The 138,733-nt window shown below is 43.1% G+C and overlaps 4 protein-coding genes and 1 long non-coding RNA gene across 13 annotated transcripts; 3 read left to right on the top strand and 2 right to left on the bottom strand.

Moving 5' to 3' along the window:
• Window positions 1-9,771: 9,771 nt before the first annotated feature.
• On the bottom strand, window positions 9,772-12,550 carry LOC121676837. Its single transcript, XM_042053819.1, has 2 exons — window positions 12,366-12,550; window positions 9,772-11,900 (listed from the first exon to the last, which is right to left on the bottom strand). The coding sequence occupies exons 1-2, from the start codon at window positions 12,532-12,534 to the stop codon at window positions 11,023-11,025; spliced, it is 1,047 nt and encodes a 348-aa protein (XP_041909753.1). The 5' UTR covers window positions 12,535-12,550; the 3' UTR covers window positions 9,772-11,022.
• An 839-nt stretch (window positions 12,551-13,389) lies between these two features.
• Window positions 13,390-15,408, top strand: LOC121676836. Its single transcript, XM_042053818.1, has 2 exons — window positions 13,390-13,774; window positions 14,216-15,408. Exons 1-2 carry the CDS (start codon window positions 13,591-13,593, stop codon window positions 15,130-15,132), a joined length of 1,101 nt encoding a protein of 366 aa, XP_041909752.1. The 5' UTR covers window positions 13,390-13,590; the 3' UTR covers window positions 15,133-15,408.
• Window positions 15,409-27,217: 11,809 nt separating this feature from the next.
• On the top strand, window positions 27,218-33,033 carry CHRNA9 (cholinergic receptor nicotinic alpha 9 subunit). The gene is made up of 4 exons (XM_042053760.1): window positions 27,218-27,428; window positions 28,238-28,392; window positions 29,051-29,583; window positions 30,897-33,033. Exons 1-4 carry the CDS (start codon window positions 27,315-27,317, stop codon window positions 31,451-31,453), a joined length of 1,359 nt encoding a protein of 452 aa, XP_041909694.1. The 5' UTR covers window positions 27,218-27,314; the 3' UTR covers window positions 31,454-33,033.
• Window positions 33,034-54,501: 21,468 nt separating this feature from the next.
• Window positions 54,502-131,035, bottom strand: RBM47 (RNA binding motif protein 47). Of its 8 annotated transcripts, XM_042053260.1 has the most exons (7): window positions 130,932-131,035; window positions 130,638-130,778; window positions 114,146-114,270; window positions 62,318-63,477; window positions 60,623-60,829; window positions 57,714-57,916; window positions 54,502-57,343 (listed from the first exon to the last, which is right to left on the bottom strand). In XM_042053260.1, exons 3-7 carry the CDS (start codon window positions 114,169-114,171, stop codon window positions 57,089-57,091), a joined length of 1,851 nt encoding a protein of 616 aa, XP_041909194.1. In that variant the 5' UTR covers window positions 114,172-114,270; window positions 130,638-130,778; window positions 130,932-131,035; the 3' UTR covers window positions 54,502-57,088. The 8 variants fall into 8 exon arrangements, with proteins under 8 accessions (XP_041909194.1, XP_041909198.1, XP_041909195.1 ...); XM_042053264.1 differs by lacking the exon at window positions 114,146-114,270; XM_042053261.1 differs by lacking the exons at window positions 130,638-130,778; window positions 130,932-131,035 and adding an exon at window positions 129,632-130,199.
• LOC121676559 lies at window positions 96,461-106,992 on the top strand. Of its 2 annotated transcripts, XR_006020505.1 has the most exons (4): window positions 96,461-96,624; window positions 99,919-100,526; window positions 104,912-105,103; window positions 106,909-106,992. It is a non-coding gene; the product is annotated as an uncharacterized LOC121676559 (long non-coding RNA). The 2 variants fall into 2 exon arrangements; XR_006020504.1 differs by lacking the exons at window positions 104,912-105,103; window positions 106,909-106,992 and having other exon boundaries at window positions 99,919-101,664.
• Window positions 131,036-138,733: the final 7,698 nt, after the last annotated feature.

Genomic DNA, 138,733 nt, shown 5'->3' with positions numbered 1-138,733 from the left:
AAACTGAAAGCTGAGACAGGATGGCATGAAAAACCCCTGCCTTTGACTTCACAAAAGCAGTCTGCTGAGCTGCATGTACCATGACAAACATGAGAAGCTATTGGAATGCCAGGCACGATGAGTGAAATATAGGAGCAGCAGTGAACCATGTCATGTCATTGGAGTCTGCAAGCACTGAGAGAAGACCCCTGGCATGGGAAGAGGAGAAAGCAAAAGCCTGGGAGCTCAGAGATGCTTTTCACAAGAGCAGTGAACAAAGCTGCAGCAGGAGATGGGCTGAGTCAGCATGAATGTGAATGGAAATTACATTCATTTCTGTACAGTGCAGAGGTACGTAAGCAACTGTAGTGCTAAAGTAACCCCTGAAAAAATCCCTGGCCTGTGGAAAAAAGTGTTATGCCAGGGCCTCTGAGGACTTGCAGGTGCATAAGAATATAGGAAAATAAAAGTCTTTGACTGGATATGGGGGTCCCAGAGCTGCTAGTGCTCTGTGAAAGTGATGCTGTGATTTTCTGGTGGGAAATATGGACAGCGAGACTCTGAAGCACGACCCTGTTCTGGTCTTGCCCTTGCAGACACAGGTTACGGAGAAATGAGCCACACTTTCTCTGAAGCCCAAAGAGAAGGAGGTGATAAATCAGCCATTTTGCTGGAAAGGTCTCCCAGAAGCAGCAGCCTGAGAAAGCCAAGCTACAACCAAAACAAAGTAGAGGAACTGTGTCAATATCCAAGGCGGCAGCAATGGGTCCACAAGGCCTTGTGGACATCCCAGGGGCTGTAGCAAGACCATGTCTGATGGCAAGGCTAACACTTACTGTTCCCTGTCTTGGCTGGGATGGTGGGGTGGGCTGAGAATGAGGGGTGTAGAATACAGGCCTTTGAGGGACATCTGTGGCCCATGTGGACAGAGGTGCCTGAGCTAAAGCCACTAGTCCCTGAAGCAGGAAGCTTGTGCCTCTATTGATATGGTACTAAGAGATGGGTTCACCTCAGTAGCAGGTCTCACTTTGACCTGGTTTTAACAGGGTACGATGGGCTTTGGGACTGGGCTGCACTCAGTGGAGTGTGGCTGGAGCACCAAAATTTTCAAGAGAAGCTTGCCAGGATAATACAGCAATCACAACAAGAGGTAAAAAAAAAAAAATTGAAGTAAAATAATGACAAGTTCATTGTGTGCCTCCATTGTGTGCACACCTTTACATGACAGCAAGCAGCTGTGAGGAACTTTGCATCCCTGCAAGCATCTTATGATTTGGTGCTCCCATTGGGATGTGAGTGAAGGAGCCACAGCTGGATCAGGCAGTGACTGTGGTGGACTGAAGTCTGTTCATCCTTGTCCTCACAGGTATTGTGCAGGACAGAGGGAAAACGAGAGACAGAATCAAAGACCAGCAGGGTCAGACTCAAGTCTGCACAAATAGGTTTTCTGTCACTACTTCTTATTTACTGGCTGTGTAACTGAAGGGAACTGGAAACAGCGTCAAAACATCAGCTAGGTAGATAGGATTGTCACTTACGGAGAGCAGTGCAGGAACTCCGTTTTTCTCTGTGGATTGAGGACCAGGGCACGGGGCTCGTGCCAGACCTATTTGTACTCAGCTAAGAAGCAGGAGATGTGGAAAGTTGTCATGTGCCTCATCACACCAGCTGGAGGTGTAAAACATCCATTGCATTGGACAACGCAGTCATATTGCTGCTTCTCTGTGAGGAATGAAGCTTGGCCTAGGGAGCCAGCCTGTAATACCATGCTTCCCACTGACCATGCCAAATGCTTGGAGAACAAAACTCCCTTATGAATTTCCTCTGCATTCAACTACTGAAGGTTGTTTGGGACAAGACCTACAGGACTGAGGTGTCTCCTGCTTATGTGGTGACAACATTCTTGGGTTTGAACCCATTAGCAACATAATGTCAAAAGAGCAATATGCCTTTCTTCTTGCTCCCTGTCTGGCCAGTTAAGCACAGCAGGTTCCCATCTGTTTCAGTCCAGAGGCCTCCGCTGTTGATCTTCCAACATGTGCAGTACAACCCTTGCAAAAACATTTTCCCTTCGCAGGCTGAATGCATGTGTGAAACAGATCACTAAGAAGCAGGCCTGCATCTTGTGCTTCCAGTGTGCTCCAGGTCAGTGAGAAAGCTCCCTCTTGATGTAGCAAATATTGATCAAATTGCAAAACCAATTTAATCTGTCAGAGGTGCTGCTTGGACATAGCAAGGCTACTCCCTTAAGACAAATATAAACTCAGACACTTCTACAGTGCAAAGAGGGTTAGGGTCACAGAATGAAAAATATCATCAAGCTGAAGGATAGAGATGATGCAGTCTGCTTAAGCTGACACAAGATGGATTTTGTGATCCCTTCTCCACGCCCTTTGTAGGAAACTGCAAATACCGCCGGCAGTGTAATGAGAATTCAGTCACCTACCTGTGCTTCTGGGAGCTCAAGTCTGAGTCAATGCCTGGATGATCCAACAATGCACAGATTTAGCATCAATGGCCACAAAATTAAGCCCAGAGTAAATGGCACAAACAGGAATAATAATTTTTTCTTTGATTGAAGTGTCCAGCAGTTTGTTTAGCAAACTGTTTTTACTGGACTGAGTACTTTTACCTGCACTGAGTTTCAAATTCATGGACAGCTTGCACTTATTGCAAGGAATAATTTAGAGTTTTGAGGTGTATATGGTGTACTTAAGGGGAACTTAGTTCAAACATATGTAAAATAAGCTTACTGGGATTGTCTGCACACCTGCAGATGGGAACATCTGAAGAGCAATTAGGTTCATAGCTGTGCCAAGACCACTTTATCAAAAAGTAGTGAAGAACAATAACAGCAGCAGTGGTGAAGGCTCTAACAATGAGAGGAATGTAAGGATGTGGTTTGCTCTCAAGAAGGTCTTCAAAGAAGGTAGGAGGGGGAAGGAGAGGAGAAAGGTGGGCTGCTGTAAGCAGAACGGTAGGAGCTAAAGTGTAGCGAAAGGAAATAGCTGAGGCTGTAAGAAGTGAAAAAAGTTACTGAGAACTGAAGAAAGCAGAGAAGAAACCATGTGGCTGAAGGGATCTTTTCCTCAGCCCTGCAGTCCTGTTTCAAAAGGTGTTCATGGTGTGGCTTGCAGCGCAAGAAGGTATTTGAGCAATTTATTATGATGTTCCTGCTAGGAGAAGACCAATGTGATATCCCAACTAGGAAAACATTGAAAAAAAGGGGCAACATAAGGAACAACCTGCATTTGCTGGTCAATTTGAAGGACTCTTCAGTGAGGTCAGTCTGCCACGCAGGAGAGTGCAGAAGGACATCTAAGGCCACCCCCAACCCAGCACTCCCAGGCAGAGTTAAAGGCAAAGTTTAATATGCTCCCTTAAAAAAGCAAATTTGCTTTTTACCTGCACTGCAGCAGGCTGAGACACTCATGCATGGCCCTATGCTGACCTCCCTACCTGCTCCTCTCCCAAACCTTGTCTAGGGCTCAGGGCACGTGGCCTTGGCTCAGGGGACTGTGGTACAGGGGATGGGGAAGCTGCCCCTTGCCCTGTGCAGCTCTGCCCGGGGCCAGGAGCTTGGACCTGTGCCCACAAGAAGAAGACTGAGCTCAGGAGCGTGTGGGGTGGCTGTTTCGGTGGTGCTGGGTCAGGAGGGCTGTAGAGAGAGGACAGAAGAACATCTGTGAATGCCCTGGGATGTGGGGAGGCGCCAGAGCTATGACAGCCAGTGACACCAAGTGGCAGCAGCCACAGCACAGTTGTGTTTGTGGCCGTGAAATTGCTGATATTTTCCTTGGTGCTTTGGAGCCTGCGTATTTAATACAAACATTATGGAACTGATAGGGAAGCCCAAGGCTTAGTGGCCTTGGGTTGCTAAAGGAAAGGTCTCCAAGATACAACCTCACCCAAAGCAAGTTTTACTTGCTTACATCTTACTTAGAAGCTTTTCACTCTGCTGGGACTGGAGCTACAGGTTTGCTGCCTGGGTTTGCTGAGGAGCAGCCTGCCAAGCATGCAACCATCTCATTTGTTGAGCGATCAGACTAAAAATCACCTTGTGCCTAACATAAAGTGACACAGAAAGCAAGCCTTCAGAGCATGTGCTGTAGGACTGGCACTCTCCTATGAAGTCCTGCAGATGTTAAAGTGACCAAGTGGCTTGTGGTGGCACAGGGTCCCCTTGGAATATGAGCTCTACATACCAATGGGTTTTTGCAGGGTTTGCTTTTGGCACAACATTACTCTGAGCATAGCTTAGAGCAGAGCTGCTGGCCCAACAGGTGGTGTTTCAGCATGTTTCAGATCCATGTGCCCAACTGTGTAGCACTGCAGAAGTATTGTCAGGAAAGAAGCATTTGCAGAATTGAAGAAACGTAAGATTAGCAATCAGCAGCTGTAGGCAACGTGGTCATGGGCTGTGTTCTATCCTCGGCTTGCAGAAGTGGTCTCATGGGCTCTATCAACACCAGCCGTTTGCAGATGTGCAGCAGCGTGGGCAGGAGTCTGCTTCTGCCTCCCACCCACTCCTCCAAAAAGCAAACCCAGAGGAGTAGCAGAGATAAATAGGTACTTCTGACATACGATTCCTTTGGTCTGTTCCAGACATTGGTAAGGTGAACCATGCCCCAGAAAAGCATGCTGCTCAGCTGTAAAAAGAGTCTAAACAACTTGCTCAGCCATCGGTGTCCATACTGTGATATCTGAAGGTGGGGAGATTCATTCCACCCTTGTCTACAGACACTGTGCACAGACCACAGCACAGCTTCTGGGGCCCTCCCTGCCTTTTCTGACATGGGTCTGGTGAGTCCTGACACAGCTACTGCTGCTGTGGTGCCTCTGTGTTGCAGCAGAATGAGTGAAGCTGTGTTTCCCAGGGATAAGTGTCTCAGAGGTGGATGAGTCCAACTCAGATCATAGCTTTTCACATTTCCATTATATTTTAAAGATCTGAGTATCTCTGAGGTCTTTTTGTTGCTCCGTTGAATTTAATTGAAATTTGCCAACGCATGAACAGGTTATTGGAGAGAAAACAAGCAGAAAGCAATTACATCAGCCTTGTTTTCCTATGAATTGAGGTGAGTAGAGTGATCACCTTATTTTTGTGCTTAGTCTGATCCCTAGGGAAAAATCTTTTCAAACACATTATTCTGCAACATAATACATGATTGAGACACTGCTATTGAAACTGTGAGCAGACATATAACAGATTTCTGCTTGCATTTACACCTTATTTTATGTTACAATGCCATCAAGAGGAATGGAGGCACTCGTCAGTTACTGTTTGTCTTTCTGAAGTTAATTGCACTTTAAAGGGTTTTTTTTCCCCACCAGAGGCAGAACTATAACCTGCCAGGAATGACTTTGTGAAAGAAAGCAGCATAAAGGTATGATCATCTGTATTTGATGTAGGATCAAATAAAACTTGTCCTAGGTTACAAAGTAAGATGTAACCAATAGTATGTATTCTATGATCATCTTCACAAGCTGTTAAAGCAGGTGGGGCAGTGTTTGTTATCTCCCACCATGACTCATCCCTGATAACTCCCTCCAGGGGGGCTGTCTCTGTTTAATGGGCAATCAAGGCCCCACTGCAGGATTCATAGAATTGCATCATCCCACTGTGGGATGCTGTGCCCAGGGGGAGCAGCCAAGCATTCCCACCTGGATATAATCCGGGGTTTGGAACAGCCCAAGTAGCCCTTACCTGCTGCATTCCTAGAGGGCAAGAGCTACCACTGGACCTTCAAGTGAAGACCAGAGCCTTCTACAGGATCACTGCTTCAACAGGACCACTTCATCTGCACTGCTACCACCACCTTGACTAATGGGGTGTCAGCTTTTATCCTGACTCTGTCAGTGTTCTTGAACTATTGCATTTATTTTAATTTTCCTATTAAATTATAATTCTGATTTGCGATCTCCCATTGGTTTGTTTTCAACCTAGTACAAAACTCAGAGGAATTAGAGACAAAGATATGTATGTGGGCCTTTGGAGTATAAATCTTTGGAGTTCAACTTCTGCATCAAGATCACAACAGGGATATTCTGCCCTCTAGATTTGAGGCATTTAATCTCACAGCAGCCACTTCAGAGCTTTCCTGTCACACGGGGTATAAAGCTAGTTGTGATGACTTGATGTCAGATTTACGATTTAGTGAGACAGGGATGGGGTGTGAGAGATGTGCAGTGTGAAGGCACAGCCTGATGCTAATGCAATGAGTAGAGCCCTCCCTATTTAGCTATTCTCCCTCATAAAATGGTCCCTGTTAACTTTGCAGCTGGAATTACACCCAGAGAGAAACCCAGAGTTCATTTTAGCACTGAATTAACAGTGACATTTGTCTGCTCTTGGATTTTTAGCCATGATGTTTTTCTGCCAAAGCAGATGTCTTATAAGTCTAACCATTTAAATGAAGAATTGTTCATCAATTACTCATTAAGGTTAAGACTTTAAAATCTTTCACTACATGGTGCGGAGTGTTTGGGCAATCACCCTTGAGTATGTCCTTCTCTCTCAAAGGGAATGGAAATTATTAAACTCGGCACAGGTTTAGTGAGCTGCAGCATGGAAAGAGAGAGGCTCTGACACATCTACTCTGCAAACAACCGCATGAGACTGCAGTTTCACTTTTTGATGTGGTCTCATTACAGAAGAGTGTGCCAGCTGAAATATCAAAATGAAATACTATTCCTTTTACCTGGCTAAGCACTTGGTAATTTTACTTGAAGTTCTGAGGGAGGACAGCTGAAGCTGCTGCAGTGGGCATGATACCCACAGTTCAAGCAGTACTTTAGTCCATAGTACCTTCACGGAGGAGCTGAGGTCTTGCACCTGGTGTCCTTATCCCCTTCGTGGTGGAGAAAGAGAGGACAAGACCTAGATTTAGGAAGGACTAGGTCTTGTCCTCTGTGGTCCACACACATAAGAAACTGCAGTGAAATAGGGAGGCCTCTGCAGTCTGTGTGCCAGATAATGTTTGCTATATAAAATCTTCGGCGAGATTAGGGTGTGCTTCTATGCTTTTATCAGAAGGCTGTAATGAGAGAAGAAGGGGCAGCTCTCAGATGCAGAGTCCCTCTTTTGATAGCAGAGGAACTTCCCTTTCCCTTACTGTGTGCATCTGTAAACCATTATGCTGAGCTGCTGCTAGGATGTGAGAATGGTTTTTATTATAAGTATGCCTAGTATGCACTTATAAATTATATTAATTTTGGCATCTTTCTTATCTATACTAAAAGTTACTAACAGCAGTCACAGGACTCTGGCTGCTGAACAGCTTCCCTGTTCTGTGGTCTCCAGCATATCCTCTTACTGCAAATTGTATTCTCCACTTTAACATTCACTAGTCCTTACATTAACCTTCTCCTGGAGTATTTCCTGGATGATAATTTCAGAACAAAAAGTATTTCACTGAAAAATTTTTTGTTGCCATTCTCAGCATTTGTCACCCCTCCTTCACAGATAAATACCATTGGGAAGGTGGTGAGATGTCACTGGGTTCAAGGTGATGAAAAATCATCTGTTTGACGTAAATTAAAGTGACCTGGAAGTTTCTGACTTAGCCTGATCAATTGCAAGTGTACATCTCCAAGTCTGAAGATAAGACTCTTGGCTCAAGAGCCAAGACTGTGTAATCTTACTCCTCGTTTGAATTTTAAGTGCTGGTTCTTACCTAGGATGAGAAGAAACACCATCATATAAATGGATATCATATAAATGGATAGCTCTGTGAAAGTCTGAGTTCTGCACTAAAAAATAGTTGGCTACTGGGTCCTTTTATCTCCCACTTAACAGGAGATAATAGATCCTATTCAGTGGGAGCCTGACCATTTAAAAAGGAGTTAAGGTATTATTCTATACCACAGAACAGAGATAAGGTACCCCAAAATAGAGACAGGTAATTCGATTAAAGGATGTGTGAAAGTTTTATCTTTGCCAGGGAGCTAACTGCCTCAAAGGACTCAATCTCCACTGGATTAGACCACTAGTAAAACAAAGTTTACTTTGGAGTAAGCTGCTTGGTTACAAACCTCTGGGTAAATGCTCTTGCTCTTTGATGAAGTGTGAAATCATTTACACCTTTTTGCCATATATTTTGCTGAGTAGGAGTGTGTATGCATGGGTAGTTACCATGGAATAAATGACATGCTGTAAAGTCACACTGTCAATTAAATTTATTTACATGCCCATGCTTTTAGCCAGAGAAACACCCTGTTTCTGGATGGTGGGTGAGGAGAGGTGTGAGGAAGATGCCTTGTCAAAACAAAGCTGCTTCTGTGCACACGTACTAGGAAAATCAAGTGGTTTTGAAACATTATGGTCACAAATCGTGTGCCTGCAGGCTTCCCCATGGTCTTGGCTGTCTCAGTCTGCCTCAAAGGCAGCACGTGGGGTCAGCCAAGGAGAACGGGAAAGGGAAGAGACTGCTGGCAGAAATGGGAGATCAGGTGTTCAAGGTGATATCTTCAATTCAGGTGCCAACACCCCAATTAAAATTGATAGACACCCAGATCCCTTCTTCAGGGTTTGTAAACACAAAAAGAACAATAAAAAATATTATTGCTGGCTTCTGCAGGACAAGGTGGGGAAATCTTGTGAAAAAAAGAAAAAATCTGGGCTCACATCAGTGCTTACAGTATGGTTAAAGGTGTAGTGGTAGGCATGCTCCTGAATCTTTGGGCCAGGAAAGATTCTTTCTTTGTTTTCTGCACTCACACTGGGCTTGGCTGTGCTCTGCCTGTGGGAGTATTACCATGTGTTGCAACACTAGATTTTTCAGCTTAATTTTGCTGCTTAGTTTTCCTCCAGCAGTCTTCAGAAATCTTAATTTTTCCTGAGTCCCTGATTGAAACGAGACAGGTAGTGACACTTCTGCTCAGGTTAGTATGAGCAAGCCCAGCAATGGGGATGTGCTCAAGGGGCTGAGGAAGGCTGGGAAGCTTTTCCTGGTTAATGAGAGCTGCTGGCAGCACCCGATGCACCACCGCCCTAGCCCAGCTTTTGCAGCCACTGTCACAGAAAACTAAGTAAATGAATTGTGGGTTTGGGTTTTTTTAAGCTACCTTCTTTGGGTGACATTAAATACAGGGGTTAGTGGTGAGTGTTAAAATACTCTCCTGGTTCTGGAGCTTTTTCACAGGGGCTCAGATAAGGTGGGTGAGTTTCTTGTGTTCGGTGCCGATTGGTGAATAAACTCAAGTATACTATGTGGCTTAACCACAGGGACCTGTTTTCTTTCTCTGCCGGAAACACCTGCCAAAAAGGCTGTGTTCACTTGGGCTGTACAAAGAAAAGCCCCAAATGAAACTTCCAGCCTTATAGCAACAGGTCAGGAGGTGATACTCAGTACACTGGTTTAAGGTCAAAGCATCTCACTGTGCCAGCTGGATATGAAAAAATTATGGCTGTTAATTAAAACAGAATATCAATATAAAGGAGCTATTGATGCTTTCCTTTGCATAATTACCAAAGAAATACCCTTTACTCTTACTGAATTGGCTAAATTACAAAAGAATACCGTTGCACTCAGAAAGAGTGCATATTTATTATCTCTCATATTTAGAGAAACTAAATATATGTGGAGAGTCTCCCTTACATGAGGAGAGTGATTTATGCTAACAGAAACAGAACCTGAGGGTAACTGGGGACCTGGGTGGGGTTTTCTTAACCACAGGAAGTAAGAGCTCCCTGGTCCCTCACCCAAAAAGCCACCTATTGGCCTGTGGGGTTGAGTCCCCTGGAGACAGGCGATCCAATTGCCATAGTAACTTCTAAGGATCAGTTGACTGAAAGTGTACAAAAGGCTGCTGGTCCCCCAGTAGTGCATCAACACATTCTGGAACCTGATCAAGGCTCCCCGATGACCGTACTGGTGGATCCAGAATCACATTCATGAATATGAGCGAGATGACTGAGACTCAGCATCACAGTGTGCTAATTCTGCAACAGCTTGTAGTAAAGCTGTAGAAGGGGAGCTACCAAATGTATGCCAGGGAATTAACAGATTGTTGTCTACTGTCACAGCTCTGTTTCTGCAGAGTGAGCTTCCTCTAAGTAAAGATCCTCTTGGAAACTAGCTGGAGGACTGAGGAGTGCAGTATGATGCTGGCTGTTTTCTGAATACCTAGTTGTCACCTAGGTAGCTCCTGAACATGCTGATGTGAAGCACTACACAGGATGCCATTACTTCAAACACCCTTATGTATGAAAGGTGACACTCAACCTTGTTATGATTGTGCTTCTCAGATACTAGTCATTTAATCAGTGTTAAAAGTCTAGCAAATGCATCAATTACAGAGTGAGGGTTTTTTGTGTTATCTATCTCTTTATGTCCTCTGCCACTTTTGAACTGAGAAGGGCCAACTTTGATATGTTAGCCATGCTTCAATTAAAGGCTACTTTTGATCAGTATCCAGGTTTGATACATCCTTTCAAGAGGGATTAGTGAAGGATCCTAACAATTGTCAAGGGGAAGGCTTCTGTAGGTAAGGAAACTGAGACTGCAGCAGCAACAGGTGAGGTTGGATGCAGCTGCTATGGAGCTGCAATTTGGACAACAGTAACTTCACTGCTGGTGTCACATTATCACCAGCTGTCAGTTAGCTTTACTTCTCATCACACTAGACAGTAAAAAGAGTGCAGGCTTGTAGCAAGTTACATTGTCACCACTGCAATGAATGGCCTTTGACCAGGGGGTAAAAAAAAAAACCAACCTAGAGAAGTTCTTGAAAGAAAACACCATTTAATGTAAGATTACACAAGGTCAAAATTCAATCAGAACAAACATGCTGAATACCATATGCACTGCCCCATAAGTCCCAGTTTTAGAACCATGACACTTCATTCTCAATACCACCACAGGTGTGAAGTCACCCTCCACTTATTCCTCCCCTTCTCTCTAACTTTACAGAGCACTGAAAATTTAGTCTGTGAAAAGCATAAAATTTGTGAATTGCAGAAGATACCCCCTACTATGAAAGTGCAACAGATAGACAGAAGTATGTCTTTTTCAGAATCTTCACCACCACCTTGCCATTCTATTAATCACTTTGTGGGGATGCCCATGAGATACTGCTGTTATGGTTCCCCAGCCAGAAGGAATGCACGCCATACTGGTTTGGAGGAAGTCCAGCAACCCTAAGACCACGGCGGAAGACAGCGAGGAACTCCCTCTTTGTCACAGCCAGACTATTTGAGTGCACAAAGAGAGGGCCCTCTCCCTGTGGCCGTGCTGCCACATAGATACGGAGAGCTTCAACGGGACATAACCACATCTCTTTACATAATCTTAGTTGGACCAAATACCTCTGCTGGCCCATTTGAGATGTATGCAGAAAAAGGTTTGCACTCCCTTCCATCAGCTGGAGGTCACTCAAGTACAGGAGCTCTGGCTGTGCTATGTTTTGCTGATTTGCCACTATCTCTTCTATATGGAGTACACCAAAAAAAGCTACACTAAAAATGGCACGGAACAACATACACTCATAAGGAGAGCTACACACAGACTCCAGAGTTCCCAGCAGAAATCTTAATACTTCAACTGTTACAGGAGAGTATTCATCATTTGAACAGCGAGTCCTGCGTTTCAACCTTGACATCATGGAACAGATAACAGGATCTGGAAGAGGATCAGGATGATCTACCATTCTGGAGATGAAAGACAGTCCTTTCATGTACATTATTATTTTTGTGGGAGGCACATTCTGGGACTCCATGGCAACCAGAAACTCTCTCAGTTGTTCGACTGGAATTGGCCAGACTGCAGACAGAGCCATGCCTTCTCTAAAAGAAAGAAAGTTTTTCAGGCCTTCATGGTAGACTTGCCATAAGTGGTTGTCTCCCGAATCCTCCAGTAACAGCAGAGCCTTCAGGGGCCAAGGGCCAAAGGAATGCTTATCAGGAACCTGGCTGAGCTTATCTGCTGAAAGAAAACCATGTTAACAATGGCAAACAGAAGCAGATAGAAGTTCCCTCCCTTTCAACATGCTTCAGCCTTTACTTGAACTTTTCTGAAAAAAGCCTGCCCCATGCATTCTTATGACTCTCATGAGCAGTTTCCAGAGCCAGAGCACAGAAGGATTACATTCTCAAAACCCATAAACCCCCACCCATTTGTCTCTTTATAGGAACATCTCAAGCCTGGTGACAGATCTGACACCCTGTTGCAAGGTTTCTGTGACCTCAGACCTCCATCAGTGGGCGCAAGTGGCTGGGAGTGACAAAGCCACCGCAAGGTAACAATATATTCAGGAGTGCACAGAGGTCTCAGAAGTCTTCCAACAGTGTGGTCAGACCCCATGGAAGAACCTGGCAGGACTCTACCCACCTCCTCCACCACTCAGCCGCCCCCCGGCCCTCCCTGCCCTGCCAAGGGCACACTCACCAGCTCCTTCCCCACCGCCAGCCTCCAGTCTACTGGGACCCCGTGACGTGGTGCAGCCATCTGGACCACACGGCAGCCACCCCATACCGGGCTCCTGCCGCAGCAGTGCCAGCAGTGCCCAGAAGGGTGAAGGGGAAGCAAGCAGATCGATCCTTCTTCTCTGCATCATGAACAAAATAGCAGCCACGCAGTGAGAAGCACAAAACAGCAACTCCTCAGTGGTGCCACTGTGCTGCCCTTTTATACCTTGGCCCTTTTATCCAAATTGGAACGCCCCCTTTATGTGCCCTTCTGCGACTCACCCCGAGCCTGTGCCTGAGGGTCCATGCAGGGGTCCTCCTATCCTGCTTCCTCCACTCTCTGCCCACAGGTGTGCGGGGGAGTTACCTGGAAGATGGGGCGTCCAATAGCTGGACACTGCCTAAGTGGCCTGTTATCGCCTCCACTGTGCTGCAGCTGAGGGCTAAGGAAGGAGTAGAGGGTGTGTCTGCAGAGGGTCTGTTTGTCCTTGGCCCTGTTCTTCTCCCCTGCCAAAAACCTGTGCCATTTTGTTACTAAAATGAGAGAGCTGGCAGCAGGGGAAGGTACAAACACATTACAGGTCTCTATGATGGCCAGGAGTAATGGTCAAATCCTGAGGGAGCGGGAGCTCCCCGGAAAGGCGGTTGCTGGGGTCCCTGTACAGCTGTCTTCAGAGGGAGACCAAAAGCTCAAGCTGTCGGCTGAGGAGCCTGCTAGCTTTGCTTTTTCTTAGGATTTTTCAGGGATAGCTACTGTGGAAAGACAGCTGTCTCGTTAAACTGTGCAGAAGCATCTCAGTGCATTGCCTGTACTTCTCAGCGAAGGAGGGCTGATGAGTAAATCAGAACGGAGCCAGCTGCCCTGAGCTGTTCTCTACCAAAGCTTGAAACCAAGTCTTGCTGAGTCCAGGAGAACAACTGGGAGGTAACACAAGTACTTATCTCTCCTCTTTCCTTATCTCTAAATCCAGTCACATTCCAGACTCTGGCGGAAGACGTAATAAACGACTGGACGTTTCACACCTTCCAGTTCTCAGGCCACTCCCGGCTTCGCACCCTCTTCTCGCATCGCCCAGGGCAGCGCTCCGGACCTCCGGGGCTGTTCTCAGAGGAGGGCGCTGCGGGCGGCCCCGGGCCTTGAAAGGGCCCGTAGGGCTCAGCTCTGGCAGTCCTCGTTCGGGGCGGCCGCTGCTCGTCCTCCTGCCATGGCCTGCGCTGCCCGCGCTCCGGCCGCGCCTGCCGCCGCGCTCTTCTGGGAGATGCTGGCGCTGCTGGCCCGGGAGCCGGGTATGGAGTGGCTGGAGCTGAGCCTTGCTGGGCAGGTAGTCACCTCCCCGCCTCGCAGACGGGAAGCACCGCGGAGCGGCGGGGGCGGAGCGGCGGGGGCCGGTAGGTGCGGGCCGGGGCCGGGCCGCTGCCGAGGGGCACCGCATCGCCGGCGGCCGTGCCTGCTACCGGGCAGGGAAGGATGTCTCAGGGGAGTTTTCCCTCCTGGGCTGGGAAATAATGTTACCTACTGGCGGGAGTGTGCTGTGTGAGCTTTGTTGTTGTAATTTCTGTGAGCCGTCTCTTGGTTTAAAAACTGATTTTTATTTGTCTTCTCTATTACTACTCTGCAACCACGGAGTGCTACCACATCCAGTGCCTGATATCTTGCTTGCTTCTCATTTGAAAAATATCTCCGGTGCAGCTGTGTGTGAGTTGTCTATCAGATAAACTCACAGCATTGTCTGGAGGTGTAATGCGCTCAGGAGTACTGTCTTTATTGCTGCTTAAGTAGTGTGCTTGTGCCTCTTGTCACCATATGCTAATGTGGATCTTCTCTTGTAGGAAGCGAGATCAGTTGTCATCAAAAGCATTTATTGGGACCTTGTCCTCTGAAGACTTTGTCGTTGCTGGAGCACTCAGGGGATAATAGGCTTTGGCAGGACTACCTCGAAGGACTGAAGAAATTCCTCGTCTTTAGGGAAAGCATGGGAATGCCTGCAGCCTGGCCAATTCCAACGGAGCAAATTAGAGGATTTTTGGCTGTGGAATCTAATTATTCCTCTTCGAAGACACTCATATACATGGCAGCACTCTCTTATTTATCAAAATTGACCGGTAACTCTGATCCTCTGGAAGATCCTATAACCTGTTGCATGGTGACAGGGTTGAAACGTCGAGCGGGTATCCTGAGGGATAAATACTTGCCTGTAACAATTGAGATGTTGCGATCTCTCTTAGGAGCTCTGGAGTCTGTGTGCATAACTCATTATGAATGCTTACTGTTTCGTGCTTTATTTACTGTAGCTTTTTTTGGAGCACTTCGAATAGGAGAGATGGTGGCAAAGCACCGTAATGTACTGCAGCCTGAGCTGTTGTACCTGAGTGATCTCCAGCTGATGGAGAGGAAAGTGTTGCTTTTTCTGCCTTATTCTCCTGTGGATCAGGAGAGACATGTCATCAGCCTGGCGCTGTCTGGAGAGCCATGGGTGTGCCCTGTTTTGGCCCTCCGGAGCTATTTGACAGCTCGTTCACAGCTGGAAGGGCCACTCTTTGTGCACTCCAGCTTTAGGACTGTAACGAAGAGGGAGTTCCTGGCCGTTCTCCGATGTGCCCTGCGCCTGCTGGGGCTGTGTCCGGAGCAGTACGGCGTGCATTCCTTCTGGCTGGGGACTGCTGTCACTGCTGCGCGCTGCGGGTATCCCGGGGAAGATGTCACTCGCCTGGCAAGATGGCCCTGTATGACCCCAGGAAGATTCTAACCATGGAGACCAACAGGAAGATAGAAGCTTATCTTCTAAATCGTCTCCTTTATGTAGAGTCAGCTTTTAGTTGTATAGTTTCTAGCCTTTGACAGGACTTTAATATTAACACCTGAAATTAATTTTGTACCTCACAGTTGGGTGATCCTAAGTTCACTCAGAACTTGCTTGTTCTGTCTGTATTTTAAGGTGGGGGAGAGTGTCAAACCTTTGTGCATAGACTGCATTTTTGTCTTGTATGGTATGAGATAATAAAATACTGCCTTTTAAAAAACAGTTTCTGCCTACTAGTACTATTGTTGCTCTTTACTCAGAGGAAATCATAATCTTGGCTTTGAGAGCAAAGAATGTCAAGCAGACTGAAGTTTTGAAGAAAAACTTCTGAGCTTTTAAGGTAATAGTTGTAAAGAAGAAATAATTAAATGGTGTTATCTTTTGGCATAGCTGTACATTTTTAACACTAACATGACACTTAGGTCAAAGGAAAGCTACATTATTAGCCAAATAACAGACACCAAAAGATGATCTTTTTAAAATGTTGATCATCATAAGATGTTCAAAATGATACCTTTTACTGTTTAAATGGATGACAGCAACTTCTAATCAAACTCTGCCTCTGAAAAGATTTCATTTAATCCTCTAGACTCAATTCCCTCTGAGCATAATTAGCTTAATCAGTATTTTAAATAACAAAAATAGCACATGGTTCACCTAACAGTTAATGATTTCCTTAGGATGTGATACTTACTGTCTTTAATTTGACCTTCTTTTTTCCTGAATTTAAAGTTACTTTTTAAAATTGAATTTTCAGCCATAACCATAAAGTACAATGGCTTGAGTATTTCTAATTTTGGTGTTAATAGCATTTGTAACACTTTGATAGCCTGTGGCGGAATATATTTTTCACCGTATGGCTGGACTGGGACAGGAGTTGGTGAGTCAGTCAGTCCTCTCTCTGAAGACTGTGGTGAGCAAGCCTTTTTTGATCACCCTTATTAGTACCGCTGCTTCAAACCTGGACTATGATTATCACTCAACAGGCTGGTTTTGTGTCTTGCTCTGCCCCTATACCCTTTTCTAACAAAATTCTGGGCAACAGAAAGATGGGACCTAGATGAAATTTAATGCTAGCTTGACCTCCATGTGGATAATTAGCCATGATGTCTGAGACTTCTTGTTTTAGTTGAAATACACCCTGTCCATGCAGGGCAGCACCTATCTACTACTGACTACTGTGCATGGTGTTGAGTTCACTGTGGGAGTTAACTACAGTGCAGCAACACTTCTGTGGTTATGCTGATATCAGAGATATCAGCTAAAAGGTCAGCTAAAATCTATCTTTTTCATTACTTCGCTTTGTTCACTTGAATTGCTTGCTTGTACAGTAATTTCTATTTCTGTGCATGAAATCTAAGTGTAAATAGAGCTAAAGTAATGCAAATGTCGCATCTCCCCAGGAGTTATTCTGAGGTGCCCACCAGCTGCTGCTGCTTGTTAGACTGAGCCGATACTTAGAACATACCTACAGAAAGAAGTGTTTTGTGCTCTGTGGAACCTGGGTTTTTGCTGTCCCACGTGTTTGTGATGTGTCTGCTCACTGGCTTGAGCTGCATCTAGGCAGGCCAGTTTCTAGCACTGTCTGTTGCCTTCTGTGAAAGGTCTGTGTATTGGCTGTATGTGGCACGGGTTTAGTACTGGTGGGAGGGGGGACTACGAGGGTGGCCTCTGTAGAAAGAGGTAAAAGGGGCTGGCCCGTTCATATTTTTGTTTCCCAGTACCCAAATATTTTAACAGTGAATGTGCCTGACCATTTAACTACCTGCTAGGACTATTCAATTTAATTGATTTCAGCAATAAATTGTGCTTCCCAAATGGGGATACAGGAAAGTTTTTTTGCAAGTATTTTAGGAGTGCAAATAGTTGTCCTAGCAGACAGGAATGGCTGTATTAGTGCTTGCACCTTTAACATAGGTGCTGTTTTGAAAGCTTTTAGGTAAGTCTGTCTTCTGGGGAAGCTGGTATTTGGCAAATAAATGCCATGATGATCAGGAATACCGGGAAAACGAATGCCTGTCTTATCTGTAATTTCTATGTCTCTGATACATGAAGCAGAAAAGAGAATTACCTTTGTTCTTATTTCTGCCTACATTCTGTAGCTATAGCCAGAGCTTTTGATCTTGTACCCCTCCTAAGTGGAAGTAAAACCTCAGAAGTAGCACCTCCTGCCCCTCCTCCACTGTCCTGGGTGTCTGCAGAGTTGTTCCTTTCACGTATTCTCACCCTTCTTTTCTCTGGCCACAGTTACATCTGCACAATAACTTTCTTCCTTCTTAGATATGTTATCACAGAGTCGTTACCGTCATTTCTAATTGGCCCAGGCTTGGCCAGCAGCACGGCTGTCCTGGAGCCATTTGGCATTGGCTCTGCTGGACATGGGGGAAGCTTCTGGCAGCTTCTCACAGAAGCCACACCTTTAGCCCCCTGCTACCAAAACCTGTCCATGCAAACCCAATATACTAGTTGTTTTCATTTAGCTGTTCTAAAGAATAGAAACAGAATAGATAATAAGAAGGGTATTATACTTTAAGTTGTAAAATGGGGAACTATTCCAACTCACATTTTTTCCTAACATGTTAGTTAATGGTTTCATGCATTTTTATCATGTTAGCAGTGAAAAGCTAAGCATACTTACTCCAGAAAGAGCTGAAAAACTCCAGTAATACTGATGACTCTCTGCTGTGGGAATTCACTGTATTACATGCAGATACTGGTGAATCATTCATATGGAAGCTTGAACTCTTAAAATTTCTAGAATTTATAATTGTTGAATTTAAGTAGTTAGACTCTTCAAGAATAAAGGGGAAGCAATAGAATTATAGAATCACAGAACCGTTTGTGTTGAGACCTTAAAGACCCTCTTGTTCCAACCCGCCTGCCATGGGCAGGGACACCTTTCACTTGACCAGGTTACTCAGAGCTCCATCCAGCCTGGCCTTGAACACATCCAGGAATGGGGCATCCACAACTTCTCTGGTGAAACTCTGGGAGTACCTTACCACTCTCAAAGTAAACAATTTTTTCCTAATATCTAATCTAAACCTACTGTCTTTTAGTTTGGATCCATTCCCCATTGTCCTGTCACTACATGCTCCTGTAAAAAATCCCTCTCAATCTTTATTTTAGCCTCCATCTGGGTACTGGAAGGACACAATTAGGTCACCCCTAAGCCTTCTCTTTTCCAGGCTCAACAAACCCAGTTCTCTCAGCCTTTCCTCACAGGAGACATGCTCCATCCCTCTAATCAACTTGGTAGCCTCCTCTGGACTCGCTCCAACAGGTCCATGTCCTTCCTGTGCTGGGACCCCAGAGCTTGATGCAGGGTTCCAGGTGGGGTCTCACCAGAGCAGAGCAGAGGGGCAGAATCCCCTCCCTGGCCCTGCTGCCCACGGTGCTCTGGATGCAGCCCAGGACATGTTTGGCTTTCTGGGCTGTGAGTGCCCATGGCTGGGTCATGTCCAGCCTCTCACCCACCAGCACCCCCAATATATTGCCTTGAAATACTGGCAGAAGAGAAAGAATGATAGAACTATGTGTGTCACAAGTCCCATGCTTTTTTCCTTATGTATAGCTTCCCACCAAGAACAAATCAATTTTCCATCAGTCCAGCGTAGACTGTACCTCAGTCATTACAACCACTGGATAAGGAGCAGCTGTCTTGCATGGCAATGTAATATGCTCCTTTTGTTAGAGCCCAGGAGTAAAGCCAATATGGAATTTGTTGTTATAATTGTTCCATGTTCTAGCAATGCTCTTATACTAGCTCTTTTCTACTGGCTCGAGGAACTGGTTCTTGTACTTTTATATACATTTCCCAAAAGCTGCAATAACTGCAGGATGACTGTAGGATAGTCTGACTTCTCATAGTTCTGTTATAGCTATAAACTACACTAATCCCTCTTGCATTTTGTCCAACATCTTGGTTCTGTTTCAGAATAAAATGCACTTCCTTAAGCTAAAGGCAGCTGAGCAATTGGCAAAACTACTTCACAGCCCCCTGCCAATTGTTGGCAGGCAAGGAGCAAATGTTTTCCAAAGCACACAAACCAATCAGATAATATGTAGTTACAGTAGTAATTTAATGTTAAAGCACTTTTTTTTGGCCTTAACAGCTTTTATACCTCATATCACCTTCCACAGTACTTGAAAAATAGCAGCTACTTAAGCCTGTAAGATTCAGTTCAGTGTTGTAGGCTAACACTTGTAGATGGCAAATCTTATGTCTTTATTGGCAAAATAATTTTTTTCAGCCCACTCAACCAAAGAAAAGATGTTCCCTGATGGTGGCTCCCTGTATTACCACTTTAGCTTCTTTTTTTCCCTTGGAAGAACTTAATTTCAATACATTCGTTATGAGTTGAAAAGAAGAAAACAATATCATGTCTTTGGACTATTGCTTGGAATTTTGCAAGTTAAAACCAACAGTATGAATACAGCCTCTCTTCACTGAGCCACTGTGTTTACATAGACTTAAGAAAAGGGTTGCTGTCTTCAGCTGAAATGACGGTGCTTTGTTCCCAAGATATAAATGACACTCCTGTGCCAGAGTGAGTGTAGCTGCAGAGTTTGAACAAATCAGAGATTTACTACAATATTTTGCTCAAGAGGAAATATTTTTGCTTAAACCACAGCGTAATGTAGGTGTGTTCATGCTAGGACATTTTAAGGAATGTCAGTACCCATGTGCCATAAGATGTGTCAGTAGCTAAACCCATGATTCATCAAAAGTTCTTTTCCCTCAGAGATGAGTAGTTGCTGCTGGCTTTATCCCACAGGGAGGTTTATTTGGGCCTAAATGCATTGTGCTAATTTAGAGTTGTGACCCCCGCCACGTAGTTGTGCCATATTTTGTGTTGCAGGGTGGATGTGAGCTTACCAGGAAAGCGTATGTTTTCTGGAAGTGCTAAACCCTCTATGCAGATACTCCTGTGGATGTGATGAGTTTTAAAGAGATGTTCCCATCCACCTCTAAATTTTGGAGAGAGATGAAACTTTAGTTTTGAGTTAGTGTCTAAACTGTTGCCTTTCAATCTTTCCTCTTCAGATAGTGGTTTAATCTCTGGGGTTTTTTGTGATATGCATACAAGCTGGGGCACCTAGAGCTGTCTTCAGTCTGCAGTGGTAGCTGGGAGGCTTCCCTCTACTCCAAAAGCTGAGGTAGCGGTGCTGCCTTCCATGGCTCAAAAGTGATCATCAAGAGGAAGATGTTTGACTCTGTCAGCACACTTGTAACTGTGCGTAGGAAGTTTTCTCTAATTCAGTTTATTTTGGAGCATCAGGCTGCCTATCAGAGCAAAGTAGTGATTTGTGTCTAGGCCCAAAGGTAGTCTTTTTGTAGAGCACAGATTCTGCAATTGGCCATTCAAAGGCATGCTACGAATCCGGACATTATCCCAATGAGAAAGAGATGTGTATAAAATAGCTTTCTGATACCTAAAATTATAAACTAGCTTTGTCCTTAACCCTGCCAGGTACTGATGAACAAAATGCTAATGAGCTTGTAAGCATTGTGGTGAAAAAGGAGTAACCTGCTGCATTTTAGACCACATTAAATAATGCCAGACTTCTAGATTCAAAAAGTTTCTCTTCAGGGGCTGGGAGGTGGTCAGCCGAGCTGCCTGTGTAAGTGCACCCAAATAATTTATATTCAGAAAACCCCACAACTGTAACGTGCAAATGAGGATTTCCCACCTGTGGAAAATGTGGCTAACATTCCACATTATCTCATGACATAGAATTGTGAACACTTCCTGATGTATTTCCTATCTTCTGTGTGTACAGCAGGGTGGAAGAAAATATGAATGAGTATGTTGGTTTTGGGTGGTAGGGGATTTTTAGAGAGAAGGAAGGAAGAGGCAGTAGGTGGGTAAGAAAAAATGAGGTGGAGAGAAACATGTTGCATCTAAATGAAGTGCTGTGCTCTCTAGAGCAGGCACGGTGAGGCTGTTCTGCTGGCAACAAGAGCTGCTGTTACCCGTGCTGTTACGACCAGTTAGTCTAAGGAGAGAAGTTTGACTCTGAACAGTTAGTGTGCTGCTTGACCCTATCACGAGATAATATTCAGTAGCAAATGCTGTGAAGAAAGTGAATGTAACAGCTTCTGTGGGGAAAAATTGGCAGGAAGGCAACTAGAAGCAGACTGTGAGACACTTCTTACAAACTGTGCTTAGAAACCAATCTGTTCTTCTTTATTGTTCTCTGATGAAGGGATGGATTATAAATCTGTCTATAAAGTCTTGAGGCCTGTGATAGTACAGTATCTGCAGCTTTTCCAGTTGAAGGTTTAAAAACTCTTAATGTTTTTTATGCAAAAAAGGGTAAGAATCTATTAAAAAATTCTGAAAATGTACATATAAAAACCTTAGGCTCAGGCTCATAAAATTATTATTTTATGCAGAAGAAAGATTGAAACAACAATATTCTAAATATGTTTTTACACTTCTTACCTACAATGCTTATAGTTTGGCTAAGATAATTATCTAACTTTGGAAGTTTTAATACAAAAGAGATCTATGTCATCTGCACTTCAGTCTGTCCTTAGAGCACATGCAGAGTCAAACTTCCCTTACAGGGCAGTACACTGAATTTAGTTTTTTTTATGATGCCTTGGTAATAGTGTATGTGTGTGTCTAGAATCATAAAAGGTTACATGTGTTATGTGAGCGGTATACAAGCTCAGTGCTCCAATGAATGGTCCACTCTTGTCCCGCTGAATGTGCACATAAACACAGTGTTCTGCTGTGTTAACAGCCCATACTCATTCCCACGAAGTCAAATGTCTGAACAAAATACGTGGAAGCCGGGTTGGATATTGTGCCATGGGCCTTAATCACTCTCCGCATCAACAGAAGCCGTCTGTGCTCCAAACACGGTTTTGTATCGCCTCACAGTTGACGACAATGGCTTGAATTCGCTCCCTTGAAACCACCCCGTGACTGGTCTCAGGTCTGTAGGTCCTGTCCGAGAAGGAAGCCCGGAAAGACCCCGGATTCGGCCACGAAACGCTTTTGTTCCTTCTGCTTATCTTTCTCTTTAAAAGAACATCTTGTTTCACCATGTCTTACATCAAAGGTAAGGCGAATAATCTGCGAAACTGATCGAAGTAGACTATAATGCGATGCGATTTTTGTGTGATAAAGCGCCTCGTCTCTGCGGGTGGATCAGGAGGCTGGGTGACAGGGCCATCTGCTGGCAGCGGGACTCCGACAGCATCCCTGTGAATTCCGCTGGGAACGACTCTAGTTCTGGGAGTGGTTAACAGCTTCATTCTAACTTCCCAACACCCGTGACTCTTCTTAAATTATCTTTGTAAGCGGCTTAGTATCTTATATATTAATTTCTGACTTGGTAGCAGAACTTTTTACTGTAAAGAAAGAAAACTCTTTAACTGTAAATTTAGCCTGCATTCAAAAATTAAATGGGATGTTTGATCTGGGACCAGTATTACCATAGATTATGCCAAAATTTAAAACTATATTCTGAGGAAGTGCGGGTTTGTAGATTAATATCTCAGATCAATGAGAAATTAATGTTAATGCTCAGTCTTCACATAAAATGTCTACATTAGGGACATTTTGATTAAAAATACAAATCAGATATCTTGTGAAGAAATAGAAAGAAGCCAAATGGTCTGTCATACTAACATTGTTAAATTTCATGTGTCTTCCATATTGAAAAGACTTTTGGATGTATTTTCATTTTACTTTTGCAAGCACCGTGCAATCAATGCAGCATCTCAGACATAACAAGCATGTCTAATACATGTATGCTCATGTTTACCTGTCTGTATGTCTAGTGTGATGACTGAAAATATTATAGGTAATAAATCAGAGCTTATGATCTATCCCTTTGCAAGTTGATAATTAGTATCATGGAATTGTATATGCATATAAGAATAAATTGGGTAAGCAACATGTAAACATGCTTTATGGTTTTGTCTTTTGAGAACCTGCAGTTTCCCTTCAAGAAGACTTTGTGACAATAAATGTGCATAGTTCTTTAATATATGTGATCTTATGCAAATTAAAGTACATCAGTCCACACTACTTGACATGTGTGTATTGCTGATGTAACAGGTCACACCGTTGTCTCAAGCCTGTGGCAGAGCAAGGCTAGTCCTGGTTCCAGTAGTGTTTATAGCAGGTCTCTTAAAGCAGTACCCCTGATCACCCTTGTAATTGCAGTAAGAGATGTGATGCAGTAGCTCCTTGCTGACAGAATGGCAATTTATTGTAGACTAAAATTATCCCCTGAGAATGCGGTGATCTGACTGTATCCAAAAATCTTTCCTCTCCGATTTTTGTTGTCTCTAGCATCATATAACTTCATCCCACAGAGAAAGCAGGTTATTATATACTGTCTAGGGGCTGTTCTGACCTTTTTGACTTCTAAACTGTTTTCCACTTTTTTACAATTTGACAATTCAGCAAATGAAATGACAGAGATGGATTTCATTACAGGAGCTTTGACCAAAACTATTTATTGCTTACCTAGTAAACCTGACCATAAATGTAATTGATTTATACATCCCACAAAAAGCACAAACATTAGCCAGTGGCTGCTTGTAGTGCTGCCGTGTAGAAATTATGTGTATGGAGGGATAATTTTTCTTCTAGCCAAAAGACAGTGCAAGAGTAAAGCAACAGTGTTTTATGTTTTCTGTGGATCAGGACCGATTTTTTTCCCCTGGTAGTTCACTCTGCATTTTCACTTTCTGTTTTAGTGACTGTTTTCTGTTATCTGTTCCAAAAGGATGGCAAAAGGGACTGCAGTATATCAGAAAGGATGGATTGGACTGTGGGGAGGAGGAAGTAATCCCCTCTTGCCTGAGAAACTTGAAAGAGAATGTCTGTGGTACTAGGAAGCTAACTTGACAGCATGAGTAATATAGACAGAGCTATTCAAGTTCTGACCATCGGGCTGAGATGGAAGGCCAGGTGAGGTGTTGTTTCATGTTCATATCTTTTTCCTGAAACTCTTTTGGCTGAATGTAAGTGCTGTCCAGTAACTGTAATTTTTTTGTCAAGTTCACCTGTGAAAAATTGTACTGTATAAGGGGAATGGCATTTTACCTGCAAAGTGCAGTTTTGCTCCTGGTTTACTGTGCTGAGTACTGGTCTCCAAGTTGTCTACACCTGCTGAAGTTCTTGTTTGCACAGTGATATTGAGCAAATACTGGATTTGTTGTCTGACTGGTGCAACTGCATCTCTTCCATGTGGCAACACCTTGGTAATGAAAACCTTGTTTTGTCAGCATGGAAGTAAGTAGGCTGTGGTTATTGGATTTTTTCCGTGTGATATTGGCTGTGTGATGTACAGTGTAACTATTCCTATTAAAGTACTGAGTCAGATCACTTTTTTGTGAAGGTCCACAAATTCCATAGGACCGGTTCTGAGCAGGCCATTGCAGAATATAAGTGCAGTAAAGCATAGCCCTCCAAAAAACTGTAAAAGGATTTGTCATAAATTGGACGAAATCTTACATTTGTAGCAAAAAATGGAATGGAATACCATTTTCGCACTGATACCCAATCTGTTGGTTTTCTGTCTCAGCATCAGCTTGAGACCAGGCAGCGCTCAGGTTACCAAGACAGGGAGGGTTCAGCAGAGCCCCAGGCGGTGGCACGGACAAAGCCCATCGATCGCTGCAGGACTCTGACAGCTGCGGAGGGAGGACCGAGCTGCTTCTAGAAGCGCATCAGTGTGTCAGAACCTTGATGCTGCTGTGCACCTTGATTTACGTTTTTGGATAGTTTTGGATAGTGGTAAACAGTTCTGTGACCTTGGGTGAACAGTTTTATTTAAGGTCCAGAAATGAAGATAAGGAGCCTCTCTTCCTTTTACGTCTCTCTGTGGTTGCTGTTCACAGCAGTGAGACTCAAAGGTGAGAATCCTGCTTGCTAGCTAAATGTTGCATTGAGGTTTATTTTATTCAGATAGGATCTTGTGACCTGATGTACCCTACATGGCTGAGCCCCAGAAGTATTTAATCTGTTTAGTTTTACGTTGTCTCACTGATGCATTGACAAAATGATCAGGTACGACCAGAACTGCAGTGCTCTTCGGGAATACCTTTTTAGTCAGGAAGATTTGTTTTGAACTCTTAATTAGTCCAGGAAATCGGTGTGAATCACCAGAGAGAGATGTACTCCAAAGCACTTGTTCCCTACGTATTGCCGCCTGGCATTTGCGCAAGTGCTGCGAGTGTGTGAGGGGCTGAAATGCTGAAGTGATAATGACTCAAACAATTGGCCATTTGCAAAAGCAGCGGGTGCTCTGATGAGGCCGGATTTGTGCCCCACGACCGAAGGGGAGGGGGAGAGCTTTTGAAGCTGCGTAAGATCGCGCCAGGTGCAGAGGGGGTGAGCACCCATCACCAGAGATCACCACGACAAATCAACCTTTGTTTAGCAACAAGATGAGTTTTGAACCAGATAAGGGAGAAGACCGATAAGAAGCAGATCTTGTGAGATGGGATAATACTTTTTATCCTGTATGGTGATATCTGTCCTCTCCATTTTCTACTCTTATCCTTTATTCCTCTTTCTTTCTTTTTCTTCTGTATTTTCTTAAGTGTAATCTTGATGCTTTTATATTGTTTCATTCCTATAGATAATAACCGATACGGCTACATACCTCTTTCCCACTGTTGAAATTGATACAACTTTAAAAATTTTTTTTGTAGCTTTGGTCAGGGGTTTGTTCGCCTTTGCCCAGGGGGAGGGGAATTGAAGTTTCTCTTCAAAAGACCCTGTTCACCGGGTGAGGTCTGATGAGTTTAACATCTACAGATTGGGAGTAGCCAGAAGATGCACAGGAAATAAACGAACATTAAGGGGCATTACCCCCCTGGTGCTGTCGGAGACACCTGGTCTGGGAAAAGATTGATAAGAGAACCAAGGAATGAGGACCTGATTAGCATCGAAGGGGAAGGGATCAATAACCAATAGGAGATTGAACACTGAGAACTGTGTAATTTGAGTGAATGTGAATTTCTTTGGGTTTTTTTTCTGTGTAAATAGGTGAAAAGTCTGGTAAAGAACCGTATATGATGGAATGATTTTCACTGCACAACCCGGACATGTGTGGATGAAATAATTTCTATTGCACATCTGACTCAGAATAACACCCTGCCCAGAATAAAGTAATGCCTAATTCTCTAACACTGAAAAGATGTTGTTGGAGAGTTTCTGGTTTTCCCATAGTTTCAGTGGCACCACTGCAACCAAATTGTTCTAAAATAAACCTGCCACACATAAATATATGTATTTATACATAACCAGTCATTCGGTGTCATTTCACTCTAATCCGTCCCAAGGGATCTATTAACAAGAACCTCAGTTACCTCACCTTCAGGGGTGGGTTGTAACAGAGTGGTCCTGTTGTCCTTGCCCTTTGCTTTAAGAAATTTGTGAATCTATATAAAGATGATACAGAGGCTGCCTAGAGAAACTGTGACATACAAAACAGTATGAAACAGCAAAAGTACCATTTAAAACCTCAAGTTTCAGTGAATTATCCTTAGTATCTAAGTCTGGATAGCAAGAAGCATCTCCAAATGCATGGTTTGGAAAAGATGTTGGTGCTAAGATGTATTCACACATCATGCAATTGCCAGCTTGTGAAGAAAAGCAGCTCAGATTTTTACAGGTGGTAGTTTGAAAAGAAAAAGACTGAATTCTGGAAGTAGCAGGAATCTTACCAGTGCTGGATTTGAGGAGATACCAGAAGCCATTATCCTGTGAGTAGGTGTGATTTCAGACCTTGCTGACTGGAAGTCAGTAAACTCTGCCTGTGAAAGTCATTGGTAAAATAAAAGTAATTATATTTACTTTCAAAAAATGTAGGAATTGGTGTATACAGAGTGTTTTTCAGTGAAAAACTTGAGTTAGCTGTTCATTTACTCCAGGTGAATGCTGTCTTTATTTGAATAGCTTCATCAGGTGCACTTCTGTAGCTGAACTCATGGTATTCTACAATATATGAATGATAAATATATTTATAGCAAATACTGCTTGAAGCAGTAGAAAGAGGGTGTTTTCTGATGCTGCTCGGTGCTTAATCTATTGTACTGAACAAGTCCATGTTATCTAGCTGTAGAATCAGCCAAAGGAAAATATGCTCACATGCTGTTTAATGAACTGTTTGAAGACTACTCCAATGCTCTGAGACCAGTGGAAGACACAGATAAAGTACTGAATGTCACCCTTCAGATCACATTGTCCCAAATTAAAGACATGGTGAGTAAAAGCACAGTTCTGTTTTTCTAAAATTATGCAGAAATATACTAGGTGTAAGCCTTTTGTTTGGAATAGGAAGAGCAGCCTTCATTTTGTTGTCACAGCTTCAGAAATGCTTCCTCACGGGCGGGGGAGGGGGGTGTGTCCTGTTCCCCGTTTTTTTGTAGATTCCACTCTGGTTGCAACACTTAAGGCTTCCATTATAAGTCTGGAAACTTAGATCTGCTGAATTTTTAAGACTTCTTTTGTAGTTAGGTGCTGGTATCACACCCTCCAGGCAACCACTGCTGAGTTTTAAATACAGCAAATGCTTTTTCTAAGATGCAATTAATTTCTTCATAAAATCCCTAAAATTAGCCTTCAGTAATTTTTATAAATATGGTTCTCTAGATATACTTTTAAGGCAAAAGAAAATGTGTCTGCAGGGAGAAAGGAAGATTATTTTTGTGACTTCTGAATTATAATTTCAAGGCCTCGCCAAGCTTTCAAAGGATTTCTTAGCCTGAATCTGTTAGCTGTTTGCTATTCTGAAACTTGCAAAAGGAAATTAGGAAGATACTGGGAGCCTTAGACACTGATTAAAACTAGGGAGGGTGCTGAGAGAAGAAGGTTTGCACAAGCAAAAGTCCAAACCAGTGATTTCCCTGTACAGTGTATGGGCCTAGATGCCTGTCTGAGAATTATTTTGTGGCCTGTCAGTATTCTGGCCTGTTTTGAGCACTACATCAAAGCCATATCACAAATGCTGTCTGCGTCTAAGATGTCATTTTGTCACCTTCAGCTAGAAATATCTCTACATTTTTATGCAGGATGAAAGGAACCAGATTTTGTCAGCTTACTTATGGATTCGACAAAGCTGGTATGATGCATACCTCAGATGGGACAAAGATAAATATGATGGGTTGGATTCTATCAGGATTCCAAGCAATTTGGTTTGGAGACCAGATATTGTCCTATATAACAAGTGAGTGTGGCTGGAGAAAATCAGCTTGCATATTTGAGGGAGGGAGGGGGTTAAAGGAGCAACTGGCCCACAGGGTCTAAACTTTCATCACTACCTTACCTTAGCAAGGGGTATGTTTGTTGCCTTAACACTTGTTGTTGATAATCTAAATATTTTGCAATAAAGCTATAGACAAGATCTGAAAATTATGCTACACAACAAAGCTATTCTGAATTTCTCTGCACTGAGAATTGAATACCCTGGCTGTCTGTGGTGCTTTCTGCTGAGGCTCCTAGGAAGTTCTGGAAGATTGTCCACAAAAAACTGATACACAAAGGCTGCACTCCTTGTCTGCTCTCCCAGGCCAATAATGACCAGCAGATTGTTTTCATTTTTAATGGACTCTTATCCTACTGTATCCCGTTTGAGGTCAAGTTGGAAGAAGCTATGGCCAACGAATACAACATAATTTAGCAGCACTGACGTTTGGCATTCATGGGCACTCATATCTGTAAATAATCGTTAATAGTAGGTTCCTACTAAAATTCAGTGTAAATATGATTTCAGAAGCATGCTTTTAATGGTGCAAAAGGAGGGTCTTCCCCCTTGCTCACCTTCTCTGGCCCACACTCTTAAGTTGTTGTGTCTCAATCCTGATTGTCATTTTTCTGTCTTTTAGGGCTGATGATGACTTTTCAGAACCAGTAAATACTAATGTAGTGCTGAGATATGATGGAAAAATCACTTGGGATGCACCTGCTATCACAAAGAGTTCATGTGTAGTGGATGTGTCTTATTTTCCTTTTGACAGCCAGCAGTGCAACCTTACCTTTGGGTCCTGGACCTATAATGGTAATCAGGTAGACATCATCAATTCTCTTGATAGTGGTGACCTCTCTGACTTCATAGAAGATGTGGAATGGGAGATTCATGGTATGCCAGCAGTTAAGAATGTTATCACTTACGGCTGCTGCTCTGAGCCTTATCCAGATGTGACCTTCACACTGATTTTGAAAAGGAAGTCCTCTTTCTACATATTTAATCTGTTGCTTCCCTGTATTTTGATCTCTTTCCTGGCCCCACTGGGATTTTATCTCCCTGCAGACTCTGGTGAGAAAGTGTCTCTGGGTGTTACAGTTCTTCTTGCTCTGACTGTGTTCCAGCTGATGGTTGCAGAGATCATGCCCCCATCTGAAAATGTACCTTTGATAGGTGAGCTTTACAAGCTTTGTCTTTAAGCATGACTCACTAACAGCAGGGCTGCATGTCAGGGAATCTGTATGTAATTTGTGATTTCTGGGAAGATTTTTGAAACATAGTGAAGTACTTAAAATGTGTGTGGAATTTGTATACGTATGCTGCAGTTTTTAAAAGTTATTTTGTGTTTATTTTAAATTATACATTAACTAGCTATTTTATATTTATTAAATATAGCTAGATGTTTAGAATTATGGTATCACATCTTGAAATAAAGCTAGTAATGGAAGACAATTTTAGAACTAACACATTAAATGTAATCAAGACCTATAAGCATGAGGTCAGACTGTTTCAAGATATGTTTCTGTCAGATCCAGATGGTTGGATGGCCTAGCTGGCATATTCACAGTTGACTTAATATCTGACAATTGCTACATTGGATTATAGTTCCTGGTAATCCATTATGCTGAAATTTAATTTATGTCTAGGAGTTCAGAAAACTTCATGTGTAATGAAAGGCACCTAGCTTCAGTCTGTTTTCTCTATTCTCACACTCTCCCTTGCCATCCTTTCCAATCCCTTCGAAAATGGGCTCAGATCACACTTGTCTGTGTCATGTCCTGTGTCATTGCTGTCAGCCCTCGCTTTTCCTGTGGAGGCTGCAGAGCAGGGCTGGGAGCTGCCTCTCTGCGTAGGTTGGCTGGGTGGTCAGCTGTGTACTTCAGTTGCCAAAAGCAAGGGCAGAGGAGCACAGCTTGTATTCACTTCAGCTTGCCACCCTTCAGCTCTGACCTCTGAGCTGGCAGCACACTGGTTGTGGATACCAGCAAGGTCTGGATATTCACTGATGTGTGTGAGTGTGAAAGAATGGATCTGCTGGTGTGGGGTGCACCAATAGCTCAAACAAAGTGTTGTCATCACTGTTGTTAATACATGAGGAAGTGGGATTTCCAAGGTGCCATGTGAAGCCATTGGCATGGGGATTTTGCAGACACTAGGAAAAGAGCAAGGCTCTTGAGAAACATTTTTGAGCTGCTTTCTGAATGGATGTGTTTCAAGAAATCAGAGGGTTTAGTTGCAAATATTTATCATGCTCATGCAGTAGTCACTTACTCATCTGATAAAGACAAGCCAGTAATGAGAATGAGATTTTATTTTAATGGCTTTGATCTTTGCTTTTAAATGGTAAATTATGATCTAAGAGAATTGGGGTGATTAAAAATGTTTCACTTGCATTTATGCTTAACACTAAGTTGTCACACTGTTACTTCTCATTGAATTTTTTTATTAGGGTAGCATCTTTAATATGATTTTATTTTGTGTTCCAGGAAAGTACTACATAGCAACCATGACCATGATCACAGCTTCCACTGCATTGACAATCATTATAATGAATCTCCATCATTGTGGCTCAGAAGCAAAGCCTGTTCCACAATGGGCCAAGGTGGTTATTTTGGACTATATGTCAAAAATCTTTTTTGTTTATGATGTGGGTGAAAATTGCACAAGTCCAAAAAGAGAGGAGGAAGAAGAACGTAGGTTAGAGGGGGATGATGGGTGTCAGAGGAGGCACAAAGAGGTAAGGAGTCCTCTTTCCAATAGGAATGATGACTGTAATCTCAAGGAGAAGCTCAATGGAAATTGGAATAAAAGCTATGGAGTTCATGATGAAAATGTTAGGGAGACTGTTAATTGCTGTTCTTGTTACAAAATGCTGATTAAAAATATCGAGTATATTGCTAATTGTGTTAGAGACCATAAAGCAAACCGGGCCAAAGGAATTGAGTGGAAAAAAGTTGCAAAAGTGATGGATAGGTTTTTCATGTGGATTTTCTTTATCATGGTGTTCTTTATGAGTGTGCTGATCATTGGGAAGGCTGCTTAACTGAAAATGAATATGTTCCTTTTGTAAATCTGAATATTCTCTGTTTGTTTAGGTGGAGTTCTGTGACAGGGGTGCTTCTGAGATCTTTGTCTTGCATTCTGTAACAATAAAGAAATTGATTCTGTAGGCTGTGACAGTGAGTCCAGACACTGCATAACTGAGGACTTTGCTGGTGACTGTCCTTGCCTTTTAGCATGGGTGTGCTGATGAGGCTGCAGGATAAGCTGTCAGTGTTCCACCTTGGTGAGCGGTGGCCATGACTTCAGGCTGTCTAGGCCAGAGCATTGCAGCAGTGGAGCAGACAGCCTAGCAGGGAGCACTGTATTCACAGGGCTGCATCTCCGCACCTTGTAATTTGATCAGCCCTTTCTCTCTTCCAGGGGGGAAAAAAAAGTGTATTTGTGACATGGTGACATTTTCTGGAGATCATCCCTTCATGGCATTACCTTTTTTCCTTTTGTTTTTAGTTTGTCTTGAAAACTTACATTTTTTGTTACAGCTCACTGATCACTGTTCCTATCATTTCATAGGCTCTACGTCTATCTGCTGTGCCTTTAGCTTCCAATATGGTTGAGCTTAACTGAATATGACCTTCCTCTTTTTCGTTTCCTGCTGCTGAGTGTTACTGTATTGTCACCATGGCTTCAGTAAGCCAGAGAGCCAGGGTTTCTGCTCACTGAGTCAGAGGGCCTCTCTTCAATTCTTTCTCTTGAGCCTAATAATTGGAAGAACTTCTCCCATCCTTCCTACATGTCTCATTGCCCTGGGCACTTGTGTAAGATGTGCCTTTAAATGTTACTTGAGACTGCTAAAATAGGAGGCTGTGACTTCTGTCTTCGCTCATTTTATTTACTACCAGTGTTCACCCCTTGTGTCCCTTGTCCACTCTTACATGCTCCTTAATACTTAAATTTTAAACAGTTTACAGGAATGCCAAGGTTGCTCTGTGCATTACTTAGCGCAAAATCATGATCTTACAGACTAATTAAAGTAGTGCCATAATCAACACTCCTTGCTCAACCCCTTAGTACTTACATGTATGGGAAAACGTTTGTTGCTTACAACACCAAAAACCCCTCTTCTGTGTGTTAATTTCTGTTAACCCTCTCACACTGATAGAGCTCTGGAGGATGTCTCTTGTAGTAAAGTAAGAAACCAGTATCCCGGGCATGCCCATGGCAAATAAATTGCTTTTGCAAAGCACCCTGAACTTTGAAACCATGATATTCTAGATGCAGTGGGAGAGGCAGAATGGCATTGTAATGGATCCCAGTCAAAAGTTCATGTGATAAAACTCACTTTCATAATTGTTGGAGTTAACAGGAGCATACCTGTGAATCAGTAACTTAAGAGCAAGGAGCTGAACTGGTAAAGTGATGCAGTTGTTATGCCCAAATTTACTGGAAGAGAGGGAATTGTTCTTTTAATTTTGATGATGTAAATGATGCATTGAATTGCTAATGGCAGGTTTTCTTTTGTGTGGAATAATTAACACTGTAAACTTATCTGGATTCTCATACATAATGCAAGCCTTAAAGTCCAGGTTTTAGTGTAAAGCTAAACTGGTTGCCTAGCCAAGAATAAACTCAGTATGTGGAAAAAGTCTCAAGTGTGTTCCCCGTGTATTATCAGTTCCCACTCAACCAGGGTAACTTTGAGTAGCTCCTTTAGAAGACAAGCTGTTCATTTTCATTCACTGTGCAGAAAAAAGATTGCATCAATTTGCCACGTAGTTCAGGGTTTGGCACTTACACTGCCTGCTTGAGGAAACTGGTTTGCTCATTGTTGTGGAAAAATTATTGTCTGTAAAGCTGAGGGAGCAAGGTATTTAAAGATAAGGGTAAAATATTCAGAACAAGAGTCTTCAGCATGGAAAACTGACGACCAAGGGTTTTTTTAAGGCTTATGGGTGGCATAAAGAGTTACTGTTCACAGGAACTGGGTACATGAAGTGTACACAGTGTGTGGCAGTGGAGGAGTCTGTACAACATACGAGAAGGCTGAGGAGCTCTTTGCAACAGGATTGGTGAATGCCAAAAGATCATATGGATTTAAAGACTTAAGGGAAAAAGTAGAAAAATCTATTGGCATACTTCTAAATACAGTCACCAAGTGTTGAAAGGAAGAGCAATGTTTTAGGAATTCATGACTACAAGCTCTTCACTGCTCTTCATCCTGCTGGTGGCACCCACTGGAGGCAGCCTCGGGGTTTAGACAGCTCTTTAGTCTGACTCAGAGTATCTTTCTTAGAAATTCAGGTATTGTCCATGTCATTCTGTTCAAAACAAGCTGCCGCAGTTGTGGGCTTCCCATGTGTAATGGAAAGTTTGCAATCATAGGTGGATTGTGGGAGTCTATCATGCTGGTGCTTTTCAGTACTCTGCACACTTGGATGATGATGTTGAAATCATGATTTGCAATTCCCTAGTATTTTTATGTGAATATGTGATGGTATTGAAGAAATATCTTTCTTGCACAAATATGATTTGAAAAATAGTTCTAACTATTTGAACCAATTAACTATTAAACTTTCTTTTTAGTTGTTATCTTTTTCTTTGGATCACCAGACATTCTCAAGTGGGTTTTCTGCCCTTTATTTACATATGGTGATTTTTCTTGATCTTGTAAGAAAAACTTTTCCATTTTTAGTTCATAAGAGCCCTGGATTTGATAAAGATTGTGAGCAACAGATGATGAGTGCCAGTAGAAGCTGGTCCTTGAATTTTTGTGATGCTAGGACCTTCGAGTCACATCTTTGGACTTGATCATATTTCAGGGTAAAAAGCAAAATGTGACACTGCATGGCCATGATTCTGGTGACAGGGCTGACCCAAGGCCCATGCTACTGCCATACAAGGGCTACCTGTTTAAAGCTAGCTCAGGAGTTTCCAGCTAAACGGTAGGGACAGTAGCTTAGGTCTTAATGTTTGCAGAATCACAGAATCATTTAGGTTGGAAAAGACCTCTGAGATCATCGAGTCCAACCTTTGACTGATCACCAGCCTTGTCAACTACTCCATGGCACCAAGTGTAATGTACAGTGGTTGAACACCTCCAGAGAGGGTGACTGCGCCACCTCCCAGGGCAGTTCATGTCAGTGCTTGGCAACCCTTTCCATGAAGAAATTTTGTCAAGAAGAAACTTGCTCTAAATCAACCTTGTGTGTTAGTAGGCAGAACTGTACATGACAGCTCTAGTGCTAAGTGAGGCAGGAGTGTTTAATCTATTTGTCTTTGTCTCTTCCTCTTTCCTTTGTGTGCCTAGTGCTTAGATCGAGTAATTTTTGAGGAAGATTAAATCCAGAAATTATTAATAACTATGATTATAGTAATAGAAAATTAGCTATTTATGCAGAGTAACTCTGCTTACCATGAAGGCAGTGGGGTGACTTTATATTTACTGAGGAAGACAATGATGCTGCAAAAATACTGTTTTTGATCTGTGTGCTGCAGAGGCCTTTCAGGGATGAGCTGACAGATTCTTTTGTTGTACCACCTCTTGGCAGAGAGATCAACTCTCCTTTCTTGTACTGAGTCACTGCAGTGTTGAAATGAGGAAAAAATATAAGCTGTCTCTTGTGATGCCTTCACTGCTCTTTTCACAAGCAGAATTGCAGAGCTGAAGTGTAATGGGGTGTTGGGATGTTGAATTTTCAGTGGTGCAGAAAGGTAGAAGATGGCCTTTCCTAACCTAGGAAACACCATTGTGTTCATGGAAATTGAAGTGTGAGGATTCAGACTAAACCAAAAAGGATCATCCTGAACCATAAATGACATCCTGAGACACAGAAGAGGTTTTTCCAATGTTTCAAGAATTCAGATGTCACATTCTGAGCATCTACATGTTTTGTCCACTGGTTAGCAATGCTTGGTTCTCTGACACTGCCAGGATTATGGTAAGTGTTTCAAGAGTCATTTCCCAAGAAATGCAGGAGTGTGGCAAGAATTCCTGATTCTGCATCAGTCCCAATATGAGAAGCTGAAGACCTGAATGTGATTGTTTTGGAGACGGAAAAAGGAGACTATGGGGTGAAAGGCAACTCCTCTCATTCTGTTTATAGAACTGGGAAGAATCCATCTTTTCTTACAAAGTTCTGTTACTCATTGAGGAAAAGAATATATTGACTCTTGTTTTCTTTCTTAAAATCTTTTCATCAGTGACAGTATATAGGACCAAAGGTGACCTTTGGAGTTTGTGTGCAGCCACCTCCATTGTACTTGCAGGCAGAGTGAGTGAACTAGAGCTCAATTCAAGGAGGAGAGAAAGCTGAACATCTCTTTTCTCACTGTTCTCTGAAGTCTACTAAAAAGGAGAAATCTTTCTTCTGTGTTAGAGACAAGTCCAACTCTGTGGTAGGGACCAGAGGTAGTGGAGGTGTTTGTATTCAGTTTGTGCTGTGCAAATTAGGGCTTCATTGTCTCCAGACACCTTGTAAGAGCTCCATTCTTACCCTTGCAGTAAGGAATGACAGAGATAGCAAGTACCTAGCTCAGTTTTGTTCTTATGTCTGTCTTTCTAAATACTTCTGTGCATTTGATTCCTAGTCTGTAGGCCACAGACCTCTGAAGATCTGCAAGGCCACCAGGAATGCACTGCACCACAAAGGTGAGTGTCTCGGGTGGTGCCTTCTGGTTACCTGGGGTGCAGGGATGGACCTCGGTAGTGAACTAAGACATGCCTGAGTCACATGAGTTTCTTTGTCTGCCCATGACAGTGCTGTATGTTCTGTCAGGTGTAGTTCTGGCCATTGTGTTTGAGAAGGCAATCCTGAGGTACCTTTGCAGCAGGATGAAATACAAATCTAACTGTAGAGGGTGGGATGTAAGCTGATGGGGAGCATAGCAGGGTGGAGAACATGGTCTGTGCAAAAGCTGGCATCTGGAACTGCCTTGGTCTCTTCTTGGGTACTCCTGCTTCAGAGTATAAGTCCATCTAGTGAACTTCCAGAAAACGCAAATCGAGATTAAAAAAGGGGCATCTGCAATTTCAAATAGGGTTTTTATTCTACTTTCTGAAGACATTTATTTAAAATGTGATTCAGTACTACCTTGTAAGTAACCCATCTAGGATTATGGGTTTTTCTGGGGAGCAGGTATTGCTGTTTGTTTCCTCTACCATTATCATGTTCTGTGTCTTGACATTCACACAGCTACTCACAATAAATCTTTACCTTTATTTTAAAAGAACTTGAAACATATTTATATGTCATTATTTTTATTCCTATCACTCTTCATCGAACAAGATTTTATCTATGGTGTTGGGAATTGCTGGGGAGACTGCACACCACAGTCTTTCCTGGTTTTCACTTTGGTTTGAGGAATGCACTAGTTTTGATTAATTTAAATGCAGTGACAGAGATGGCAAAAGTTGAGCAAAAAATCACATGCTTTTAAAAAAGTTACTTAAACCTAACCCAGATTATTGTAGGCAGAGTGTTTCAGTGAATAAAATGATTAGACTGGGATTCACTGGGTGTTTGCTTGTTATGTGTCTGTCACCACTAACAGACAAGTTGATTAATAGTGGTCTTAAATACTGTATAATCACATCATGTTCTGGTTTTGTTTGCTTTTGAATTCTCCATTAGCATGCTTAACAACAAGTTAGCAGAAAATTTTTGAGACAATATAATGTGAACAAGTAAAGAATGATAGCATCATTAATGTGCACATCTGCATGGTTCTGTTGTTAGCGTGCCATAGATAACTAATAGATCTGGCTCTTTTATTCATTCTGTATTTTCAGTTCTAGCTGAGCCCTACCAAGCTGCTCACTACATTTCAGTGATAGGAGTGCCTTTTGTTAGTGTTTCACTGTAGCAGAAGTGGACTCTAACAATAAAGTTCAATAGATGGTAAAGTCATCTGAAGTAGCCTCCAGAAGTTAGAAAAGACCTTTACAGATAAAGCATTTGGCTAGAATGTAGAGTCCATGTTCAATGGGGATGAAAGGGATGGTTTGACTTCCATAGGGCCACAGCTGTTTAGAGGATGGCAGCAGACACAGCTGTGTTGCAAAATAATGCTACATAATGATAGCAAAATGAAGGTGACGAAAGACACGGGAAAAAATCACTAAACATGAGGTGGAAAATATAAAACCACTGAGACTATTGTTCAGCACCTGTGAGTTCACTAGAGCATGCTCAAGCTGTGGGATAGCTACTTTCATTTTACATCCCATTCACTGGCCAGCCTGTGTCCAGGGGTGGACTGTCAGCAACCCGTGGGTTGTACCGCAGCAGTGGGTCTGTTGTGGGGTAGGGGGTTACTGTCTCAGTCAAGGACAAGAGTGCCAGCTTATCCTGAATTGCAATGATGTGTCCAAGCCTTCACTAGCTTGATGAATAGGTGGGACCCTGAGGACCCACTGTCATCACCTACTGGTAAAGTGGTTCCACTTCATCTCCCTGCTCAGTTCCCAAAGGTAAGTGTCTGGTGGCCTTCAGTATGAAGATTATGACTTGCATGGTCCGGGATCTTGGCTTTCTCTGGGCTACTTCATAGCACTAAGTTCCTTCTGGCACCATGATTATTCAAATAATTTTCTGTCCAGCTCACCCACTTTCTCACAGAAAGTTGCTAGCTTCCTCCCCAGGAGGCCTGACATGGTTCACAGCTGCTTTAACTGTATTGTCCTGTCTTGCAGGTTGTGCCGACTTTTGATTAGCATTTTAATATTCTAGGTGAATGCCAGCAAGGTATCTGTGGTGAATTAAATTTCTGTTGCTTTTATCTACTGTTTTTAACATAGCTGAAAACAGAATGGTGGTCACTATATAATCTCTTTCCTCATAGATAAAGGATGAGAGTTTATGAAAAACTTTATGAAAAAGACGTAACACAAACATCCCAAACCCAAGGGTGAACTGGCTTCTCCCCCCCTTGCACTGAAACACTAGTGGAGTGCAAATGACCTCAGGGGTATGTTGCTCAGGTATGGGCAAAACTCAGCCACCTTTAGGGTACACTGCCTCAGTTCTGCTTTGGAATGCCATGTTCACTACCCTGCAGAGGTTGTTTGAACTGCAACAAATAGTATTCTCAGCACCATGGTTTGAAGTGGAGTGGGCTGGGTAAGTGTGTTACTTGGCGTCAGTACCCTTGAGCTCCATGAATTCTCAGCAGTGCTTCAAGCAAGCAAGTTTTGTGTCTCTAGGAGCATTATACTGGGACCCTAGATTCTTGAGGCACCAGCAGCAAACCAGTCTGGGGGTCCTGCCCTCAGGGGAATGGTGGAGCGGTGAAGCGTGTTGGAAAGAATGAGTCCAGGGCCCAAGTACCTCAGCTGTGAAAGCACCTTGCAAAAGTTCCTTCTGAGGACTTAGTTCCTTACCTAAATTCTGAGACCTCTAGGGGTCATACAAGTGCTGTTCTTGTTGCTGGGGTGCCGCTCTTAACCCTGAATGTGCTGTTTTCTCCGAGACGCAGCAAGTGAGGTAGCCTTGTTAGCACAGCTGACCCTGTTAATCCTTTATTGAGGACTAAGTAAATGGAGAATTCTAGCCTATGGGCAAGTGCAAAGACTGCTATTCTGGAAGGCTGCTTCATTACTTCCTCAGAAGCCATGCTTTAATTTATAGTGCGATTCAGGGGCTAATAGCCTTAGGAATAGATCTGATTTGAGGCAGGCTGTTAGTCCTCGAAGTACTGCAGGTTGAAGGTCTCATGAGCAGTGGAGGTTGGTCAGAATAGTCTGGTATATTGCTGGGACCAAGGGAGAATGGCTGCTGGAGGCATTGGGAGCTATGGCAGGAGGAACCTGAGCCCCTGGCAAGGTTGTGGAGTTAATTTTCCCCATATGAAATTAATTTTCCTCACAAAGCTGTGCTTTGCATTGGTAGCTAGAAAAGTGTGGATAACACCCCAGAGTTTTGGCTGCTGCTGAGCAGCACTTCACTGCATCAAGGCCGTCTCTCCAACATTCACCTTGCCCAGGAGGCTGGAGCTGGGCATGATTTTGGAAAGGACAAAGCCAGGGCCGCTGACCTACTGACCAAAGGATATTCCATAATGTAAGACATCTGCTCATCTATAAAAGCAATGAGAAAGGAGGAAGGCAGGGTGATGGTTGGGAGGGGGTGGGGGATTTTTCTTCCATAGCAACTGCTACACGCACTGAAGCCTTACTTCCCAGGAAAAAGCTGGACATCACCTCCTGATGGGACGTAGTGGATAAATCTTTTTTCTCCTTTGCTTCCATGCATAGCCTTATTAACCGGCTGTTATCCTGGTCTATGGGGGGTTTTGTTTCCATCTTATTTTCTCCCTCCCTGTTCTGCTGAGGAGGGGAATGATAAGAGTGACTTAGTGGGCACTTAGTGGGCAAGGGTCAATCCACCATACCAACTTAAACTTTCACTGTTGCATCAGACTACCATCCTCCGGAGGATTCCTGGAGTGTAGAGACTCTGCAACTGCTCTTGTGAGGTAATAAATGTAATAAGGCAGCGTTGGAGGTAATTTGGTCCAGTTCAAGAGACCCAGAGCACTTTAACTGGTGCCTGGTTTATTCTCTAACCTTCCCCCATGATGCTGTTTCCATTGTAGCTGCTTATGTGCTTTGTAGGTGGTCCTCCTGAGCCCAGCCAGGCAGGTGACTCCTTCCCCTTCCCTCTCCATCCCAGAGGGACTCATATCTGAAGCTCTCCCTGCACATGGCAGAGGGGAGGAGGCAGTGCTGCTGAGCAGACAGGATGGCTGCAGACACTACCAGACTCTGTCATCAGTCTAGCTGTATTTGCTTGAATGGTGATATGACCTGCTTGGGGGGAAGGACTTAATCTTGTGCAGCAGCAAAACATCACTTCCACTGTGCTGCAGCTGTGACTGTTACATTGCTCTTCTGTAACTTGTATTTTCTTTTAAAAACCCACAAACAGAAAAAATAGCTGGAACAAGAAAGTAAATGTTAATCAGATCTGTATCAATATTGTCTTAAATCCATTAATTACACAAAGCCCTGCCTATAGAGAAGGAGCATGGCACAATTATTGATTTCAGAAATTCCTGTCCTTACAGGACATCAGAAAAGTTACAAGCAATGAACTCAAATGAAGGAAACCTTGTGGGGTGCAGTGGGACCTAAAATTGCAGGTTTTGTACATAGGTGATGGGGCTTTATCACAGATTGGAGAGAACCAATGGGCAGATCTGCAGTGGTATGGCACCTAGTTCTAATGAGATGCTTATTTAAAGATGAGACATCAAAGTATGATTATAGCTCTGGGCCATGGTCCTGCTGCTGCTGGCCTTGCTGTGACTGAGGCCTGCTCTTGTGGCTTGTGTAGCAGCAAGCACCCAAAGTTTTTTCTTTAGCAGGATGTATGAATAAATTGCTCTAGATGGGGGTGAATACAGGACAGAACAGAATGATACTGGTTTTTTTTCATTTCCTGCTTCACTGTGTTTAGTGGAGGTGCTTAGCTAGGACACTGTGTATTGGCAGTGATTTCCCAACTCCTTTTACTTAACAACCACAGCTTTTTTTCTTTCAAGATTAAGCATCTCTTGACAAGTTTAGAGATCACATTTGTAGAAATAGAGCATCATGCTAGAATAGCTGCTTTGGTTAAGCTCTGGGTCCTGCTGAGGTGCTTCATGCCCTGGTAGCAGGACCATCACTTTGAAGGTATCCCACAAGTGTGTCAGGCTTACCTACAGCTCTGCAGTTCTCAGCGTTGACCCTTCAGGTGCACCCAGCATTATTGCTGAATAAACAAACACAGGCAATTTCTATTACAGAGATAAAGATTACTCTTAAAATGGATTAAATCTGTAGGGAAAGGGAATAGAGACTTCATTTAATCCAGGAAGAGCTGTGGTAGGGAGGGTGTGCTCAACAAAACACAGCTTTGTTAGAATTTTCTGGCTTTTTTACCTGGTACGTGAGCCTCCCTTCTTTTTATTGCTCCTATGGATCAAGGTGTCTCACTGTAAGTAAGATCTCTCCAAAGAGCAGCTTTATCTATACCAGGTAATTCACCTAATTGCATGCTATTGAAAGAATAGGGTTTTACTTCGGTAGGGAGCTAGAAGTTCCAAGGTTCATTGCAAAACTAAGAGAAAAAATATCTTATCAAGGATCTATACAATCACTTGTAATTTGCTTTTGTTCTCTTAAACACTGTCCAACAACTCTGGATCCCATGTGAAATAAGTGGGTTTACTTTTATGACCTCTGTATATAACAACTGATGTTTTGCATACCTCTCCTGAGAAGATCAATGCTAATTCCTTTTACTGCTGTTGGTGGCTGTAGCACAGCCTAGCTTCTGTCTTGGCTTTTTTGCTTCAACCTCACTGAGTTAAATGCCAGAGGTTTATTGCATGCTCTCTATCAGGGTTAATTTTTTTGGCCTCTGAATCTACTAATTGCCATTTGTAAATTTTCCTGGTGGTAAAGGTCACAAAGATAACTTGGTCCCCATAGCTTAACCTCTTGGCACATCTCAGGTTATGAAAGGTGGTGTTGAAGTCCGCTGATTAAATTAATTACTCTTCTTAGGTTTAATAATAAAAAAAGCCTCTTTTGCCTTTGTAGTTCACTTCCATCAAATTTTTGCATCATAGAGTTGAGTTAGGAACCTCTAATTTTACTGGAGCACAATCAGATGGTAGGAGGAGTTTATGTTTGTCAAACATAAACCTGATCCTGAACTGTGTTGCAGAGATGCTTTCCTCTGCTTCATGAGACTGGAAGGCATGCTGCTGGTTTTGTTTTCCCTCTAAACTTTCTGCCTTTGCTAGGAACATCCCCAGGCTGATGAAACTGGAACAAAGCCTGAGAATAAAACAACAGTGTTTTGGTGTCTAAAGGCACACAAACCAGCACTCAATGTTCACTCTAGCCCCTGCAGAAAACTCACTCATGGAAGTGTGTGCTTCTGAGGGTAAGATACACATTCCAAAGCTATGCCTGAGTGCAAATAGGGGATCCAGTGCCCTAAACTAACCTATTCTTGTTTGAGGGGACCAGGAGCAAGCTAGTACCAGGATGTCTTCATAGAAAGCTGGTCTCTCCCTGTTCCTTGCAGCCAGCACTCCTGCTTAGCCTTTGCTCTCTTGCACTGAAACGCACAGGGCCATCTGCACTGCTGTTCCTGACAGTCGCACTGCCAGAGTCCAGCAGGGCAGGTACAGCTGAGTTAATACCAAATCATGCAGAATGGCCCTTGATGTGAGCTGTTGGGGAGGATGTGTAGGAGTGAATGCCCCTGTCCCTTCTGCATGCTGTCCCCTCCCACTTTTCTTTGCTGAGGTGGTCCTTACTGTTTTTTATCACTGGGTACAGCACTGCAAAAGTGGCATCACAGCTTTTCTGGAGTTGTTGGAGTATAGCTGATTGTGGTGATGCGCTGACACTTACTGAAGCTTAGAAAGCTCCCCAGAGCCACTGCAGCAGAGGGCCACTACCTGCAGAGGTAATCAGCCCAGGGACATCTCAAATAACTCTTTGTTATGGTCTGGGGTCCCTATGGGCTAGCATTGGAGCCTTGCCTTTCCAGCCAAGTTCATCTCCAAGGCAGTTCCAGCAAAGCTACTGTGGTACCTGTAAAATGTACATGGTAAGTTTAAAAATAGGCAATAAAGTATAGTTGTGGTTATATGAATCACAAGGCAAGGTGTAATCATTGCATTTATAGAATTATAGAATGGTTTGGGTTGGAAAGGACATAAAGATCATCTAGTTCCAAGACCCTGTCATGGGTAGAGGTACCTTCCCCTAGACTAGGTTGCTCAAGTCCCTATCCGACCTGTCCTTGAACATTTCCTGGGATGGGTCATTCACAAGTTCTCTGGGGAACCTGTTTCAGTGCCTCACCACCCTCCCAGTGAAGAATTTCTTCCCAATACCTTATTTAAATCTGCCCTTTCTCAGTTCAAAGCCATTCCCTCTTTTCCTGTCACTACAAGCCCTTGTGAGAAGTCCCTCTCCAGCCCTCTTGCAGGCCCCCGGTAGGTACTGGAAGGTGCTATAAGGTCTCCTGGGAACCTTCTCTTCTCCAGGCTGAACAACCTCATCTCTCACAGACTGTCTTCACAGGAGAGGTGCTCTAGCCTTCTGTTCACCTCAGTGGCTCTCCTCTGGACTTGCTCCAGCAGGTCCACGGCCTTCTTATTTTGGGGGCTATAGAGGTGGATGCAGTACATTAAATAGGAGAATCCTGAAATGCTTATGGGAGTTCATAGAAAATAAGTAACATGAATTTTTTGACCTTCAAAGCACTTTGTAGGTACTTCTGTACCTGTGTTAGTGAATCAGCTAGAGACTCATCTGATTCCCAGTGCTGAACCCCAGCTCAGGCAGTGGGGCTGGGGTCAGGGTGCTGCAGCTGCCTGACCACCCCTGGCTGCTCTTCTCCATGCAAGTCCAAGCCTTTGGGGGTTTTGCAAAGTGTTTGGAGAAGAAACATAGAGTATAACATCTGTGTCCTGTTGTGCTGGGGAAAAACTGATTTCAGCTGTTTCCAGTGCCTTTGCTGGATTATGCTTTAACACAATATTTATGAATGCAATGATTAAATGTACTTTTGAAGCAGCTTTTCAGGCAGCATGTAGTGAAAGTAAGGGCAGCTTTAGGAAAAAAGGCTCTCCAAGCAAGATCTAAAGGCAACATTCAAAATAATTCTTAAGAGGCATTTGCCTTCTCTTTCCAGAACATCCAGTCCTCATGTCTCCTCCTTTTTTACTTAGTCACTGCACATCATTTTTCCAAAGCCAACCTTCACAGCTTCTGTGCTCCATCACTTCCCAACTTGGAAATAATTTGCAGCATGTCCTTGTATTTGGATATATGAGACTCCCAGCTGGAGCCAGTCTTTGTTGCCCCTTGTGCACAGGACATACTTGATACATGAGTACTATGCCCTGTATGTCCATTACATCTGCATTTCTGCCAGATGTCTGGCCATATTCCTAACCAGTACAGTGTTTGGGCATGATCTGAATAGCCTGAACACCTATGGCAACCCCTGGCACTGAAGCTGCCACCTACCTGCCAACACAAATTGCTTTCTGCAATATTGGGGATGTTGTATTTGTTCTTGTGGACAGAGTGTGTCTGCTATTTCTCAATATGCTTATCTTGAATTGCCTTGTGGAAAGTAGCTCTTTCATCCATAACTCCTTCATCCATAACTCCTTCCTTAAAATCAATTATAGCAAATACCAACATTTTCAGAAAAGCTCAAGATGAGATTTTCAAGGGCACATTGCTCTAAACTGAGTTTAGTGTCTCAAAAACCAAGACAGAATGAGGGCTAAATATTCAGAACTGCAGAGGAACTGCTGCTAGATGGGTAAGCATGTCAGAGTAACTACCATAGTCTCAAAAGGTGAATGTTCCTTCCCACCTTCTCCACAATGAGACATTATTCTCCTTCTATATCTCAGGCCCAGGAAAGTCGTGCATAGCTTAAATGGAAACAATGACAGGATGGTAGAGGGAGTGTACAAAGTACCTATGCAAAATAAAAAGAAACAATATCTGGTTGAGCTTCCATCCGTTTTACTTGAGAGGCAGAGTACTTGTGTGTCGACAGTTACTAAAAAAACAGAAAACATGTTCATCTGCAGAAATCTAAGCTGGAACTGCCTGGAGGCTGAAGGGATGCTGGGGAACAGTAGATAATCTTGTCCTGTTCTTTCTTTTCCCTGGTTATTGACTTCTGCCAGTGCTGGACACTAAATCTTGGGCTAAATGGATCCTGCATCAGACTCAGCACAGACACCTGTAAATTCTAACTGTGCAGGTGCTAAAGAGATGGAAAGATCTTCCCGGGGAATGAATGTATTTCCTCTTAGGTTGTAAATGGTGTGGAAGCAAATCCATCACTCTGCTTCTTCTCCACCATTCATCTTGGGCTGCTTTGAAATATCATCTTCTCTCTTAGCATTCCTTTTAGTATCAAGCACGCGGAGTAAATTCAATTTGGCTTTGCAATTTGGCCTGAGCAAGTGTAGAAATGAGAGTTTAAAGTAGTCACAGTTGTCTCTGTTCTGACAGAGAACTCCCATAGCACACTGGACCAGAACAGCCATTGCATGGGGCTCCTTATAGTGGGAATGTCCAACCAAAAATCAAAATTTCACATGTTTTGGCAACAGCCTGCTAGCAAGCTGTCATCTAGCAATCTGCCAGGGTAAGTCTTTACCAAGTGGGGAGGTGTTGGCAGCTGAAACCCATGGGAGCAGAAGTGATGGGTCAGGGCTGCAGTACGGGGGCTGACACTATGGCTGCCCAATGCAGCACTGCTCACTCATCCTGTGTGTATCTGTCCTGTTTGGGATGCAGCTCAAATGCTTCTGAACAGCTTTTTGGCAGAAATTTTACAATTATTTGCCCAGCTTTATCATTTGTATCATAGTTCCTGTATCAGCTCATCCTTGTTATTGAGCTTTTTATGTCAATTTAGAAGTATCTATTTCTAGCTTTCATCAGTTTGAGCCTCTTATGCCATCTGCTAGATGTCCAAAAGTTGCTTTCTTACTAGAAAATTGTGATCTGCTATATTTACCCTTCAATCAAAGATAAAAAACAGGTCCAAATGAGTTAATATTAACTCATTTGGACCTGTTTTTTATCTTTGATCAATAGACCCTATAACAGTCACCAAAAGCTTTTGTTCCGTCTGATCAAAGTGGAAAAGTAAAATGTAAAGAATCACCTCCATTTTCCTTAGCATTCCTCTGCTTTTTGAGAAGAGCCTTATTCCATGTCTATTTTCTCTCTTCTCCACCCTCTTAAGCCTCATCTACTATTAAATCTTATATTTTGGGTTGCTATTATCTTCTTGGAACAAGCAAAGCCCTAATTACCCTGAATTTCTATATTATAAACACTGGGTAGCTGTTCCCTAGCCGGCCCTGCCATTTCTGGAGTAAAATAGCTGCTTGCATAAAGCTGCTCTTTGTTTTCCTTGTTGACCTCTTGCAGGTTTTTCCACTCTGCCTTCACTTTTTTTCTTCCCCCTTCTGATTTCATTAAAAGAGTAGCTTTCATTTTTTGTTTTGGGAGGTGTGTGTTTCCATGCACACTCATGTGCTGGCCCTTTTGTGCTGCTTTCACATCAAACTCAACAAAAGTGGAAAACTTACAGGGAGCAAGACCTGAGACCTCCAAGCCCCATCCAACCCCATGACATTGTCCTGCTCATTGCGCTGAAGTTGTAATGTCAGACTGCAAGGAAAAGCATTCTGGAAGTGCACATAGATACAATTTTGTCAAATGATGACTATAATCCCATCCCTTCTACTCATTTTGGGGCTTATTGATTAGCCAATTAATAAATAGCCAGGTAACAACTAATTAAAAAAAAAAAGAAAAATGACTGCTCTGGTAAGACTGGAATCGACAATGGGAAAATATGGAGAGTCTCTAAGAAAGCTTGTCAAGCTTAATTTATAATAATGCTTTTAAGTTTATAATTGAAGTATCAGAAAGCTGTTCTGAAATATCTTTCTGGCAGGCATGTTCTCTTTTTTTCCCAGAATAATGTGGTGCTAGGATGTCTTAGTAATCTCTTCCTAAAGAATTGTCATGAAATAAACAAAGTCACTGAGTTATGAGTATATAAGACTGTTACATGTGATCCCTTATCTCATACAGTCTGTTTCAGGGTGTTCCTACGTTTTGTCAAAGTCAAATCCTGAAATGCTTCTTGGTAGGAATTTTCCATGGTTGTGGTAAGATGAGAAGAATACACCTCTGTGCAGGTGCAGTCTGATATACCAGTCAAATCAGACCCACAGAGGAGTGATGCCACAGGAAGCCTGTTCATCCTTTATTTTTCATTAACATTTTTGTCTGTTCCCTATTACAGGGAATGCAGCCTCTGTGGCTCACAACAGCCAGGTCAGCTCTCCCCACAGCTTTCCATGTTTGCAGACATGAAAATCCATTTCTCAAGCGAACCGGAGGTGAACCTCTAAAGGTGCGTGGTGATTGTGGTGTGTGTGGGAGCACTGCCATCGTTAGCTTGCTGAGACCATGGCAGGAGTAAGCTGGGGAGAGTAGCAGCCGGGGCAGCGCTCACGTGTGGAAAAGCTACTGGTGCCTGATCCTTCTCTCACTGATGGCTCTTGCTGCTGGCCCCTCCTAAGCCCTGAGGAGATGCGTAATGCCATTGTGCAAGCAGCGGGAGAGAGTCGGGAGAAGAGATGAGAGGAGGCTGGTGGAGTAAGCCCCCGGGAAAACACAGTTGTCAGGGAATGGGGGTGTGTTGGGCCCAAGAATTATCTTAGTAATAAACCTACTCACAAGAATAAATGGGAACAGGAGAGCTGCCAGTTAATAAAAAATGGCTCATAGCAGAAAATGAGGGCTGAGCATCAGAAGCAGCCTGACAGCCAGAGTCACAGTGCATTGTGCCACTGCCCAATTTCATGTACAAGATGTTTTCTGTGCCAAAGGTGGGGCTTTCACATTGCTCTGCTGTGCCGTGCTTACCTGCCAGGGCATTGCTAGGTGTGCTTCTGCTGCTGTGCCCTCACCATCGCCCTGTGGATGCAGGCAGGCTGAGACGGGAGCAGCTGCTGGGCTGATCCTGCACAACTGCCTTGGGCTGCACAGCTCACCCCCCTGCCTCCTGCCTGTGCCAGTGCAAAGGTTTCTGTGGGGACGTGGCAGACTGCACCAGGAAGCTGAGCCTGGTTAAACACAAGCCCTCGCTCCTCTCCTTTGTCTGTCCTAGCCGGTGGGGGCTGGTGGAGCCAGACTGGGGCTGGCAGCAGCGGTTCTCCAGGGATGGTTACAGGTACTTGGGGTGTGTGGCTCACCTGCCACTGCTCTGGGCTGGTCAAAGCTGAGCCAGCTCCAGTCTGGAAACCTGTCATTCCCTCACAGCACCTGAGATTAAAAGCTCTGCTTAGCTTCTCCAGCTGGCATGTTCCAGGAGACTGCAGCAGTGCCTTTACAAAGGTACTTTTCATCTTTAGCTGTTATCGTGCTTAGGCCAACATTTCCATGGATTGAGCAGACTGCAACAAAAAGCTGTTTAAATAATGGGACTAATGCCGCCCTAAAGAAGATATTGGTATGTGTTAGCATGTGGGAGTGAAGCCAAACAAACAAACAAACAAAAAACCAAAAGCAAAAAGCTGCAGTTCTCAGGAGTCAGCAGGCATGCCACCCTTGGTGCTGAAGAAGACAATCTCCAGTGCCTGGCACTCTGACAACTGCTATTGCACCCGTCAGTCATTTGCGGTCAGTTCTCTGTGCTAACAGGAAAATCAGTGTGTACCCTCTGGACTGCGCCAGGAGCAGGTCATGGGCACAGTCTGCAGTTTCTTGAACATCTTCTGTCCCCATTAAGATTTTCCCAGCCCGTGTCCTCATCTCAGCTGACAATGCTGACTAAGCACTGCCTTGCCAAGGATGGTACCCTACTCATGACCTCATCTGCTGTGTCTCAGGGGCCAAGACTGCCCTTGTCCCTTCAGGGCTGCATGCTGGTCCCTGGGGATGCTCCATCAGGAGGGACTTGCTGAGTGTACCCTGGCATCTCCACACATTCTTGGAGCATGCTCCTGATCCAGGGTGGTGGCAAACCTATGCCTCTGGTTGGTCTGAATCAGCTTTCTCTATCACAGTACAACAGAGTGTGCAGCTCACCAAAGACCCAGCTGTCATTTCAACAGTTGATGATATTCTGGAGACAAAGCACAAATTGTAGTAATTGCTGCTGCTTTATCTCAAAATGCAATTGGCTTTTCGGAAGTTGTTATTCATACTCTGGTTGCAAAAGCAAACGGTGGGCAATTCTCACCTGCAATGAGCTGACATGTCCCTAAATGCCACAACCAGGGAGAAATAGTGAAGCTCACTGAGAGTTTTCAAGCTAGGACAAACTTTGTGACCAAGTATTTGGTCACAAACAGCTGCCCGGTCCCAGCCTTACCCGTGTTAAACCACTCTATAATGTTTTTTTTTCTCTCTTGTGGGCAAATCATTTACGGTAATTTAATGATCACAACCACATGAAATTCACTTCCTTGTGTTGAAAAAAAAAAAGAGACTAGAAAAATAGGATTAAATGTCTCAGTTTATCTTTCCACATAGGTCACATGGCCAAAACTGATTGTAAAATGTTGAAATACTAGTTTGAGGTGTAGCCAGTGCCAAGTGCTGTACATTTCCGTGTTCTCCCTCCCCTCCTATTGCTCACAAAGATGTCACAGAAAGACAAGGAAGTTCATTTTCTCAGGAAGCAGATTTTTTTTTAAAACGTAAATTTAAAGTACCATTTATTATCCTTAAATCCAATCCTTTTAGACCATGGTTCTGTCCTAGTCCCAAATCCAAAAGGAACAGCCTCAAAAAAACTGGTACAAAAGCCAAAGCGTGTAACAAAGTCACTTAATGAGAGAGTGTCTCAAAACCCCATACAGGATGCAAGGAGTGGGTCCAGAAATGCGAGGTGAGACCCTCATGCACCATGCAGATTTTTGTGAAGAGAGCAGTGCAGGTCCCTGTGTTTTTTGGGTGTCTACACAGCCAGGCAGGGGGCTCAGGCAAAGGTGAGGTGGCTGAACCTGGTGAACACCTGCCTGGCAGGAACACTGAGGAAATTGGTGGTTTGAATCAGCATTTGGGAATTTGGCTCCTAAGGGTGATGGGTGTAAAGGAATTTGGGACTCAGAGACAGTACGGTGCCATACAAGGCTCAATTTTTCTTCTCAGCTACAAATTGTAGCAGACTTCCATGATTTCTTTTTCCATGAGCAGCAGCTTATGTTTGCTGTGGTGGAAGCAGCTTCAGTGCTCTGCCAAGCTCCCGGCAGCTGCCCCATTGCTGCTTGGATGCCAACATTGCAGCTGCAGATTAGGATTATGTCCCTTGTGTCCTGCACAAAGGCTGGTGAGCCAAGGGATCCATCTACTGGAGTGAAGCCAAGCTTTAAGAGAATACTTAGCTTATCCATGTGGCCAGAAAGCCTCCTGCAAGGGCCAGCATCTGAAAAGTCAAAGACTCCGGAAACTAAGGACGCCCTGTGTACAGCCAGTGCATGCATAACAAGTTTAGTAAGTAATCTCCTGTCATTGCATGCCCTTTTGAGTAAGACACCTTGGTCCATAACCTATGGATTTGTTACACAAGTGAGAATTGCTTATTGTAGTTATTGCTTCAAAGTTTTGGAACAAAGGACCTGATCTAAGGGTAGGCTGTTTTGCTCTGACTTACTTAAATGCATTTTTCTTTCTGCTGGTTAGCTTGAGGTCACTCCTGTGGCTTGTGTAGGCTGTTTGCAGGGGTTTATTTCATGCTTCATGAAGATCTTTGGGTTTACCTGTGGCTTCCTGCTTCCCACCAGTGCACAGATTGCAGGCAGTGGCTGAGCTAATGCTGAACTTCTGTGATGTTGCAAAAACATGCAAGGATGGTTTCAGAGTGCAACCTGGCTGGCAAAAATTACATGTGTGTGCTTGGAAAGAGGTAAAAAAAGTAAAGAACAGAAGCATATTTTTTGTCACACTAGAAGTACCATGGCATCAGCCAAAACAGGAGAAGTGACCCAGCTTCCTCCAGGGCAGCCACCATGCTACAAATCAGCTTGCATGCAGAAGCACAGGAACAGCCATGGTGGGCACCAGCCCACAGCCGAGGTTTGTGCTTGTATGTCTCCAAATTCCCTGGGGATAGGCGGCTGTGGGGAGCCCTAGGCAGATGGAGGTGAAGCCCCAGGGCCCACTGTGGGGCAGAGTTTTAGCTTTCACAGTATGTTAGATGGAGATGTCTGACAACAGACACAGCTTGTTTAGACAAAGACACAAAGACGTGACAATATGTTGGGAAGACACAGGCATGTGGTATATGTGGGACAAACCTGAGCACACCTGAGCATTTTTCCCTGTAAAGTTTTCTGGTGCAGACTAGTCACCTCCCACATTCAGGATTTGCAGTTTTGCCTGAGTGAGGACTGTGAGACAGAACTTCTGTCTTCTTTGATTAGGAAGTGAACTCCAGCTCTGGTCTTCTGGCTGGAGGAAAAAAAATCTGATCTATTCATCAGCTTGACAGAAAATATTTCATGTGGAAGTACTTATACAGTACCAAATTTCTAAAACTTTTCACAATCTCTTTCCTCTTTGGCAACTTGAACAATCATAATTGCATGGCATAGCCTTTGTGCCGAAAGGGAAGGACTCGGTGCCACGAAACTACCTTTTTTTTATTCCCTAGCTTGCAGCTTCTCCCTGCAACACTGTTCTGACCATTTTGTTGCCAGGCAGGACTTGGCTTTAAAACTCAGTCAAGTATGATTCAGCATTTAATTGACACACTGGAGCATAAAACCTGACTTTTGCTGGTTTTAGATGCACAGCAGAGGTAGTTTCTCTTGTTACAATGTAGGTCTTGAGTTTATTTATTTTACAGGTCAGCATGATGGGCCAGTTTTGTGGCTGACTGGCATGCGGGGAGCAGAGAGTTCTGTAAGTGCTCAGGTCTCATTCAGACCAGAAGTGTTAGGGGTGTAACACGAGCCACAGAGAAGGAGATGAAGTACTGTGTCTACCTTTTCATATGTATGAAAAATGCATTTTGCATATACTCTGAGCTCTAGTGTTTTTATAAATGAGATGTTGCCATATCAGAGTGGTGCACTTGAGTTTCTTCTAAATCTCTTCACATAATTCTTGTATCACAGTTGTGCTACTGGATGGTGTTTCCCAAAGAAAGCTAAAGCTGTTTTTTAGCATGCTTTTCAGGATGATACCAGCCAGGGAAGGGCCTGTCTGCTCTTCGAGATCATCAAGAAAGACATTCAGAAAGGGAATGGGATCACCTTGGCAGCATTTTGAGTTGTCACAGTGCCCAAGGGCTCAGCAGAGCTCCTGACATTCTCAAGGCAGCAAGGTCATCTTGAAAGTACAATTGCATTTCTCCGGCTTTGTTTATGTTAATATCCTGGGAATGACTTGCATATTTCAACCTTACGATGAGTTAATCATTAATTAAGATCTTACAAAACTGAAGTCAGAAATCAGCAATCTAGAAAAAGAAAGAAATTATCTTGTAAAGTGTATGTTTAGAAAAAGCTGTGTAGGTTAATTTTAATTTGGGATAGCTTAGATAAAGGGAAAAAGGGAAGAGCAGAAACACATTCCATTGTGGCACAGTTCATCTCATTGGACAACGCTGCTTTTTGTGAAGGTCATGCCTCACATTTAAACATCTGTAAAGGGCTGTGGTTTGCTGGTGGTTTCTTTCTCATCCAAGTGAATTATAGAATCATTAAGGTTGGAAAATACTTTTAAAAATCATTGAATCCCACTAACCTAGCACTGCAATATTCACTGGTAAACCATGCCCCCGGCTGCCACACTCATATGCTTTTTTAACACTTCCAGGGAATGGTGGTTCCACCACTTCCTTGGGCAGTCTTTCCTATGCTTCACCACCCTTCCAGCGAGGAAAGTTTTCCTGATATCCTATCTAAATCTCACCTGGCACATCTTCAGGCCATTTCCTCTTGTCCTGTCACTTGTTACTTGGGAGAAGAGACCAACCCTCACCTGGTTACACCCTCTCAGGCAGTTGTAGAGAGTGATCAGGTCTCCTGTGAGCCTTCTTTTCCTCAGGCTAAACAACTCCATCTTCCTCAGGTGCTCCTCATAAGCCTTGTGCTACAGACTCTTCACCAGCTCCGTTGCCCTTCTTTGGACATGCTTCAGCCCCTCAAGGTCCTTCCTGGAACTGAGTGGCCCAGAATCAGAAACAGAATTCAAGGTGTGGCCTCGCCAGTGCTGGGTACAGGGGGACAGTCACTGCCCTGGTCCTGCTGGCCACACTGTTGCTGACACAGGCCAGGTGCCATTGGCCTTCTTGGCCACCTGGGCACAGCTGGCTCATGTTCAGCAGCTGTTCACCAGCACCCCCAGGTCCTTTTCCTCTGGGCCACATTCCAGCCACTCTGCCCCAGTCTGTAGCACTGCCTGGGGTTGTTGTGACCCAAGTGCAGGACCTGGCAGTGGGCCTTGTTGAACCCCATAACTTTGGCTTTGGCCCATTGATCCATCCTGTCCAGATCCCTCTGCAGAGCCTTCTGCCCTCCAACAGATCAACCCTCCCACCTGACTTGGTGTCGTCTGTGAACTGACCAAGGGGGTACTCAATGCCCTCTTTCAGGTTGTCAGCAAAGACATTAAACAGGACTGGCCCCAGTACTGAGCCCTGGAGAACACTGCTCGTGACTGGCTGTCAGCTGGATGTAACTCCATGCACCACCACACTCTGGGCCATTCAGACAGATTTTACCCAGTGAACAGTATGTTTCTTCATGCCATGGGAAACCAGTTTCTCCACGAGAATGTTGTGGGAGACAGTGTCAAAGGCTTTACTAAAATAAAGTTAGACAACATCCACAGCCTTTCCCTCACCAGCTAAGTGGGTCACTCCTGATAGTTCCCTGGTTTCTCCTTCCCCTGCTTCTTGTAGATGGATGTCAGATTTGATACCTTCCAGCAACTGGGACCTCTCTGGTTAGCCAGGACTACTCCCTCAGATTGCTCTTCTCCACAAAGTTTGCATTTGCAGCAAATTTTCTCCAGGTGTACTTACACCATGGAAACAGCCAGGCAGTCTAGAGCACTGCAAATGAAGTGCACCGTAGCTTTCTGTGTGTTTGAAGCATGAAGCCTGCTGAAATGAAAAGGATGAACCAGTTCCCAGTGCTCCTGTCTGTCAGTGAAGACATACAACAGAGACACAGGAATTTGTGCACTGGGTGGATGGAAAGCACAGAGAGGTGTTAGCTCCAGCTCCATCTGCATCTAGGCACCGATTCTAAACTGCATGCAAAGAGAGATTTAGGCTGTTCAGAGGATGCTGGAAGAATGAAGAGATGCCCAATATGAGTGCTGGGAAGGTCCTTTGCAGGTGGTGGGACAGAGGAGTTAGTGGGACAGTTCATCTTCCCTCCCCACAGGAGTCTGCAGGGATGCTGGCTACACTGCCCTGCTCCCTTCCTGCTCCAAACACCCTCTTCCCAGCTTGGAGGGGAGCACAGCCTTGGCAGAGTGGGATGTCGCAATGAAGTAACAGTCTCTGTTTTTAAAGAATGCTTTATTCACTACATCCTAGAAATGTACCGTAAATGGAGCAGGAACTAAATAAACTCAGAGGCTTCTGACAATACAGAGAAGAGAGATACAATAAAATATCTAAAATATCAGCTCTTTTGAGAATAAGGCACACTAGCTTTGTTTTTTTTATATATACTTTTTTTTCTTAAAGTAGTTTGTTCTTAACCTAAAGATGTTCACATTTCAAGTTATTAGACTTACCTCAGTAGTAGTGTACATGAAATGGTTTAGAAGCAAGTGTCAAGACAGGTATGGGAGGGAGGCTCAGCATGACCTGGCTGCCTGCCTGCCTGGGTCCTGCCTGCATCCCTGGGTACTGCCTGCTACTGCCCTGGCACAGGCAGCACCACTGGTGGCCGGGGGCACCTCACAGTTTTCCCTCATTGACTCCTTTCTCTTCCTGCCACCTCTGTGAGTAACAGGTCCCTTGTCCTGTTGTCCGGGAGAGGATTAGTGGGAAGGGAGCCATCACCTCTCTCCTCTGTCGGTCAGCCATGGCGCGGGGCTGGAAGTGGGCCAGCAGAGGCCCAGACCACTAGACTGCCTTTTCCTGGCCACAGGGATGTTTGTGCACGGCCCAAGGACCCACGCTGGCATTTAGTGTTGAGCCACGTAAGGCCTTAGGCTGGAGGACTGGAGGAGGCAATGCTGACCTCTGTCTGGGGCTTCCCCCTCGGGATTTGCCCAGATCTCCTCCTCTCTCTCACCCTACACAACGGCAGGACCTTGAGGCTGAGGTCTGGGTGTGCTTTCAGATGTGCAGGTACAGACAATAAAGTTTCCTGGGAAGGGGCGTGGAGGGGCAGAGTCCGGCCTAATGGGTAACCTCATAGTGCTTTTGCTAATGGGTCAACAGGGTCAAGGGGAGCTCAGTTTGTCTGAGCAAGAGCACCTAAAATACAACCACTCAATTTTGAGGGAAGCAAAAAGTGTATTAAAAAAGTCACTTAACTGAGCTGCAGTCTGGAAGTGGTTCAGCTGTCAAAATATGGCCAACGTGAAACCCCTTTGGTATGTACTTATACCACAAAAAGTAAAGGAACATTGTTTACTGACTCCCTGCTTCTCACCTTTTGTCATCAGAGCTGTGTTTGCAGAGCTGATGCACTTCATACAAAGGGCAAGATATTTCTTTACCATTTTACTATCTTTTACATTCACTGCACTACTAAATAAAAGCCTTTAAACAGGCCACAAAACACTGCAATAATATATTTACTTCTTAATAAAACAAACTTTTTTATAACATTGCAATAAAAGGTTTTTGTTTTGTGGCAAACCACATACCATGTAAATTTGCAACATAAAATGACTTTAAAAATGTATATTAAAAGATATTTACAAGCTCTATGTCTTAAAATCATTGGGTCTAATCACTCCCACCCCTGATGTGCATGTACAACTCCAGTTGTGGAGAAGGGGAATTAAGAGTGGAAGGGAGGCTGGGAGGGAGGCTAGCCCTGTTTCACTAATTCCAGTATCACTACCACCCCTAGTACCTTTGAAATTTCTCATGGAACATGATGGAGCAATGGGGAAGTAATGCTGCACATCCTCTCAGCGAGAGTGTGGCTACTCTTGCTGACAGCAGCATACATTCTCAGTCACTACAACACATACTTCAAAGAATAAAACGAAGAGCATTGAAAAAAAGCCTTGGCTTTATACTGGATGAAGATCTAAGTCAAGACACCTCGCGTGAAATATCAGCTACTAGTTTCTGCACGTGCTCCAACTACAAGTAGCTTCAATAAATAGAAAATCCATTTGCTAAGAAAAACTTGGAGCCTTTCTTTTGCTAAAAACAAGCCTGCAAATCACACTGTGAAGAGGTATGTGTAAGGAGGCTTTTTTTTCTTTTATCTTTTTTCCAAACAGGCAATATTAGTTACTTGTGATTTCAAATGAGAACGAGCAGATTGTGTTAATGCCAGCACAAAAATGCAGAGGTCTTGCACATTTTTCAAATTGCACTTTCCAGTATATTTTTTAAATAAGATACTTGTTGTTTTCTTCTTAAAAAACAAAACAAAACAAAACAAAAAACTAAGGTATGTATTCTTTAAATATTGAATATACTCTTCAAAATATATTGTTAAAACTTTCCCTAGCTGCTCAGGTGTGCTTTTTAATATATAGCTGATATATTATTAAAGGCACTACAAAATAGACATCTCTGGAGTGCAGAAATTACTAAAAAATAACCTTCATAACTCAAATATATTGAAAATATAACTGCTAAAAAAAAAAGACCCTATGCAACCCCACTACAATGCATATAAATGCACATCAGTGGTGGGCTGGATGCACCGAGGTCCTTTGGAAATGTATGAATACAGGCATGTTAAATTTTTAAAAATAGCCTAAAAAAGTTAGTGAAAACTTCAAGCATAGAAAATATTTCAAACATGTTTTTCTATGACATTCTTCACTTTCTGCATTGTTTAACCAAGCCCAAACGTTTACTCTTTCGCAGACAGTTCTTTCTTCATAAATAGTAAAGTGTTCCTTCAGTGTGTGTTTCTGCACCACCCTCCTCTGCCGACAGTTTCAGTACGTCTGGTAGACGTCATGGATGGGCACCTGGATGGTGGCAGCTGGGAATGCTGGGGGGATGTAGCCAGCGTATCCTCCGTAGGCAGCAGCAGCAGCAGCAGCAGCGGCAGCATTCTTCTGTAGCGTGGCTATTGTTGCTGTGGCTGCAGCAGGCGCCGCAAAGGGCACATAACTTGTCCCATAAATCCCGGCGGCAGGGATCCGCTGCACATTGGGAGCCATGGTGTACACCGGCGTGATGGGGCGACCCTGGAAGGAAAGGGTTCAGACCTCAAAAAAAGTACTTACTTTGCCCTGAATGGCAAACCCCCTAGAAGGGAAGGAGGTAATGGGAGGGTAGGCAGTACATGCCCTGTTGATTGAGAGTTATGCTGTCATGGGAGGCTGTTCCTTCCCTCACAGTTTGGGTCCCCCATAGTGGGGAAAGCAGCGGCCCAATGTGCAGATGTCTAAGACAGGTCAGATGAACTTCAGGGCTCTTGGGCGCTGTGACATCCTCAAGAGCATCTTCCTGAATGGAAGCAGGACAAGAGTCTAGGGTTTCCCCCCACTGGGTATGCATAGCAGGATGTATGGGAAGCTGGAAGTATGGGAAGCAGAATTTCTGTGCTGAACTCACCTGGAAGGGAGGAGGTGTTGAGACAGCTGGTATTACAGCTGCGGCTGCAGCTGCTGCGGCAGCTGCTGCACTAGCTGGGTCCTGCTGCACAGCTATGGGGTTGATGATGTGCTCAACTGTGTGGATTTTGCCATCTTCCATCATCTTGGCTGGTGGTGCGGCCTGAAACATGGAGTACTGGGCACCAATGGCAGGGATGGCCACTAGGAGAGACCAGACACATCAGATACATCAGAAGAGCGTTTCCAGGACCTCATGTCAAAGAGTTCTCCATCCCAGCTGTGCCAACTGTCCAGCAGCAATCCTGTGCTGCTCTTACCAGGTGAGGTAGCCTTGTGTGCAGGCAGGGGACCTGGGGCACCTCTGCCCTTCCCATGTGTGGGAGCACCATGGCTGATGCACAGTGACAGGCCTGGTGCCGGCTGTTTGGTCCAGCATTTTCCCCCATGCTCCTGCCATGAGTGTCCTAGGGCCAGAGTCCTCCTGGCTACTGGGAGCTGCAACCCAGATTTACGCAACCCTTTCTGACCACTGCTGTCCTTCCCACCGCCTGAGAGTGTGGCCTGAGCACAAGGGGTAAGAGCGTGCAATGTCCCAGTGAGGTCCCCGCTCCAGCTGTTGACATCAAGGAATATGGTGCTGCCATAGGAAGAGCTGCTCCAGGACAGAAAGTTGTGGGTTGTACTGCAGAAGTTACAGGCAGCAGCTAGTCCACTTTACATGCCATCCTTTGGCCAACCCTATGAAATATCAGCTCATTTACCAGCATTTCCCAGGACTGGCTTGGCTAAATATGTTTTATCCCATCTGTCTGCTTCAGGACCAATCTACTTAATGACATTAAAAAAAAAGAAACTTCTCTTTAGGAAATTCTTGCTCATGCCAAAATTGGACAACATGATACAATTAGAGCCATGGTCTTTCAGACAAAGGGAGAACACTCTGGTCAGAATAATAGTGTTCAGGTAGTGAGTTTATACATGGTCCAGAATGGAGCTTCATGGCTTGCTCAGGGAAGAAACATTCTTTGCTGAACATTCCCAATAATCACAATAATTGCATGTGGCCCCCTCCAATGTGCACTTGTAGCCCAGAAAAACCAACTGTATTCTGGACTGTATCAAAAGCAGTGTGGCCAGCAACCTGAGGGAGGTGATTCTGCCCCTCTACTCTGCTCCAGTTCTACTTCTACACCAAGTCCACCAGGTCAGCTCAAACCAGTTTTATCTCTGGTTTAAATATCCTGGATAATTTCTCACCAAGGCAAAGAGCTTATATGCTCCATTATGCAATAACTTCTGGCAGAAAAACAGTAGCAAGTATCCTGGGTATTGGGGTGACCTCTCAGGAGTATTCCAACTATTTGCAAAGAAATGAGCTTTAACGTTGATCTAAAAAGGAGGCAGGATACTTTGCAGTCAGTACATTTCTACTCCTCTGTTCTGGTAATGTGCTTTCGAAGTCATACCCTCTTCATGACAGAGGTAAGTCTTGCGTGTGGTACCTTTTATTAGATCAGCTGATCTGACTGGGGAAAACAGACCAGGTACTTCTGTGCTCAGAGGCTGTGCTGGAACCATATGATAGGGAAAGGTCTGATAAAAAAAATCTGAATCTCAGCATGCTTCAAGTATAGAAACACTTAGACTTGAGCTTCAAGCTTTTGTTTAGCAGTCGAATGAAATACAGATACCACTAATAAGCATGCATTTCCAAGCTCACTTTTCAAGCATCCTTTAGTAATACCTGGAATTCCTGAAGTATCTTTGCAAATACGCATAGTGGTAATATTTTCTGGTGGCGAGTGGGTAGTTTTCTCAGGAAGTCTGATCTTCCTTTGGAAATAACTCTAATCTTAATAGACTTCCTTTGTCTCTAGACTTCTGACATTGTATTATGCAGCTGTTATGAAGAACTCTTCACAGCCTTCATTAGATGCAAGCTGTAATTTTCACTGACATGAATGGAACATGTTTTGGGAAGCCACTGTAGCTCTATTATTAAACAATGCTTAGATCCTGCTGTTACAGTTTACTTGGAAAGAGAAACGGAGAGAAGACATGAGGACTTCTGCAAGAGGGCTTGTCCCCATCACCTTCAAGGACCTTCTTCCTCAGGCTACTTTTTCAAATAAAAAATCTTGAGGAATGGCAGAGCTTCAGCTTTCATCTTGTTCACTTGGGAATGGCAAGGGCTGGGTAGTCAGCTGAGGAAGTGGCAGAAGGAGGCAATCCCTTCCCCAGCCCTTGGACTGGCTCATCAGAACCCGGCAGAGATGAGAGCACTCCTGTAGGCACTGCACTGCTGCAAGATGGACCCCGAGGGCCTCCTGCATTGCTCCTTCCCCATGCCACTGATGGAGATGGAGGAGCTTGCCTCAGCAAGGGACTTTCCTGCAATGGGAAAGCCCCAGATCATTTTCTCAGCCTTGTACCACTGGAGAAATACGAACGAAATGGGAGGGCTCCAGCCCGGCTGGAAATCTAAGATAGGAATCTCCCAGGGTGAAATTAGCATTGAAGACATTAAAAGAGAGAAAGATTGCTCTTAGTCACCATATTCTAGTGCACATGGCTGGAAGGAGAGCAAAGTCTGCTTCCTCCTCAGGAAATGCAGAAGGGGACAGGTGTGCGCATTGCTTTGGTCCTTTTTTCCTTTGGCCTGAAGAGTTCCCAGATATTCGTATCCCCCCACACACACACTGTGTGCCTCTTGTGTGAAGAGAGCCTGGCCAGGGTCAGGAGGCACCCCGCACAAGGGAGCACTGAGCCCCAACCTTGGGGCCGCCCCCATTGCTGCAGTCACAGTCACAGACTGGCCCTGGAGGGCTGCTCACATGCTTGAGACAGGGCTTGGAGTGGGGGCTTGCCCACCACCCCTGCTTTCCTCCCCTCCTTACACATACTAACCTGCACCAGGCTTAATGGCCACTGGATTGACTGCAGGTAACTCCAAGTTGGGAACCAGTTCATATCCTTTCTCTTGCTGTTTTCCTTTGCCTTCATGGTACCTGCTGTAGATCCCACGGCCAGCGGAGTATCCCCCCAGGTAGGAACCCCTGGGACCCGGGGCTCTGTTGCCAGCTGCACCTCGCCCTCTGCCTCGTATGCTGCCTGCTTATGATAACAACACAGAAGATGGTGAATAATGGAGAGTGACAGCCCCTTGGGGAGCACGAGTGACCCCAGGCTGAGATACAGAGGCTTGATCTTAGAAATGTGGCTGCTGAAGTCAGCAGGATTAAGTCTTAGTGACCCCACTTAGGAAAACAGAAGTGCCTAAGAAGCATCCCATAAGCCTATGCTTATTTAGCTTTTGATGTTTATGAGCATATATTAATTGCTCACTTATATTGAAGCAACTCTTGTGGCAAATGTTATGGGTTCAATGCAGTCAGTAGAGAGAGAGGGGATCCTCAGGGTGATTTCTGTGCATTCGGAACAGCTTCTGCTTTCAGCTGTCCTCCAGAGGAGACCCAACTTGTCAACTGGCTGCAATGGGACCCTGCCAAGATGGCACAGCATCATACCTGGCCTTTACCCAACTTTGTCCCACCACTGCATATATTTTTATTAATGTTGTTTAATTGTTTTCTCTGTTATTTTATTAGTAAGGTGCATATAACCCATTTCCAAAAATACTGCTTTTATTCATCTTAGTGACTCCACATGTGTTACGACAGTACTTTAAACACAGCAGTATTAATGTGCTCTATGATGGTCTAATTGACTATTTAGACTGTTACTCAACTCCATCATAGTTCATTGCAAGTACAAATCTGAAAATTGAGAAGAAGCTGAAATTCTTGAACAACTAGGGTTAAAAATACTTCTTGGTTTATGTGAATGCTTTAAGAATATATTCATGCTAAATTGCTTCTTCTATGGAAATACACATCAAATTTCAGGAAACTGTAATTCCTGTAAGTACAGGATAATTATAATACCAGTTATAGCTGTTAGGGTCTTTTGATGAATAAGTGATTTTTGGTTAATTTTTAATGACTGTAACTGATAACTAATTAAGGTATACATAATAAAAGAATTATTTTTCACTCACGTGATTCCTTCTGCTCGTAGTTCTCAAATGACTTTACGAAGGACAGCATTACTGTCATTTTAATGCGGAGGGTAAATGACACCTAGAGAGCTCCTAAGGCTTTCCCTAACATCCCTCCCTTTGTATAACTAGGTCACCATACTCACGCCTCTAGAGCACTCTGTCATAGGATCAAGCTCTTTGAAAGGAGACATCAGAAGATGGAATCCTTAGACTTGCTCAGACTTATTACAACACTCATAAAATCCAGATCCCTCTCTTCCCCATCCCATGCTTGGTCTGTTAGCTCATTCTTTACCATATATTTGATACCTTTCCCATGCTAGCCTGTACATTACTAATTATTTATGGATAAATACACTTTGTGTACTCATAAACTGTAGTCATAAACTAAAGTAAGACCAAACAGAAGTATGACAAAAAGACCTATAAAAGAGTATTACGAAAAAATTGCATGCTACTAGCTGTCCTTTGGCTGAGGCAGGCCTCTTGCATCAGCCTAAGATCAAACCTGCCCATCACATCCCCTAAATGTACTTACTAACCTTTCACAAAGTAATCTCTGTTGGGGCCGATCAAGGCATTGTATGGATATCCATAGTATGCTAGTGTGTATGGATCACAAGAGTAAACATAGTTGGGTTGCTGAGTTACTTCGGAGGTTGCTGCAGCCCCTCCTTTTGCTGCTTTCTGGTAGCGAGTGTACTGCTCCTTGTCTACCGGCTTGGCCAAAGTAACCTCCAGGCATGAGCCTTCTAGTTCAACACCATTAAGGTTGTTCATGGCATGAATGGCATCTTCCCTGGTTGTAAAGTGCACAAAGGCATAATCACGTATTTTTTTCACTCTCTCTACACAGCCAGGGTTAAACTGACCAAACACCTTTTTAATGGTGTCCTCTGTGGTCTCAATCATTAAATTCCTCACATATAGGATTTTAACAGTCTCCATGACATCTTCATCCACATCTATCTCTGGTTCTGCCCAGTCAACAGCAATTTGATGTCCCCACAGCTGGATCCTTCCTGGCATGAGTTTTCTCCTGGCCATGGCTGCTGCTCGATGGCTCTCATACTCCACAAAGGCAAAGCCTCTGTTCTTCATTTTGTCTGCAGCGCTAGCATACACGATGACATCCAGCACACCTTCTGTCACCTTGGCAATCTCTTCCAGGATCTCCTCTCTCTTCTTCATCTTGGGAATGCCTCCGATGAAGAGCCGGCAGTTATCCACACTGCAGCACACACCCAGCAGCCTGCCGGGGCGGATTTCATAGTTGTTCAGCTCCCTGACAGCACGCTTCGCCTCATGCTTCTGTGTGTACATCACGAAGGCGTAGCCCCGGTTCTTCCCATCAAAGTCCATCATCAGGCGCATTTCGTAGATGCGGCCGACAGACTCGAACACAGGAACGAGCTCATCTTCATAGACATCACGGGGGATTTTGCCCACAAAGACTTCGCAGCCACGAGGAGGGTGTAGGCCCTCCCAGCCGGGAGGAGGGCCTCCATACTTGCGTTGCCCGTTCTCCTGGATCATACTATATCCAGTGCGGGCCATGAGGGCCAGCAGAGCTGCCTCGTTGGGCGCACCAGCAACGCCTTCAGGGACTTTTGTGGTGGCCACATTAGTGGAATCATTGCTCATCCTTGCAGTGGAATCCTCAGCGGTCATGGCGTCAAACTCATTCACAGCGTGATAAAACCTGGGCAAATGAAGAGGGAGGACACTCGTTAAAAACTATTAGCTACCATCAGAATTTCACCTCTCTCTTTCATTTTCCTGGAGTTGTTCTGCAAGTTTGTTTTTCAAACTGGGACTAAGGCTGCAGAAGAACAGAGGAACAAGCCACACCAGCCTGAAGAGTGATACTGCAGGGACAGTGCATTCTGGACATAGGCATAGCTCCTCTTTGAGGGAATGGTTGAGGATCACCTGCCCACACATCCAAGGCATCAAGAGCTGCTGTCACAGGACACCAAAGTCACATGAATGGATGCCACCAAGTACCTCAAAATCTCAAGACCTTTGAGAGCCTTGTCTCCTCTTTGAAATGGTAGGAAGGAGATCACACAGAATTGGGAGAGAGAGGGAAGCCAGTGGTACCCACCTACAGAGCCTTCCCCTCCCTCTCAGCCACTCGTCTGTTAATCCATTTACTCCTGAACAGCACAAGCACCAGGTGCCATATTCAATGGTGAAAGGTGGCAAATGCATGAGAAGCACCAGACACTGTTTCCATTTGATAACAGCCTTTTGCTCCTCTAGACCTCCACAGTAACTGTCAAGTAGGAAATAATAAATACACTTTAGCATCGGGGGTGGGGGGCAATTCTTGTTCTCTTGTGCAAAGAGTGATCTGATAAGCTTCTGAGCTGCCTGCTGCTCGTGTTACAATGTCTAACATGCTTGTCTCTTCCATTATTACAGCAGGATTTGACAAAAGCTGAAGAGAATCACTCCTTTATGAGAGGCAACTCGCTTTAGACCAAGCGGACAGCACAGCACTGCAAAGCCAGCAAGAGGAAGACAAATCTCAGAAACCTCATTCTGCATTTGAACACAGGCAGAGAGCAGGAAATGCAGACATACAGGAAATGACAACGCTAATAACCAAAACTGCAAGACGGTGGGCTTTCTTTCTGAGCACAATTAAATAAGACACCTTGGGACTCTGAGACTAGTTAGCTCACTGAATTTTAAAGCTGCAAAGGTCCAGCAGACAATTTAATACAAGTGATTGTATATGACACAGACCATTATATTTTATTGTTACTTGCACACTAGGTCCTATAGCATTTATCTGAGTAAATTGTGTCTTGGCTTCAAGGAAATCAGAGAGCTGCAGACCCCACCACTTCCCTGTATAGCTTGTTTGCTAGCCACTCCATCATACAAGCAAGTGTGCAGTATTTTTTATGAGAATTTGTCTGGCTTTTGCTTCCAGATAGGATTACTTGTTAAGCCTTTCTCTGATAGACTGAAGAGTCTTTCAAGACCTCTGCTTATGCCTTGTAATGATATTTAAGTCATTTAATCAAGACACTACTCTGTCTTTTGAATAAAACTTGCAGGCTGAGCTCACAATTAGTCATTTTTTCACCTAAAATTCTTGTATGTTGGTCTTTGTCCAGTTCTCCAGATCTTCAGCCTTTTTCACCTTTGCTATATACAGGGATGAAGATCATCCCTCCTTCTTCTCCCCATGTCTCTGTATTGCCAAAGCCTCTTTCTTCACACCTTCTCACTAGCAAATCACATGGAGTTGGGTGTTTTTTTTTCCAATTCTAACCTCAAATCCTTTATAGAAGCACCACTTGCTGTGGTTATGTCCCGTGTAGCAGGCATGACTTACTATTTTACTCCTTAATGATACAACCTTGCATTCAGCCCTATTCCAACTGCCTTTGAGTAGATCCCACCTATTGAATGTTACACAATTGGCTCCTCCTTATTGTGTTTTACAACTCCATCAGTCTTTCCTTCACTGATTTATTTGTCATGATTTGCATTCATCACCAGTCTGTTGATGGAACTGTCAAAATACACTGACCCTTGTAGGACACTCTGCAAACCACCATAAGAAATGCTCCCAATATCTGAGTTTGACACGGTTATTTAAAACCAAAAAAAAAAAAAAAAAAAAAAAAAGAACGAAGCTTCAGACAGATTTATTTATTCTATGTAGTTGTCTTATTCAGTGAGACACAGGTTTCTCTCTGTCCCACGAGGACTCAGACATACACCATTCATTTGAATGATTTGGCCATTGCATTGGTTACCATGTAGGAAGATCTTTCACTAGTACAGCAAGCCCAAGCCCATAAAAATATAAGGACAAATTTTAAGCACCAAAGTCTGATTTGTATGGTTCACAAAATCCATTTAAATCCTAGTAACCTCAGCACCTCAGATTTTTTTCAGTTAAGGTCCTGAGCTGCCCAGAATTGTGCTGGTCTATACCCAGAGATGCCTCTGCACCAGCCAGGGCAAACACCACTGTGCTTGGTTCATCTGCTAAGTGCATTTCGGATTGGGAAACCAGACCTCTGAGCTTTGTGGTGGGACCTGATCCTGCATGTGTTTTTGGGCCATGAGTGTTGCATGCTGATGCTTCTGAGCCATTTTAATTTAAAAATATGGAGAGCAGAGGAGAAGATAAAGAAAGTGGAGGGCAGTAATAGTGATGCTGATGCTCAGGCAATACTTCAGTAAAATAATTCCTTTGAAGCCAGGTCTGTCATGGATAGCTTCTTGTTTTAAAATGCTGTTGATACACATTTCTCTCAGATTCAAATGCTACCCTTTAACAGTCAGACATTTTAATTTTATTCCTGGGAATTATTTGAAATAATTAAGAAAATTAAGGCAGAGTAAAACAGCTTCATTTTTTGCTTCCCAATTTGCTCCTAAAAGTGTAACTTCACTTTTCTTGGAATAAAAGCAAAGCTTGTTATACAAACACTTCGGTGGGAAATAATCATTACCTTTACATGGGCCACCTGTTGGCAAGTGAAGTACTTATCACCCCAAGTTAGGCTAAATTTAAAAATTAGCAATTCCATTCTAACCACCAGTTTTAGGTCAACTTACAAAACAAGTCTCTATATCTCTGTTATCTGCAGGGCTCTGTGTCTGGGGTTACAGTCTGGAAAGCTACAGATGATCACTGGGATTGTGGAGTAAGGGGAGACGAAACAGAATCTCCCCTGACCCCCAGAAACCAATTGGTAATTCAGTGACCATGCAAGAGATTGCAAATTCTCCAGCACTTTGCGTTGCATCAGCAGGATGATTTCTTGTATCGAAAGTTATCCATGAAGCTGCTTCTAAGCGCTGCTGGCCATCTTTGCTGCAGGCACTCCATACATCATTTGTGATAGTGCATAATTAAAAATTCCTTGTGAACCTAAAATGCATTTATCCCTATGTAATTTATTGGGAATCAAGATTCATGATCAAATGTGGTTTGGGTTTTTTTCCCTGTGCAACTACCCAGAGCTGGGTTTCATAGGTAGGTACTACCTAAGAAAGTTATAGAGCGCATGTAGTCCTAATTGTTGTAACTAAATACATGCTTAACAACTTAGTCATTGCCACGTTATACAATCAACATTTTACATAGTTCAGATATCATTTCCCTTGATGAGAAAATGCACAAGCTGTCTGGTCTGAGAACTCTTCTCTCCTGCTGTTACTGCCTTTCAAAATGGGCTACCAACAAAACCTAACCCTTTTCAGACTGAAATGCAATCCCTCTCAAGAAAACAGTTTTCGAAAATACCAGTTTCCAAAGTGTTCAAACCTACTTGTGCATTTTTTAAGTCAACAGTAAACTGTTCATGAAAACTTACTACCATGTGTTGAGGGTGAACACAAGGCATGGGCTAGTACTACGAGTCTAGTGGCCTTAATAAAGCCAAGCTGATTTCCAACCATCCAATACGTGAGATTAATGCTAGAAAAGGCAAAAATTTAATCTCCATTAAAATGCAGTGTCTTGTGAAATATAAGTGCTTGGTTTCTAGACTCTGAGGAGGAAGGTACACCTGATCTTGATAACATGGATTCATAAAAGAGAGAGAAAAAAATATTTCTAACAAGAAAGGTTGTGTTTTGGAGACAACTAAGTTTTAAACTACTCATTACCAGGACTGAAGCAAGTCCTTGGCTTCTTCTCAGAAAAAGGTAAATCCTGCTTGAGTGTTCAACACCATGTTAGATGAATGGTAACGTCTGCCAGCCTACAGGAGCAACGCTTATGAGCCCCCCAGTTCAGCATCTCTGCTCCAAGGACTCTTCCTTGCACAGGTGAACTCTCAGACACATACATTTTGCTGAAACCATTCAAATTTCATTTCATTTTGCTTACAAAACTCCTCTGCTGCCAATAGGAAGGGTGTAAATGGTTCTTGCCCTAAACATTAATTACCTGCTTTTTAAAGGTACTTTTTTTGCACATCCCAGAATATTAAATGGCAAACTTACTGTGCTGGCAGTGACTGACCTAAAGCATACTGTGAGCAGGCTGATTAACTGAGGCAGGTATTTTATTAAGTAGAAATACCACACCTTGATTAACAACAATACAGGGCCAAATGGTGATGTCCCTTGTCCCAGGGCAAAGGCAGCTTGGGGCCCCAGCAAGAAAGCAATGCCTAAAGTCCACATATCAACTTATCCCTGGGTTAGTCCAGCACTGGGCGGTGCCCTGTGAAGTAAGGCAGACACGTGCTCCTCTGTTGATCCTAGTGTGGTCAAATAGGCTTTTACAAACACAGGGACACAGCCAGTGTCCTTGTGGCAGTAACTGAGTGTCCACTTCACTCACATGCTCCCATAAAATGAGGTTGTTTATGTTTAGACTTAATACATCCCTCCAGTTTTGTGTTACATAGATTTAGTGGCATCACGTGTCCTTCTCTGGGTGACAAAACTGCCAGCAGTCACAAAGCCCAGGGACAGGTGCCAGCACCATCACAAGTAACAGGAGAGACCAGGGAGATCTGCTGTCTCTGTGATAACCGTCCAGGGGAGGGATGGGGACACCTGTGCCCCACCTGCAGACCCTGTACCATATACACTCCCACTGAGCTGACAGGGTGTGTCCTCATGGACACTGCACAGCTACCGCTTCCTTCAAGAAACTGTCACGGTTTTGCATTTTAAACCACAGAGAGAAAGACGGTTGCTGAAATTTCAAATACACCCTGTTGGCAGAAGGAAATAGCAGCTACTGGTTTAAATGTGACCTTCCTAGTATTTTAGTTGAAATAATAAGGGAAAATGTTGATGCTGCTGATGATGATAGGCAGCAGCTCTAAAAGCATGGCTGTCATTAAAGTTCTTTATTTTCAAATCCTGACTCTATTCTCATGATAATTTTATATTCATAAAATGCATACAAAACCAACAGCTTACTAAGAACTACTGTGTAATTTTATCACAAACATCAGACACCCCAGAAATGCTCCTGCCGAAAACCCAGTTTGCCTGTTTAGAGATCTATTGGCTGAACAGAAAAATTCAGTGGCCTCATCAATTCTAAATAAGGTAGTGACTTGTGCATTGCTTCAAGTGTCATGTGCAAGTTACCTTCCTGTTTAAAGATAATTACAGTATCATTATACATCTCTTTGCTCTTTCTTGCCAAGACTGTCACTCTTTTCCTCCTCAATATTTTCATAAATGAGCTGAACAAAGAAGGTGTCTCTGAGACTGTTGTCGAAGCTGAGCCATGGCATGCCCAACTGCAGGATTCAGGGCCAGTGTGGTTTTCAAAAGGAATTGGACCACACTTTGTTTCCTACATTCTGCCATTAATGAAATGCAGGTGTCCAACATGGAAACTTGTAGCGGGTCAGTGCGAGAGAGTGCAGCATTTCAGCACAGCTTTTTGGCCAAGGCTCTTTTCTGAAGGTTTTTCAGGCAGGAAAGGGAAGGTTACATGGGATGGATGATGCCTTAACCCTTTTACAAAAAAGCAATACCTGAGGCCAAGAGGCCATGACAGTGTCTGCAGTGTGTCAGACACATTTCTTTACCTGCAGCTAAACTGGGTGAAGAAGTTGCCCCAGGCTAGGTGAAACATTTTGAAAAGGTGAACTTTCTTAATCTGGATCATTTTGGCAAAACTGTGGAAAAAGTGGTGAACTGCATCAGCAGGCCTGAAGGGGCAGGAACACCGGCTGCCAAGAGACTTGATGAGTAGCTTGTGATGAGCAGCTTGGAAGAAACTAACCTCAGAGATCATTGACAATGACATGTCTGTCTGCTGTGCAATTTATCCTGCTGCCAGCACCGCTAACAGACTGCTTATTCTCATCATCATCTGCATGCCTGAATTGGGTCATCAAACTTGTCCCTCTCCAGCCAGGGTCAGGAAATTTTTGGCTCAGGTGCTGCATGGAACACAATGAGATGTGCATGGAGTGCACTTGCTGCACTGCGTATTTCCCATGTATGTTCAGACAAGAACATGTACAAGCAGAGGCTCTCTGCCCACTAGAAGTACTGTACTTAAATATAGAGAGCAACAGTGCCTGAAGAGGTAGGATAAAACCAGCCTACTAAATCCTGAGGCTAGCTGTTGAAATTAGGACAAAAGGAAACCGCCTCAAGTTGCACCAGGGAAGGAAAGATTTCTTCATTGAAAGGGCTGTCAAGCATTGGAACAGGCTGCTCAGGGATGTGGCTGAGTCACCATCTCTGGAGGTATTGAAAAGACACGTAGATGTGGCGCTTAGGGACATGGTTTAGTGGTGGACTTGGCAGTGTTCGGCTAATGGTTGGACTCAAGGATCTTAGAGGTCTTTTCCAACCTAAAGATTCTATGATTTTATGAAATTCATCCTTCTGCTATGGTGACACTTGACGTCCTAATCTACAGCCTACCATCAGAGTTATGACCATTGATTTCATTGCAAGAGTTTGTATTTCATGCTTAAACCTCAGTTTTATTCTGGTCAGTTAGTTATGTTCCCTTTTTATGGGGCAAGGTAATGTTCTGGGCCTGAAAAGCAGTTTTCAGCGTGGATTTACTGCAGAGAGAGTCTGTGCATGGTTTCCAGTTGCTTAAATTTGTCCTAAGTGGCTAAACATGTTAAAAATGTTTGGTTCCACTCAAAACTCACCAAAATCTGTTGACTCTGACTTTTGATTGTATTAGGTTCAAAGAAAGAAACAGAAAATAAAGTGTGATATTTCTAACGGTACTCACATCTAGCACTACTCCCCTGACATTGGTTACAAGACTCTAATGGCTGCAATAGGGATATATTTAAGACAGTGATGAGCACTACAGAAAATCCTGCTTCAGAGGTCTTGCAGGGACATGTAATGTTATCCACGCACCAACCAAAAGCAATGTATTTGGCTTAAAAAATTGTAATAAAATTACTAGAAATCTGTTCTTTTTCTTCTTACTCCTTTTTAGGAGGAAAACACCTGAAATTATTCTGTAAATTAACATCCTGGAATTTCCCAGGTTAAAACTCGAATGCTAATCAGATAATTCAACAAGGAATTTGTACAGTCAACAATTGGCTACAGCTTCAAACTAGGATTTGAAAGTTAAACTTATTTTCATCATTGTCATTAGAAAAATAATAATCATGGATCTAATTCTCTTAACCGTATTACGTCAGTTCCCTTAGCCAATTAATCTTACCTCACAGATATTTTATGTACGATTTAAAAAATTGAGCTAAAATTATGATTCCCATACAAAATAAAGTCACCTTGTATTGTGCAAATGTCCTGCCTATTCTGTTATATTCTGTTATCAACCCTCTCTGCATCTTTCTATGGTATATTTAATCTTGTGTGTGATCCACTTGCATTATCAGTAAGCACTATAAATGCCTAGCAGTGAACATTCCCAGGAGAAAGACCCCTCAATGACCTGACCTTCTGCTTAAAAACTGCAAAAATTATATTCAGTGAAATGTGGGTAATGATATTTCAAATAATAAAGTAAGAAAACTTTCCTGAGTGTAGCTTTGTTTCCTACCATGGCTTTTTGATGATCACAAGCCAAAATGTGTTCATGAATATACGGTTTTACTATGGCAAGAATGAACCCATGCTGATGAAAAAGTTATTGATGTATCACAGCACCACCAACACCTAGAGCATCCTATTAACATGACCCTGCTTCTGCAATGTGAATTCTGTTAATGCAATGTGTATTTCCTGAGTCTTTTTATGTTACTGCAGAGCCAAGCCAGTCACCTCAACTTAAACCACTTCTGAAGGAAGTTTGGGTAAGCAAAACCCAGTCTCCTCCCTTGTTTTCTCCAAGTCATTCAGAACTTTGTCCAACAAGTTGTGTAATCCCTGTGTTATCCTGTTTGCCCCAGCTCCATCTCTTTTACCCACTCCAAGCTAATTCAAAACTCTCAGCTATTTTGATAGGACTTGTTACTGGCAGATGCTGAAGTTATTACCCTGCAATATATTGAAGCCACATGTTGAAGAAAGCTGAGAAGCTGAGAGATGGTTTGTGTAATCACTCTTATCAGTTGTCTAAATCAGGAAACAGCACAACCATTCCCTTCTCCCCAAATTCCCATATTTCAATCTTTCAATAAAGTCTATCATTACCATGATCAGACAGGAAAACATGTGATATATGAATTTCAGTGTAGTCTTTCCTATTCTGGATTAGCTGTACTTGATGGGAAACTTTTTGCAGTGTTTCTTTACCACAAATTCAATTAAACACTGTTCTCAGAGATGCTGATACAGGTAAGTGTGTCCTCCTCATTAACTGTCTGCTTTAGAAAACATTCTGCTTGGAAAGGGAGAAGAGTTTATTCAGAATGGACTAGAAGCTCATAAGCTTTTGCCATAAGAAAGACAGGAAAAGCAATGTTCTGCAACTGAAAAACAAAACCACAACTAGACTCATCTGTTAATCATTACACAGGAAAGATAACACATTCAATTATTTCACTTCTTGTCCTTCTGAAGAAAAATCTTATATATGAACATGGTGACTTAATTCAATCATTGAAAACGTCTGTCAAAGGCTTTGCTGAACTCTGTGGAGCAGGGATATGCGTGCACACACTTCTTTGTTTTTGTAACACAGGACACTTTATCTATCTGTCTGTCTACATAAACATTATGGTAATATGTTTCATTCTGCAGTGCAACCAAGAATATCTTAAAAAGTTCATAACCTACAGTTGTCTTTTCAGCTTTTCTGATCAAAGTTTTTCCTCTCACTCTCCCGGAGTGAAACATAGCACATCCCGCCTGCTCATATAAAGTCTACTCGCTTAGTCTAATTTATTACAATAAAAATAGCTTCAGACTTTTCAGTTTACCCTAATCCCATGCACTGCTCTTATTGCAACATCCTTAGCTTTGTGTATACCACATGAACACTGCAACAACAGGGGGCCCAACCTGCAACCCTGCTTTCAGCAGGAGGCGGAGATTTCAGGGAAAGCTGAAAGTGGCTCAACATGTTCCCTCCCCCTCAGGTCACAGAAATGAAAATCAACATAAAGCAAACCACAGTTGGGATGTGAATGTTTGCTGCTGAAAGTACATTAAACTCAAAGCATTTGGCTTAGTCAGTGGCTGGGGTTTTGTCCTTTTTTTTTCCTGTGTGCACTGACATTTGACCCTTTTTATAATATGCACCTTGCACCACTGAAACCCAGTTAGTTATTAATTAAACTCAGGTACCAATGGCTGACTTGTACATATCACCATTTTAACTGCCTGGCGCTGCCTGTGCACGGAGGAATGGGGGCTGGAAGTCAATCGTTTCTGCTGTGAAATTCTGTCATATCGGCAGAAAGGAACTGCAAAGTGCAGCAATTTGTACCTGACCTCTGATCTAAGAAGTTTGTACAGACCTTTGAACGTTGGATTGGAGAATTGAGAAATAAGGTTTACAAGTACAAGGAAGAGATTTTTCAGCACTCGTTACCTGTGCCCAGTGTTAATATTATAAATTTAAAAAAATGTTTAACCAAGGCAGGAACTCTCTCAGGGGGCACCACTCCTGTGTTGGGTTAATTTAAGACAATTTAAGTCTACTGAAATTACAGCTCACTTGGAAATACCTATAGTTTTGAATTGAAATTTCTGTTCACTCCAGAAAAGGAGTGGGATTTGAGACAGATATAATTTGAAATTCACCTTTTGTTGACCTTAAGTGAGATTATTTATTTTTTTAATTAAAAGCTGAAGAAAGAAGACAAGGATCATTTGATTCAAAATAATTTTTCCAGCAAAGAATGGAGCTGAAATGCAGAACTGAATGGAAATTATTAAAAAGAGTAGCAAAATGGCGACTCCTTTGTTAACTTCATTTTTATGCAACATATTATCTAATCTTGGTTATACAGTGCAGAGCTATATGAGAAACCCATGGAAAAATAATCAACAATATTACAACAATGTGGCCTTGTCTTGACAAACATAAAGGACATGTTTTGAAGTTCTGTTGGATTAACCATGTCAATTTAATTTAAAAACTCTCTCAACTCTTATACACACTGGCAAGGTCTTGGGTGCAACACCATCAGCTAACATCAACATGTACCACCACAAACTGCAGTGGGTGTGAAGGCCTTCAGAGGTCAGCTGTGATAATATGATTGAAAAAGACGACCTCTCTGCAACCCAGTCTGCCAGGACATGGAGCACTGCAGGGGATGGCAGTAACGTTTGCCATGACATCCCTCACATGTTCTGAGCACAGAATGTCATCCATGGTAAGCTTGGATATGCAAAGGGAGAGGGAATGCTTTACAGATACATTTTGAATCATGGCTTCAATACCACCTAGCTCAGGACAGGACACCATTACATATAGCTGCTCAATCTGGTCCACACGTAAATTGACGTTTTTGTCATTGGTTTTAGTTGAGCCTTACTTTCAACAACTACATATTATTTTTTCTTGGTTTAAGTTCAAACTTCACTATTGTTATCAGCACTGACCCCAATAAAGCAATAAATTAATAATTAGATAAATAAGGGTGAACAGATTAACATCACGAGTCCAATGTCATATACAAGTCTTACATTTCACATGCTGCTTACGTAGAATATGAATAGAATATTATCAAAGCTGACTTTCTTAAAATGCTGTCAAATTTTCAGTATGCAGACTGAGTTATACAGATTCATTTATATTAATAATACTTGCATATATACCCCATTTACTTAAACCTTCCTAGCCACCTTCAATCTACAAACCCCAAATTCTGCACCAAAAGTTGATAACTCACTTTTAAAGTTTGATTTTTTTATGTCAGTCTCTTGAAAAAGCAGAAAATAATACCAGGCGGCACAGACAAAGGCAGAGATAGACTGATTGAAAACAATGTCAAGCAGTTGCAATTGGCTACCTTTTACTTCATTAATTTAAGATAGTAGAAAAAATATCTCTGAAACATGATTTTGTTTTCTTCTGTCTAAAATATCAGTGGTCTAGTGTTCATTGTTCTGACATTCGTTTTGGTATTTGCTATGCAAATTCTTTTAGATATTCACATGTTGATCTCACAGCTCAATCTTACAAGCAGTTGCTTCATTCTCAAACAACTCCTTAGGACCCTCTAAAGGAAGACAAAACCATGAACCCATACCTTGATGACGACATACTTTTGGTCTCAACTCCCTGATAAATGAAAATCAGATAAAAAGCCCTACAGAGAAAACAAGATTTCCCTTACCTCTCCGCTCCTGCGATCGAAGTGCAACAGGTTAAGGGGACTCGCGCCTTTGCCCGAGCAACCTTTCTTCCTAGTGGCAAGAGCTGTGCAACCTGGTTATACAGTTTATGCATCTCTTTATTGGCCAGCGAGCGTTAGCCATTTAAATTCCTTGGGAGTCATTTGTTAAGGGCTCTTAGGCTGAGGCTAAGTGGGTGGGACGGGAGGGAGAGGGGATGTTAGTGCTGCCAGACTCAGAGAGCTCTCCAAAGTGGTTTGAAGATTAATAGAAAACTATCTGCAATGAAGGGATCTTTGGAGGGAGGGCTGGGTCCAAACTTCAGGGAAGCATAAGAAAGAGGAACTGTAACATTTTTGCAGGTAAAAAGAATTTGAAGAGAAAGATTTCATTCAAAATTCAAAACTTGGAAAAAAAGGAGTGAAACCTGTACAAACAACTCCTTCCTAGCACAAGGCGTTGTGCAAATAGCTTGGGTTACTCACAACAGATAAGATAAGAAAAGGGCATATTTTGCTTGACTGCATGAGGCTTTTTCAGTGAAATTTTTTTTCTTTATGTGTGTCTGGCAAAATTATTTCAGGGTGTGCTGAATCAATTTACCTTTGGTTGTTGGAAAAACAAAGGGTCTGCATCTCCTGGAGTGAGAAGTAGATTTACTGATCATGTCGGCGGTGGGACGGTAGGAATAACTCAGCCTATGCTGTGTACCCGACATGCACTGGGTCAGCAGTAAACACGGAAACTCCAATGTGTTTGCTCAAAAGGAAAAAAAGCGCCTGGTGCAGAAGTAAAAGCACAGGGGTGGTAAAACATGATTCATGACAGCAGAAATGGTCTGTACATAACAACGGAGGATTAGGCCCTGGGAGCACTTAGGCAAAGCAAACACCACACCTTCTCAAGCAGCCAAGAGGAGGAACTGCTCTGAAACACTCTGGATGACAGATTTGCCCGGTTGGCAAGCAGTGTGCACAACCAGCCGGCAGGAGAAGAGGGATCAGGGCATACTTTGGGAGATGGCTAATTTCTGGGAAAGGAGACAGCCTGAAGAAGGTGAAAAGTAGACAGCATATTGCAGAAGCAAAACAACTACAGTTTTCAGTCCTTTCCCAGGTGTTTTTTACTGGCATAACCATTCCTTTCTTCTTTCTCTCCCTTTTTTACTGTTTTCTTCCCTCCAAAAAATAAAGCTTGGTCCAAACTTCCATCCAAACAGCACACAAGGAACAACGTCAGAGCATCCACATGTGCAAGGAGAAGTGTCTTAACCTCTCAGTCACAAACCATAACCACAATTATATTCTGCAGAGTAAGCACTGTTAGTTTGTTTGAGATGGTTCTGCATAATTGTTCTTCTCCTCTGAGTCCTTTAGTCTGGGCATGTAAAACTTAAGAGACAACATTACACTGCCAAGTCACAGGCTGGTCAATAGCGAAGAGGGGTAGGGGAGTCAGTGGGTGTAGGGACAGGAGCTCTAATAATAGAAGGCTCCAAATTAGAGAGAAAAATATGGAGGATGGCAAAGACTGGCAAAAGAAGCATCCTTGTGGTGGCTTCTGAAAGCAAACAGGAAGGAGAGCTATTCTACTTATATTGCAAACCAATGGGTGATTGCAATCACTCTGTTCTGGATTTTTACACGTTTATCCACTGTACTGGGGCTGTGGTGTCTTAGGCACTGTACAAACACACCTGGAGCCTGGATCCTGGTCCCAAAGTAACGGCAGCCCAAGTCTACTGTGCAAGTCTTTCATCTTCAGAATTCATCTCTGCAAATGTTAACCCATTAGCTACAAGAGCAGCAGAGAAGCAGGTATTGCCCTGCAGGCAGGGAAGCTGCAGCATGGAAATTTCAGTGGTTTACTCAAGACTATAGAAAGAATCAGTATCAAAACTGGGGATAAAATCTAGGAGATTCTGCCAAAATCAGATCCATGCCTCAATCCCACTGATCTCTATAGGAAAGTGAGTATAAAAAAATCAGCAGTTATGAATTTGCAAAACTCCATTAAATCAATTGATTTTTAAAATTCAGTATCTTTCTCTTACTTTGTCTTGTTCTGTTAGAAAAGAAACCAAACTTTTAGCTATAAGTGAATAAAAAATAATAAGTGAATCCTATCAGCTACAATTGTGTGTGTACTTGAATGCCTGGAGAAGACTATTCTGGTGTAAGTGAAAAAGCAGTGATGCTAGTGAGCTGATGGGCTCATTTTTAGAAGGCTCTTCAAATGCTGTATCAATTAGGATCATGTAGGAAGGCCTCTCGAACCCTTGGCTTTCGTTTCAAATGTTCACTTTTAGCTACATCCTGTTGTTAGTTTCCAAGTTACTTTCCCATTATTGTTTAAAGCAAAGATCATCAGCAGATCAAGCTGCTGGAGGGTATTCTGAGGTGTTACCATTCCCAGTGGCAGAATTTAAAAATATATTCATTTTTCCTGCAGACTTTGCTTTTATAAGGAACTTCAGAAGTTTGGGCAGAATTCTGCAAGTGTGTCTCCCAGCTTTCCCTGACATTAGATATCTAGTTTCCTTTGACTGCAAAACCACCATGTTCATAATGATTGCACAACTCTTTATATATTCTTTAAGACAGCATGTAAGGAAGGGTGGAAAAGTGTTAAGGGCAGAGCCATGTAAGCAGCAGGGAGGATGGATTCTATATACACCACATGTTCCTCTCTTCATACAGCATCCATTGCTCTGGGATAAAAATATAACCACAACTTCTCTCCTAATGTAGAGCTGATTACAATGAATAACACCCACCCTCTGTTACAATAATACCATATATGTTTAGTTGTTTTGTCTTTTTAATTATTGACAGTGAAGCAGGGGCCAAATCCTAAGAGATGTGAACAGGAACAGTCCAGACCAGTCCATGCCCATGTTTCCCTTAAACCTTCCATTGCCCTTTATTCTTTCCTGTAGTGGGATTGCAGGTGAAAAGTTTTCCCTAAATAATTAGTCTCCTAAATACAGTGATAGAAAAGGCTGGAAATTTGAAGAAAAAAAGTGATATTCATCGGAATATGCTAATGCCTGTCAATGGGGACCTTCTCCGTGATGCAGAAAAGACTTCCAACGAGTTGGTGTGCTTCCCCTCAGCTGTCTCTCTTCTACGAGCAGACACATGAACTGGCCTTTACAGATGGAATGCACTGGGCTCCTTGGTGTGATGACAAGCAGTAATGAAGCACTGGATCTGCCTTCTGAGATTTTTAGAAAGATCAAGCCCAAATGCTTTGGGAGATCCAGAGGCTGACCATAGGCTCATCATTTTATTGGAGTGATGTCATTGTCCAGATAAGAGTGAGTACTTTTGATGATTATGATAGTAAATAGGTTTTCAGGAGATATTTCATGATGGCAACTTAGCATTATGTGACAGTGCAGACATGCAAGCAAGTGAAATGAGAAGGGAGAGTAAGGAGTGAGCAATGGGTTAGCCTTTATGGTTTTATTTGGTCTTCCAAAACTTCTGAGACACTACAGTAGAATGAGAAGGGAGTGTACCAAATAAAATATTTCACTGAAAGGACACATGAATCTAAGAGTCACCTGCAAGGTCTCTAACCTCAATCTCAGAAAGTCTTGATCAGTATATTCACACATAAACCCAATATCAGTCACAATAGAGCCACAAAAATTGGGATCTCATTGTGTAACAAACAGCATTTTTTTCCCATTTCTATAATTTCCTTCTCTTTTTAACAAAACCACTTTGTATTTGATGGAACAGGTTCCCACATGTTTATAGAACAATTTTATTGCCTATTTGAATGTTTAAAGGGAAAACACCACTTTATTTAAATTAATAACATGTTATTTTACACCTGTTCTTATACAATGTGAGTTAATACAGCAGATTTTGTCATTTCCTGACTTTCCTAAGCTGTTTCAGACCAAGACCTGGGGAGATCCTTCAGAGAACATAAAATCTTTAACAGGTACAGCTTTCCAAGTTCTCTCACACCCAACTCCTTCTACGCATAACCTGTGTCAATGTTTTGATCTTTACCTTGCCGCATTACAGGGAATTGCCCTTTTAAAGAAGGACTCCCCATCTACTCTGCCAGCCAGCCACATGCCCTATCCCACCATGGAGATGACAAAGTCACAGACCTGAAGGTGAAGTACCAACAGGGGGAAATTTGGCCAAGGACACCTTGGGCTTTCCTGTTTTGTTTTTCAGTCTTAGGCTTCTCTGGTTCATGGGCAGTGGGATTTGCTCTGATAACCTTTACGGTCACTAGGCAAAGGTTTTGTTCTATTTTTAGCAAGAAACCATTTTATTGTCATTCTGCAATGAAAGCCAGCACAGAGGATCACTGTAACACTCAGGCTCAATTTCCCCATGTAGAATTTTGTGCTTTCATTTAAACTTGAAAGCAGGCTTCAGGTTCCAAAATGTAAGAAGACAGACACTGAATAAACCCATGGAGTGTAATAGATTTTAATTAGCACACGAAACAGAAGGAAACCAGCAAAACACAAAGTTTTTCTTTTATATAGCCATAGCCATTACATTTTTGCGGCATGTTTGCTTTTCACTAAAATAAATACAGGGTGGGTTCTGGATATCTACAAGGGAGGTTAATATGGTAATTGCCTTTCAGTCCTAGGGTAAATAAAACACTCTATAGGAAAAAGGTTTTGCCCTCAGTAGCCTGATGTGGCTGCTCCAAACCACTGTTTCACCCTACAGCTTCACCAACACATTAAACTGGTGCTGTCTACACAGGATGCCACTCCGTCCTTACTGCAGCCACCCTGTGCAGCCTCTGCATGTGCTGCCACAAGCGTTTGTGCAGCTGCACCATGCACCCACCCACACCATCTGAGCACCTGTGCTGGCAGAGGGGTAAAAGAGGGTGGGACCTGTCCCTCTGCCAGCATTGCTGGCTTAAAGCATTTGTCAGGTCACTGGCACTGAGCAAATTCATGGGAAAACAGGAGAAGGGTTTCTTTTAAAACTTGCTGAATCTGGTTTCACAGCACAGCTCCTCTGAAGAGGCTGATGAGATTCCACAGTGGAGTAAATGACAGCCTTTCTGTAACACCAAGGAGCTCACTGAGAGACCAGAGGGTAGAACAGCAAATTGCAACTCTTTATAAGTTTGTGTGCAGCTGGTGAATTTTAGTACTGTAGCTATCGAGAGGCTGAAGGTCCTGGAGGAATCAAGGAAGGAGGGGCAGCGCAGTAGCGTGAGCTCAATAGTCACTGAAAGGTACCTGGTGGCCACCTCTTGTGGCTAGCAGGGATATCCAACCAGCACAAGCCAACCATGTACCAACCAATTTTGATAATTAAAAGGTTCCTAGCAAACAACATTCTTGCTGATTCCTTCCAGGGCCTTTTTGCAAAGAAAACCACAGAGTTTTGTGATACATGTTCACAAGCAGAATAAATACCTCAAAACTTCTATTTACAGGTGGCTTTCAGAATCAGGGTATGAAAATTAGTGTGGTTAGCACACACAGTCCCTGTCTCCCCTCTTCCAGTAATTGCTCTGCTTTTTTACAGCTCACAGTAGAATATAAGTATATTAAGGGAAAATCTCTTCCTCCAGCCAACAGACATCATCTTTGGTCAGGGCATAAGCTTTTCTATTTTCATTCTTAAGGTCTTATTGAAAACAAAACAATAAGCATCACACAGAAATTGTGTGTAAAAAGAGGTTATCCAGTAAGGAAACTGACAGAGTTTCCTTTGAGAAGGCAAATTTATTTTTCTGCCTCCCAGTAACATGAAGGAATATTTTAGACTACAGGAGACTGAATGATCTGCTGGGGAATTTACAATATCCATTAACTCCAGCATCTCTTATATTATATTTTATTACATGTCCACAACTTCCATTTCTCAGAAAACTGATTTACTATCAAGATTAGAAAAAGCAGCTTTTGATGATGTTGGCAGAGTCTGAACTGGCATGCACAGTGAAGGCATCATTACCAGAGAAGACTGTGTTAAGCACACTAAGCTTTATCCCACCACCATGCTTGGCTTCACAAGGAAGATATTTGCTGTGACTGAGTCACCCATCAGTGGTGGGTGCTGCCATGAGTCAGGAGTGGGGTCACATCTCTTGGCCCATCTCACAGCAGACTTTGTCTATGTGGTCCAGCATGGATTCGCCCATGCTGTCACATGCCCTTGCCTTACCTAACCTCAGCACAGCACTCTGGCTCCTCCTCTGCCAGTGTCTGTATCCTGTCTGCTCCTCTCCACTGCTGACCTTCCCTATGGGCAGGCAGGACTGGGGCTGCAGACTTGCCTCCAGCTGAGCTTTCTTCTCAGCAACCAACATTGTACCAGAAACAAGCTGCAGCCATGCAGTCAAAACACTGAGCCAGTGGTTTGGGGGGACTTGAACCAGGCTGCCAGTCTAAGATGTGCTTCTGCAGTGTAGGAAACAGGATGGATTAGCCTGTTATTCCACCAAACATGTTATCTACAGTACAGGCAAGTCCTAGAGCTACATCTATACCAAGCCACTTGCACAGTACAGAAACATAAGCGACTCTTGAGAGAAACTTTGCAACCCTGTGGTAAAAACGCTCACCTTAACCAAACATGCTTAAATAGTAAAAGGGCACTTTCACCTCTGCAGCTGCACCTGGGCTGGGGCCCACTGCTGGTGTGGGGCTCCCAGACATCATCCCCCTGACTGCCAGAGCTGCCCAGGTCATCTAAGCTGGGGTAGTGCCAGTCTAATTAGACTTGAAAGTGCTTAAAGGCTGTGTTAATGGGCAGCTCTCAATAATCACAGTGAGGTGATATTTTTTACAGAACTACACTTCTGCTATAAAATACTTCTTTCTCAAAGGAAGATCTCAGAGTACTGTTGACATAACATACCTCAATAGATGTTTGACAAGATAAACCAGGCAGTGTCCCTGATTTCAAGGAGCATAATAAATGAAATATTTAGGAATGAAAAGAATGGTCTGAATGGCTATAATTATTAAATCCACTAGCCAAATTGCTCTTCCCCTTTCTTGGTAAAGAAAATGTCTCTACAATGACCCAGGATCTGCCACTCTTGAGTCATTGGCAGCACCTAAGCCAGGAGATGTGTCTCATTCAGGAAGAACCTAAGCCCCACACTTCCTATCTCTAAGAGAAGGTTTGTATTTTCAAGAGGACATTTCCAAGCTAGCAGTAACTAAATCTTTAAGTTCAGATTTGGAAGCTACATGAAATGGTCGTGAGACAGGGAGATACTTTGGCTAAAGGAGGGGCTGGACCCACAAAATGAGGTCTTCTGAGCAGTGTCTGCACTCTCAGCTCTGCCCTGTTTATCTTGCAGATCTCTTCTGCAGGGTGGATGCATGTGGACACTTGGACTGCCAAAGCTAGGCCCTGTGGTTGAGGCCACCTTGTTTTGGGGGGGGAAGGAGAAGGCTTCATCTAAAAGGTTGTCTGCTGTGCTGTCCTTGGGTTCAGGGAAAACAGCCTAGCATGTTTTATTTGTTAGCAGAAATATAACCCATGTGAACTAGTGTTCTCAGCTGGGGGGCAGAAACAATGTTCACCATGCACCTGAGATATGAGCTGTTTGCAAGGATGAATCTGCAATTAAACAGGAAATTGCAGCTTGTCAGTGTGACAAGCGACAAAATGAGTTAAATGAGTGACAAATGGCCCTAACCAGGCAGAGGTACTCCCTTTCTTTGGAAAAAAATTTAAAAATTAAAAATCTTCTCAGGAAATTTAAAAGACTTTGCCCTTCCTAAAAATAAGCAAGGTAAACTCACTCCTAGACGAAGTACATTTAATTGGTGGGAATACATATAGGGTATTTCATCCAAGTAAGCATTTTAATAAATATCCAGAGAAAGTCTCTATGAGAGCTAAAATGGTTGAAATCTGACCTTTGTAAGGCTGTGTGCTGACTTCAGAGAACCACTGGAGGTAAGCAGAGACCTATGCATGAGGACATTGCCCTTCCTGCCACCTCACTGGCAAGTATTCCAAAAGATTAGCACAGAATCTTTGAATATGAATATATTAATATATATTATATATATTATACATGTTAATTATATATATAATTATATATATGTTAATTTTGTATATATTATATATGTTAATATACTATATTAACAGTAATATATTGCTGTCTAGTACATAGATTAATGTGGCAACCACCAGATTGTCATCTGTCCAAATACTTAAGACTTCCACGTCACCTCTGAGGTCTGAATTTTCTATCTGTGGAAGAAAGTTTTGGCTCTGTTTATATTTAGGGGTGTATGTGAAGAGGTGGTTGGAATTTTGTTAGTGTATAAGTTTATTTGAATGAAGCCAATACACTCTTGGTGCCACATCATCATGCTTGACATGAACTATATTACATCAGGGTTTTAATTTGACTTCTCATATGTTTCATGGTATGAAACTGGTGGTATATACAAGAGACTACATTCCAGAAAATGCAAATAAAGCTATCAGATAGTGAGGTTTGCCTTGTTCTAATCTCTGGGCTTTGAAAAGTGAAGGAAAATTATTTTCTGAAGATGTACCACAAGACCGATGGAAAGTTGTAAGGTTATCCTGAGGCTTTAAACTGCTCTTCTTTGGAAACTCTCAATTCTTTTGGGAACAATTATTGCTAGAAATGAAATCTAAGTGGATTAAAATTGCCTCGATGCCAACAAAGAAAAAGTAATTTCTTTATGCAGTCACTGAGCTATGTCATTTCAGAGAGGAAAAAATGTAATATTTTGTCTTTGTGCATTTAATCCAGAAAACCATTTTATACACTTTGAAAGGTTACTTTTGGTCTGTTATTGATTGCCTTAGAAGATGAAACGTAACATTAAAAGAGCACTTGGGGAGCACACCATGAAGGTTGCTGTACATGCTGTGTACACTTCTGCAGCACAGGAGGACACTGGTGACCTGGAAGAACAGGAGCCTCCACAATGACTGCCTGTTTCTAACAGGGATTCTCTGTCGTGCTCAGAGCATAGTCAGCTTCACAAAAGGATCAACTTTCCTATTTAAAGCATAAGCCGGTCTCCGGCATCTAGTGACTAAGAAGACAGATTTCTGAAACAAGACTTTCCATAACCACCTCCTCAATGAATACTTACATTGTGCTTTAGGGCATCTACTACTTCCCAAGAGACAGAAACAGGTCTCTCACTGTCCAGACTCCTTTTGACACAGCCTGAAGCCCTCCTAAATACCATAGGAAATATAACCATGACCACAATATTGCCATCAGGTGTGGGTACTAACCTACAGGTCGTTCCTCAGCTGGCTGGCAGAAGGAGGCTTGTGCCCTGCTAAGCCGTCACACACCCGGTGCCTCTGTCAACACTGTGTCCCCAGCACCCAGCTGTCCACTGCTTCGAGACCTCAGCCAGGGATTTCAGAGGTCATGGAGAAGCAGCAGGACAGACCTCGTGCTTTCAGATGCTCTTTTACTGAAACTATCAACGAAACCTAAATCATTACAACCCCTAACGATGACTGGAGCTGATTAAAGGGCACTTTACAAAAGGTTCCACCCTGGGTACACTGTGACCATGTTTCACCAAGAGCAGCCAGCTCCTCTCCTACTTCAGCTGGCCAAAGGTTAGCGCGTCAAAGCGAACAAAGTCCAGCAGTAGCTCATGGTTAAATGGCTAAAGCCACTCAGGCTTATGGTAGGTGCTCTAGCAGTAAAGCTGCTGTGACACTGAAAGCACACGCAGAGAAACTACTGTAAAATTTGGAAGAGGAGAAAGTGCATTTTGGCACAGAAAACAAACAACGTTTGCTGCTCTAACTGAGCAAACAGACAATAACAGACTCATTGTCTTTGCCTGAGTTAATTTCCCGGTTTGCACGTCGTACCACTTGCATGCTCTTCCTGGTTTTGCTGAATGTGTGGTGTTCCCACCCTGGTTTCCTAAAAACCCTGCTCCTGCAGGGCCTACAAACTCATGGTGTGTCTGCCAGTCTTTCATCTCCACATTCCCACTTGTGGATCTGTGCACCAGGTGCAGTCAAACTGCTCACAGGTGGAGAGATGTCTCAGAGAGTTCATGCAGCCTTGGGAAAGCCAGGAGTAACTCCGAGATTACATTTATACGGAGCTGAGGGAGAAGCAGTCAGAGCTGAGCTTTTCCCCAGCGCTGAGAAGCAGTGGCCAGCAGGGCTGTACAACATGCCGGCGAGGGCACCCATGGCCCTCAGCAGCCACACAGCCTGCAGGACAGGGTGCAGAGAGGAGCACGGGAGAAGGGCAAAGGTGGGGAGGATGGGAATTGCTGGGAACATGGACTAAAGTTGGAATTGCTGTGCATTCCTACAGTGGTATTGTAGAAAAGCAGACTTAATAAGTTGTATTAGTCATAGATCAGCCTGCTATAATGATTTTTAATCCTCCAGTCTTTATCTGTCAAATTCATACTGAAGTAAGTAGGAACTGAGCATGCTCAAGAGCCTTTGAAGACCATATGGGAGCATAGATACTGGTCTTAGGAGGTCTGACTTTAATTATTCATGTCTTAAAACAACAACATATAAAAAAACGAGTTCTGTCTTTCAAACACAACTTTAATCACTATATTGCCCAGGTCACAATAACTTTGTCTAAAAAAGTACACAGTTACATTCTAACCCAGAGTAACAATCCATTTTCTGAGACTGTGCTGCATTTTATTTCACTAAACATATAACATTTTTTAATTAACCGACCTAAAGAAACATATTCAGGAAGACCTGACCTTATAGTGAAACAAGGAAGAAACATCTAGGACAGATAGAAATCTGAAGAGTAGATTATATCTTCTGTAAAGATGTATAAGGGAACAATCCCACTGCTTGTCTGCCTGTTGGTTTGGAAACCCCTGAGAGCTAATGTACTGCACACTACTGTGCCTTTATTTCAGCAAAGGGAAAACACAGTTTATTTATTATCCCATTATAGGGCTTTGTTTCTGACATCCTTACACTCAAAAGCAGCAAAAGCACCAAAACAACGTACTGTTTAATATCAAACAATACTCTTGTTTCTCATCAGAACAGGGAAGTCAGTGCTTCCTTGGCTGCACAGCCAGAATGAATATAATTATACATTTAGACTGGGATTATCAAAGAAAATAAGGAACAGCATGAAAGCAGGGCAAATTTATGATGGGAGCAAAGGGAATCTATCACTACCTGTTAGGAATTTCTCTAAGTGCCTGTCAAGATGAGAGCACAATGCTTTATAAAGCTCAGTGTCAGTTCTTAGCTCAGAAAAAGGAACCAACACCTGGAGATGTGGCATGGGGCAAAGGGATGTGTTGCATTTCAGTGCAGAGTTGCACACAAGAGCCCTGCCTTTTGTAAGTGGGGTAGAGGTTACTGCTGGGGTCTCACAACTCAGATAGATTCCCTGCCCTGCTTTGCAGCAGTTCTTTCTCTTGGATTGGACCATAAATTGCATTCTGGACATGAATGTTCAATTGAATCAAGGTTCTTAAAAGAACTTTTTTGTTTCTAATCATGTATGCTCTGCACCAAAGCTGTGTTTAAAAAATTCTCAAGACGCCATAACATAAGCACATAACCTTTACTTAGCTCTTGTCTCTTGAGGAGGAGCTGCAGAAACTCCCTTCTGAATGAGGATCACTTTTACTCCTAGGAGGAGATTCCTGATGGAGGAATGGAGGAAGGACTGGCCCACTGCCTGTGCTGCACCTCCATTTGACCTGTGAGACAGCAGGGGACGGTACACGTGTTCTGTCCATTCCCAGCCGGTGAAACCCTCTGCTCACTTTGATTCCTGGAGCAGCTCCGGGCAGTCCCATGCCTTCTGCACATCAGCACTGTGGGATAGCTCAGTTCTCCAGGTTGTTCTCTGTCCTGGTCTGCTGAGCATCCACACGGCATCAGTGCTCGCTTTTGGGTCCTCTTTTAGAGAGAATCAACCTGTTCTTCCTGACCAAAGTCCAAATGTGGCTCCAGGGACAGATAAAATGGATTAGCTAGTGCCAGGAATGGTTGCCTAGGCTGAAGCAGCAGAATCTTCCAAGAGGATTGTTGCACTCACAGGCAACAATGTGTGACCCTATGCTGTGGTCAAACTCACACCTTCAGTTTCATGACACCCCTCTGCTATACTTCAAGAGCTGACAGAAAACAAAAAGCATATGAGAAATTATAGTTATGCCTTAGAACTAGGAGGGTCATCACCGGTACTAGAGAAGACATGGGGCACCTGTTATGTGGATAAGCCAGCCTGCTCCAGAGAAGTTAGCAGACCACCTCTAGCTTCTGATATAACTAATAAACTGATACTAATTTAAATTAATAAACTGTCTGCTACCTACTTTTATTTTCCTTAAGCAACACAGCATAGTGAGTAAATATAAGTGAAAACTGCTGGTTACAAAAGTTACTCTAAACAAAAACAATGTCTAGTAGGCAAAATAAATCCAGAAATCTGAGGTGCAAGCTGCACATGCTTGGTGTCATACCCGCAAATGACTTTCTGTGATTCTACTGATATCTGCCAGGAAAAACCTACCCTGGGGTCAGGTGAGGCAGAATTTATTTTCCTTTTGGTTTCTCAGAAGTGGAATAGTTGTATGAAATGTGGGCCTATAATTAAAAGGTTATTTCATTTATAAATGTGCAGAAACTTGCATCTAGCATTGGACCACTTTGAGGATGCTGCAAACATCCCTGTGTCTGCCCCCCTCTCATAGGCATTTGCAGTGCAAGTGGTTAAAAAAATCCTTACGCAGATGGAAAAGGCATCTTCCCCTGGGAAGAGACAGGCAAGCAGAGCAGAGAGAGGCACATCATGGCACAGCCTGCTGCTGAGAGCCTTAAATCACCAAACAACAGGAATGAAATACTTTGCCATTACACCCAAGTTGCACAGAAAGCATCCCACTGCTAGCAGGTGAGAGGGAAAACCATATTTCACAACCACATTTCAGCAAGGGGGTCATGCATTGAAGATGAGAGGCTGTGCAAAAGAAACAGGCTGCTTTTAAAAGTCAAGCCCAATGCTTGTAGAAAACCTTTTAAAATGTAGCTGCCAGCACAGATATATTTATGGGTCTATTCACCTGTGAGTAGCTGGCTCATAGAACTTGAGTGCAAGTGATGATTTAGCATCATGACCCAAGCAAGAAACTGGAACACTCCAGAAACTACTTTGGCAAGGGTCCATTTAATGAGTCAGAGTGTCCTGTTATCTGGTGTCATGTTTTAACATGGGGGGAGCTATTTTAATTGCTGTATAATAATCTGAGAAGCTGCAAAGAGTTGAATGCTTCCCCATTCAGTACCTGCCCACTCAACATCCATCATGGTTGTGCACTGTGTCTTCCTCTGCAAGGCAAAACTGCTGTCTCTCCACCGTACCTATCTGGTCATGGACCAGGGTATGGAGTCACCATGAACATGCCCTCCAGACAGCTGGGACTGTGACCTAAACTGCAGCTCTCTTGTCCTTTCCTGTGAATTTTCCTTGCTTTTATGGCTGGGGAAGGGTCCCATCTTCCTGGTATTTGTGTCTGTTCTTTTTCACATGAGCAGCCAGAGGAATAAATGAGAAATAGAGGATGTTCAGGAATCAGAAATAAATCCTATTTGAAAGCTGAAGAGATGATCCAGATGGGTACATTTGTTCTGGTGATAGTTTTCATAAAAAAAACACCTCCCAGCCTCTTTACTCAATCCCACATTAATTTTTGAAAAAACCCCTAGCAAAACCCAAATATTTGACTCTATCGATCTCTTACTGATAGAGCTGACAGGAGACTTATAGACACTATAAATTAACTATATGACTAAAAACTGCCAGTCCCAGATATTTTTATAAGCAAACAGGAAAATCTATTGCATGTAAGAGAACCACCAATGTAATACGTGAACCTGAGGTCTCAAAAAGCTGCCCTCGCAGCTGAAAATATTTAACATTTGTAAAGTTGCTTAATTTTAAAAAATAGCATATTTTTTGATCAGATGAAAGTTAGATCTGGAATGGCCAAACGCCAGTTGCTGAGCTGTGTGCAAAGGCTTTTCTGTCAGGAATTGCCATCATCTCTAATACCAAAACTGCACCTGCAGATATAGGAGTATTGAGTATTAACTGCCTTCCAGAGTCAAGGTGATCAGAGGGATTAAAGAGGAGGAGCAGAGGGACTTGCTTGCACATCTGTTTGTCAGGTCCTTGTGTATGCCCCCCTTACACAAACTCGCAGATCTTGCATGCTAACAGTCTGAAGGACACAAACCAGAGATGTTTCCAGTGCCTGCTGTCTTGACACAGAAACTAATCTACAAGATAGAATAATCCTTTTTTAAAAATTGTTTGCAGTTCACTCACAGAAACATAACATTAACTAATTTACATAATTACAGCTCTGGAAAACCCGAGTTTAAACAAAACAGCAAACTCCCTGGAACTGGATTGGACAAGCAGAAAAAAAAAAGAGAAGACACAGATCCTATCTCCCATAGCTTGGCATGTTAGCACAACTCTATTCCAAAACCTGACTTTCTAAAAAACCTGTAAAGATTTGACTTCTTGAAAATAACCTCCCTCCCTCCCCCCCACCCCCCATCACCTTTTTTTTTAAAACATACCTTTATGGTATATTCAAGAACAAAACAATCAGGCCTCAAAGTTCAGCACCATTATAAAATTAAGTGCCAGTTAATAACTTGCCAAGGAGAGCAATTATGGACTCTGGACACAAAGTCTAATGAGGTCTCTGGAGTGTCGTACATACCCAGGGCTAATGGAGATCTGCACCATGAAGTTCTGCTATGGTGTGCTAGCACAGAGTCCCTTCACTTCATCAGGTAGGAGTTAAAGAAGGCTGCTCATCTCCATAAAGAAAGAGAGGGAAGAATTCATGAAAGCATGAGTTTACCAGTTTCACAGTTGTCCATCAGAAGTCCTAAAATTTGACTAAGAATGATTATTATGCATGTTTTTGAGATAATTCCTTCTTGACCTGTTTTTAACCTAATTCTTTAGTTTTCCACAAAACAAAGCTCTAATTAGACTCCTGATGCAGCAAAATATCTAAGCAAATGAAAACAGTTTAAGTCTCATCACATTAACACAATTACTCTGGGTCTAGAGCTACACATGTGCTGTTGGGGGTGGACCCTCCCTGCATCTCCCAAAATGTAGCCAGAGGTCTCAGTAAACTTCCTACAGCTGTGGTTAATGAACAGAAGAGTTTTCACTCTCTTTTCACGCTGCCCTAAAGACACTCCCAAGTAATTCAACAATTTCTTTATTGAAACTTCCTTGTTTAAATGCAAATGAAGAGCAGAGCTGAGCCTACAGTGTTGAATGAACATAAATTGAAATGCCTTAACCGGATTTAATTTCCATGCCTTCCCTCCTTTCTTCTGTAGGGAAGCTGTGTCATAATGAAGTTTAAAAGAAATCTCTCTATGTATCCTGTTTCTGTTTACAGAGAGCTGCTCACCTTTCCATTTTCCATTTTAAAAACCAACTAAAAAGAAACACATTCTTCTTCAAAACATATCCTTTACACCTGTGCAGAAAGCAGTCACTTTGAAAAATGCTCAGTTGCAGACATGTACATTATTCCAGTTACTGAGAGTCAAAGCATTTGTACCCAACATCAACACTAACTTCCCATTTACATCAAAATATTCTGCAGCACAAAATAGAGTACTACTAGAGTGAAAAACTTAGCATATTCAGTACCATATTCAACAGCTGTGCATGACTCTAGTTCTAATTTGGGCTATCTGTAATTATGGTGATAGTACAGAATCACAGTGGTGATTTTCACTCTGGCTGATCAGAAAGAAATTTTCTTCAGCCTCATTGGAGCAACTGCACAAAATGGATCAGGAGGGTCTTTGTTGAATTTGGTCCAGGGTGAAACCCCATCAGGGCTTTGAGGAAGAGGACTGTAGGCTGTTGAGCCTGTCAAAATAGATTTCCACTGGATGTACAGACCATTCCCCTTATCTCCAGATGGTGGAAAGGAGGAACCTTTCGCCTGTTGTCAAGAAGACAGGCTTGTTAGGCCCTTTATATTGCTCCTCAGCACTCTAGTCCTGGATTTCCAGTCAAATGACACCTTTCTGCTATGGGGTGTGATATACCCCTGAAACAGGCATCACTTCTGAAGTCCAGGCATCAGCCCATCTTACTGCCACCACTTTCTTCCCACCACTTTCCCTATTTTTTTCTGTGACATTCTATGGAATTCTGTGAAATTATATGGAATTTTTTCTCAAGCTTGTCCTGATACACCAGGTGTCCAGAGCCCTCTTCCTGCCTTTGAGCCTTCTCTCAAACGAGGGCAGCAGGGTTCCCCCCTGCCCACCACTATATCAAGTCCTCTCCACAGAGATCTCTGGGATCGGTGGTGCTCATTTGGATAGATGTGCTTGATCATCTCACACTCTCCCCTTTGATACTGGTTTTGCAGCCACTGTGGTATGATAATGACTGTATTTACAGCATTACACAATTTCAAACAGTGTTCTCTTTGCTAAGAGATTCCTACCTGACTGCTGAAGCAGAGCTAAGCTTTGCGCTTCTATACCGATTGACAAGAAGTTTTAAATAAAAATGTTGTGCAGATGAAAAGATAGGAATATATGGAATGTCCATAGGCACATCCTACCAATTTTTTGGTACTACAGCCTGTTTTTCCCTGGAAATCCATTCAGAACTATCCTTGATGTTATGTCCATGTAACAGCCCAGGCAGGCACTGCCCTTTCAGATTTACTCATAGGCACAGCCTGATGATGAAGCCCCTTCAGTATGTAGGATGTAATGGCAATGTAGGTCCCCAAGATAAAGTTAGCAGGTATAAATCTGCTACCAGAAGAGGAGGGTTGGCAGAATCAAGATTTTATCTGTTATTCCCATTGATTAACACCAATGGACCAAGTAATCCTGTTAAATTCATCCTGAAGATGCCTATCCATGAACTTTCTATTGACAAGTCCTTAGTTTCAGCTTTATAAAGTTGTCTGCCCACAAAGAGCTAAATACAGGTGTAGTTTTATCATCTCTGGGAACCATTCAAGTGGAAGAGCTTCATGATAGAGTGGCCACTACTTGGAGAAGCATTAACAAAAGTGCCATAAACCAGGGTGGCAAAAGCTATTTCTGTGCATTACAGAATGTTTACATAGCAATGTTCCTTTCAAAGCATCCCAAATTTTTCAGGTGAAAGTATTCTGTTCCGTAAAGCTTAGCATGATGCCAGCTAACAGTTTGTTTAAGGGCTGTTGTGGGGGCTGCTTCCAGTTGCAGTAACAGAGACTTCCCAGAGGAAAGAAGATAAGAGAAAGATGTGCATTTTTTCTGGAGACCTTGCTACATTGCTGCTATAGTGCCACAGCATTTGTCTGATAATATCTTTGCAGGAGGTAGGAAGGACTGGAATAGTGACTGTTTTCTGCAGTTCTTCCAAAGGGATGAGAAGTTAGTAGAGGCTGACTCTTCACTCAAAAACGAAAAAGCTTTGGTTTGAACAATGCATTTTCATTTTTAATCCAAATACTCATTAGATGCAATCTGACCACCTCTCAAACTTGTTTCTATCAAAATACAAAGGTTAAATGCCACTATGGCACTTTTGCTCAGTGTCTTTTTGCTTCTCACTCTTATAGCCTGGGAGATGCAGGAAGAAGAGCTGTAAATCTGTGAGTCAGAATACTGTAGTATGAGAAGTAAGCCTTTGTTCAGTCCAGCCATTAAAAAACCATCTATGCACAATTATTTGTTATTACTTCTACTTCTGCCTTCCAATGTGCAAGCAAATGGTGTTTGATATTGACAGTTGTTTAATGCTGGAACTAAAGGGAAACATTGTGGCCCAGCACCAGGGAGGGGAAGGCAGAAGTGCCATTCATTTGGATAGACATGCTTAATCATCAACTATATAATGCACTCTGATCTGCGCAACATCTGACTTCTGAGGAGAGAAAAGTTCTGAAAGTTATTACAGGAAGCACAAATTGCATAAAGAAATATTATCATTGAAAGCACACATTGCAAAGAAGGAAAAACTAAATCAAGATCTAAGCACTCATTTCTCATTGGCACCATTGGGAACCACATTTACATGCATGCAGCACAAAATAATTTTTGCAATTAAAATAATTAAAGTTACTTCATTTTTTAGAAATTATATTTCACATTCAGCTGCAATTCATAGGTTAACTTTGTGTTATTTTAGCAAAATTGAAAAGCTGGGGTTTCAACACATCACTAGTACTTCTGTTCAGCTAGAAATGTGCAAAGGTAAGTTTGCTTGTCTCTAATCACTGTCTTTAATGTTTGCATTTTACTTGATAATTTTATTCACTGCAACAGAAAGAGGAAAGTCAGCTTATTGTCTCAAAAATATGCTTCTGCAATTGGCTCTGAAAAAGTAAATAGTTTCCCTCAGAGAACTCTTACTCCTATAAAAGATAAAATTCCCCAGTAAGATTTACACGTCTGCCTTAAGGAAATAAACTACTGAAATGCCAGCATTTTAAATTGCTCCATAAGCAACACAAAGTTTTTCTGGTCACGTGGGTGGTGTACAAGTAGACCTCTATAGACAATGTTGTCCAGTATTTAAAAAGAAAAGCCAGGAGCTTTTCTTCATAGAAGGAAAGAGTCTTCTGCCAGAGACTGCAGAGCTCTTGCTCTTCTGTGTCAAGCCCAAAGCATCTGCAGTGGCCTTACTCAGCTGCCATGTGGCTGCCCTGTCAGTGGGAAAAAACAGTAATAATTGGGGTAGGCTCTTAACCAAAGAGGTCCAGCACAGCAGGACACAAATTACCCATCAGATACAGGTGATTTGTTGTTAACATCTCTGTGATCTTTGGGGAATCTCACCAGTGGTGTGAAAGGTGCTACACAAACAAGTTCAGTAAGCCACTGGAACAAGCGCTCAAGTGCAGGAGGTCACTGAAAGCAGGGCCTGGATGCTCCTCTTGGCACCCTCCCAGTGACAACCCTGTCACCCACCCACAAAGAGCAGGGACTGAGGCTATTCCAGCCTCTGAAAAGGGCACTGCTCACCTTGTGGGGCCCTGGCAAGCACGGGCAAGCTGGGAAATCCTGATATTTTCTGGGGAGGAGACAACAGAGTTTTGCAACGCCCATTCTGCAATCCTGGTTGCGTGAGGGTTTTTGTTTCACAGGGTTTCCTTCTTTGCCATTCAAATATCTGGACCTTCCACTGAGAGCATAATTCCCAAAGTATCTGAAGAGGTCATTCCCATTTAATATAGCCCTTTAACATGACAATTTCTGGCTCAAATATAAATTGGAAATTTAAAATAGAATCACTATGCTAACTTAGTGGGATCCAGGACATTTTATTTCATATCGGTCTAGCATTAATGCCCATGTCACTGCTCTTAGGGGTGAAAAGAGACTTCTTTTTAACGAGCAACTCTATAACTAGCTCAGTCTAAACCCTAGTCTCAGTCTTTTTTGCCTTGTATATCCAGAAAAAGACTTTGCAAACCAGTTTGTCCTCGTGATCCCTGAACAGCCCTGCTCCTTTCAGTCTATGTACACAGGTTTAGCCAACTGAAACTTGGTAAACAGCTGTGCTGAAAACCAAGCACAGGGGATAAAACTGGTTTGCTTCATTTTAGCATGCAATAATATGTTACTATTTACTGAAACAATTTAAATTGTTCATAATTTACAGATGGTTATGGCTCCCTTATCCTGAAACTTGTCTCAAACAGGACTTAAAGACTGAAGAGATTTTGTCAACTGCCTTATTCCTTCCATTTAAGCCAAGTAATCTCCTTTATAGTCACCAGCTAGAACCGTATCTTTGCATGAAAACAGACAAGATAATATTGTCATCACTGTCTTTTGTTTTAGATATTTATTTTAAAGAATTCAGTCTCTGTGAACCCTCAGATAAGATTTTACCACTTTTTTTAGTTACTGCAAAAGAAACATTTACATCAGTCCAACTTACTGTCAAATACTGCTCCTGGGAGGAGAGGGCAAGAATCCCACAACGCTGTGACACAGATGAAAAGGTTTTAATCATAGTCATAGTTTATGTCTACAAATTCACCAACAGACGGAGATTATGATGCAGCCTTTACCAAAATTTTTACTGAACTATATTTCAATCCTTGAAAGCAGCCATTTCTGGGAATCCAGTTGCTTTGTTCTCCAGCAACTTTTCCTTGCACTTTGCTCTAGGAGTTTTAGTACTGCTAAGAGTTGGAGCCACACTTAGACTACTTTTAATAAAACAAATGTGTTACCATGCTTCACTACAACTTAACACCACAGAGCATGTACTGAACATAAATATCATGTCGTGTTCAAGCCCAGCTAGAAAACACATCAAGAAAATCTCTGTCACATCAGGGAGGCTTTAAACATGAAGCAAGCACAGCCAGGACCAGACACTGATAAACTGGAAGCAACAGGTTCTTTTTTAAAAAAATCTCTTGCATTTTGTTTTGCACACAAAACATACTGACGATAAATCATGAATACTGACAACGTCATTCACTTCACACCAAGCCCTTTTCAGGATTATTTGACAGTTGCCTGGGGTGCAAAAATTTTTGAGAAGTCACGATAGGCACTTTTACAAAGACATATCTAGATCAGCAAAGCACACATGGAGGATGGTTCCTGCATGAATGAGTCAGTTTCCACTGGTTGGCAGAAACTTTCAGTCACTGAGCAAAACTGAAACAATTATTTGAATGTATTCATCTTCACCTCTCTGAGTGGCATATGCATACTAGGAACTTAAATCCTGGCATTTTTTCTGTGTCTGCTGTCCGTGTTCCATGTTCCAAGGAACGTGGAAATAATCTTGAAAAAATTAGTCACTTTGTCTATTTTTGCAAAGCTCGTTCAAAAATCATCAAGTATTTTTCAGTGTGAGTCACTACCCACATCCCTGTTGCAATAATTGGATTACACATTTTCATTAAAATCTCTGACTCTTGTTCCTACTCTTCAGCTAGAAGACGAGCAGAAGCCAGGTTTGAGTTTTATTAGAAGACAATGAAGTTTTCATATGCAATTATGCACTAATTTTGCTTATTTGAAAATACAATAAAATCCAAAACAACTAGCTAATCAAGCGTGGGTTAACCAACCCATGCTCTAGATGACACCATTCAGCCAACTACGGCTGATAAAAGCAAACTGCAAAATAACAAGGCTAACTCCTCTTCCTACTTCCAGGGAGAAGAGCTTTGGCAAACCGTATAACCCAGCACCATTGCCCTTCTGCCGTTCAAGGCTGGGAAAATGAAAGTGGAAAGCGGTACCTGGGGAGAAGCTGGTGTGTTCCCGTGGGCGCTGGCTGCCGCTGGGCTCTCGCTGCCTGCCTGCCTGGGCAGCCCTGCGCCTCCACCGCCTCGTCCGCCTGCTCTGGTCAATGTTTTACCAGGCTGTGAACAACCTGTGTCCCACCCTCCCGGCAAACATCTGTGGGAGAAGGCAGTGCCGGGGCCACGGGGGCAGAGCTAGTGCTGGAAAGGTCGCTCCTCTTCTACCTGCCCTGTTCTCCACAGGAAAAACAAAGCACTCAAGAAAAGGGAAACGTGCTAAGAGGGGGATCTAGGGAAAGCATGTCATGACGGGGAAAAAAAGGTACATGAGTGGTGCTATTAATAGGTAATTTGTGGCAGGTAAGTCATGATAACCTTTCTCTGTACTGTTCTAAGATTGCAGGCAAGCCTAGGCGTGCCTTGCTGAGAGCTGAGAGGGAATGCTTAATTTGTGGGAGTACATAAATTTCCAAGTAAATCTTTGGCATAAGAGAGCAGTCATTCAAATGACAGCTAAACCTCCAAAATCATAACAAAAAGACCTGAGCTGCATGATGAAATAATGCAAAGGGAGCCTGAACACGAAGACGGGGAAGAAGCAGCCAAGGCGATCTGCAACACCTTGCTCTACTCCCGTGTCTAGGCTTTTTCAGGAGTGCCTCAGAGTTAAAGCTCTACCTGTGCTAAACAGAGGTTGCCTGTTCTCAGGAAGTTAACAATTACAAGCAGAGGGCAGGTGAAATGGGCTGGCAACTGAGCACAGTGCTGATAAGGTGACACTGCTGCTCCCTGAGGAGGAAAGGGTAGCTGCTGAACTTGGGAAGCACCCAGAGGCTGGGACTCAACATGGAGTGGCTGCTTCCCACATGGGAGATTTATTTTGGACCTGGTACACAGATATTTGCTCATGGAGGAGCAATGGGAAAATCTAGGCTACATTGTATGTTCTGGTTTTGTGATACTGCCTTGTCTGCCACAGGATTTCAATCCTGGTTTGCGGAAGAACAAATAATTTTGTCTAATTTGGATCCCCAGCTTAAACAGTATGTATTTTAATGCACATATTTAGGGAGAAAATCTACACCACAGCTGCTCCAGCTAGACAGATTAGCTGCTAAGACCTGCCACATAGTGTAACAATGACCACTGTGGTGGGGTCCATTTGATGGGGTTGCTGTTGATCTGGATCTTGTATGGCCTTGCACAGGTTTGGGGATGTCCATACCCAGTGATGCTGGGCTGAGGGACACCAGCTGAGTCTGGTCAGGTTGGAGAGGCACACTCTGCCTGCTGGGTACAGTGCTGTGTGTGTATTCACAGGTGGCCAGCAGCACAGCTCCGTGCAGCTCAACATCTTGCATGCACAGGTGACGCTTGCTTCAGCAATGGGCTGTGGCTTGACTCAAGCAGATGTGTCACTGGAATCAGGAGTGCCTTCCCTGAGCCAGGACTCCTCAGGGCCCGGGGCCCAGGGCAAGCCTGCAGGGGCTGATGGATGGCAACTTGCTGCAGCAATACGAGCCCTGTGGCTACAGCCTATACCAGATGCCCAGTGTGCCCAATGCACACAACCCTGCTCAGCTCTCCAAGGTCCATTTGCTCTGGGTGCTTTCAGGTGTGTTGCTCTCTCCTGCCGGTCTGCATTCCCCTCCCCTCCCATTTTGCATGGAAAAGGAGAGGCAGAAGGGGAATGTTTCACACATCTGGTACTGTGCCACCATGGCAGCAGCCTGCTGCTGTGATTGCCTGCTAGGATGGTTCTTTACTGGGAATGGGCAGGATTGCTGGCATGTTTAGAAAAGGCATATGGGCTTCCCTACAGCTGCTAGACACAATCCTGCTGCTGTGGGACAACCTGGAAGTCTGATCAGTACCTTTTGCATAAACCTCATGAATTCCCAACATCAGCTTGTATACCCTCTGGATGAAAATCCCCCACAGCTGCTTTACAGTGTCTGCTCCCAACGTGTGAGGAAAAGTTCGATAATTGTGCAGGGGGGGAGAGAGCCATCTTCTGCCAGCTTCTCAGGCTGTGTCTAAGCCACACCATGTTAACCCCTTGGTGCCTTCCTGCTACCCCAGTAGAAGTAAAAACACCCTGCTATTTCACAGAGCTGCTTGGAGTCTCAGCTGTGGCTATCACCGCTGAGACCCCCGGGCAGAAGGAGGGAGTTTATCTGAAAGAGCTCATCAGGCTTAAGACCCTGCCTAACCAGATTCAGGAAGCAGGAACTTCTTGTGGCAGTCTTGCTCCGCCTGGTAACGAATGCTGCTCCCAGAGAGGTGCACTAGATAGGCAAGGGAGGAGGTTCAGCCAAGCTGTTTCTCTCCTCAGTTTGGATAAGGACCCCATTCAAGATCTCTCAGATTTTCCCTACAAAACCTGGTTGGAAAAGACCATGTTTCCATGAAAAGATTTGCTTTTGCCAGCTTGATGTTTCCTGGTTGCAGTAGCATTTCAGCAGAAGATTCTGGAGGAGAGCTGGCCACACATATTTGTCAGATATAGTTTTTATCACTGCTTTGTTCCATGTCATGGTCTTTGGCAAGGTTGAAAACTGAGGCTGCAGTGGTGAGATTTGGAAGTAAAAGAGCGTCACACTTGTTAGGGAGCCAGCTCAAATTTAGTTTGCCTGGCAGCATAGGCAAGGTTACTGCCTGTTATGGGAAGGTTGTACAAATACTCAATTTTCCACAGTGCTAACACTTCTACAAATCATGTTATCCTGGTACAAGCCTAAGAGAGTCAAATAGTGTGCAGTATTGACAATCTGAGGCCAGAGGACTTCAAAGAAACTCAGTTATCTGTTGTAGCTGCCAGGTGTAGCTATCGCAGAAAAATGATGGCTCTACTACAGCACATCTAAAGTTGTATCATGTCACCCTGGGCAAACAGAGCAGTGGAAAATTTGATGGGTCCTCCCTCTAAATCTGCCCTTGTAGATTAGCTGATATAAAGCAACAGAAACCAAACATTTTTTTTGTTGTTGCACAAGAAATAAAAAACCCCTTCCCTGTATTGCCATCACCTTGAAAAAACTCAGTCTGTTATTCACACATTTTTCTCTCTCAGAGATAAGGTTTCCACAGGCTCAGAGAGAAGTGGATGCTTCTGAGGAGGTCAAGTCTGCCCTGGTGTCATCTGGTCCAAAGTGTGCTGCACCACGCTTTTGCAGATCACTGGGGGTGGACTTCTGATTAATGCATGGCTGACAGAAGGGACTGGGGCCCATGGAAACTTGGCATTTCAGTCTCTTTTCAGCATGCAACCTTTGTCACAGAGCACAGGTTTCAAGGGCAATGTAACACTTGCATATTTACTTACTGCAAACGGAGGAGGTGCCGGGTTGGACAGCCTACAGACTGTAAAGTCAAACATTAATTTAATACAGACACTGTATAACTTCAGACTGGCTTGGAGCAACTAATACATGGGGATATTAAAAGTGAAAAAGCACCTAAAAATCACAAGGCTCTATCAGTGAAACACCAATTTACTTACAAATTGTTAGCAACCTTAACAACACAGAGACCAAACAACTAAACTAAAACATGGGAATCGGGTAACAGAGGGGAAATTTCTGTGAATCTTAAATGGGATTTAATTTTGTTCCAGTTCTCCTTCAACAGATGCATTTGTATTTCATCCTGCAGGGCAACACTTGCTTTGGAAAAGAGCACAGGCAGATCCAGAGGGCCTACTGCGGAGGCTTTGAGAACTTTCCATCCCCAGTAAAGAACCTGCATCTGAGCACATGGGGCTATTAAGAATATGTTTAGACTCATCCCTAAGCAACGTGTCGAAACCACCTCCCCAGGAAATACTGGTACAGCACTGATCTCCTCCGACAGGAGCTACATCCTCTCCTCAGGAGCAGAAGGACTAGCAACTACCTGCTGCTAAAAAACAAGTGAGAGGGGAAAAACAGTCCCTGTGAGCTGTGGAAGATCTTTATCACAGTAAAACAGCAGAGACCTGAAATATGAATTGAGACAGTTCTTTCAACAGTGGCCTGAATGCAGCACACATGAGGACACCTCTCCAGCTGTGGGTTTGACTGGGTGTCTGGGCTCTTGGAAATCCTACGTGGACATGCCAGCAGTTCAAGATCTACAGTCCTGCCATACCTACTCATCCTTTTGGTCCATAATATAGTATCTTGTGCTGAGCTTTCAGAGCAAAATGCCCTGTAGATATTCATCTATTGGAGGATGAGTCCTCAGCACCTGACAAAGCACTCCTCTGGATGATAAAAGAGATGGTAAAGAAACTATGAAACACTGCTGCTAGCTGATCCCAGAGCTGTTTGGCTAGTGGTTTCACTGGATAGGTGTTTCAGTCATCACTATGCCCTTGGAGGGAACAGACCTTGCAAAATACACAAGATATATAAGAAAACTTGCTCGTGATTCATTCCCAAATGTCGATGGGAAAGAACATTTGCAAGCTGTTTCTTTAGCGCTGCTAGCAAAGAATGGGTAACACTGATACAAAGTCATATGTCAGACTAGAAAACACCCTACAAAAAGAGGCTTTTTTTCAAAAACCAACACATCTCACCTTTCTTGTTCACTCCCTTATTTGCAGCTTTTTTTTTTTCAAAAATAGTATTACAAAACATTATCGTCCAAAGCTTTCAGGGAGAATTGCCTATTTTTACTCTATCTTGTTTTGTAAGACCACACTATGCTAGTGATTTGGCAACTTCACACTGCGGACAAATATTTCAAAATATTCCCTTCTTCTGAACACAGAGCTGTTCAACCACTTTTACATGTATTGCTGCATTTCGTGATGCCACCCACAGTCACTCTTAGGAAAGGATCTGGGAAACTTAATGTTTTAAAATCAGAGATGTACATACCCCATGGGTTTTGATTTTAATGCAAAAGTCTCTCAGCTAAGGTGCTTCTGGGATTTGCTGATGGGAAAATTTTGTGTAAACAGGGAGAATCTCAGGCTGAGGCTTTGATGGTGCTGATTTAGTCAGGATCCTCACTGGACAGCTGGGAGGGGTATGTGTGGTCTGGATGCTTTAGCAACGTCCTCATCTTATCCCTGGACCTTTGTATTCACTTGTGGAGACCAGTTGCAGAGGAGAAAATGGACAGGTTGTCAGTGATCTGGGAGGAGATGCCTTCAGGAGCACCTGTGGCACCCGGACTACTTGGCAGGCACACCTGCCCTGGCAGCCATTAGGATGGCACTGGGTGCAGGTAGCAGTGTCTGTAGGGCATTGGTGTGTAGGGACCATGACATTAATTTATTTATTATCTATTATCTATCCTTATGTCAAGATCTATTAGGTTTTAAAATGCTTTGTGAGAGCTGACTGGACATGTGGAGCTCTAAAAAGTGAGAATTTTTAATAAAAGAGAATACACGTGTTGCTAACAATACATTAATTCTACTTTCTTGGGCGCTAACATTGGAACTGAAACTAGTCTGTAGCCATTTTGGTGTTGAGCATTCTTCTTACAATGTCCTTAGCACCTTATGTTAAATTTGGGCAAATATTTGCTCTCAAATTCAGTTCCCAACATTTGATGACAAGAAACACCTTCATTAGACTCTGCAAGTGCAGCTAGTTGGCTTGAATGAACCCCAGGAGACAAGTAATGTTTCTAATTTAAAATAACACTTAAGAAGATAGTACATACAGAGATTTTATAGCTAAATGGAAAAGAATGGGTCTGAATCAGCCTTTCCAGAACATACTGCCAAGATGATGAATGAAATATTTTTATTCTCATTTGCTTTACTCAAAATCTCAGGAGATATTGATACAGATCTCTGTGAAGCCAGTTCCTGAGGACTGTACTTATGTATTTGGAAGCTATTATGTACTTAATTATCTCCATGCAGCCCAAAAGTTCCCAAAGCTTCAGTACAGAGATGCCTTTCACAGTATACCCACCTCATCATCAAATTCAAGGCACAAGAAAAAACATTTGTAGATGAGTGGGATGAAGATCTGAAGGTTGAACACACAGTGGACCTCCTGCTTTGTGGTTTTCCTATCCTCTGCCTGTAAGAGGTGTCTGGCTGCCTCTCACTCCTCTCTTTTGGTGGAACCCAGTGAAGAGTTCCTGCCTAGAAATAGCAGAATGGCTAAGCCACAGCTGGAGGTAGATGGGTTACCACAAAAACACGAGTTAGTTGAGGATGCCAAGGACAGAGTGAGTGACTTGAGAATTGTCTGAAAGGAAGTTAAGAGAAAATCATGGAGATAGACATGTTCAGGAGGAACAGGATATTGGGAACCGCTTACAGGGCGAGTGACAGATACAGAGGAAGGTGGGATAGAGTTGGAAGGCATCTTGTGGGTGGAAGAGATAAGAGGAAATCCACAGTTTCTGAAGGGAAAAAAAATAGGATGGGGCAACCCAGCTGCTGGAGTGAAGTAAGTTGTTTTGGAGGAACAGCTGATGAGACATAGTAATGCTTGTGAGAAGGGAGAAAATGAGGGTTGAATTGGAAAGAGGAAGTAGTAAATACAGGATGTACAGACAATGGCTCTGAAGGAGTGCATGTGAGTCAGGCAAAATAATAGCGTACTGGAAGAACATAACCAAAATGACATCTAGTCCCTGGGTGAAGGAAGAATTGGTGGGTAGTGTGCTTTCAAGCCATGCATCTGGCAGCACTGTACTGGGTGCTGGAAGCCACACTGCTCAAAGGCTGAAGAAATGGAGTCCATCTAGAGAGAGAAATGGAAAAGAGTCAGAGGGGACAGTGCAACGGCGCCCGACCACATTAGAACAGGGATATTAGGGACAAAATTCCTTGTCTGGTGGAGCTGGTCTTGGGACAGCTAGAAGGATGCAAACTATTCAAGAGGAAGTGGTGGGAAAACCAAGTGATGAGAGCTAAGAGGTTTAAAGATCAAAAAATAAATGGTCTATGGGCATCTGATCAGTTAGGGGGCATTTTTGTGACCAGGGTGAAGTCTTGCTTCGCTTTCATGAAGTCAAGCAAAGCAGTGAGGCTGAGAAGGCAGAAAGCTAACAGGGACATGGGACATTGAATGACAGTCACTGTGCTGAGAAATGAGAGATCATGGCAGCTGGAGAGAGCCTGAGGTGCAAAATTTTGGGAGGAAAACAATGGGGAGCAGCATGTCTGCAGGTGGTTGGCCGGGGGGAGGAAAGAGAGGTAATGTTGGGTGCAAGCTGCAGGGACTTGAGCTTGTTAACCCTTGTTAACAAACAGTGGTGAAGTGTCAGAAATGGACAGGTACTGTGGCTGCTGCTGCTGCTGCTGCTGCTGGGGATGGGCCTCTGCCAAGGCAGCAGGGAGGACTGGGGAGGGCAGGGCCAGCTGCTGCCAGGGTGAAAGGAGGAGCAGGAACTGGAGGGGTAATGGTTGAGGAAGAAAAATGTAAACCTTTTTCCTGTTTATGATAAAAATACCCTCAAGCAGATTGTCACACTAATAAAAAATATTCATATAAAAGGCGCCTAGGAGAACCAGCAATACCCTCTCTACAATAGCTACATCACATGTGCAAACCAAATATGTTGCTAAACTTGTTTTTTTTCTATGTAAGGACTAAAACCAGATATCATTTCCTCCTATGCACACACAACCAGTAATAGTTTATGCTTGTAGAGTTCCCATCTATTGTATGAAAGCTGGAGAGCTGAGTAACACAATGTTCTGTACCAGAAAACTGCAGCATTTAGCCAGTCTATCAGTTCCCCAGAGTAATTTCATGGTATTTCTATTTTTTAAACCTTCCATTAACACTGAAAGTGGATTTGTTTTTCCATGCAAAGAAATGATTTAAGAGAAAATCTGTAATGACTACTCTGGCAAGCACATGGATGTATTTTCTGAGCTCAGTGGCAAATTGATCTTCAATCTGGCTGTCCTGAGGCAAGCAGCATGGCTAGTGAGAAAATCATGATTCAAGCTCCCAAGATACAAAATTAATCTTGCTCCTACTTAAGATTTTAGAATTTAAAAACCTTTCACCAGATTATGCAAAATTCACTTTATAGCATTTCATCTTAGGCAGACACTGTATTTTTGAGCTCTGTTCACTACTATGAAATCAGGAGCTGTTCTACACATGTATTTCAGTGAAAAAAGTGCTATCTACTTATAGGCACAGTCACAGATATTTGTGGTTGGCTGGGTCTCAGTCCAGCTGCCGGCTGCAATTCAGATTTGATACTTGGACTCAGTGTCTATCAAAACTGGAATTACACGTTGTACTCTCACTAATCTTTGCACAAGATGGAGGGATTCTCAGGACCAGCTTGTTCGTGCAAGTATTCTGCTTAGAACAAAACTTCTCAGAGGACAACTAGGGCCAGATCTTATAATCCTAGAATTATAGAATCACAGAACAATTTGGGTTGGAAGGGACCTTCAAAGCACACCTAGTCCAGCGCCTTCAACGAACAGATACATCAACTTGATCAGGTTGGTCAGGCCCCTGTCCAACCTGAACTTGAACACTTGCAGGGATGAACCATCTAACATCTCTCTGGGCAAGATGTTCCAGAATTTTACCACCATCATCATAAAAAATTTCTTCTTTATACCTAGTCAGCATTTACCCTCTTACTTTAAAACCATTACCCTTATCCTATTGCAACAGACCCTGCTAAAAATCTGTCCCTATCTTTCTCCCTTTAGCTACTGGAATGTGCTATAAGATCTCCCCAGAGCCTTCTCTTCTCGTGGGGGAACAACCTGAACTGTCAGATTTTCCTCACAGAAGAGGTGATCCAGCCCTCTGATCATCTTCATGGCCCTCTTCTGGACTTGCTCCAACAGGTCAATGTTCTTCCTATGCTGAGACCTCCAGAGCTGGATGCAGAACTCCAGGTGTGGTTTCACGGGAGTGGAGCAGAGAGGGAGCATCACCTCCCTTGGCCTATTGGTCACATTTCTCTTGATGCAGCCCAGGCTGTGGTTGGCTCACTGGTCTTTGAGAGGACATTGCCAGTTCATGTCCAGCCTCTCATTCACCAGCACCCCCAAGTCCTTCTCCACAGAGCCATTCTCAATTCCTTCATCCCCCATCCTGTCTTGAATACCAGGGGCTTCCCTGACCCAGGTGCAGCACTTGCACTTAGCCTTGTTGCTCCTCATGAGGTTCCCATGCGCCCACTTCTTGAGCTTGTCCTGGTCCCTCGGGATAGCATCCCATCCCTCAGGCATAAGAACTGCATGACTCAGCTTGGCACTGTCTGCAAATTGGCTGAGGGTGCACTCCTTGGCTTTTTGCTTCAAAACGGTCCCCTAAGCAGGGAGGATTTAAACACCTGAAATTATTTAATTTGATTCAGCCCAACTCCATTTATTCCACAAGGATATTGAAGGGCACTGAAGTTTTGCCTCTGTTGTGGACTTCTAGCCGGGTCATTTTTCTGGTACTGCACATCAGTCACAAAAAGCTACATTTTTTGCTGTTTTTTAAACAACAGAGTAATGTATGAAAATAGTCATCCAGAAATAACATAGAGAGTACTAAATGGACGTCACAGACCACTGTGAAAGGAGATGACAAACTGTATTTTAATGATTACCAAGACTCTAAGCATCACCAGATTATGAGAAAGGTCATAAAAGATGCCTTAGTAAAGTTTGCTAGGCACAGTCTAAGAGCCACTCGATTTATCACCATCAAAATACCAAATTCTAAACCCAAACTGTTAGTGTCCCATCTCCAAGTGTGAGAATAGTGCTGCAAACCTGTTAGCAGGATTTTTCCATGATTGATTGTGCTTTCCTTTTTTTTTTTTTTTGCAATTTATCACCTGAATCTAGACTGAAACTTGATTGGTAGTTTGGAATAATCCTGAAGTATTCTGCAGTGATATTCAGTATTTCATGTTACAGCTACGTACTTGTGGGCTTTCAAATCCTCTTAATGGTGTACATTCCCTTAGCCTTTCCCTTGAAGGAATCCCAGTTCACTTGTTTTTCACGTGGTGCTTTCATCTCCTTTCATATACAGTCAGCTCTGAAGGAGAACACTGAAATGATTAAAGTCAGAAATTAAAAAATAATACTTCGTTTCACTATGGTTACTGTGACCATTTTGAGTGATAGCATAGCCATTTATCTGATCTCACACATTAGTCAGATACTGGTTAAAAATGTAGGGATGGGAAACTGAGTATCTTGGCCACTTCTGAAGACTTTCTTCTTACTAAAGGACAATACTATCTCCAGACAAAGCGTACCACCAGCAGGCACCATTCATCATAGGACAAGTCAGAATGCTCTCATCCATTTAATTATTACAATTGAAAGAGGCTCCAGATCATGAAAAGTGTTTCCACACCATTTCACCCATTGCTTGGGCTGGCAGTGCGAACACAAGACTGCTCAAAAGTGAAGAACTGCAGAGCACGAGAGCAGGTCAAACACAACAAGGAGCAATGTCTCTGCTGTGTTTTGTTTGGGGCCAGCCAAGGCTGCTCAAAATTTCCTATTTGCCACTTATACTTGCTTCATTAGAAGTAATAAATGATCCTGCTAGACACTGGGTCTGTTTGAGCCAAGGCAAGAACTGCCATTGCAGCATCTTTCGCAGAGATATGGCACATAGCCAGAGTGAGCCTGCCCTCTCAGCTGGCATCACCTCTGACCAGCCTCACTCCTTTCTGCATGCTCACTTCTAGGCTGGGGCACTGGTTCAAGAGCTGGACCTGAGAGCCTGCCACCAGGCAGATCTCCTGTGATCCTCCCTCCACCCTCGCATTCACTCCCAGCATGGCCAGAAGGATGCTGGGAGAGCAGCCAGAGCTGGGGAGTGCCTGCCACCCCGCCTGGGCTGAGGTGTAACCCCAACACATCCAGGGGAAAGGTAAGGTGTTTCTTCACGAGAGGCCTCTCTCAGGAACGAAGGCGACGGCGTGTTGGAACACCGTCACTCCTAGATACAAACAAGTGAGGGCAACTCAGCCAATCTAAACAAACAAATAGAAGCACAGAGGGAGGAAAAATTGCACCTTTTGGGTTTGCTGCTATTCTTCATGTGCACATTTGACACTTAGATGTTATTACAATGGATGCCACGGTTCAGTTATTGATTGAGTCCAAGTTACTGAGCCCATTTCTTGTTCTTCACTGATGTCACTTTATTGATAGGTTGAACACAATTTCATTTGCTTGTGGCTAAGTAAATCATCAGTGAAAATCTTTATTTTCTTACAGTGCTAAACCCACTAAAAACATGAACCAGGCAGAGCATCAATGAATATAAGCTTGTGGGATCACACTGTGTATGAGCCTGAAATTCCAGACCATGAATCAGTCTGTGGACTGTGTGGCAGAGCCTGTAGTGATCCTTTGCACAAAAATGGATTAAGACTTGCCAAAACTTCACTCTCATGAGTGTGTTAGTCGATGTTTTGGCTGTTAGCATCTTACTTATTGCACTCTTTTTTAAGGAATGGTAAATAAAATGGTAGTGTGTAGCTCCTTTGGTGTGCAGATCTCCCACCTGTGATGCTGTATCTCTGAGGGAAGAAGCAAAGGAGAGATGGATTTATAACCCCAGAGCTGTACTGAGGAATTGCCACTGTTAAAACCAAGTTCACTCCATCCCTGCACTACTCTTGATGGTGCTGGCTATCAGGAGCTCTGTAAGCTTCTGGACTTCTTCAGCCATTAAAGGTGCTGGTGGGTATTCCAAGGGAATTTATTTCTAGCAAGCAAACAGTCTAACATGTCCCATGCCCTGGATTAACCTCCCTTGAGTGGTGTATGGGATAAGCCAAGGCAGGGAATCCATGTCTGTTTAGTTCTAGAGCTCTGTTCCTTCTATATGATAACTGGAAATGGAGGTAAGGGGGTTGTACCGTCCTAGTTCTGCTAAAATCCCTCTCTTGCCACCTGTAGGCCTATGTGAAGTAGTATATGTGAGGAAGGAAAGAAGATAAATTATGTTCCAGAGAAGGTGAGAGGAATTCTCATGGCCCCACTAGAAACATATTCAGGGCAAACTGATTTCTAGAAACTAAAATTTCTATTGATTTCATTCCAATTGAGTGAAGAAGGGAATGGTGGGACTATGACAGTCACTCAAAAAGGGGTTTCAGCCCTATCATGTTTTGGTGACATTCTTTTAGAAACCTGTGTCTCCAAGATCCTTTTTGCCTTGTGAATAAGATGCTGAAGGAGTATCCAAGATAAATGCCTGCATTTCTAACCTAAAGAAAAAATACCGTGCTCAGTCATGCAAATTCATGTATCAGTCAGAATCCACTGACATCCCTGGGATATCAGATCATGGTTTGACACAATTTCTTTTAATCTAACAAGTCCTCATTCTTTATTAGAACGAATTAGCACAGTTCCACTAGAGTCAAGGTAGTGATACTGCTTCAGAGGGCTTCACAGCAGAGCTTCAAGCAATATCAAGAATAAGTTGCTTTATCCCATCTGAAGCAAAACCTAGAAGTTATATAGCAGTTAATGCACCTCAAATAATGCATATACCATTTATAAAACTTTTATAAAAGCCTGTATTCCAGGCAGTACAGATATATACCTATATCAAAAAAGCCCATGTGAAAACATGCCTTAGCTCCCTGCAGCCACAGAAAAGAAGCTCACATCTTATGATGACATGCATCTGTGCACACATTTGACTCAATTCTCATGATTTTGTGTATATATGTGGGCACAAAAACTGCAGTACCCCTTTTTTAAAAAGTATTTGTAAATAAAAATTATTTATTATATTTTTAAAATTTTAGAATATTTATTTAAATAATTTTTTACAATTACTAAGCCATAGGAATATCAGAGTGGTTTTTTCTTATTTCATAATATATATTGCATGTACTTTGCCACGTCGGCACTCAGATGACAAACCCACAAAACACAGTGGGCCAGAAACAGCTTGTCAGAGTTTCCCCTCCTCACAGCTTCAGAGTTTAAGGCAATGGAATTGCACTCATGTTTTTAACAAAGTGCTTATCTTTGTTGCAGTATAAGAGAGGGGGATAAATAATGGGTTTTTTTCCCTGGTAGTCTGAAGATAAGCAAGTTAATTTAAACTACTGAGTATAATGTTTCTTGCTATATGTTCTCAAGCACAAGGGCAATCCAAGTTTTGCTGTATTGCTGTGATGTGTGTTTTACTTATTTAGAGGACAAAGGAAGAACTTGGGGTCATTTGTTAATCCACAAACTTTTCAAAAGTTATTTTCGTTTCATAGAAGAGAGCACAGAGCTCAGTTCTGAGTCTTCCTATGCATAAAAAGAGGGACAAAGTGGGACAGAAGAGGCAGAGAAGAAGGTCCTCTTGGCTGGGGCAGTCTTGTCAGGCTAGTTTAACAGGGTTAAAAAACCATCCTAGCGTAAATAAATGGGAGCACTACAGCACATGGCTTCACAAAGCATAGCCTGCAACTTACTGGACCCCAGACAAAATACACCATCATGCAATGCTGCTCTGGCCACTGAGCCCTACTCCTATGTCTCCCCATGCATCTGGTAGCTATAGCCATGGTGTAGCTGAGGGAACGACCTGCTTCCCAGAGGTGCTGTGGCACCACTGCTCCCTGCAGTGCTCTCCCCTCCAGCTCAGGCACAGATGGGAAGACAGAGCACCTTGAACTCATCTACACATCAGAAAAGTTGTACACAATTGGCTCACAATTCAAATAAAAATATAAGAACAGTGTTATTATTTCAGACTTTTGGGGCTCTTGTAGCCCAGTAACCTGTCTGCAGCAGTGACCAAAAACCTGATCACAGCAGTGACCCTAGAAGAACAGCAAGAATAGGATGAACATAATTGATCTTTTCTGCAAGTCCTCTCCCCACCTCCAACCATTTTCAGCTCAGGGGGCTCCTCCAGCCTGATCCAGTTTGCCCAATGGTGGACCTCTCTTCCAAGTACTTGCCCAGTCTTCCTTTGAGTGTCTGAAAAAAATTGCTGCAACTGTCATACCCTTTGGTAAAGAGTTTCACAAATCCAGTATTTGCTGCATGAAGAAATATCTCCTTTTATTCTGAAAATGGCTCCTAAATTTTTGTCTAATAGTCACTACCTCTTGCATTGGGAGAGACTGTGAACAGCTCACCCCAAACCACCCACTTCATATCACCCTGGATTTTATAGACCTGAATCAAAGAAACCCCCATAGTGGTCTCCACCTGAGCCTGAGCCTACTCAGCCAGAAGCTGACTATCACATGTGTTTTGGCTGCTTTCTTCCAAGGGATTAGGGAATTTACTAAAATGTTCTTGTTGCCCAGGGTCCCTGCACATCCTTGTGGCAAAACTTCAGGCCTCACTCACTGGTTGGACATTGAGCATGCTGAGCACAACAGCCACACAAAGCTTGGTGTGAGACACTGGTGCCAAATATTTAATTGCCAGAGTGTGAGTGCTGAATTGTTCTCTTCATGGTATTCTGCAAAATACCAAAGATTTTGCCTTACCTGGTATGTTAAACTTGGGATATTAAGGGTAAGATCCCCTCATTACTTTGGTACACTCAGTAGCTTTTAATTATATTTCCTGACATCACGTTTCCCTTCCATCACATCATTCTGCCACATTATAATTTGGTTTATGGCTTACTTTCAGTTAGTTGTAGGTAAGCCAGAAAGCAGACCTTTTTATGGTCATCAACACTGCAAGCACTCATATATTTATTTCTACCTGCAAATGTCTGCATGTGATGCTACTAAGTTTTTCAGTTGCCCTCTGAAAGCCAAAAATTCAGGACGAGCTCAGTCAGAAGACTTTTTAAAAAGCTTGCTTCCTAAGGAATGATTTCTAATGCTCCATGTTTTCATTATTTTAACTTCTCCATAGTAAGTGGGCTATAATCCTGCCTGATCAAGCAGATCTTGTTCAGGCAACGTACCTTCAATTGATTTTACATCCATTCATTGGAATAATTTTCTTTAAAAACTGATTTTATGTCTAGCTAGAACCCAACCAAGTATGTTTAAACTGGGTACCCTGTGTTTACATGTGCACCATATGGCTACCCAATTTACCTCCCATACTGGGACAGGAGGGCATTTTTAATTATTTACAGCAGGGGCAGCTCATAATAATCACATCTGTAAAAAACAGCTTGGCCAGTCATATTCCTCACAGGTCTGTGAAGCATCTCAAAAGCATGTCCTGCCCTGCTCACTATGCAGACCTTCCAGGCATCTGATCCCCTGCTGAGGCAGGGCCACCCAGCTCTGAGAGGAACCACTGGCATCATAAAGAAGAGCAGCTGGAGCCAGGAACGAATATGTGGAGAATGTCGGGACAAATGTATCAAATACCTCAGGTTAATTGGCAAACAGTTAAAGCTAATGCCTAGGAAAGCTCTCATGATATTGCAAATTCAGGGCTGAAAGTAGTAGATATAGAGGGCTCACCTCTCTTCAACTTTAAACTAAAGATGCTGGTATTATTTCTCACTTATTTACTTACTTATGTTTACTATGTTTTGAGATTTTTCCAAAGCAAATTTAAGATGATAATATAGACCAAAAATAACTCCATGGCAGCGTGCTCAATGGGGGTGACTTGATCAACATCACTTGTACAGACACAGGTGTTTCAAAAACACCATAGAGGCAGGAGACACAGAAGAGGAAGATAATACTGCTGGAAAAGTGCACTGAAGTGATACCCCTGTGAGTCATCACTCATGGTCTTTCCCTCCAGTCTCAGCCGATCACAATATTGCTCTGGTTTCCCCAGAGACCTGCTGGAGGAGCACTGCTAAATACTTCACATATCCCCCCAGGATCCCTCTGAGAGACTGCTGGAGAAAGAGCTTGGACCCGAGAATCACTTACAGATGGGCTCAGGGGTGGGCTTTGCACAGCCGGGGCCCTGGTTCTGTGGCAGAGCAAGTCTCAAGTTAGTAATTACATGTTTAGCATACTATGCAAGCATTTATTCCTGCTTTTTCACAATTATCCGTTCTTCCGCTTTGTGATAGCCACTCCTTTTCTCATTGATTTCACACACCACAGGAGCACAGGCCCCATCAGCATCAGCATTTTCCCCCCAGCCTTGCCTGCCCTGCAGCAGTGACCCTGTGCTTCCTGGGTTAGGACCCCTATACTGCTCATGCCATGTTCCTCCTGGATTCAAATTACTAAGATCAAAAGTTCAGCAGGTTCTATCCGCAGTCAGACTGTTTACGTGTTTATTTGTTCCAGTAACCTGCCAGGTCTTCACCAGTCTTAACAACTCCATGAGAAGATCCTTGCCTTTCTTCAGAGCTAGTTTGACTCGTGCAAGCGAAAACTGAGGGGCTGCTTTGGAGGGAGAGCAGAGACGAGGGGTTAGTGAAGGATCATGAAACACTGTTTGGAGACAGCAAATTACCATTAAAGAATGCTGCCCACTTATGTAGAAAAACTGGGTGCCAGTTGCTCACCAACCCTGTTATTCAAGTTCTGCAGCCTGCAGCAAAAGGCTCCTAGAATTAGCTCTCCCAATCTGGTGGTGAGACACCTCTGATGTCTGAAATGGGTTTGCCTTGGGGTTGTTAAATACCTGCTCCATGTGATTGGACTAATTAAAAGTTTTTAGCCAAACAAATCCCTGTTTGTGAGGGTATAAGAGCTAAGAGGATTAGATGTTAGTTAAACTAGACATAACTGAGAAAACAAAGCTGCTGCTGTTAAATCTTGAAAATGCTACCCCAGTGTGTGTGGGTGAAAGGAATGGATAACAAAATTAATAGGTGAAACAAAAGTCTCAGATGGCAAGTATAACCCATCAGAAAAAAGTGCTCCCTTGAATTCAATATTGCGATGTAACAGGGGAATATATTCTACATACAGATGGCAAAACCAGCTTTAGTTAAAAGTTGGTCTTGATCTCCTGTATTCCTCTTGCAAAGGAAAACTGGGTATTTTCTATTATTTTATAGGTTTACTACTATAGCACATCAACTAAACAGGTATATACAAATAGCACCAGAAGCTGGCTAAGCACAACACAACTCCACACTTTGATCAGAAAGATTGTCTGCTACTACACTGAGAAATTGGACAAGTCTCATTGTTGTCTCATTGCTGACCAGCTGGGAAGTCAGTGCCTCTCAATGACTTTCTACCCTGTCCTTCCAGGGGGGTCTCAGTTAAAAAGAATCAGCTTCTTTACATTTTCATATAAATCAGAAGTCAACTGTTTTCTTCTGCCAACAAGGGACTGCTTGCAATAGCATCCCCAGTAAGAATAGATTAGAGAAAATTGAACTTGGATCCACAGCATATTTGTGCTGAGCAAATGTTTCCTCCCTAATAAAAAAAACCCACAAAACCCAGGCCATTAGAGCCTCCAGACTCCTTCTCCCCCTCTGCAAACAGACTGCTGTCTTATGCCTGCTTAGAAATTCTTGACTTTATTCCCAGTGAAACTGTTTGGTTCAGCAGCAGCCAGCAGCCCTCTCCATCAGCATCTGCTGCTACCTGTCATTTTGCCTTGTTTCACTCCTTTCTGGGCAGACATCCCATGGATCCCAGGTTGTTATCTTGATGGCTTCATTCTCCCCTCCCAGCCCCATTCTAGAACACCTGCTAAAGTTGCTAGCACTAATTATACTTTTATTTGAATGTAAATACTTTGCTTGGGGACATAATAAGTATACACCTGATTTTTCTGATTTTGTAGCCTCTGTAAGAAGGCTGCTGTGCTGATCAGTGCCAATGAGGAAGGGAGATATGTAAGAACCACCTCCACGGAAGTATGTGAAGTTAAACCGTGTCAGTGAGCATTCCATTGGAATAGAAACCAGTTGCACCTTTTAAAGTCCAGAACAGCGGACATGCTTTGGACCCATGTCATTTAAATACCAGTTCCCCAAACCAGAGGGCAGATAATCACTCTCCCAGGCACAGACCAGGGATTGGGGTGAGCTCTGGATCGTACCTTACACACAGAGTGGGTGCAGCCATATGGTTTTGGCAGGCGACACAGCATCCTCCTCTGGAGGCAACCAGCCTCTGTGCCAGAGAGCGATTCTGGGCGCGTTTGATTTATTAGCAGAGATGTAGCTAATGGGGAACAGAGATAGAAAACCAAACACCTCATTCAACAAGCAAAATAAAGAAATCTTTTACATCTGGAAATACTGAGGCAGATGATCAAATAATTAGCACTGCAAGTTTATACTGCCTGCAGCTAGAAGAACTGCTCTCTGTGGAAACAGGAATGTGGTTGAGCCTGCAAAAATGTGATAAGGGATCTGTACCTAAGATTTTTGGATGGTCTGTGTAGATCACAGGTGAGTTTCCACAGAGCTGGAGGAGCATTCAGGACTGGACTCCCATGAAAAAACTCCCTACTCTACTCAACTGAGGATGCCTTGGCAAGCAAGTGCCAGTGCCACATTTTTACTCCTTCTGAGAAGGTGTATCAAAACTAAAGGTGTAGAAACAACGTTTTTTTCTTCTGTCACAAGTTGACCCCAGAAACAGCAATAACAAAAATTCTTTTCACTTGCTTTTCTCAACAAAATAAAAAATCAATTTCAGTTTATTTTTTTTCCCCCCAGCACTTTAAAGCACTTAAATTTCCACATAAAGTCCTCAAGATTTAAAATCAGAAATATCTTTCTTGGAATTTTTACTTTTATACAGATCAGTCTGTTTTGCAAACTTACAAATAGTTTCATTTTTACAAAATCTTCACTTTTGGTAAGTATGTAAGCTGTTTACACATATTTTTACCCCAGCCGAAATTCTGATGAGCTTGCATATTGTAAGGAAAAAAAGTACGGGTATGGATTTCTATGCAGATGTTTCATCACATGTGTGGGCTGAGGCTGGCTGTAGCTATGAAATACAAATGTAGTATATACAGATCTTGCTGATCTAGTAGAAGTATTAAATAACAAACCTCCTGGCTCTTTTACAGAAGGATGATTCAAGCAATCCATAGGTTCCTAGGCTGCTGCATGAGATCACAGCCTGATCACACGTGTATGATGGCATAAACAGATGAATAATAGCAACTGCATTTTCAGTCCCACCCACATTTCATCTTATTTTTTTAAATCACATTACACCTACACACAATGCTTGGCTAAGACTGACAAACACAGATGACAAGAAAATCAATATGTTGTTTTCTGTACGTGCGCATTTCAGGAGGAAATAATTACTGGGGATTTTTTCCCCTTTTTCTTGTTTTTATTTTCAAGGAAATAAATCTGAGAAAACAAAAGACAAGCGATGAAAGTCATTAGTTGCCATGGGATTTCAAATGCTAAGTCCTAGCACAAGTGCAGGTAAGACTGGACTAGAGTAGGAGACAGCTGACCTAGTCCAAAATATTTCTGCCTGGCTTCCCCATTGGGCTGCTCTCAGCTCCAGCACATGCCATGACCTTGCCTCTGTTGAGAACTGGAAGAGCATTGGCCTTGGCTTGAATGGAAGCAGGACCAAGCCCTACTCAGACAGTTTCATACACTACATGTCAGATGTGCATGCCAGCATTATGCAACGGGGTAAAAAATTAAAACCTGTCAGGCACAGAACTGGTGCACTCAAGGACATACTGTTACTTGTTTTGCAGCTTTGCCACTCTAACAGGGATTAACCACATGCCATTGATAGCTGCCATGATAAAGTCAACCAAAACACTTCATTTTTTAACTTTCAGGACATGATCTAAACTTTTGAGGGAAATGGCTTGTTTGGCCTCAAGTTTTTATTTGAAAAAAATAAAATTAAACTGAAAAAAACATTTACTTTTTTGCAGTCTTCTCTCCCCACTTTTCCCCTCCTTTGTCCCCCAGCTAACGAGGCAGCAGATTGAATTCACCTCCCAATTCCTTTATTAATTATTTTTTTCAACCAAGTGGGTAGGTATTGTAAGTCGCCAACCTTTGCTTTCTGGAAATTCTTTGGTGTATTACTGCATAGCAGAGTGGTGTGACAAGGATAAAGAGATTAGAAGTAATTTCATATAACTCCTTCTGTCAAAATCTGCAGAGGGTTTTTACTGGTAACTCTGAGTGTTGCTGAAATTCTTCATTAAAAACTTTCAATATACAGGCAGGAAATCGCTAAGCTCTAAGACACAAAGTAACCAAAACAGAGGGAGAGAAGGAATATTAAATCAAAGCCTGAATAGAGAGAGAATACAAAGGGAAAAAAACCCCACTCTGTTCAAGTACAAGAGTAAAAATGCATGTTATCTCCAAGGGGGTTGATGCCAATTCAGCTTTGAAAGCCAAAAAACCACATGCTGATTTTCCCCAGTTTCAAGTAACTGAGCATAACCTGTGCAGGCACAGGCTCTCCTTGCCAGCCTTAGACTGCCCAGGTGGCTGTGAGCTGCTGCTTGATGGTCACTACTGCAAGCTGCCTTGGCTAACACAAAACTCAGGCTGTGTTTTCCCTGTTTGTTTTATCAGCACACTTAATGTACAGCCTAGACAGGTAAAATCTGGCCAGCAGATGAAGAATGTTTCCTAGTACAGTGGTCAGTTATGGCCCCTAGTATTGTCAGTGTGAGAAAGCAGGGGCGAAGCACACAGAGAGGAAGGAGCTAAATATGATCTGGCCAACACAGCTGGGCCAGCCTACAGACCTGATAAAAGCTTTGAAGATGGAAAGAGGGGGGTTTGCATTCTCTATGATTGTTCCATTAAATGAACAGAGGAATGGACAGACATTAAATGATAATGTCAGCCCTGCATCTCTTGAAAAGTTACTATTGTGTTACAAAGCAATCACCAGGTATTTCAGATCCTCCTCAGAGCCTGTGGTCTCACAGAAGAACAGAGGAAGTGCAGACAAGGATGGGCGCAGGCGCATGCAAGGGAGTGTACTGCTACCACCATGGGTTAGGAGAAGACTTTAAATGCTTTGTCTCCTGTTAGAGGTGCAAACTCTTCTATTTTTTGGGGGAGTCCTTTTCTCTGTTTGTGAATCATTCACACGTTAGTTTCCACAAATATGTTCACACCTCAGGTTTGCACAATGAAGGTTGTAGCATGACTTGCCGTGTTGCAGCCCACTCAGGACAGGCACTTTTGTCCTTATCTAAAGCCATTTGCTGTGAATGAGGGAGGTTGCTCTGCCATTGGTGAATGAGGGAGGTTGCTCTGCCTCTACTTTTGAGTTCTCCTCCTGACCCCACAGATCCAGTGGGGGGACTACGCAGTGGCTGGGGGCTGGCATCTCCCCACCCCAGCCACTTGTTCCTGGTGTACCCCAACAGAGCTCTACAGCCCAGGAGGGACAGAGGCATCCAGGGCTTTCCTTGGGTACCCTCCAACATGACAAGTGGTGCCACTGCCCTCACTCCCATGCTTCACCAAGTGAAGGCGCCAGCCTGGGTCTGGGTGGATCCTGCAGACTTGTGCATGGGGGAGTGAGTGGTGCAATGTGCTCCTTCCCTGGTGAAGTGCCAGAGGTTCGCTGGAGCACCTCATATTGGGAACATGGGTGCTGCAAATTTGATCTTGCACTGCTCTGGATGCTCGTGGGAGACAGTGGCCTCCTTCACTTGACATGCAGTACAGAGGATGGTGGCCTTGCTCCTGCAGAGAAGCTGGGCTCAGACACCAACAGTGGCTGCTGTCCCCACCATTCTGCCAGAGACAATGGAGGTGACACAGCATCTGCTTTGACCCCTGCACCGCAGGAAAGGGGAACCCACAGCTAAGGCAAATAAAGAGGCTCTTGATTACAAGTTTCTGCACATGGGTCCTGTGTATCACAGGCCAAGTCATTTAAACCAGGCTTTGTACAGATGGTGACCAATGGCATGTTCCCTGTTTCCAGATGGGAACATTTTCTGAACTGCAATTTGCTTGCAGAAGCAATGAGCACTTAGAGCGGCAAGGGGACTGTCTGGGAAATGCATTTTGAAAATGTGGCTCTTAAGCAAAACTAAGTTTTCTGGAAAGGAGAGTCATGAGGCGAACAGCATGACTGACTTATATTAGTAGCTGAAGTGCAAATAAAACAAAAGGAGACAATTTGTTTTGCCTCAAGGCAAACATTTAATTTCTGAATTCTTTACCCCATTTCTATTGTTAAATTTGGTGACATTTTCTAAATGAAATTTCATTCTAAATAATAAAAAAAAAAGGTTGCATTATTTTGAAAACATGGACATAACACTTCAACTTATTTGTGTACATGTATTTCTGATCACCCAACATAACCTCTTAGCTTGATATAAGCCTATAGCTAGATCTTGTTTACCCTAAAGCACACTTTCTGTTAAGTGAAGATGACCTTTAACTAAGCCAGTTCACCTGTGCCTGGCTCTGGCATCCTAAACTGTATAATCAAAACCATGGCAAGCTTCTTAATTTATATCCTATGTCCCTATTTTTTTAGTAAATAAATATCAAATGGCTGCTAGTTATGCAGATTATCTCATTACTTTTTGTAAGTATTTAAATGTTATAGCAATGAACACCACTAAAAAGCCAAAGAGTAATAAATCTGTCTTCAGAGCAAAAGAATTCAAGAGCATGAACCATTTACATCCTGGAGGATGTAGGAGGAAAAAAAATTAAATATTTAAAGTTCATTGTCCACCCTCATTCTTATGCATGGCATATGGCAAGGCTCCTTCAAAAAACCTCATCAGTACTGAATGTGTCAAAAAACCAGGATCATACTATAATAATATATATAACAGAAGGCAAACTGGGATTGTGCAGACTATAAATCTGGCACTATCTGAATTCCACACCTCATATTTTTTATGAGGAGGATATAGCTGTGCACGGTTTCCTAAGCTTCCCTGTTTTTTTTTTTTTTTTTGAAGCAAACTGAAACCCAACCCCAAATTCCATCATGAGGCATCCTGCTGATGCGTGTGTCACCAGAGGGGTAGCGCATGATATTTACTGCATGGACTTCTGTTTCACAAAGGAACAGTAAATGACAGAGGCAGGGCAGCAGCAGAGAAAGACGGAAGAGGCAGGAGTGGGGGGACTCCTTACAGCTTCTCAAGGGAAAGTTGGAGTGGTGAAAACCCTTGGATTCAGATCCCCAGGTGCTCTGGCTTGGGCTGTGTCCAGGCTTCTTGGATTACCTGCCCTTTCTTCTGCTCCTGCCCTTGTCCAACAGCAGTGCCTCAAACTCCCCACTTTTCCTTCCTCCTGTCGTTGCCTCTAGCCCTGAGAATGCCTGCCTTGCTGGCTCTGAGTACAATTCCCCATGTCAGACCTTGCCCCCAAATGTGCTCTCTCCCTGTCCAGCCAGCACTTCTCAGTCAATTGTTTGAGTTATCAAATCCTCCTTTCCATCAGCCTTCTGACTCTTCATCAGCTTTTCAAGGCAGACAGTTCTCTTCCCTCTCCTGCCTCTGTCTCTCTTCTCTCTCTTTCCTTCCCACTAGGTCCAACCTGCTCTTCAGGAGCCCCACACCCCAGTACCTGTTTCTTTGCTTTCTTTATCTTTAGATGCTCTATAGACTGCTCTTGAACTCAGGGCAGAGAGTCCAGCAGGCTCATGCTAGAACTGTGACTCAAGTTTTTCTCAGAGCATAGGCAGTGTCAGCAGTGGATTCGGGGACTTGGAAGCTAAAAGTTGAAGTATCCACTAAACACGTGGAAATCATGTTTTCAAAGGTTTAAATTCTGCTTTGACCCCTGCACAAGAGCCACTTCTGTGCTTGAGGTCAAGTCACTTAGGAAGCCTTAGGAAGAAGTTGCAAACATTTGAAAAAAACCAAATTTTCTAGCTTGGATTTTCAGAAGCGGTCAAATGATTTTAAGCTAAGTGACTCTTGGGCCTCTATACAGGTAAATGCAGAACAATTCACAGGCCTCAGGCATCTTGCCATGCAATGCAAAGCTTTGCAAAATTATGAGCAAATAAAAATAATCTCCTAAGAGAAAATTTGGGACATCCTTATTAACCAGAGCTGCTCTGTCTTCTTCCTTTTACATCTGCTTGTACAATGGAAACTTTTGGATGCAAAGTTCCATGCACTTGGAGCAGTTACAGTCCCAGATCTCTGCAGGTTATATTATGTGGACACTTTTTTCTGGGGTGGGCTACAACAGTTATATCTACTTATGAACACTAAAGCTACAGGCACTTTAGCAGTGCATTTCAAACTGCTCTTCCAAAACCAGTGATCTGAAGCAGAAACCTGGGACTTGTCCCACCAGCACCCTGGGGACTCCTGGCTCTCCCCTGTCCCTGGAGTTTCACAGCAAGTGCTCCTCACCACCCTGTCAGCAGAACCTTGCTCTCACTTCCCAGGGACACAGCTGGATCATGAAATGCAGCCTGCTGGGCAGTGCCCCCTCCCCATCCCTTGACAGCTTGTGCCATTGCAGCACTTCACGGAGTCCCCCTCAGCCCGGGACTGTGGGACTGAAGGAAGGGGACCTGAGGCAAGGAGCCCAGGGGCTGCCAGAGGTTCAGGTTAGGCGTCCAGCTGTGAACCTTCCCTCATCCTTCTCCAGGACTCCCACAGCACAACTGCCCAACCCTATCAAAATGAAGACCTAAGCCAAACACAGGAAAATCCCTAGATTTGCCAAAGCTCCCCAAAGATTGGCCCTATTAGACCTCACAACCCAATGGGATGTTCAGCTATACCAGCAGAGACCAGTAACCACAAAACAGATACCCACAAAAACCAGCTGACCGTACTGTTGTTAACTCATGCATGTCATTTTCTATGGCAAGGCAGGGACACAAACCCAGGTTTCCTAAGCTTTATACTGGTGCTTTTCCTGCAAAACCAGTCATTTGTATACTTTTTGCTTCTTGCCTGGCTTGTTCTACACCCTGTTGCACACATGCATACAATAGTATGTGTGAACTCAGAAGAAACCTTTATTTAATAATGATTGACATTTGCAGGAGCTTTAAGAATGCAATGATTTTGGCACTGGTTACTTTCCAGGTAAGGATTAACAAACCAATGTGTTAACCACCACCTGATGTTCTTTGTTTGAAACAGGCCACGTTTCAAAATGGAGGCAGCTTTCAGATTATTTTTCAGAAAGATTGTGCTTTGATTTGGAAATAGGGAAGAGCAGGAAGGATTGCAACAAAAAAAAAGATTAGATGAAGAGGAAATGTGATATAAGTGGTTTGGATCTACAGAAGGAGCAATAGAATGATGTTCTTCTCACACTGTTCATGTTACAGTTTTAGAAGACATAGAAGCAGTGCCCCCTCATCAGAGCTCAGGCAGAAGCTAAGTCCTTCCTGTGTTTTGGTATTTGTGGCTGAAACCTACATTTGAACAATGTAGAAATGCAGTGAAAATGAAAGTCTGGTTCATCCACCTTGCCTGTCATTCAAAGCTCCTGGTGTTGGCCAAAAGAGGGTTCACCCCTTCTGCTTTTCCATGGTTCCAACATCTCTGCATCCAGCTGTCTAGTGCTCTGAACTGGCTCATGTATGCCCTGGTGCTCCACAGACCACTCACTCTGCACCCTTGCAAACATGTATCCTGTGCCAGGATCCTGGGCCACAGTGCCAAACTCACTGACTGACACAGACAGAGCCAGCAGAGAGCATGGAGGCCCCAAAAACTGGCACCAGTGCCAAAAGAAGGCAAAGGTGAACCTCTGAAGATGGGGAAGCAGTGAGCCAGCTTTGAACAGACAACTCCGAAAGAAACTTGCAAAACAGCAACAACTAGCAAGCTTATCTAATCCACTTTGTACCAGCCTCAGCTCTGCAAAGGGTTTGTCTGACCCATTTGTGGGTATTCCTGGGGCACAGGGGACAGATAACCTTGTATCCATCCTGTGGTAGCACAACTACAGCTCCCGAACTGCAGCAGGATCCTTTCTGATTACTTTGTAGTACAACAAAACAGAGAACCTACAGTTGCCTATGTATTAAAAACATTAAGGCGTGTCCAAAGATACTATAAATTTACACCCCAGCTTACAAATCCCCTGTGCAGTCCATGTTTTGTGTACTGACAGCATGCACTGAGAGTTGAGGTCTTTAACTGGTTTTCACTATTACCAATATGAGGCTTTATTGAGAACTTAAACCTCTAGGCTTACAGATACATGTCATTTTTCACAAAATTAAGTTTATTACACTGCCCATAGGTAAGTAGACTGCATTGTCAGCAATTTTGCTTTAATTTTCTTCAGAGAACCTGTATTTTTTACACAACTTATTTGTTTAGAAAAAAAACTTGTTCTGTCTGTTGGAAAATGCAGAGGCAGAGATGCTTCATGCACCTTATTTATATATGTGGTATATTCTTCAACAGCTTGTCTTTTGTGGCACTCCTCAAGAGTGTATTTCTGCTATACAGGAGGAGAGAAAAAAAATATGGCACAGTGGGTAAAATGATCCCATTAAGATCACCTCCCTAAAACAGAGATAAAGATGGTAACTGGCAGTGCTTTGGGAATTAAAAATCCAGCACTGAGACTGATTTGTGTTGATACCTATAGTGCACATACTGTTTATATATGTGTATAAATATACAAATATAAATAACATATTTTCCTTTAAAACCCAAACAAACAACCAACCCAAAACCTCAGTGATCTACAGATGGAAATGCTAGGATTTGACTCAGATTTCAGTCTCCTTGGTAAAGGTCAATGGGATGGACACCAGAACCTGCTCTCAGCAACCCCACAGCCCACAGACTAGCAGGATCACTGCCAGTGATCAAATCCCTAATGTGTTTTAATCGTGCCTCTCTTCCCATTGGCACACCATCAGAAACCCATCTTTGGGAGATGTCAGGAATCAAAAAGCCACTGTTGAAACTCCAGATAATGCTCTAGACAGAGGAAGGAAAAAAAGCCCTGAAACTGTTCTGTAAACAAAATGCTTGCCCTGGGCTTTTCTCATTCTGATGCGAAAGCCAACAGACAAGGCCACCAGTGCCTCCAGTTTAGCAATACTTCATGTACTTACTCAGGGCTTCTGGCAGTTCATTCCACATTCCTCAGAGCTGTAGGTTTTATACAGTGCCCTGTATATCAACCAGACAGTGTACCTGATAAACTTTCCCTGAGGCAGGTGGCCATGTGAATGGCCAGGAATTTGCACAGGAATTTGCACAGGATTTTTCTTACTTAGGCTCATAAGGTTAGCAAACAGTAAAAACTAAAATTGTTTGCCAGTTGGTCTTGTTGCTTACCAAAAATGTAAGCTTGCCGACAACTCCCTGCAGAAAACCAGAGCTCTCCAAGAGCAATAAAGACTGACCATGGGAAGACATATTCTCAGCACCTCCAGCAAGGACCTGCACACACCTGTGGTAAAACACAGGTCGGAGAACGGACTTTAAAATACTAGGGAGGGCTGCAGCCTGGCACATTACAAGGCAGAGAGGAGCAGAGCAGTGTAGACACAGGTGTGTTGAGGAGCTGCTGCCTGTCTCACACCCTGTTCATACTGATCACACATCACAGGAGGCAGGGCACTGTCCTGACATCCTGGATACCTCTTGCCACCCCTGTGGTGCTTAGGAAGATTTATTCTGCACGCATACAGTCTGACCTGTGACTCACTTAGGTAAGTTGAGACTTGGGACCTCACTATGTGAAAGAAGCTCGTAAAAGCCTTTTTGTTTATTGTTGCTCAATACAATTATCCTCTATGAAAATCACATTTTTTTCCTTCCATGCAGGACAACTGTGGCCTGTTTGGGCCATGCCCAGGTTGAAGCTTGCTCCTGGGCCCTGGGGTTGTGCAATGCTGCTGGGTACATCTGCAGCCACCCTTAGCCTGGGTGCTCAGGGTGAGCAGGCAACTTTGTCAGTAGCATCTACTCATTCCATTTGCTTTGTAAACATTGGCTAAGACACCACATACGGCAGCAACACCAAGCACATTCAGATCCCCTTGCCACAGCCAGAGGAACCTCCACATTCATCGAATGGGTGCACTCAGTAAGTCAAGTAAGTTGTGACTTTTCTTGCCTGCTTCATCAGGCCAAGAAGCCAAAGGCAGAATCCATCTTCAAGAGCCACAGACTGTCCTGCAGTCCCAAAAGTTTGAATATCCTCACCCGTTAAGTCTAGGTCTACTTGCAGCTTTACCAGTGACTATGCTCCTGTGAGCTTCAGGTACCGTATTTGTGCTACCTTTAATGAAAATGCTAATGACAAAGAAATGCGGACTAGCACTCACATTAGGATGTGGATTGTAGTGTATGAACTCTGGTGAAATTCCAGCATACACAGTCAACAGAAATTTTACTGCCAGAAACATGGCCTTAAGTCATGGTAATAAAGTTAATATTTAATTGAGGTGAGTTGAACGTGCTCTTTTGTTGCAAAAACATCTAGAAGACATGTCCCTGCGTGCATAATCGTGTTTGACTCTATCTTCCCTCCTTGCCTTTCATGCTTTTTTTCCCCAGCTCTGGCTCTTCGTCCCTCCCCAACCATAAGAGCTCCCGCAGTTGTACCCTGCATACTGCTCAGACCTCCTGCCCTCTGTTTGTCACCCCAGCACACCCTCCAGCTTTAAAAACCTGTTAGCTACAGTCAATTCATACTTCCATTCTTACAGGTCCTGAAATCTTGAGCACAGCTTTCAAACCCTAATGAAGCACCTCTGTCTCAGCTTTTCCCTGATTGGGATCAGACTCAGTGAGTTGACCTTTTCCTCCCCTTTCTCCTTCCTCCTGCTCTTCTTCCTCCTTCTCCTCTTTTCAAGGATTGCTCATTTCTCATTTTGTCCCTTCCCTTCTTTTCCCAGCCCTGCAAATGCCTCCCCTTCACTCAAGTCCATCACCTTCCTCCTTGGGTTTTGATTCCCCACTTTTCTCTTCTTACTGTTGCTGATTAATGCTGATGACCCATATCACCCTCTTAGTCATTCTGCATCCATTTTACCAATTCTGTTCCTCTGCTGCCCCGATCTTTTTCTTTTCCTCATTAACAAAGACTGTTTATTTGGCATGCACTGTCTAGAGGCTCTCTACTGCTGACTTTTTCCAGCACTAACCTTCAAGTGGTCCCATTCAGCACCATCCATTAGACTCCCCCGTTCTCCACCATTCAGCCTTTTTGCAATTTCCATTCCATCAACCCTCATGACTTCTCTTTTGCTTTTAACCCTTATCTCTCTACCAAGTTAAATTGCAAAATTTTCCCAACATTTCAATTTCCTTTGATTTTCTTCCCCATAATATCCAGCCCAACCAATGCCCCTCAGTCATTTCTTCTGCTAGAAAGGTTGAAAGACTGTCTCCTGAAAGCCCAGCCATCACTATCCACTTATATGTGGATAAAGCAGAGTCTCTAATAGCTGCTCACCCCTCCCCCAAGGAATACCCGAAGTCTCTTTTCTCTCCTTTCCACAGTGACCATTACTGCTCTGTTTGCAGGCAGGGCACAGGTTTTTTTGGGGAGCCTTTCTTTCAAGGTACAGCTAAGACCTGTTGATGCCTTCTGCATGCATGCCAAAGACATTGGCTATTCTATCTGCCCTCATAGATGAAACACTTCTCTGGAGTCTCACCCTCACATTAGCTCATTAATGGTGACATTCCTTTTTGTTCTTTCATGATTTGATCCACGGTTGATCTACAATCTTCATCCACTATTTCATCTTCCAAATATTACTTCAAGAGTCATTTTCATACCTTTGAATGTACCACTCATTTTTTGTGTTCCTGTTGATCCTCTCTCCATCTTCTAACAAATAAAATAAAAGGTGCCCTTACACATGGTACTTGCTCAGGCAGGCAGAGCTGAATAGCACAAACAGGTGTCCTTTGCAGATTATGAACACCCACTTTATGCTTTCCATCATATGCCCTTCTGTTTCCCTTCATAATTCCTCACTGGGACTACCTCCCTGGTCACAACTGCAGAGGAACTTTGCTCACCTCTCTTAAATTCCTTCTAAAAATCTCTCCCTTGCTGTTGAGATAGTACAACAGCAGCCAGTCTGCTGGCATGCTGTTCTTGCTACGTACCTAGCTGACCCCTCACCACTTCCTTGCGCTCCATGTGCACCTATCCCATCTCTTGCCTCTCACCAGCTATTTCATGCATAAACCCCACATGGCAGTGACAGTCCTTCCGCTCCGCCTGTACGAGCAGGTCCACACAGCAGAAACACCCAGGTCAGGAATCACAGGTTTGTGACACAGCAATCATAAATGACATCGTGAAAGTTGCTGGGAACCCAGCTTGCTGAAATTCAGCCTACACCCTGACTTGTGGTGGAGCTTGCTAAGTTTCTCTGATAAAAGACAAAAAGGCAGAGGCAGTATCTCAGTTTATTTCTAAGGCACAACTCCAGCCCATTCATTGGGTACTCAAACATGCATGCAAACTCTGAGCTGCATCACTTGGGGTGTTGCTTCTCCAGAGTAAACCTCCCAATGGCCCTCACATTGGCAAATAGGATAGAAAGCCTCTCAGCTGTTAGTGGCTGCTTAAGCTGCTCCCCCTTTGGAAATACCTGAAAGTTACTGTTGTCACATTATTATTGGTTGAGGATTCTCATGCCTTTGTAGTTTCTCTCTATCTCAAGGGGCAAATAAGCCCATCTGTGCTGATTCAGTCTCAGCTTTATGACCTACCTAAGCAAAAGATAACATCCAGACACTAAACATATTTAGTAAAACACACTTTAAAAATATCAGAAACCTCTTTCTTCTTTTCAAATAAAATCTTACTTGGGATCAGGACAAATGAAAGCCTGGAAAGGACAAAAATGTCCTCAAATATCAGGTAGTCAGCTTTGCAGTTACTAAAAAGTTGCTTTCCTCTGTTGACTGTATCACCAAAGCCGTACCAGCCATAGCTATACAAAGCCTGCATTGTCTCAGCAAGGCTACTGAGATGTTCCTGATCTTGGCAAGAGCTAGGTGTACCCAGAAGCATTTTATTGAAAAAAAATTACTACAGCAGAAAGAAATATTATTTTAGGCCTCATACTGGAAAGATAAGAGTCAGAGTCCTTCCGTCTGCTAAGGGAGCAGAAAAAAAAAATCCTGTTCCCGGGATCCATTTTACAAACTTGAAGGTTGCACCTAAGAATCCCCTTATGAAACAAATTTCAAAGTAACTACAATATAGGGAAGGATTTGTTGGTTTAAGTCATCAGTAATTTGGAGATTTCAACTTCATGACAAAAGAGGCAACTACATACAGCCACATACAAGCATGGAAATAGTCTCTTTATAGCTAAATTGTTAGATTTGCTTCCTTGCTACAAAGAAAAGCTGATCTTTATGTTCATCTTTATGTTCATCATTGATTTTTCTTATTTAACAGGAACAGGATCTGTCAATGCTTCTTCACAAAGAGCACATACTTGCCCCTACTAAATTTCTGAGTAAACCAGAGCAATATTGGTTCAGGAAACTGCACACAAGTGATCAGGACCATTTGAACGAAAAAGCCAAGATTACATTTTTGTTTCACCCATAAATGCGGTGTAACATCTGTTGGAGTTCGTCACCCTAGCAGTGCTGTGGGCTCCTATGGTAAACCAACAAGCCCTCTCACACCACTCCTGAGTAACCCTGATCTTCTCTAGCTATCAGGTGCTCTCACAGCTTTCACAGAAGAGGGTGTAGCATCTCACAGAGGGGTAGCAAAGTGAGGGCGCTCTGCCATGTGCAGGAAGCCAAGAGTCCAAAATGTGGGAAGCTGCAAAAGCAGACCCCAGTTCCAGGGATAGCCCTGCTGAAGCCAGGCAGGCAAGGGCCATGCAAGATCAAGGATTCAGACCAAGCTGCCATAAAACCAGCATTCTCTGAAGGCTCTACCATCTCCACTGCTTATATTAAATATTTTTATTACAATGTTTTCAACTTAAAAAAAATCGGTTGTATTGAAGGAAGTACATTCTTTTATTTTCTAAAACTTCAAACAAAGATTTTCCATCCTCAGTTGCAGCAGGGACACTTCAGGAATTATTAACAACTATTTACATGCCAGTCAACTCCAAGTATTTCCCTAACAACACTTAGGGCCCAGAGGCTCCGAAGAGGTCAGACCCCAAAAGCAGCAGAGGGAGCTGGGCTCTCCCCGAACTGGGAGGCGAGGTGGGAACAGCTGCCCTCAGCTCTCGGCAGGATGCACAGCTTTGAAACAAGCCAGAGAACAACCTCTCCCAGGACGGGAATATGCAGGGGAGTGGCGGGAGAGAGAACGAATGTGCAAAAGGAGTGTTTGTCTCTCCGTTTATCTAGCAGACAGCAGTCTGTTGGCTTTAGCTTCGAGTCTGCCGGACACCAAGCAGCGGCCCTTATCTCCACCTCCTCTCTGAGAGTGCACGCTGCCTTCCAGTTTTCCAGCTGTATACCAGGCTCCGCTTAACACCACGGGCGACCTCTGGCCCCAGGGGCGGGCACCTGCGCGGGCGCGCAGCCCACCCCGCGCCGTGCGCCCCAGCCCGCCTGTGCCGGCCGCGCCGCCGCCTTGCGAAACGCGCACGGCTCCCCTCTCGCACCATGTGAGCTCGGCCAGACTGGTAGAGAATAATTGCAGGCTTGTCCAATTTCTCATTTGCAAAGTCTAGGAGGCTCATCAGGGCACCGATACTCAGCTTGCGTTTGCCTCAGGCGGCTCATTTCAGCCCCGTCTAACGCTCCTGCCTTCTGCCAGGTCAGTCCAGTTGAGCCGAAAAAATTTAGTAAGGATTTTGTGACCTGTAAGATCCCACCTTTAACCATTATAATAGGTTGGCTTTAGCGCAAAGTTTTATTTTAAATTTCTAAGAAGAAATGAGCTGTGTAGCCTTACCTCTAAAAAAACTTTAAACTCTGCTATTTCTTTTAACATGAATAAGGAGATCCCAGCATTTTCCATCTAATCACGCATATCTCAGCATGAAGAAGATGCTTGACCTCCTGATGGATACATGTATTTTAAATGGTCTTCAGAAACTTTTCACAGATAAGATCCCATTCTTATGCTAATGTCTATAACAGATTGGCAGACAGCAGAGTCAGAGCCTTCTTGTCACCTCCCTGTCACTTGTGCCAAGGCTCTGTGGTCTGTACGAACTATAGAATTTTAAGTGTTCAAAAAGAAGAAACAGCCATACGAAAAAACCACACCTTCCGAAACTGACTCCAAAGACAGTTTACCACAGCAAGTCACGCTGTGGTTTTTCTTTGACATGGAGAAACACGTATTTTAAATTAAAACTCTCCGATCTGCAAATCACTTCTCACTCTGTCCTTGTTTAATACCTGCCTCTGCCTCTAATCTCTCATCTTTCTTCAGAATCACCAGAAATCTGTCAGTTGGAAAGAGTCACTAAAACTCTACCAAAACCCTCTGCAGTCCTCTCCATTTGCTTTCCCCCCCAAAGATATTTTAAAATGTATTTTCTGAGTCTGAGTGAACTTCTGGTCGCTTACATTGTCAACCCAATCACCGAAGAGTAAGTACAATCCAATCCTCAGCTAAGGAGGGAGGAAGTGCAGAGCAAACCGAAAAGCGACGGTACCTACCTGGAGCCCACCTCAGCGCCCAGCACCATTCGCAGCAACGGCAACGTTTTGGGGTAGCGACCTAATGCATTGTCCTTCCTACCGCGCTGCGAAATGAGAGTTGAGCAACTCCTTGCACCGCTGCTTGGAGCCACAGCTCTCCCAATCTTAACCCCCTCTCTCGGCTCTTCGCTTCTTTGCTTTCTTTTTTTTTTTTCTCTTTTAAACAGAGTTTTTGAGCGCTAAAACTTGCAATTAGTACCAGCTAAGCCAAAGCCCCTGCTCGCCCCTGCCATAAGCCGCACATTCCAGGGCGCTGAGCGGGGCGCTTGAGCTCTTTGCCGGCACCGCGGAGCTCTTCCACCCCCAGACCCGGCTTTCTGCCTACAAATTCGATAAGGCTGCAAGAGCTCAGGAACACGCACTGAAACTCGGACAGGGGAAAAATTGGTCTCTAATCTCCAGCCTGGGTGGTTTTTATTATCCTCCTCCCCCCCTCCTCCTCTCTTTCTCTCCACACTCACAGTAGCAAGGTTGTCTCTGGACTACTCCCTGCCTTAAACTCACCAAACCAGATTTTTACTCCCAACACCTTCCCGTAAATCTGAACTGAAATTTTACCCTGCTTGCTGAGTTCTGGCTGGCTGAGGGCCAGCCAGCATTCCTGTTGTTTTAAGAGGGCAGATAAAAAAACCCCGAAAACAAACAAACCCCCCCCCCCAAAAAAAAACCCGAACAAAAAAACCCCCCAAAAAAAAAAAACGGAACCAAAAAAAAAAGAAAAAAAAAAAAAAGGAAAAAATCCAGAGAGGAAAACCTGGAGAGATGCAAGGGCTGGAAGGAAGCAAACTTTTAGAGCAGCTTTACTAAAAATACAGTGGGAGGGAGTGATTCACATTTATCTTTAAGGGGCTAAAAGAGTGATATTTTTTTTGGCAATGTCAGTCATGAGAAAATACCCTTCTCAGCCATCTGCCTCCTTCAGGTGGATGGATATTTGAAAAGAAAATAAACCTCTGGTACTCACCTGAAGGACAGCAGCAGGCATAAACATAGGAGGGAGAGGAGCCTGCCCCTTTGCCTGATCCAGTTACCCCAAGGCAGCGGTAACGCTGGTTTAAGAAGTGCCACATTTTACACTTTTCTGACCTAAAGTTACATGTGGTTTCTAGAAAAGGAACAAAAGAGAAACCAGTTTTTATATAGAAAAAACCAACCAAGCCTTCTTTTAAACTCCGTGTGATCCCTCTGACCGTTGTCTGGAAGGCTTAAAGAAACAATGAAGCAAGACTGTAAACTTTCTTACCCCCTTTTACATTACCTGTCTGTGCCTGGCTATGGGCTTTGATGTATTGAAACAAAGCACAAGACCTGTTTATAGTAAATGAAACCAACCAACAGAGAGATCTAATTCAGACTTGTGACTAAACAAACTGGAACAGGAAACACACACCAACAGATTTTTTTTTAAGTACTAATTCCTGCTAGCATTATCGTGCAACAGCAAAAAAAAAAAAAAAAAAAAAGGTTTTGCTTCTCCCTTCAGTCACTTTTGTTCAAATGCAGAGGTTTTAATTTTTTTTTTTTTTCTGGAAAGCAAAAACCCACCCAACCAACCAAAATCCCAAAACAAACAAGCAATGTTCCATCATGTATATGCAAATATTTAACAGAGCAATATTTACCACTAGTGGTGATCTGAAGATATTATTCATCTATTTGTTTCCCCATGTAGGTCATTTGTGCAACTGATTAGTATCATGACCCTCACTCCAATTAACATCTGTAATTGATGAGTAGACAGAGGACCTTCATCTAGGATAACTGGACAGTTCAAGCCCCCAGCAGTAGATTAGAAGTCTTGCAAGTTAAATCTTCAAAGAATAAATAATATTGGAGATTAAAAATAGTGAAAGAAATTGATTTTCATAACTCTTCCTAATTTTAAAAAGAATTCTTTTTATTCTTAATTAATTCTTAGCAATTCTTAGTTAAGAATTCTTCTTAATTCTTCTTAATTTTTAGAAGATTTATTCAGCGCTGAGTACCCACTTTTCCCTGTGATATTACCTATGTTTTTGAAAGCAGTTTGTCCTTCTAAACAATAATCTCTCTAATTGTATTCTTTTTCAAGTATAGAAAAATCTCTCAGGTTTTACCTAAACAAATCCACATTGACTCCCTAAGAGAGTTTTGCTGCAGGCAGAAACCAATGAATCAAGCTACTATTGGTATAATATGTAAAGCTCACAGTCAAATGTTGCAAAGTTCAAGTTAACAGTGTGTTCTCTCCAAACTGTCGCAATTCAGAAGCTGATAAAAGGATGTGATTCTAGTTCTAGCAAATGCATCAAGAATAAAAAAAAAAAAAATCAGAACTTACCTGCATTAATGAGCAAATAATCATGGGGGAAATTTTCATAAAATACTTGAATTAAAATGGGAGTTCAGCATTAGCAGCAAACATTATGCAGTTAAATTCTTTAAGAAAAATTAGTCCAGAATAGTAAACAATGAGGGGTTTAGTGGTACAAAAACTTTTAAGTATTCTACAGTACTCTTCTTTAAAATCATTTGCCCGAAGGGAGGCTTTCCCATAGTGTCCTCATCTGATTAAGTTCACCAATAAGGTTCTCAAGTAGAGAGAATTTATGCTCCATTTTCTCAATTTAGAGGAGCAAATTGGCATTACTGGCACAAGTAGTTCCTTGCCAACATGTACAGATTACTTCTAAATGAGTGTCTCTGTAATATAATGAACAGTACAGAAAATGGAAAGACATGTGAGTGCATTGTCCTGCATGTCCAGAACACAGGTACACTACCAAAAGCCATGGCTGCACCAGTGTGGTAAAGTCACCTATTTTAAGTTATGCTGCTAAAAGTGTAGCTCTGCCTGTTGTAGCGGCTCTTCACATGTGCTTGTGGGTCTTAGCTCTGGAAGTCAATTCATGCTTTTCTGGTGCAGGACACAAACAGGTTTCCTTGGAAGATACCAAAGATAGGAAAGAGTTTGACTTTTTTCTTAGTTCAGTTCAGCTGCAGGTGAAGTGTGTGACAGCACCAGGGGTGTCTAGTTTGAGCTAATGCAGCCAGGCAGTAGCTCATCCAGCAATTAAAATACTCCTTACTGCTCCCTGTGTGAGGAGACACTTTCCATGGACCCAGGTGAGACTGCAAGGTACCACATCTGTCTGCATACTCCTGCAGGTGTAGGGAGTATCATGACACATCTGCTCACAACTTCTTAATGGACTTCCAAACTTTGGTGAGGAAAACAATTTTTGCATTGCTCAGCTGCCAGGAAAACAATAGTGCAAAACCTCTACTATTTATTGCTTGTGCTTTACTCTGATTTACAGATTCCAGTTCAAATAACAGGTAACTGTTCCCAGGTTGTTCCTTAAATGCACTTTCTCAGCACAAATAACAGTAGCAATTCAGGAAAGTCTCTCCATGACCACCAGATGCTCATAAGCTGAGATGGGATGAAAGCATCCTCAACAATCAGTTGTAGGAATTGTTGCCACTGAGGTTTCAGGTAAACTAAAATTAAACTTTAGATCTGATATAATGGAAATCTGAGCCATTTTTGACATAAGAATAATTTTTCTCCCTCTTGCCCAGTTGTCCAGCTGACAAAGTGTTTTAAGGGGTTGTGAGCCCCTTACATAGGAAGGAAGGAGTGACCCACATGTAATTTGCTGCAGCACCCTCCAGTCTGTGTGTTAAAATGAAAGAGCAGTCACAACTCTGAACGCAGAGAAGAGATTTCCTGTTTCTCTGCCAAGCCATGGTAGGGTTTCTGACCAAAAGAAAGAATTTAATGAGTCCATAGCAAAGCAAATTAAGCTAAGTGCAGCATGATTAGGCTGTGAACACTAATCTTTAAAGGCAATAGTATTTGATTAAGGAAGGCGTCCTCCAAAAGTGATCTAAAAATTGCAATAAAAAATCTCTGGCTATGAACATTCAACATCAGGGGGTTTGGGGTGTTTTTTGAGGGGCTAAGTGTGTCTCCTGGATTGTAATGTTTCCTTCTGAATACGGCTTATTGTGCTATCAATTGTGTTATTGTAGAGTTTATCACTCCTACCCAATAGCTGACTTTACTGCAGCAAGAAAACTGCATGTTGAAAGTTTGGTGACTGCATTTCATTAAGGAGATTATGACAAAACTTTTTTTCGCTCTCTCTCTAATTGGGAAACTATGAAAAACACAAGTGAGAGTATGTTACTCAAGAATGAATTTCTAATTACCAGAAAAGTAGTTGGAGAAGGAGAACATTTGCTACTTTTGTAAAAAGTTAAAAAGACTACTTCAACTGTAAATTTTGTTTAAGTTTTCTAACACAGAATGTTTCCTACTACAGGTTAAATATTTTAGTATAGTTTGGTAATCAAAGAGTCTGTAAATAAGTCCATTATCATACAGCATTTGATTTTTTCCCAGTTAAAGCTGAAGTTTGGAGAGTGACCATTTATGATAGTGGTCTGTGAAATCCTGTCCCTTCTTACATAAAAGATGTCAATATGCTTAGTCTGTAACACAGCACCTTCTTCTCCAGAAAGGTCTTGTTTCCTTTGTGACACTTCCATGCACTCTGTTTGCAGCCTCTGTCACTGTGGCCCCCCCATCATCTCCTCCCAGTCTGTACCTCTTGCTTTCCTACTTGGTGGTTTGACCATCCTACCCCTCTCAACAGCTGCTTCTACACACTTTTCAGATTCATGCTTTCATTTAAACTCTTCATTTCTCAGCCCTTCTCATTCATGTCTCCATCTCAGCACTTTGCCTCTGCCTTTCCACAACGCCAGCAGCACCAGCCCAGGTCATGGTAATATTTGCTTTTCTACAAGCAGCTTCATGTGTTCTTCCATGCTGTTCTCACACCAAATACAGTCCCCAACAAAAAGAAGGAGGCAAAGCCACTGGTGTCTTTTCCTTGAGTCCCTCATTAAGGCTATCTGTTGTGACCGCAGTGAGATGACAAGCCTGGAGGTGTGCCCTCACCTGTCAGAATCTCTGTTGCCTGCCTGGCTGTGCTGCAGCTGCTGTCTTCTCTTTGCCCTCCATCTCACTGCAGTAACTCTCCTCCAGCTCCAGGTCCCAGCTCCAGGTCGCTGTGCACGCTGCGCAGCCGGTTACACCTGTGGGAGCTGGGTACGGAGCAGTGGGTTTGCATCTGCTGTGTGCAGGAGCCCCCAGCCACAGAGGCTCCACAGCTGCTCCCCTTGGCCCAGGGCCTGTGAGCTGCCAGGGCCTCTGTCCCCATCAGCCCTGGGCTGGGGGTGTCACAGCTGCGCCCATCTGTGACGGCGGCGGCTGTTTCTCTTTGATGTAAGCCCTTCGCTCAGGGCAGCAGGCATGGTGGTATACCTGCCATGTGCTCCTGCTGCGTTTGGCTAGAAAATAGTCCTTGGGGGTTTCTGGAGCCAGAGGGGTATATTGGGGTGTTTTAGTTCAGGGGTGTCTGCATGATGCACCTTGGCAAAGGTGCCCTCACATAACCCTCCAGCCAAACCCACATCTCACAGAGTGCTGCAACAAGCTGGTGCTCTTCTTCCCTCTTGATTTTATTAAAGCTTTAGAGGGAAGAGAGCTGCACACTTTCACAGAGCCACAGGCAGCACCACCCCAGCACAGAAATAATAATAGTCACGTCATTTCTGTTATTATTATGCTGAGCTCTCTCACACATACAAAGTGGTTTTCCAGTCCTTGTAATAAAATGAGGACCTGAAAAAGCAAGGGCGAACCCCTCTGAACGTAGTATTACTCTTTTCTCACAGTTTTGCATCTCAGAAGAGCAGATAGTTTGCACAGGGGATCTTGAAGTTGTGTTCTGCTTTGCAGATGGTTGAGAATTCACAGCTGAAAACTTGGGCGCTCTCCTCACAGCAAACATACTTTAGCTCAAAACTGGAAGACATCGCTGGTGAAATCAGAAGCTGGGTAAAATCACAAGGCTCTGTGGTCACATTTAACCCTGGCTGGGAGTCACACAGTTCTGGTCTGGTATTTACTCTGAAGTCACTTCTTTTGGAAGGGAAGTGAAACAGGCAAATTGCAGCAGAAGCAGTTCAGCAGGAAATTATCGTTATGTACCGAAGCAAGCCCTGAGAACAGAACAAAAGTCAAGCCAAGTAGAATTCAGCTATTTATTAATCCTTGTAAAAAGGCAGAGGGAGGAGAGAAAAGATGTGGCCTAAATTCACTTCTGTCTCTCAGCACACATAAGCAGCAAGGTCTGAGAAGCAACCGAGACAACACCAGATATCACTGTGGTGCGTGTAGACACTTGTGTGCTCAGCTGGGTGTGAGAGGTCAGCGAAACAACTAGGAAGGTTTGTTACTGTGGGAGGGAGGGGGTGTTCACACACATCCAATAATAGTCATGGGTGGTTACCAGAAAAAAAAGGACTCAGATGACTCAGGGACTTGAAAATAATGGTGAGAGCTGAACCCCCTCCATGCTCCAATGGACAGAAGTACTCACTCCAGCAGGACACGGGACACAGGCTGTGGGGCTATAATGCAGAAAAGGAAGCCATTAAACAGGAAGGTCACCCAGATACACCAGATCTCTGTGCCACATAACCTTGATATTAATAAACACTGATATTCTTTTTGACTTAAAGAGCTAGGTAAAGTTATTTTTTTTTAAATTAGCAATTTGCAACAAAATCAGGAATTTCCTGGATACAGGAGAAATCAGATAATCATGAAATAGTTTGTTTCAGCAACAGATGATGCTAAGCCAGAAGGCTCCTCTGCAGGCTTTCAGTGGGACTGCTCACCTGCACTGCTGTAGCCTGTTGCTTTTCTTCTCCATTCTGTGCATTGGCTTGCAGCTTCTGAGCCCTCAGTTGTCTCCAGTCTACCCACCCATGAGTAATCATGGTATTATAGAATGTTTTGGGTTGGAAAAAACCTCAAAGACCATCTAATTCCAACTCCCTGCCACAGGCAGGGACATCTTTCACTAGATCAGGTTGCTTGAGGGATGGGTCATCCACAACTTCTCTGGGCAACTTGTTCCAGTGCCCCAACACTCTCATTATGAGGAATTTCTTCCTAAAATCTAGTCTAAATCTACCCTCTTTCAGTTTAAAACTCTTTCTAAAACTTTTAAACACTTTTAAGTAACACTTTTTGTAAAAACGTTCAGTTTTCTTGTTCTTGGCTGTCTAACCCTAGAAGGACGTGTGCCCAAAGACAAATTGCAGCAGAAAATTATGATTACCTTTGCATTTGCTTTGACTTTCAGCAAAGTTCTGGGTCAATACTCCAATTTGGATGTTGTTCTTGTTTCTAATACCCACTCTGGTACAGGAGCTCCTCCAATAATGGGTGACAAATACCAGAAACCAGGTTCCATGAGATCAAACTTATTTTTGAAATAATTCTTTAAAATATTCCCATGGGACCATGATAGGGCAAAACAAAAAGTAAGATTGGGCCCTTGACCACTTTTGATTGAACATTACTCATGTTTTCTCCTCACAGGCTTTGGGCAGCTGCTGCCTTCCCCCACTGCTGAGTAAACCCCAAACAACAAGTGCCAGCATCCAGCTCCATGTCTCTTACCCTCCCAAAAGGACACAATAATTAATAATTGGTGATGAACAAGAAAAAAAGAGGATCCAGACTACTAGGAAAGATAAGCATTAGCAATGGGGACAGAAGGAGTATGTAAAAATGACAAAAGATCCACATACCTATCTGGGAATAGGGACAGAAGGCTGTGTGACAGGAAAATAGTTGAGGCCACAATATTTTCTCTGTTCTCTTTTTTTTTTTTTAAGAGAAAGACAAAACACGTCAAAAAATCACACCATGTTGAAAAATGAATTGAACCACTGAACCATTATAAGAGTTGTATTTGCACTGAATAATCTCAAAGGGTGTAGTCTCAAAATTAGATATAGGAAATCTAAAACCACTCTGCTTGCCTGTCAAGTCCACTTGAAACCTAGAGAGAGTGACCAGCTCAGGCGGGAATACTCTGAGTAGAACTGAAGTCCAGTTTTGAAAATTTCTATGATAATTATTTTATAACTGATCATCATATAACAGCAACACAGTGTGAGTTGCTGCAATATTTGAAGAAGATCCCTACCCTTACTACCAATCTTCAGATTCACAGCAGCAAGATGAACAGTACAACACAGGTTTGAGATGTTATACAGAAAGCATATGTATCAGTTTAATTCCCTTACTTGCAGTGTCCTGCAGTTAGCTAATGATGAACATTTGTATGTTTCTTGTTTTTCCTCTTTTTCAATATTTCACAACACATTTTCAGCTTAATCTGAGAGTTCAAACCAGTCAGTTCTAAAGAGCAATTAAATCCTCCCTTGCTGAAAATTAATTAAAAATGTACAGTATAAAGGTGAGATTCACTCAGCCTATATGAAAAATGCAAACTGTATATACTTGAATAAAAGATGTGGCACATTAAAATTCATGCTTTATTTTAGTCTTAGTTGCAACATTCTAAGCAATTCACTGTTCTTAAAAAAATTAACCTAGAAGCAAGGGTTTAGCATTGCATATATCAATTCATACAGAATAAGAACAAGATCAAAATAAAACTGTGATTTCTGATTATACATAACAGGGTAAGTGGAACAATTTGTGACACAGTCACAAACAGGGGCACAGATACAGTTGGTTTGACTTTTAAATAAGCATGACTTTCAAAGTTACATTTATATTGCTTGAGTATAACTCACAACAAAAAAGGTAATTCTTGCTGTCTTATCTTTCCAGTCCAGGTGTACTCTATCCTAAGGAAGATCTGTGGACAAAGTTTATTCAGATGATAAGTTCTGTGGGGAAAAACATGGGATGTGATCCACATCTGGCAGTGTTTAGCATAACAGGATCCTGATCCATGACCAAGTCCCTCCAGATCTACCGTAAGATAAGCTACATTACTGACCATAAAAAACATTAGCTCCTCTGTAGGTTTTCCCATTAGGAACTCTGATGAAATATTTGGCAGGTTAATTAATGGGATTCACTAGAAGAAAAACTAATGGCTTAGTCTGGTCTTAGTAAGTGAAGGTCAAATAAATGTGTCTTACCAACAGCAGTAAGAAGTACGAGTTGCCACA

Source organism: Corvus kubaryi, unplaced genomic scaffold (assembly GCF_017639235.1).
Source record: "Corvus kubaryi isolate FWS band 111438036 unplaced genomic scaffold, C.kubaryi_AGA036_p1.0 split1-131, whole genome shotgun sequence".
In the NCBI taxonomy this organism is placed as follows: Eukaryota; Metazoa; Chordata; class Aves; order Passeriformes; family Corvidae; genus Corvus; species Corvus kubaryi.
Note: the sequence above shows the minus strand (reverse complement) of the source record. Positions and strands in the feature narration are given on the sequence as shown.

Coding starts and splice junctions, on each gene's coding strand:
- RBM47 (XM_042053259.1), bottom strand. CDS start 129,660: ATGGTGCTGGGCGCTGAGGTGGGCTCCAG. Junction 60,830..62,317: donor CAGAGATTACTTTGTGAAAG/GTTAGTAAGTAC, acceptor TGTTATCATAAG/CAGGCAGCATACGAGGCAGA. Junction 57,917..60,622: donor GGCCATTAAGCCTGGTGCAG/GTTAGTATGTGT, acceptor GGTCTCTCCTAG/TGGCCATCCCTGCCATTGGT.
- LOC121676837 (XM_042053819.1), bottom strand. CDS start 12,534: ATGATGCAGAGAAGAAGGATCGATCTGCTTGCTTCCCCTTCACCCTTC. Junction 11,901..12,365: donor TGGCGGTGGGGAAGGAGCTG/GTGAGTGTGCCC, acceptor TTCTTTCAGCAG/ATAAGCTCAGCCAGGTTCCT.
- LOC121676836 (XM_042053818.1), top strand. CDS start 13,591: ATGGCCTGCGCTGCCCGCGCTCCGGCCGCGCCTGCCGCCGCGCTCTTC. Junction 13,775..14,215: donor GGGCGGAGCGGCGGGGGCCG/GTAGGTGCGGGC, acceptor CTTCTCTTGTAG/GAAGCGAGATCAGTTGTCAT.
- CHRNA9 (XM_042053760.1), top strand. CDS start 27,315: ATGCTGTTTAATGAACTGTTTGAAGACTACTCCAATGCTCTGAGACCA. Junction 27,429..28,237: donor TGTCCCAAATTAAAGACATG/GTGAGTAAAAGC, acceptor ATTTTTATGCAG/GATGAAAGGAACCAGATTTT. Junction 28,393..29,050: donor GATATTGTCCTATATAACAA/GTGAGTGTGGCT, acceptor TCTGTCTTTTAG/GGCTGATGATGACTTTTCAG.